General features: G+C 38.1%; 9 protein-coding genes across 10 annotated transcripts; 5 read left to right on the forward strand and 4 right to left on the reverse strand.

Annotated features, from left to right (window-relative positions):
• The first annotated feature begins 51,439 nt into the window (after positions 1-51,439).
• Positions 51,440-54,572, forward strand: LOC110921796 (F-box/FBD/LRR-repeat protein At1g13570-like). Its single transcript, XM_035986431.1, has 5 exons — positions 51,440-51,501; positions 52,434-53,047; positions 53,120-53,227; positions 53,339-53,497; positions 54,105-54,572. The coding sequence occupies exons 2-5, from the start codon at positions 52,436-52,438 to the stop codon at positions 54,399-54,401; spliced, it is 1,176 nt and encodes a 391-aa protein (XP_035842324.1). The 5' UTR covers positions 51,440-51,501; positions 52,434-52,435; the 3' UTR covers positions 54,402-54,572.
• A 10,284-nt stretch (positions 54,573-64,856) lies between these two features.
• On the forward strand, positions 64,857-65,757 carry LOC118488938 (F-box/FBD/LRR-repeat protein At1g13570-like). Its single transcript, XM_035986380.1, has 2 exons — positions 64,857-65,463; positions 65,536-65,757. Exons 1-2 carry the CDS (start codon positions 65,203-65,205, stop codon positions 65,755-65,757), a joined length of 483 nt encoding a protein of 160 aa, XP_035842273.1. The 5' UTR covers positions 64,857-65,202.
• Positions 65,758-73,273: 7,516 nt separating this feature from the next.
• On the reverse strand, positions 73,274-77,879 carry LOC110921795 (midasin-like). Its single transcript, XM_022166138.2, has 2 exons — positions 77,776-77,879; positions 73,274-75,810 (listed from the first exon to the last, which is right to left on the reverse strand). Exons 1-2 carry the CDS (start codon positions 77,782-77,784, stop codon positions 73,573-73,575), a joined length of 2,247 nt encoding a protein of 748 aa, XP_022021830.1. The 5' UTR covers positions 77,785-77,879; the 3' UTR covers positions 73,274-73,572.
• A 33,561-nt stretch (positions 77,880-111,440) lies between these two features.
• LOC110925396 (putative F-box/kelch-repeat protein At1g12870) lies at positions 111,441-112,514 on the forward strand. Its single transcript, XM_022169352.1, has one exon. The coding sequence runs from the start codon at positions 111,441-111,443 to the stop codon at positions 112,512-112,514; it is 1,074 nt and encodes a 357-aa protein (XP_022025044.1).
• A 2,709-nt stretch (positions 112,515-115,223) lies between these two features.
• On the forward strand, positions 115,224-119,522 carry LOC110925395. The gene is made up of 8 exons (XM_035986381.1): positions 115,224-115,405; positions 115,507-115,698; positions 115,770-116,446; positions 116,521-116,834; positions 116,948-117,740; positions 117,865-118,128; positions 118,175-118,906; positions 118,951-119,522. The coding sequence occupies exons 1-8, from the start codon at positions 115,224-115,226 to the stop codon at positions 119,520-119,522; spliced, it is 3,726 nt and encodes a 1,241-aa protein (XP_035842274.1).
• An 886-nt stretch (positions 119,523-120,408) lies between these two features.
• Positions 120,409-121,138, forward strand: LOC110921797. The gene is made up of 2 exons (XM_022166141.2): positions 120,409-120,603; positions 120,680-121,138. The coding sequence occupies exons 1-2, from the start codon at positions 120,463-120,465 to the stop codon at positions 120,974-120,976; spliced, it is 438 nt and encodes a 145-aa protein (XP_022021833.1). The 5' UTR covers positions 120,409-120,462; the 3' UTR covers positions 120,977-121,138.
• A 4,403-nt stretch (positions 121,139-125,541) lies between these two features.
• Positions 125,542-126,676, reverse strand: LOC118488939 (ABC transporter C family member 1-like). Its single transcript, XM_035986382.1, has 4 exons — positions 126,566-126,676; positions 126,294-126,491; positions 125,793-125,855; positions 125,542-125,673 (listed from the first exon to the last, which is right to left on the reverse strand). The coding sequence occupies exons 1-4, from the start codon at positions 126,674-126,676 to the stop codon at positions 125,542-125,544; spliced, it is 504 nt and encodes a 167-aa protein (XP_035842275.1).
• A 1,246-nt stretch (positions 126,677-127,922) lies between these two features.
• On the reverse strand, positions 127,923-131,202 carry LOC110921567 (F-box/FBD/LRR-repeat protein At1g13570). Of its 2 annotated transcripts, XM_022165916.2 has the most exons (4): positions 130,558-131,199; positions 130,374-130,472; positions 128,435-128,599; positions 127,923-128,337 (listed from the first exon to the last, which is right to left on the reverse strand). In XM_022165916.2, the coding sequence occupies exons 1-4, from the start codon at positions 131,134-131,136 to the stop codon at positions 128,041-128,043; spliced, it is 1,140 nt and encodes a 379-aa protein (XP_022021608.1). In that variant the 5' UTR covers positions 131,137-131,199; the 3' UTR covers positions 127,923-128,040. The 2 variants fall into 2 exon arrangements, with proteins under 2 accessions (XP_022021608.1, XP_022021609.1); XM_022165917.2 differs by lacking the exon at positions 128,435-128,599 and having other exon boundaries at positions 130,558-131,202.
• A 48-nt stretch (positions 131,203-131,250) lies between these two features.
• On the reverse strand, positions 131,251-133,751 carry LOC110925393 (transcription initiation factor TFIID subunit 4b). Its single transcript, XM_022169349.2, has 4 exons — positions 133,653-133,751; positions 131,910-132,078; positions 131,729-131,827; positions 131,251-131,469 (listed from the first exon to the last, which is right to left on the reverse strand). Exons 2-4 carry the CDS (start codon positions 132,057-132,059, stop codon positions 131,251-131,253), a joined length of 468 nt encoding a protein of 155 aa, XP_022025041.1. The 5' UTR covers positions 132,060-132,078; positions 133,653-133,751.
• Positions 133,752-144,179: the final 10,428 nt, after the last annotated feature.

Below are 144,179 nucleotides of genomic sequence, written 5' to 3' on the forward strand. Positions count from 1 at the left end.
CTTTGAATTTAATGTTTAGTCATCTGATTTAATTAATCAATACTAACTCATGATGTCAAAAAAAAAAAAGGGAATATTATGGTTGTACACAGCCTCACGGCCGCAGACCATGGGAGTTTTGTTTGTTATTTTTTTTATGCCAATGTCCCAACTAATTATATTTAAAGCCCAAGGCCACTGATTAAACCCTAATTATAAACAGTAGCAAGCCATATCTCCTTCATTTTGATACGCCTCTACCAAGAGTTTTTCCCTCTCATTCTCATGTCTGCTCATTATCTACAAAACATACACACACATGGTCATCATATAAATTACCAGCAGGCCTCTCATCTCTCTCTCTCGACTGTATAAGGCCAGACTCCGACGACCGGAGAGATCCCGGTGACGGCCGACCCTAAACCCACAACCACGTCACACTCTAACCTTCCTCTATTCCCCTCTCGATATCTCTATATTTCGAACCATCCCCACAACCGTCAGAGATCGGGGACACACACGGAATTACGTCGGAACTCGTAACACTCGCCTGGCCTCGCGTGGACCTACAAGTGGTCGGACATGTACGCGACGTGGACAGCACAGGAGGAAGATGGGTTCTGCAACCCGCTGCACGTTCGCCGGAAACGTTCGGAGAAGACAATGGAAACCTTGTGACCCTTCTCTCTCGTTCGGTATAATCCTTTCGCAATTTCTTTCTTTTGTTTATATATTCACCTCAACAAAGTAATAAGCCTCTAAAAAAACATTAAGCATACAAACTAAAACTAAGTTTAAAAGATTGCACTTTCCATGCTTGTTCGACTGTTTGTTTGTAGTAAAAAAAATGATAACTTTTATTACAGTTTAAATGAAACAAGAGAAAAATCAACAAATGTCACGTCACGGGTTCGTATCCCTCTTAGGCCGGTTGGCCGTTTTTTTTCTTGTCTATTCCCTTTTTTTTTCACAAATTAATTTAATATTAAATTAACAGTTTTCTTAAATCATAGGCAAATCCAAAACTGTTTAAAGCGCATGCATTAACTTTGTCACCTAAAAATTACTTCTTTCCATAATATAGGTCCACGTTTGATTTCACTTCTCAACTTCAAGTTTGACAAATTCTCTTGAATATGAAGGTGATTGATAATTTCATTTACATATCCAACACCTCATAATGCATCTCACACAATACATAAATACTTGAAAACTTATTTATAAATGTGAGAAACTATAACATCTAGATAATGGATTATAAACAATAAATATTAAGATTAATTTATTTCAACCAATAAATAATAACGAATTCGTTATGTGTCATACTTCATATCTAGGATAATCACTTTGCTCGTGCGATAATCCAAGGATTTCTTATACGCAACCAATGTGAGTATACTCGATCCCCTTTTCCCTCTTACACTTTGGGATGCAACATGTATGATTATGCAAACAACTTTTTAAACTCAAACGAAACATACTCTATCCATGATTAAACATGAAACTAATGTGAATTGCTTGTTATTCTCGTATGCTTTGTGAACGCTTTGGAACGTTATATGCTCATTAACTTTGCTCGCCCACCTTAACAATTATAGCGCTATAGGATTAACGCCCCGCCCGTTATACTTTTGGGTATTGTTAAGTTAAACATTACCACCCCGCTAAACTTTTGGGATTAGGCTCTTTTATGCGTTGTATTCTCGGGTTTGAACATATTGTACGCCAAAATTGCATACTAGTAATCACACATTATGAATCATGTTGGATTTGAGTTTTTACCCTATTATGCTATGTAATTAAACTTGTACACTCGCCTTTGCTTTTGCATTGAAACTCTATTTTAATACATGTTGCAGGTTGATTTTTGAAGTATGGATGAATGATGAAACAAGTGTAGGGTGGACTAGATACACACCTTTAATCTATTTATCTTTTGATGTTATGTTGAAATTTGAACAATGTTGTTATTTCTACTTTAAAATGTTGTATGACAATTTAGTATTGCAATGAAATTTGAATTTAATTAAATATTGTCACATAGTGTTATGAAGTCTCTAGCAATCTATACACACTTCGTCTCATCCCGATGTTTCCGCCATCGGTTGGGGTGTGACAGATTGGTATCAGAGCCGTAACTATAGGGAATTAGGAAAAGTAGGAATGCTTTAACCTAGTCTATAGTTTTAGAGCTTTATTCTTATGTTTGCTTGAAACTACTTGCATGCTACTTTATTTGCTTTTATTTATTCTCTTTTGATATTTTAAGCATGATTTATCACTTGTGTGTTAACACTTAACATGCTATACTTGTTTTATTATGTGTTAATATTTGTTTCATTGTTCTCTCATTTATGTGTTATTCGTGATATACTTTTTATGAGTTAATAATTGTTTCATTATTCCATTCTTTATGTGCTATTCTTGATATGTTTATACTTGTTCGTCTAATTCTTAACATACACTTTTCCTCATACATTTTACTCGATTATTCTAAATTCGACAACACTCATATTGTACAAACGAGACGAGTTTACCAATGTAGGCGTGAAACCCACAATTTGGTAAACGACTCTCATCCCACTTGATTCTATTTTTGCACGAAATTCACCATTAAGTTAGGTGTGAAATCTATATCTTAATGGAAAATTTCAAATTTAAATTCTAGTGGACCCTCGTCAACGTGTCAAAATTTAATTTGACCCAACGAGTGCCAACTACACTTAAGGTACGAAGTCGTCAAGTCAGGGGTGAAACCCGCACCTTGTCGACTAGTCCCACTCCTTGATTTTCATGAATCTCGCCAAGTCTCGAATTTTCGACTGAATTGGAACGTGTAGTAACCGGAAAGGTAAATACCATTAACCGACATGTTGGCGAGAGTATTTTACCTATTAGGCCAAAACATGTTCTCAATTTCAAAAGACCTTTCGACCACTTTGGTTAGTCAAAGTTCCGTTTTGGAACCATCCAAGTTTTAATTGAACTTACGTTTTATTATTCTCGACCTTTTATGATGAAACTCTCCCTTGTCGATTTTGAACCATTTTTGAAATTTCATTTTTGCGCACACATCATACTATTACTTTCATACGATTATACATTATTAGCATGCATAATTTCACGTAATTTTGTTTACACTTTTGTAACAATGAGTGGAGACATATCATCAAGATAGGAGTGATTTCCTTACCTTGACGATTAACTCCGCTTCTTTTCTCATCTTACAACGACCTAACCAACGGATTAGGGGTGATTCCCTTACCTAGGTGATCGTTACCGATACTTTCTTTTAATAGAATATATTATGTAAACACGAACATGTTTATATCCAAATCGCTTATCAGTAGTCAAATCTCTAATTATATCAAAATGCACTGATTATATAAACGAACTTCTTATCTTACAATCTATTTTCATATAGCTCACACACACCAAAATTCGTAATTTTTCCGTAAACGCTTATTTCTCGACATTCAAAACTTTACAAAATGCTACTCACCAACTAAGACGTTCTAATAAATCCATTGCCCACAAAATTTTGTATTCCGCGTAATTACTAAAACGCACTCGTCTTGCATCATTATACTAAAGATTGTTATTTTTCAATTGATAATCAAACCAACTTTTCATACAAAATATTACAAATATTATCCGATCGTTTATCAAAACTCTTTCCACGATCAACAAAAACATTTTATTAAGGACACCTTTCACGATCACTAAGTTCATATACCAAATTCCTTTTTCTAAGGATCAACTTTTTCACAAGAATCTGGAAACTTCAAAATTTTCTAATACAAAGTTACATAAAACGATGCGAACTTGTTAATCCCTATAATTTTTCAAAACCTCACTCGATACGCCAATTAAATTCAAAACACGTGGGCAAGGAAACTTCATAAGGACCGACAAATTTTCAACTTACGTAAATTCTTTTTAAAAGCGTAGTAGCAGTTCCATTCTTTTTACAAAGTACGTTTCACGTAACCAATAGCTGTTTTATACTCCCTTACATTCACAAACTAGATTCTACATTCCATGACAACTCAATCTATTTTAACTTCACGTTTTGCGTAAACAACTATATATGCATATCATTTTACACGTTTTAGTCAGTATCTCACAGCAATCTGACGCGTGTCACTCATTCCCTTTTTCTTTTATACTCAAAACTTTTAAACCTTTTACACGCATAAACTCGTGTATTTCGATTTATACTATAGGCAAAATCATTATTTCCTACATCCATACTTATACATTTTATGCAGTCACTTATGTTCACACTTACACATTTATGCTATACTTATGATTCAAAATTCAGAGTAGGAGTTGGGTGGAAAGTGTGTTTTTCCTAAAAAGTCTAGGAAGCAATAAGAACGCGACATGTGGCATTGAAGAATTTTATCTAAAAGGGCATTTATGTACTTTCATAATCTATTTTTATTTTAGGAAATTATCTTCAATAACTAACTATACATAAATTTCGGAATTTTTTGTTTTCGATTTCTGATTTCACGTAATATCAATCATTCCTTCGTTTTCTTGCTGGAATCTATCAGCATGTTCTTCGTACTGTGTTTTAACAGTTTGTTCTTGGTGATGTGTTTTAACAGCAAGCAGATTCATACAGCTGTGTTTTATTATTCAGATTCATACAGTTGTATTTTAACAGCAGGCAGATTCATACAGTTGTGTTTTAGCATTCAGATTCATACAGCTGTGTTTTAACAGCAAGCAGATTCATACAGTTGTGTTTTAGCATTCAGATTCAAACAGTTGTGTTTTAACAGCAAGCAGATGCATACAGTTGTGTTTTATCATTCAGATTCATACAGTTGTGTTTTAACAGCAAGCAGATTCATACAGTTGTGTTTTAGCATTCAGATTCATACAGGTGTGTTTTAACAGCAAGCAGATTCATACAAATGTGTTTTAACAGCAAGCATATATTCATACAGTTGTGTTTTAGCATTCAAATTCATACAACTGTGTTTTAACAACAAGCAGATTCATACAAATGTGTTTTATCATTCAGATTCATACAGCTGTGTTTTAACAGCAAGCAGATTCATACAAATGTGTTTTATCATTCAGATTTATACAACTGTGTTTTAACAGCAATTCAGATTCATACAACTGTGTTTTAACAGCAAGCAGATTCATACAAATGTGTTTTACATCAGCAGATTTCGCCCTAGCTTTCGATCGGCTTCCGGTAACTGTTCCGCTGCTATCTATCATTTCTAAAGTTTCGTGCTTTTTGAATCTCTTCCCTGCAACCAGCAAAATACCGTCAATTACAAACAAGAATCACCCGTAATCGCTTTGTAAAACACGCAGTACAATGAAAGCTTGATCTTACGTATATGGAACAAGGAAAATCTCTTATCTTCATCCATGATTTTAGGTATTTTTGGTATGATTTTGGGGGTTTCCGAATTTGGGTTTAGAGAGAGAAAGAGAGAGAGAGAGAGAGGGAAATTGGCGTGTATTAAGGAGATGTGATATCTCTGACGGTTATTTTTTATTGGTTTAAAACACACATAAGGACGAAATTGCCCCTACTCATTTAAAACAATCTATTAAATATAGTTAATTATTACAAGATTGCCATTGATTTAATCTCAACCCTTAAACACACCAATCAGATGGACAAGATCGCTTCCTAGACTTTCTAGGAAAAACACACTTTCCGTAGGAACCCTACTCCAAAATTCATACGTTTTACGTTTATACATACACTCACAGTTATACATTTACGTTGTACTAACATTCATATTCATATTCATGTTTATACATTATATGATTTCATTTACACTTATACAACTTTGTTTACACTTATATTCATACGCATATAATTTGTTCATACTTAAACCTTCATGTTTTACACCTATATTCACGTTCACATCTATGCTCGTACATCTTATGTTCACACTTATACTCGTATTCATACTCATACGCTTTGTGGTTATACCTATACTCATGTTTGTACTCACATTTATACTCGTTTTTCATACACGTTATACTTATACTTGTAATCCTACTCTTGTCATGCGATTTGTGTCTATGCTCACATGCATATTCATGTTTAAACTTATACCATGATCATGCTTTTCATTTTACTCAAAATATATACACTCGCACCTGTACGCGATCGAAACTCGAGGGATTCGCTTACGTTGGTCTTATAACTAATTGGAACACAAACATGCTTATATACTACATTTCTATACGCGCACAATCTTATTTTCAAAATTTATGTACACCTCGATTCATACGCAACTAGTACAAGCTATGCGGATCATGCGACCATTGGTATAATCACGGGTGCACACGGGATTATGGTAATGGGCGTATGGGAACCTTAGAGTGTCCTACTGCGTATGGTAAGACACGGAACAAAACATGACACCGAATACGAGACGGACGTAATATGTCGAAACATGGTGGATGCACCGATGGTACTTCCTATATATAAGTGCTTTCACCATGTTACCAGACGTTCGTAAGACGTGTCATGAGAAATTCAGTGTTTTGCAGACCTTTTTGGACCTAATACAAACTTTAAACAACTCACGAAAGCATTATAACCGATTATCCACGACGAGACTTCATTCTTAACGCACTACTTTTGTCTATCCGATAGTTATGCCATTCTTAAATAGATCATATAACAACATATTTCACCTTTACAAGTCTTGAATACAAATGTAACGCTCCGCTTTTTGTAACCTTCTTTAATTAGAAAGCTTGTTGTATATTTTTATTTTCGGAAACTTGTAATCTCGTCTTATCGTATTTCGTTTCGTAGCATTGTAATCCGAGACTATCGTAATAAAAAATTGACTATTTTATACCAGTTATACTTTGTTTATCTATTCATGCTTGTACATTTAAATCCGTTTATACTCGATACCTACATCATTCGATACGTATTCATGCTTCTTGTAAAGATGCGTTAATCTACGAACAATTAGCATGAATGTATGACCTTAAACATGCTATACTTGTAATAACATTGTTATGCTTTTCACAGTCCATACATACGTACTTGGTTCATACATTTACTCACTTCTTACGTTTGATTAATACTTAAAATATGTCATGTAATTGTTACCTTAATATTATAATATACCATGAAATATGTTTAAAAAAAAAAAGAAAGTAGCATTAGGAAATATACAGCCTTAATAGATTATTTAATCAAATGCTACATAATTCTCATTATTATATTACTTGACAAAAAAAAAAAAAATGTATAATAAAGCTAAGCCAAACTTGCTGCCGAAAGTTAGCCAAAATATGGCACTTTGTTTATTTATTTATTTATTATTTTTATAATTGTTGGTCTAAACCTCCCACCACATAATTTACTTTGAATTTAATGTTTAGTCATCTGATTTAATTAATCAATACTAACTCATGATGTCAAAAAAAAAAAAAAGGGAATATTATGGTTGTACACAGCCTCACGGCCGCAGACCATGTGAGGAGTTTTGTTTGTTATTTTTTTTATGCCAATGTCCCAACTAATTATATTTAAAGCCCAAGGCCCACTGATTAAACCCTAATTATAAACAGTAGCAAGCCATATCTCCTTCATTTTGATACGCCTCTACCAAGAGTTTTTCCCTCTCATTCTGTAACAACTGTCACTAAAACCCATAATTAGGATGGTAATAAGGTAATAAGGAAACCCTAATTGAGAAACCCAAGTGATTCCGCATAAACCCTAAAATTTTCGTAACGATCGGAATCAGGATCAGGGCCCCTAAAACTCAGGGGGGTTAAACCCTAGTTGGTAAAATCCTCACAATTTTACGTGAGAAGTAAGTTTCAGTCGAAATTGACTCATCAAGGCTAGTTTGGACACGAAACAACCTAGGCTAAGAAATAGACCCGTCGCGCCACACGACGGGTACATTCGTCTCTCTCGCGTGGCGCGAGGGAGTGCGTTTTTCAGATATAAATAGATGGGATTGGCACTCGAAGTTCGGTGTTCATTCGACGTCCCAACTCTTAATACTCTCTGAGTTATAGACGAAATAGTTCACAAACACACACGATTATCGAAACGCTGCCGCAATCAGGGTAATAACTCGATCGCTATTACGATTCAACGTCCGATCGATTATAACTCTCCAACGATAGTCCAGGTGCTGCTCAATCGAGCTTGTACTTTGATTATTCGTCGTGATTTCGACTTGAATATTTGAGTGCTGTTCGAATTCGGACTATGCTCTGTTATTCGTTGTGAATCCGATTGAATTATCGAGTATCGCACTGATTAATCGTTGTGAAGGTTTAATCTCGTGAATTGACGTAATTGCTGTATTAGTTACTAACCTATCTATGTGTGCATTGTGTTAAACTAGGTGTAATCAAGGCTAATCAGTAGGCTTATATCTATTGCTCGTTAATCTGCAATGTGAGTCATTCTTCTTTTTAAATTGTTTTCTCACAGTTTGTGAGTAAGTATTACAATACCTCAAATTATTTTCAAGGTTATAATTACAGGGATTAAGTCTTTGTAATCACCAAATTACAGCTGGTATGTGGGGTATTGTGCACATTACTATTTTTATCACTCTATGTGAGTGAATATTACTCTATGTGAGTGATTATTACTCTGTGTGAGTAAACCGTCACTATTAGGGCAACGGGACCAATAGTGATATGACCACAGTCACAGATCTGGTCGAGTGACAAATACCCATTCTTGATAATTGGTTGATAGAAACATTGTAATCGCTCTTAATACTGTGATTTATAACTAACGGGTCGTTTTAGAAAATGAAATGATTCACTCAGTATTTCCCCGCTGACAAAAACCTTTTTCAAACATGTTTCAGGTGATCTATGTGATCCAGGAAAAGTGCAGTAATGCACTACCAAGCTCAGAGAAGTGGCTCAGTGTAAATAAATGAATAAAACATGTTTTGGAAAATAAAGATTTCTGTGTGAAATCAACTTATTGTAAATTATGGGAATTATCCCTTAAACTTTGTGTAATATATTAAACGAGCATATTTTTACGGTGAAAAGATCCTGTAATAAAAGACTTCCGCTGCCATTAGATACCACGGGTACCACTGAAATCTGCATCGCGGGCCCCGACTCCGTCCAGGGTGGGTCGGGGGCCGCGACAGAAGGTGGTATCAGAGCTAATAATTAAATTGAGCCACTGATCGAGCCACTGATTAAGCCTAAATTAAATATTTTGTCCAAATGCTTAATTTTACTAATTGTTATTCGGTGATTATATGTTGTATTAACTGGTTATTTTAGTTACAGTATGGGTAAGCAAAAGCTGTCTGCTATCTACCACAAACTAGATGTGGCATCTTCTTCTAAAAACCCATTAAACCTAGAAGAAGGAATTTTTGTCCGCAAGGCAAACTATGAGAATCCTCTTTCCCCAGAGAAAAGGGATTCGATACTTAAAAAGAGTCAGGAGAAAAAGAAACCCCGAACCAAGAGAGTTAGGTTTAACCCAGAAGTCCAAGAGTTGGGTAATAATACACCTTGGGAAGATAAAATAGACGGGAAATGGGCAAATCTCTATATGCTAGCTACTGTAGCAGAAAATGCTAATCTCTAAATATCCGATAAGTTGGGTCTAGTAAGAGAAATCACAATTCCGTAAATAAATAAAGTCCCAGTGTGTTTATTTCCGTTATTGCTGTACAAAAAGTAATATGCAATAAAACTTCAGTGTTTGTTTGTTAAACTTTGTTCCAAAGTTTTAACATTGCATTTTGCATATATGCTATGCAGCATGAATGAGATGTCGGAAGCCTTCCAGAATCTCAACTTATATCCAGTGCCTATCGAAGTCTCGCACGACTTTACTGGTTACATTGCTGACATAGAAGAACCTGTGGAATTCCAAGCTCCACCGCTAGAAAAAGCCAAACCTAAAAAGAAGAGAAGATACGTAGGATGGAGGAAAGTACGCCGTAGGAAACCTGCCACTAGGAGACTCCCTAAAATAGAAAATCCTGTGATCGTGAGCAAGGGAAAGGAAATAGAAACTGGAGAAGGTTCAAAACCACCTGAAAAGGAAATAGGAATAGATCTGAAACAAAAGGGAATAGAGATTGGTGAAAGCTTTAAACAATCTGAGGAAATCACGTTCCAAGACGAAATAGATTGCCTACTGGATAATTGTGATGTTCTAGAGCCTATCAACGATAATCTCTTCTCTTACCCGGCTACAGTTCAATTCCCACTAAACCTAGGACCAGCTATTCCAGACCCACTAGTTCATACCAGACCATTAGGTCAAATGGAGGAATGGTGGACCAATGACTGGCAATTCCAAAACATAGTCAACATTCCTTATAGTTTCCTTCCACAATTTGACCCAGAACCACTCCCGAATCCTCCTATGAGTAATGAAAATCTAGCTGAACTCCGTCAGTTCGGTGAAGAACTGATAGGTACAGGTAATAGGATCAGGGAAATGGGGGAGCATCTAACCTGGAAGTACGATGAGAGGGAGCATCGTTACTAGAACAGTCAGTTAAACCACAAAAAGCCGTATTGTATAATAGTAACTCAAAATTCTGTAAAATGAGCAATAAAACTCTGTAAAATACGGTATGTATGGATGCATATACAATATACCATAACAAAGTAAAAGTCGAAAAATCGACAATTTTGGTTATACTTGTATATTGTGATAATCTATGTGTGTATCTATGTGAATTTTGTCATTGATAAGTTAGACACTAATAATTTTTACCAATTAGCAGATGGAAAACGCTAATAATGAACCAATTAATGAAGTAAATCAATCTGAGCAAGAACAAGAAGATCAATATATAACTCGACAAGATATCGAGCACTTTATCGCCCAAGGGATAGCTCATGCTATTCCAGATATTGTGGCTGCTGTTCAGAAACCTGCCGAACCACAATTAATTCCTAGTAAACGTATTCCAGAAGATAACGGCAGTAACAGCATAAATGGAGGCGGCAATCATGACGATCATGATCCGCAACAGGCGCCACTCCCTAAGAGAATGAAAGCTGCAACGTCTGGTTGCACTTACAAGGAATTTCTTGCTTGCAAACCCGCAGAATTTGCAGGTAACGAAGGGGCAACTGCAACACTGCGTTGGTTAGAGAAAACCGAAGCAGTAATTGCAATAAGCAAATGTGCCGAAGGAGACCAGGTGATGTATGCATCAAACCTGTTCAAAGAAGGGGCACTCGAATGGTGGAACACGGTCCTCCAGGCAAAAGGAAGAAGGATAGCCTACGCCATAGGTTGGGAAGAATTTAAGAGTTTGGTAGAAAGAAAATTCTGTCCCGAATACGAGAAGGAACAGATGGCAAACAAATTCCTTAGTCACCGCATGACAGGAGTAGATTGTCGGGGCTATACTTCGACATTCTTTGAATACGCAAGGGTAGTACCATCACTGGCTTCGCCAGAACCGCTACTTATCTCTCGTTACATTTGGGGGTTAATTAGTGAAATCCGAAACATCGTTAAAGCTGCGAGACCTCGTACTATTGACGATGCAGTAGAATTAGCTAATACCCTAACAGATGAGTTGGTGCGCACAAGAGAAGAAGATCGTAAGAAGGAAATAGCTCAAAAGATTACCCAAGGATTTCGTGTGGGTAATACCAAGAAAAGAGGAACCAGGCAGTCCTCATCATCTCCATTCTGCAAAATTTGCAAAAAGAAGCATTATGGACAATGCAACATGGTTTGCAATTTTTGCAAAATGAAAGGACATCGGGAAGAAGACTGTAGGAAGAAAACAAGAATTTGTTATAACTGCAGAAAAAGGGGACACTTTCAATTTGAATGTCCTAAGTTAGCTAAACCTGTAGTTAACCAAGCCAAACCAGCTGAAGGAGCAACCAAGAGAAATGCGCGAGCATTTCAGCTAACCACTCAAGAGGCCGAACTCATTCCAGATGTGATAGCCGGTACGTTCCTAGTACATAACGTATTTGCAAAAGTATTATTTGACTCTGGTGCGAACCAAAGTTTTATTAATACTTCATTTTGTCAAGATCTTAAGTTACCTTTAACCACTCTTAGGCAAATTTTCACAGTTGAAACCGCAGAAGGAAATTCTGTGAACATAGATAAAATCTGGCAAGAAGGAAAAATAGAACTATTAGGCCATAAGTTTTCCGCAAATTTGTTACCAATGAATTAAGCCGGATTCGATATAGTATTAGGAATGGATTGGTTAATAGCCAACCATGCACGAATCTTATGTGACAAAAATGCAGTAGAAATTCAAACCCATACAGGAGAAGTAATTTTGATTACTGGAGATAAACCTCGAAAGCCACTGAAATTTATCTCAGTAATGAAATTGGCTAGTTATTCGAGAAAACAGGAAATGGTGTATATGATTTCAGTAATCATTAACACTAAAGATAAAGAACTTCAGGACATCCCCGTAGTCTCAGAATACCCAGACGTTTTTCCAGAAGAATTACCTGGATTACCACCTGATAGAGAAGTAGAATTTAGAATTCATTTAATTCCAGGTACTGCACCAATCGCCAAAGCACCATATAGATTAGCACCTACCGAAATGCTAGAATTGAAAAAGCAATTAGATGAATTATTAAGCAAAGGATTCATACAACCGAGTTCATCCCCTTGGGGTGCGCCGGTACTGTTTGTGAAGAAGAAAGATGGATCGATGAGAATGTGTATCGATTATAGAGAATTGAAAAAGGTTACGATTAAGAATCGATACCCACTACCTAGGATTGATGATCTTTTTGATCAATTGCAAGGAGCTAGGTATTTCTCAAAGATAGATTTAAGATCCGGATACCATCAGTTGAAAGTACAAGAAGAAGACATACCTAAAACTGCTTTCAGAACTAGGTATGGTCATTATGAGTTTACAGTCATGCCCTTTGGATTAACGAATGCTCCAGCAGCATTCATGGACATGATGAATCGCATCTGTAAACCATATTTGGATAAATTTGTAATCGTTTTCATCGACGATATACTTATTTATTCCAAAAGCCAAAAAGAACATTGTGAACACTTACATACACTCTTAACTTTGTTAAGAAAAGAAAGGCTTTATGCCAAATTCTCAAAATGTGAATTTTGGCTACAAGAAGTACAATTCTTAGGTCATGTGGTAAATCATGAAGGTATCCATGTAGATCCTGCTAAGATAGAAGCCATTACGAAATGGAAAGTTCCACAAACAGCTATGGAAATAAGAAGTTTTCTAGGCTTAGCTGGATACTATAGACGATTTATCAAAGATTTTTCTAAGATAGCCGTACCATTAACTAAGTTAACCTGTAAAGCTGCTAAGTTTGAATGGGGACCTAGACAAGAAGAAGCCTTTAAGATTTTAAAGCATAGGTTAACGAATGCACCAATCTTAGCTCTACCCGAGGGAACAGAAGACTTTGAAGTATATTGTGATGCTTCAAAATTAGGCTATGGATGTGTGTTGATGCAACGCAAGAAGGTAATTGCGTATGCTTCTAGGCAATTGAAAAAGCACGAAGAAAATTATACGACTCATGATCTAGAATTAGGAGCCATAATTTTTGCCCTTAAGATCTGGAGACATTATCTGTACGGAAGTAAGTTTACTGTCTATACAGATCATAAAAGTTTAAAATATGTATTTGGGCAAAAAGAACTAAACATGAGGCAAAGAAGATGGATGGAGATGCTAAGTGATTATGACTGTGATATTCAATATCACGAAGGAAAGGCAAATGTAGTTGCCGATGCCTTAAGTCGTAAGTACCATGAGAAACAGAAATGAGTCCGTGCTCTGAGGTTAAATCTACAAGTAGATTTAATGGCACAAATCAAAGAAGTTCAGAAAACAGCAATCAAAGATGATGCTGAAGGAATGAAAGGTTACCTAAAAGAACTAGAACAAGGAAATGATGGAATTTGGAAATTCCATAAGAAACGAATTTGGGTACCTAAGCAAGGAGAGTTAAGAAATAAGATTTTAGAAGAAGCTCATAAATCTAGGTATACTATGCACCCAGGAAACAATAAGATGTACCAATATTTAAGGAATAATTTCTGGTGGATAGGAATGAAAAAGGATATAGCCGAATACGTATCCAAGTGCTTAACTTGTTCACAAGTTAAAGCTGAACACCAGAAACCTTCAGGATTACTTCAACAATTAGAAATGCCTGTATGGAAATGGGAACTCATAACAATGGATTTTGTTACCAAGTTACCCAAAACCAAAAGGGATAATGATGCGATTTGGGTAATTGTAGACCGATTAACCAAGTCAGCTCATTTCCTACCAATGAAAGAAACCTTTAGCATGGAAAGGTTAGCACAACTGTACGTGGACGAAGTAGTATCCCTACATGGAGTCCCGCTCTCCATTGTATCGGATAGAGATAGTCGTTTTACATCTCATTTCTGGAAAAGTTTTCAGAAAGCAATGGGAACTCGACTAAATCTAAGTACTGCTTATCATCCACAAACAGACGGACAAAGTGAAAGGACAATACAAACTCTAGAAGACATGCTCCGAGCATGTGTAATTGACTTTGGTGGTAATTGGGATAGCCATTTGCCATTAATTGAATTCTCCTATAACAATAGTTATCATTCAAGCATCAAAGCTGCACCATTCGAAGCACTGTACGGACGTAAGTGCAGAACCCCAGTATGTTGGGCAGAAATCGGAGAAAGTCAATTATCAGGTCCTGAAATTGTACAAGAAACTACTGACAAGATAACACAGATCAAGGAAAGACTGAAAACAGCTCGAGATCGTCAGAAAAGCTATGCAGACAATCGTCGCAAGCCTTTAGAATTTCAAGTCGGAGATAAAGTACTTTTAAAAGTTTCTCCTTGGAAAGGAGTAGTACGCTTCGGTAAGAAAGGAAAGCTGAGTCCCAGATACGTAGGACCATTTCCAATAAGCCAACGAATAGGACCAGTTGCTTATCGTTTACAACTACCAGAAGAATTATCTGGAGTACATGATGTATTTCATGTATCCAATCTAAAGAAATGTTTATCAGATGAGTCCCTGGTAGTACCTCTTCAAGATATAGAGGTAAATGAAAATTTGAAATTTGTAGAGAAACCATTAGCGATCGAAGATCGAAAAGTCAAATTCCTCAAGCATAAAAGACTGGTATTGGTCAAAGTCAAGTGGAATTCAAGGAGAGGACCAGAATACACTTGGGAGCTAGAATCAGAAATGAAGCGCAAATATCCTCATTTATTTCAATAAATCTCGAGGACGAGATTTTTCTTAAGGTGGGGAGGATGTAACAACTGTCACTAAAACCCATAATTAGGATGGTAATAAGGTAATAAGGAAACCCTAATTGAGAAACCCAAGTGATTCCGCATAAACCCTAAAATTTTCGTAACGATCGGAATCAGGATCAGGGCCCCTAAAACTCAGGGGGGTTAAACCCTAGTTGGTAAAATCCTCACAATTTTACGTGAGAAGTAATTTTCAGTCGAAATTGACTCATCAAGGCTAGTTTGGACACGAAACAACCTAGGCTAAGAAATAGACCCGTCGCGCCACGCGACGGGTACATCCGTCTCTCTCGCGTGGCGCGAGGGAGTGCGTTTTTCAGATATAAATAGATGGGATTGGCACTCGAAGTTCGGTGTTCATTCGACGTCCCAACTCTTAATACTCTCTGAGTTATAGACGAAATAGTTCACAAACACACACGATTATCGAAACGCTGCCGCAATCAGGGTAATAACTCGATCGCTATTACGATTCAACGTCCGATCGATTATAACTCTCCAACGATAGTCCAGGTGCTGCTCAATCGAGCTTGTACTTTGATTATTCGTCGTGATTTCGACTTGAATATTTGAGTGCTGTTCGAATTCGGACTATGCTCTGTTATTCGTTGTGAATCCGATTGAATTATCGAGTATCGCACTGATTAATCGTTGTGAAGGTTTAATCTCGTGAATTGACGTAATTGCTGTATTAGTTACTAACCTGTCTATGTGTGCATTGTGTTAAACTAGGTGTAATCAAGGCTAATCAGTAGGCTTATATCTATTGCTCGTTAATCTGCAATGTGAGTCATTCTTCTTTTTAAATTGTTTTCTCACAGTTTGTGAGTAAGTATTACAAAACCTCAAATTATTTTCAAGGTTATAATTACAGGGATTAAGTCTTTGTAATCACCAAATTACAGCTGGTATGTGGGGTATTGTGCACATTACTATTTTTATCACTCTATGTGAGTGAATATTACTCTATGTGAGTGATTATTACTCTGTGTGAGTAAACCGTCACTATTAGGGCAACGGGACCAATAGTGATATGACCACAGTCACAGATCCGGTCGAGTGACAAATACCCATTCTTGATAATTGGTTGATAGAAACATTGTAATCGCTCTTAATACTGTGATTTATAACTAACGGGTCGTTTTAGAAAATGAAATGATTCACTCAGTATTTCCCCGCTGACAAAAACCTTTTTCAAACATGTTTCAGGTGATCTATGTGATCCAGGAAAAGTGCAGTAATGCACTACCAAGCTCAGAGAAGTGGCTCAGTGTAAATAAATGAATAAAACATGTTTTGGAAAATAAAGATTTCTGTGTGAAATCAACTTATTGTAAATTATGGGAATTATCCCTTAAACTTTGTGTAATATATTAAACGAGCATATTTTTACGGTGAAAAGATCCTGTAATAAAATACTTCCGCTGCCATTAGATACCACGGGTACCACTGAAATCTGCATCGCGGGCCCCGACTCCGTCCAGGGTGGGTCGGGGGCCGCGACACATTCTCATGTCTGCTCATTATCTACAAAACATACACACACATGGTCATCATATAAATTACCAGCAGGCCTCTCATCTCTCTCTCTCGACTGTATAAGGCCAGACTCCGACGACCGGAGAGATCCCGGTGACGGCCGACCCTAAACCCACAACCACGTCACACTCTAACCTTCCTCTATTCCCCTCTCGATATCTCTACATTTCGAACCATCCCCACAACCGTCAGAGATCGGGGACACACACGGAATTACGTCGGAACTCGTAACACTCGCCTGGCCTCGCGCGGACCTACAAGTGGTCGGACATGTACGCGACGTGGACAGCACAGGAGGAAGACGGGTTCTGCAACCTGCTGCACGTTCGCCGGAAACGTTCGGAGAAGACAATGGAAACCTTGTGACCCTTCTCTCTCGTTCGGTATAATCCTTTCGCAATTTCTTTCTTTTGTTTATATATTCACCTCAACAAAGTAATAAGCCTCTAAAAAAACATTAAGCATACAAACTAAAACTAAGTTTAAAAGATTGCACTTTCCATGCTTGTTCGACTGTTTGTTTGTGGTAAAAAAAATGATAACTTTTATTACAGTTTAAATGAAACAAGAGAAAAATCAACAAATGTCACGTCACGGGTTCGTATCCCTCTTAGGCCGGTTGGCCGTTTTTTTTCTTGTCTATTCCCTTTTTTTTCACAAATTAATTTAATACTAAATTAACAGTTTTCTTAAATCATAGGCAAATCCAAAACTGTTTAAAGCGCATGCATTAACTTTGTCACCTAAAAATTACTTCTTTCCATAATATAGGTCCACGTTTGATTTCACTTCTCAACTTCAAGTTTGACAAATTCTCTTGAATATGAAGGTGATTGATAATTTCATTTACATATCCAACACCTCATAATGCATCTCACACAATACATAAATACTTGAAAACTTATTTATAAATGTGAGAAACTATAACATCTAGATAATGGATTATAAACAATAAATATTAAGATTAATTTATTTCAACCAATAAATAATAACGAATTCGTTATGTGTCATACTTCTTATCTAGGATAATCACTTTGCTCGTGCGATAATCCAAGGATTTCTTATACGCAACCAATGTGAGTATACTCGATCCCCTTTTCCCTCTTACACTTTGGGATGCAACATGTATGATTATGCAAACAACTTTTTAAACTCAAACGAAACATACTCTATCCATGATTAAACATGAAACTAATGTGAATTGCTTGTTATTCTCGTATGCTTTGTGAACGCTTTGGAACGTTATATGCTCATTAACTTTGCTCGCCCACCTTAACAATTATAGCGCTATAGGATTAACGCCCCGCCCGTTATACTTTTGGGTATTGTTAAGTTAAACATTACCACCCCGCTAAACTTTTGGGATTAGGCTCTTTTATGCGTTGTATTCTCGGGTTTGAACATATTGTACGCCAAAATTGCATACTAGTAATCACACATTATGAATCATGTTGGATTTGAGTTTTTACCCTATTATGCTATGTAATTAAACTTGTATACTCGCCTTTGCTTTTGCATTGAAACTCTATTTTAATACATGTTGCAGGTTGATTTATGAAGTATGGATGAATGATGAAACAAGTGTAGGGTGGACTAGATACACACCTTTAATCTATTTATCTTTTGATGTTATGTTGAAATTTGAACAATGTTGTTATTTCTACTTTAAAATGTTGTATGACAATTTAGTATTGCAATGAAATTTGAATTTAATTAAATATTGTCACATAGTGTTATGAAGTCTCTAGCAATCTATACACACTTCGTCTCATCCCGATGTTTCCGCCATCGGTTGGGGTGTGACAACAAATCTACCATGTCAGCAATTTCAGACCAAAACTACTAAACAAGGATCATAAACCGTATGCAAGAACATGTAATCAACACCATATAATTCGTTAGAACCCTCTCGTGCAAGAAAGCATTCCTAATCAAAATAAGATATATCTTTGATAAAACGAATACCCCTCTCGAGTCTCATGGTGTAAACAAGTTTACAAACAAGTGATTAATCAAGAAATAGTTACCATCCCACTAACCACAGATTCATTATCCAAGATAATCAAACATAATCAGGAACTTAACATCAATGAAACGTTCATTATATAATCATGAAGATTCAAACATGAAAAAGTACTTAAGTTTCATACAAACAAGATTACAACATAAAGATAATTCAAGAACAAGTTTATAACTACTATTACATAAACTACATTAAACATAAACTAACATCAGCTCATAACTTGCAAAATGATCAGAATACATGTTCAAGAAACAAGGAATCGAACCATAAACAAGCAAGGAATTGATGGGTTGGATCGTGTTGGGATTGAACCCTATCAGAGGAACAGATAATTAAAGCCAAAACTGGATCAGGGCAGTGGATCCAGAATAAGCAGATGATATGTATACAAGTCTCTCCCCTTGAAAGTGGTTTCAACATCTGATGACCTCCAATCTACTGATCGTTACAACTGCTGACCTACAACTGCTGATCAAGTCAAAGATTGATAAAGACTAAAGCCCTGTTGTTCAATCTACTGCTATGAGTTAAGCACTGCTGGATAAATCAAGTACTGCTAGGTTCAAATCAGTGGAAGGTTTCAGCAGTAGTTTAGTTTGTGTCATGTAATGTATTGTATAACAGTTGTTAGCATAGCAGTACTTGCATAGATCAGTTGTTAGAGTTTGTTAGGAGGTTAGATGTCACTTTCATGGTGACATCAGCAAAGATGCCTCAGCGGTTTGTCCGTGCCTATAAATAGAACAGTACCCTGTACTGTTCTATCAGCTCTTCACCATCTTCTTCCTGTACAAACAAATCACTATGAGCTCGGGCTGAGGGGGAGTTTGTTACATGCATGCCATTGTAATCGTTGATGAAATAAATTCAATCATTCGGTTCTTTGTTGAAAATGTGTGTTGAAAGCAATTCTCCTGTTTGATTATGAAAAGTTCGTTTCCATTTATATTCCACTGCAGTACTTGTTCATTGTTCATCTTAACTCAAACATAAAACACAATCAAAACCAAACTCAGATCCTAACAATTGGTATCAGAGCTCGGACAGTCAAATTTGATTTAACAATCATTTTGACATAAATAGTTCAGCTCACAATCATTGATACTGATAGTTTGTTCGTTTTTTTGAAAAACAGAGCAAGGTTTAATCACCATCAAAGTTGATTAATCAGTGCCTGTAAAAAAACCTGGATGACGTCACAATCACAAGATGAAAAGAATAACATCGGCTCTCTTTTCAAACCACCCATGCTTAAACGTAATGAATGCAACATCTGGGAGAGAAGGATGGGTCACATCCTTGCTCAACAGAATACTGGATGTTGGAGATTTGTTGTTTTTGGACCCCATGTTCCCATGGTGCCAAGTGCTGAGGATACAAAGAAGTTCGAACCTAAAAAACCTGAAAATTATACTGAAACTGATTTCCAAAAGTTCGAACTCGATGCCAAAGCATTTAGCATCATTGCATCTGCATTACCAATGAAATTTATGCTGGGCTGTTACATTGTAACAGTGCCAAAGAGCTATGGGATGAACTGAAGGAACAGTTTGGGGGAACGGAAGAAGTTATTGAAAATAATAGGGAAATTCTGAATCAACAGTATGAAACCTTTTGTCACATCAAGGGAGAATCATTGACTCAACAGTTTGAGCGATTTAGTTGTCTCATTAGTGAGCTAAGACTTGTTAAAGTTACATTTTCTAATTCAACACAAAATAGCAGGTTTCTTAGATCACTACCTGAAAAATGGGATACCATAGCTTTTGTAACCAGAAATTCTGCTGAATTCAAAGATCTGACCCTAACCCAACTTCATGGTAGACTCCTGACCTATGAAAGGGAGTTAAACCAGAAAAAGAAGTTGCAAGAGTCTTGTAACACCCCGTGTTTTCGAATGTCAAAGTCAAAGTCAAAGTTTGACCTTTGACTGTAAATAGTCTATTTTAATTTTTATATTATGTGGAGTAAGTGTTGTCTAATTAAAGTAATCGAATATTTATCTATGCGAACCAATTATCGACCTTGAATAGCAGGAAGTAACAATGCGATAAAGTTAATCAATCAATAATCAAGCTAATCAAATCATCATCGAACTCGAAACTCAAATGGTGCGAACTTTGGTATTATTATACGTGTGTGTGTGCCTTATGTGTTACTTGTGCGTGTTTACTTAATGTTATGTGTGTGGTAATCAATCGAATCGAATCGAAACTCGAAAGGCAATCGAACTCAATTACATCGAATCGAAATCAAAGGTGAATACTAACTATGGATGCTTATGTTAGATATAGTGGTTGGGACTGAAAGTAATTTGATTAGGAAACTCTATCGTATTCGTATCATCCTCCATCGAAATCGAAATATCAAAAATCGTCGCAAAACACTCAAAAGGCAGCTAGACCCCAAACCATAGAAGAAGCTGTAGAACTAGCCAATGCCTTGACCGATGAACTGGTGCGAACGAGAGAAGAAGACCAGAGGAGAAACCTAACCCAAAGGCTTACTCAAGAATTCTGTTCTGGGAATTCCAACCTTAGAAATGTAGGTTCTACATCTGCCCCATATTGCAGGTATTGCAAAAGAAAGCATTCTGGAAGATGCTCCCTATATTGCAATTTCTGCAAAATATCGGGACATAAGGAAGAAGACTGCAGGAAGAAAGCCAACAAGATATCATACAATTGTGGAGAGCAAGGTCATATTAAGCCAAACTGTCCGAAATTGGCTCCAGCTGCGAACAACAAGAACCTTAAAAATGCTAGAGCATTTGTTCTAACTACAGATGAAGCCAAGACAATTCCAGACGTCATAGCTGGTACGTTTTTAGTTAATGATGTCTTTGCTAAAGTATTATTTGACTCTGGTGCCAACCAAAGTTTTATTAATACTTCGTTTTGAAAACTTCTAAATCAACCATTAACTAAACTACCATAAGAATGTCTAGTAGAGACCGCAAATGGAGAAACCATTAGGATTTCTGAAATCTTGCACGGAGCAAGAATAGAAAATTTTAATCAAAAATTTATTGCAAACCTTTACCCAATGAATCTGGCTGGATTTGATATTGTCTTAGGAATGGATTGGTTAATAGCCAATAAAGCCAGTATTTTGTGTGATCAAAAGTCGATTCAAGTAAATTCACCAAAGGGTGAAAAGATCACAATTAAAGGAGATAAACCATCTAGACCCACTAAGTTCATCTCTGTGATGAAAACTGCAAGTTATATAAGAAAAGGATCTATAGTGTATTTGATCTGTATAATCACTAACACTAAAGGAAAAGAACTAAAAGATATTCCAGTAGTATCTCAGTTTTCAGATGTATTTCCAGAAGAATTGCCAGGACTACCGCCAGACAGGGAAGTTGAATTCAGAATCCATCTGCTACCAGGGACAGCACCGATTGCCAAAGCACCCTACCGTTTGGCACCTGCCGAAATGCAGGAACTGAAGAAACAGTTAGACGAATTGTTGGAGAAAGGATTTATACAGCCAAGCTCATCGCCATGGGGAACACCAATATTGTTTGTCAAAAAGAAGGACGGATCAATGCGTATGTGCATTGACTACCGAGAATTGAACAAGGTCATGATTAAGAATTGGTATCCATTACCAAGAATCGATGACCTGTTCGATCAACTTCCAGGAGCTCGATTTTTCTCTAAAATCGATTTAAGATCAGGATATCATCAATTAAAGGTACAGGAAGAGGACATTCCTAAAACCGCATTTAGAACAAGGTATGGTCATTATGAATTTATTGTCATGCCATTTGGTTTAACCAATGCCCCAGCCGCATTTATGGACATGATGAACCGAATATGTAATCCATATTTGGATAAATTCATAATTGTCTTCATAGATGATATTCTAATTTACTCTAAAAGTAAAGAGGAGCGACTTACTTTTAAGTTTATTAAGAAAGGAAAAGCTTTACGCTATGTTTTCAAAGTTCGAGTTTTGGTTAGAGCAGGTACAATTTCTTGGACACTTAGTTGATCATGAAGGAATTCATGTGCATCCAACAAAGATCGAGGCAATTACCAAATGGAAAACCCCTGAGTCACCAACCGAGGTTAGAAGTTTCTTAGGATTGGCCGGTTATTATAGAAGATTTATTCGGGATTTTTCTAGAATAGTCATTCCCTTAACTAAGTTAACCTGTAAATTTGTTAAGTTTGAATGGGGACCAAAACAAGAAGAAGCCTTTAGAATCCTTAAGCAAAGATTAACCCATGCACCCATACTAGCGTTACCAGAAGGAACTGAGGACTTTGTAGTCTATTGTGACGCTTCTAAGTTAGGTTATGGATGTGTGTTGATGCAACGCCAAAAGGTTATAGCTTACGCCTCTAGACAGCTTAAGAATCACGAAGAGAATTATTCAACCCATGATTTGGAAGTAGGATTCATAATATTTGCCCTTAAGATTTGGAGACATTATATGTATGGTAGTAAGTTTACCATATCCACTGATCATAAGAGTTTAAGGTATGTTTTCAGGCAAAAAGAGCTGAACATGAGACAAAGATGTTGGATGGAAATGCTTAGTGATTATGATTGTGATATTCAGTATCATGCAGGAAAAGCCAATGTAGTGGCTGATGCTTGTCACACCCTGATTTCCACGTGTCACTGGTGGGCCCGGTGGGGGAGTATCGTGACGTGGTTGGCAACGTAATAGTCAAACAACACAACATAATAATGCACAGCGGAAGCAAATTAAAATATGATACAACCGAATTTATTTATTGTAATCAAAGTCACAATATCCGGATATTTATCCATAGTAGGATCGAAACAAAATTATATCTATGGTTCAACAGACTTCAGGCATCTTAAGTTTGTGAGACTTCTACTGATGCTTAGGAGAAATCCCAGCCCATTTCGCTTAGTACCTGCATTTAATCTTTTTGGGAAAATACGTCAGTTTACACTGGTAAATACAATCAACTGACTCATTTTGTAAAATGATTTAAAATTGGTTTGGATGCACGTGGCATAAACATTTTGTTTAACTTGGGAGAATTATTTAATATTATAATCTTGTGAACGAATTACATGTTACTTATGCGTTCAGTAGCCCGAATCTTGTCCGGGTTAAAGATCAATAGACACACCACATCATAGAGTTATACACGGACGGTGTACGCCTACACCCCGTGCTCAGGTCGTGTCCATCTCGTAAGATGATGCCAAGGATATCCGGGACATGGTCATTAACCCCCCAAAGGCTGTAAAGTAAACAAGACTGTTTAAACGAGCCGATCAAATTATTCAACTACCCACTTTAACGGTGGAGATTTGATGCCCGATCAAGCGGTATGCTATATACCGTAACCCAAGCCCGTATAGGGAAAATAAGTTAAAAGTATTTACCTGATGCAAGTATTAATCACAATAAGCAAAATGCACGTAGCTTTTACTGGTTCTCCTAATCTGGAACGAAGGTTTATAATAATCTATTAGAATTGCTAACGGGTCTTTTATTAAGCTTAAGCTTAGACCGGCTAGTTTCAAGATACGGTTCGTACGCACGATTAAGCGAAGACCGGACAGAATGTGATTCAGACCCGACAAGTTTGAAGACTTGTTTAATATGGGTTTATTATTCACATTCTGGATTTTGAGATAAAACCGTTAAGGTTTGACCCGTTTCGGCCAATTTATGTAAACTTGTTACATAAACCGAACCGAACGCGAAATAAGCGTAACGGGTATCCGTAAGAGTCATATACAGGTTTCCTAGGTTAATATGCTTCAAATATGTTGAAACATCAGCAGGATGTCTTTCATTATGCCCGAGACGAATTTAAACACAAACTATGCCCCGTAGGGGTAGTTTGGTCATTTTAAAGGTTGTAAAAGAGTTTAGATGTTTAACTGAGTTACAGGTCTGATGTAAACAGTAAACATACTCAATTTAATATGTTACATCAGTAAACTAAAGCATGTATGTGAAACTTATCATTTTTAACCAAACTAGGCCCCGTAGGGGTATTTTGGTAATTTCACATAAGCCGAAAAGCTCAAAACTGAAGTCTGAGTTTATCAACCTTTGCTTACTGTTAAAATATTATAATTTGCCTCTTATATCAGTAGGTATCAACCCGGGTATGTCCAATATGATTTTAAAACATACTATGCGTTAAAAACGCTAATTAAGGCGATTAAGGCCATTTCCGGGTTCGATACTTAAATCTGATATTTTTATTTTTCTAGAAGGCTTAAAATAATTCATTTATCATATGTGATCAGTAACAAAAGGTTTGGAGTCGTTTAGATATGTAAAACTCATTTTATGGCCCGTAAGGGCAAAACCGACAATTACCGGATTAAGCCTGCGACTATGAGTTATGCTCAGCCTAAAATTGATTAAAAATCTTTAAAATTCCCAAAATAATATATTACATCAGTGGGTATTAAGTTTGATACCAAAAAGTAGGCTTAACTAGGCTATACGCTAATTACGCCGTTTTATTAACATAAAGCATTAGTTTTGCGATAATGAGCATAACTCTTAATCTACAAGTCAAACTGATGTCAAACTTTGCATACAAGTTTATATATCAGTATTTAAGGTTTCTACACTTTTACATTTTCATAAATCACGTTTTAAGGTGATAAGGGCATAATGGTCAATATATGAGCGATTAACGGAAACATGCATATTAATTGGGTAATCAACGAAACAAGTACAGAGGCTTATACTATCATGTAACCCAACCCTAATGAAGCATTAAGGTATTTCTAATTCCATCTAACTCGGGTCAGAACTGAAGTCAACGTAAAAGTCATAGTTTCGTGACTTTCGGTTCCGAACCGGTTTAAAACTGAGAGTTGTCGAGTCTGACGAGTTTATACATGTCCGTACACTTATTACCAAGTTATATTAAGTTTAAAACAGGTTACACGCATCACGTATTGCTAATCGTGCATAAAATCGTAATTTACATAACTGTTGACTTTTTCGGTCAACGTTTGACTCGACAAACGACCTATTTAGGTCTGGAATCAGTACGTGCCCTTATAAGGGTTTAATACCCATATAATTGCCTACTTAACTGTATTTTTAAATCGAGATATGACTGAGTTATCATTAATTAAACTTGAAGTCAAACCGTAGTTACGACGGTTTGACTTTTAGCTAGATATCTAAGCTATAATTAATTAGAGAAGGATTAGCAAGCTTACTAGTGTTTAATAGACGTTTAGGAAGGCTTGTGATCTGCTTGAAAGCTCCACAATTGATCAGAATTGAGTTGAGAATGGAATGATCATAGAGTTGCAACTTATGAGGTTTATATAGTGTCCAAGGCACCATGATTCATTGACAACCAGGTCTACAACTCTCCACAACTGATATACACATGTTACTAGTGTTTAGGGGGTGCCTAGGGGTCGTCCACAAGTGAGAAGAACCGGCCAAAGTGGTGAAAATCGCGCATAACAGGCTGCTGCCCGTTCCTGGTCGCTGGCAACCTCCATACGGACCGTAAGGTCCTAACCTTGCGGTCCGTAAGCTTGACTTCAGGCTGAACATTTGTTGTTTGTTGAAGTTTTGAAAGGGCAACCACTTGTGTCGACTTTGGGACTTTATTTTGACAGTTAGGGACCTCCCAAAATGCCTTTTTACAGTCCCATACCCTACCATTTTCACTTGTTTCCTTTGAATCATTTATAAAGTACCGAAATTTAAGGGTTATCATGCTTTATCTTCGTAGAATTCCATTCTTGTGCATGAATTCAATTATTGTGGGCATTTACCGGGCTATATCAATTGTTGATAATAAGTATTAGGGTCTTGGGATTTATATGAGGTCGTTCAGAGGTAAAATTAACATGACGCCATCTTTAAATCTTACCAAAACATTTTTATTAAATCCGGGTTTACAACGCATTCACGATACGTGTCGTTATTATGTTGAACCCGAATTTTTCGAGGTGTTACAATGCTTTAAGTCGAAAGAATCACGAAAAGCCAAGAAGGGTACGTTCTCTTAAATTAAATCTACAAGTAGATTTAAACGATCAGATTAGAAAAGCACAAGAATCAGTAATCAAGAATGATACTGAAAAATTAAAAGGAATGACTAAGGAGTTAGAACAAGGAACAGATAGAATTTGGAGATTCCATAAAAAGAGAATATGGATACCTAAATTAGGAAACCTACGTCACCGTATATTAGAAGAAGCCCATAAGTCTAAATATACGATGCATCCAGGAAATGATAAAATGTACCAGGATTTAAGGAAAAATTTCTAGTGGATAGGAATGAAAAAAGATATAGCAGCTTATGTTTCTAAGTGTTTGACATGTTCACAAGTCAAAGCTGAACATCAGAAACCCTCAGGATTGCTGCAACAGTTAGAAATGCCAGTCTGGAAAGCTTTACGTTTCGGATCTGCGTAGCTCTTCTGCCTATCACGGGCAGCTTTGAGACGGTCACGAATCTGGACAATCTTGTCCGTTGTCTCGAACACTATCTCCGGTCCAGATAGTTGGACATCTCCAACTTCCGCCCAACAAACGGGCGATCTACACTTTCTACCGTATAATGCTTCAAAAGGCGCAGCCTTTATGCTGGTGTGGTAGCTATTGTTGTAGGAGAATTCGATCAATGGTAAGTTCTTATCCCAACTACCACCCAAATCGATTGCACATGCACGTAGCATATCTTCCAACGTTTGAATAGTACGCTCACTCTGACCGTCAGTCTGGGGATGATAAGCCGTACTAAAATTTAAACGCGTGCCCAAAGATTGTTGGAAACTTTTCCAAAAATGCGATGTGTATCTAGTATCTCTGTCGGAGATAATAGATACAGGTATGCCATGCAAGGCTACAATCTTATCAACGTACAGTTGGGCTAACATATCGGAGCTATAAGTCTCCTTGATGGGTAAGAAATGTGCTGACTTAGTCAGTCTATCGACTATAACCCATATCGTATCATTTCCTTTCCTTGTCTTGGGTAACTTGGTAATAAAATCCATAGTTACGCACTCCCACTTCCACTCGGGAAGTTCAGGCTGTTGTAGCAAGCCTGATGGCTTTTGATGCTCAGCTTTGACTTGCGCACAAGTCAAGCATTTGGCTACATGAGCGGCTACAGACTTTTTCAAGCCTATCCACCAATAATTTGCCTTCAGATCTTGGTACATCTTATCAGCTCCAGGATGAACGGAGTATTTGGAACTGTGGGCTTCCTGGAGGATAACATCACGAAGTCCCCCATAAATTGGAACCCATATTCGCCCATTCAATCTTAAAATTCCGTCTTTGCTAAGAGTTAACTGCTCCTCAGTTACTCCTAACTTTTCATTAGGATAGTTAGCTTCCAACACAGCTTCCTTCTGTGCAGCTATCAATCTTTCCATCAAATTATTCTTTATCTCCATGCGCTTGGCATTGATTCGGATAGGTTTCATCCTTTCCTTTCGACTCAAGGCATCAGCGACTACATTCGCCTTGCCGGGATGGTACTTGATTTCACAATCATAGTCATTCAAGGTCTCCATCCAACGGCGTTGCCTCATGTTTAATTCTTTCTGATTAAACAGATGCTGGAGGCTCTTGTGATCAGAATAGATCACAAACTTGATTCCATAAAGATAATGCCTCCACAGTTTTAGTGCGAACACAACGGCACCCAATTCCAAGTCATGGGTGGTGTAATTCTTTTCATGCACCTTTAACTGTCGTGATGCATAGGCAATAACCTTGCCCTTCTGCATAAGCACACACCCCATGCCGGTGTGTGAAGCATCGCAGTAAACTACGAATTCTTCAGTGCCTTCAGGTAATGTCAGTACAGGAGCGTTGCTCAACTTTTGCTTCAGAATCTCAAATGACTCTTGCTGCTTAGGGCCCCAAACGAACTTTTCCTTTTTCTTGGTCAAGGAAGTTAAGGGTGCAGCAATCCTTGAGAAATTTTCAATGAAACGCCTGTAATATCCTGCCAATCCCAGGAAGCTACGAATCTCCGTAGGCGTCTTTGGCTCTTGCCAATTCATAACAGCTTCAACTTTAGCGGGATCCACTTGGATACCACGCTCACTGACCACATGTCCAAGAAATTGGACCTCTCGAAGCCAAAATTCACACTTGGAGAATTTGGCATAGAGTTTCTCGTGATGTAAAAGTTTGAGAATACATCGAAGATGTTTCTCATGATCGGCTTGGTTCTTAGAGTAAATGAGAATGTCGTCGATGAAGACGATAACGAATTTATCCAAATATGGCTTGCAAACGCGATTCATGAGATCCATGAATGCAGCCGGTGCATTAGTGAGCCCAAAAGGCATCACTAGGAACTCGTAATGACCATAACGAGTTCTAAATGCTGTTTTATGCACGTCTTCATCTCTAACCTTCAGCTGATGGTAGCCTGACCTCAAATCAATCTTCGAGAAATAACTGGCTCCTTGTAACTGATCGAACAAGTCGTCGATCCTAGGCAAAGGATATCTATTCTTGATCGTGACCTTATTAAGCTCACGATAGTCGATGCACAGACGCATCGACCCATCCTTCTTCTTGACAAACAAGATTGGCGCTCCCCAAGGAGATGAACTAGGTCTAATGAAACCTTTAGCCAGCAATTCATCTAGCTGCGTCCGCAACTCCTTCATTTTCTGTGGGTGCCAATCTGTATAGTGCTCTTGCAACAGGTGCCGCTCCGGGGATGATGTCGATCCTGAATTCGACTTGTCTATCTGGTGGTAGACCAGGTAGATCTTCAGGAAACACTTCTGGGTATTCAGAAATGACAGGGATGTCTTCTATCTTTGGTTTAGGCTCATCAATAATCACTTGCGCCATGTAGATGACACACCCCTTCTTCAAACACTTGGAAGCCTTGAGCATAGTCACTTGCTCAGGTAGTCCATACTGGGTATCTCCCCGAATGGTAAGCGGTTCGCCAGACGGCGTCTTTATCACTACCTGCTTCTTGCAGCATACAATTTGGGCCTGGTTGCGAGATAACCAGTCCATACCCAGCACTATGTCAAAACCAGCCAACTTAAACGGAAGTAGAGACAGAGGAAAAGAATGGTTCTTAATGGACATAACACATCCATCTAACATAGTTGAGACGGTTTCTATGGTTCCATCTGCTAACTCTACCTCATAATTCACTTTTAAGGCTTTGACAGGTAATTTCAGCAATTTACAAAATTTATGATCTACGAAAGACTTATCTGCGCCTGAATCAAAAAGTACTCTTGCAAAGACATCATTTACAAGGAAGGTACCTGTTATGACATTATCGTCTTGCACAGCCTCTTTCGCGTCCATTTTGAAGACTCTAGCATTAGTCTTCTTAACCTCCTCAGGCTTCTTGTTGTACTTTGGGCAGTTGGTCTTGATGTGCCCCTTTTCATTGCAACGGTAGCACGTTGCGTCTTTCATCTTTTTGCAATCCAGGGTTTTGTGATCCGTGGACTTGCAAATTCCACAAGCAAAGGGTTTTGACTGAGTCTGAGAGTTTGACTCCAGTCTGCACTTTCCATAGTGCTGCTTCTTGCAAATTTTACACTTGGGCTTTTCACCAGAATTATGCCCATCCTTCCTCGACTCTGACCCTTTCTTGTTGTCACCGCTCCCACGGTGCTTCTTGTTCGACTTCCGCGAACCATCGTCTTCATGCTTCCTTTTCTCAGCCTCCTTATTCCTCAGCGATCTCTGCCTGACCGCATCCAGAGTGAGGGATAAGGAAATGTCAGCTACAGACCTGAGGTAGCTGGCCGAGAAGCTTTTACGCTTGCCTTGATTTCCGGGGCTAAACCTCCGATAAAGCGAGCGATTCTTTTTGGCTCCGGGGTTACCAGGTAAGGAACCAACCGGGACAGCGTATTGAAGCTTGTCAGGTAAGCTTGACAGTCTAGGTTCGTCATCACCAACGATAGAAAGTCAGATTCTAGCTTCTCCACCTCATGTTGAGGGCAGTAGTTATCCTTGATTAGGGCGACAAATTGATCCCACGACATATTATACAATGGGATTTTTCCGGTGGCCTCAATCAGAGATCTCCACCATGCTAACGCTTCACCCTTGAAGGATTGTGACACGAACTTAACTACATCCCTTTCAGCGCACCCGCTGATATCTACCACCGTGTCCATCTCGTCCAGCCAAGTCATACAGTCGACGGTCCCCTTTTCCCCAGTAAAATCCCTGGGCTTGCAAGACACGAAGTACTTATAGTTGCAACCCTTGTTACGAGGTTCTTGATGCAGTACTAATTGTTGAGATGGGACACTTTGATGGTTGGTGGACTGACGGTCATCACCATCTTTCTTGGGTCCATTCTTTTTGGGAGGAGGCTTGCTATGAGCCTCAGAATGTGTCTTGGGCTTTGAATGTGGTGCAGAGTGGGTCCTACTTCGAGTACCACTGTATTCCTCATATTGCCTTTCCAAAGCCTGTGTAACAGCGCCGTCTATGATCGCTTTTAATTCAGCACCCGTTAACGTAATCTGGCCGTTCTCATTTTGCTCCACTGGATGGCTATTTATTTCATTTGAGTCAGCCATTTGGATTGAACTGTTGCAGAAACAAGGACAATATTTTATTCGGGAGTTTTTAAGGAATTACCCCTTAGGGTAACTCGTTAACCATGGTAATCAGAGACCATATTTGGTTAACTTATTAATCGTATTAATTTAGGATTTCAATTAAAATTTATCCTAATTATAAACAATAACAATATATATTAGCACATAAGGCTTAGTCACATGGACAATTTGAATTATAAGCTATGATTTCAGAGAATCAAGACTTTTAAGGTTTGAACCAAGTTCTTTACCCTCATCAGACAGGGAGTCATAGCTACCTCTGCCTTATGGCTCATATGGAAGTGAGCTGGGCCCGTAGGCATCATATTACCACGTATGGTCAAATATGACCATCTTAATTGATGATCTCAACCCATGACTCAGAGATCATATAATTGGGTTTGGAATCTTCTAAAGAATCCTTATACATATAAGAATGACATGTGATTTTTAACGAATCACTTCTGCCAGGAGTGTTAACATGTTTTAAGATGTTAACAGGGATTTGAATCTTTTAAACAGGTCTTACCATCTTGGCCCGGGCTTATATTTGACACGAGGCTAGGTTTCACACTTTAAGACTCTTAATTAAATAATTACATAGGCAGATTAATTTAAAAGGAATGATCTTTGATTCATTTATTTCATATGTACTAGTTATGCATATAATAGCAACATGAAATTTATAAAACAATTATTCATTACTTTACTACGATATTACATGCTGCCCTAAACGGGTCTTTCCAAATAGCAACTTACCCACGCAGGGGTTTAAACAAGTACTTACCCTCGCAGGGGTTTAATAACACACGTACCCACGCAGGGGCTTAATAACAAAACATACCCACGCAGGGGCTTTAACAATATAATAGTCCACGCAGGGACTTACACAAATAAAATACCCTCGCAGGGGTTTATTAACAAAACATACCCACGCAGGGGTTTATACTACAAGACTGGCCCACGCAGGGGCTCAACAATACTTGGAAGGATTCAGTGGTCCTTCTTGCTCTTTCCTTTGATCAAGCTTGTCAATCCTTGGAAGAATGTTTGTCGCTCCCTTCGCTCCCTGTGAAATTCTCGCTCTACATAGTCCAACCTTTGCAGAATTTCTTCACGCTCAGGCGGAGAGAACCTTGGTGGTTGCGATTGTGTCCGTATAATAGGTCTTGCAGGTATCTGGTACCCATGAGTTGGGTACCCTACTCCCCATGGATCTCCATAGGGTCCTTGGGTGTTATAGTTAGCCGCTACCACGTACGGATCGGCTTCGGTGTAATTGTAGTTGGTGTGTACTGGCTGCTCAAACGGGTTGTATGCCATGGAACCCGTGTATGCCGGAATTGGGTTATCAAAACCCATAGGCGGTGGTTGTGGTGCAACTGGGTGTGAAGGCCCACCCATTTGTGGATCTTCTTGATGTGGCGGGTAGTGGCTGCCACTTGATTGGAGCGGAGAACTAAAATGAAAGTCTCCTGTTCGTACTGATATGCGCGCTCCGGTTCTCCTACGCCTTGGTGGTTGCGGGGGTGCCGGTTGAACTGGTGGTGGAGGAGGTGGTGGCGTGACTGCCACGAACCTTGGATCCTCGGAGGGATCTTGTTGCTGTTGTTGCTGCTGCTGAGGTGACGCATGGCGAGGAGGCGTAAAGTACCATTCGTGCCTGGTAAACATAGCTTGAAAGCTATCTGGACCAACATAGGGTGATCCGTGGAAGGAAGACCCATCCGAGATCTCTATCGGGTGGTTTGGTGTGCCACTGGCAGGCTCGACAGGGTCCGTATCCTCGTCCATGTCGTCCGCATGATCTCCAGAGAAATGATCTTCTGGACCTAATGGGTTAAAATTCCCTGGTTCTTGCAGGAAGTTTGCCGGGTTAAACCGGCCCCTAAAAACTGGTGTAGGGTCACCGAAGGAGTTGTGCGATAAGGATCGCTGTAATGGTATGTATGAAGGTTGAGGGTTGTTGGGCTCATAATCTGGTTGTGGCCCATAAGGGTTAGGAGGTGTTGAACTGTGTGAGACCGACCGTCTAGCCGGTTCAAAGAGGTTCCTCCGGTTCTGCTGGGGATCGTCACTCTCCGTGGTAGATGGAGCTCGTGCGTTCGAAGGTCCAGCTTCATTATTATTGGGGGCGGTGATTGGCCCCTTGCCTCTTCCTCTTCTCCTGAAGAATCTTGGCGGCATTTTGTTAATTCCTGTCAATATGGCAAGAGATAACAAAACAAAACATAGGCAAAATAAAGGATAATACAAATAAAGTGGGATTTGTCCTATGTTGTAGGTCTAGACTCGAAGTTTAGAATTGTGCAATTGTGTAACTGGGATTAAACACAAAAGGCTAGTGTTTATTTTACCCAGTGTTGGCTCTGATACCAACCTGTCACACCCCGATTTCCACGTGTCACCAGTGGGCCCGGTGGGGGAGTATCGTGACGTGGTTGGCAACGTAATAGTCAAACAACACAACATAATAATGCACAGCGGAAGCAAATTAAAATATGATACAACCGAATTTATTTATTGTAATCAAAGTCACAATATCCGGATATTTATCCACAGTAGGATCGAAACAAAATTATATCTATGGTTCAACAGACTTCAGGCATCTTAAGTTTGCGAGACTTCTACTGATGCTTAGGAGAAATCCCAGCCCATTTCGCTTAGTACCTGCATTTAATCTTTTTGGGAAAATACGTCAGTTTACACTGGTAAATACAATCAACTGACTCATTTTGTAAAATGATTTAAAATTGGTTTGGATGCACGTGGCATAAACATTTTGTTTAACTTGGGAGAATTATTTAATATTATAATCCTGTGAACGAATTACATGTTACTTATGCGTTCAGTAGCCCGAATCTTGTCCGGGTTAAAGATCAATAGACACACCACATCATAGAGTTATACACGGACGGTGTACGCCTACACCCCGTGCTCAGGTCGTGTCCATCTCGTAAGATGATGCCAAGGATATCCGGGACATGGTCATTAACCCCCCAAAGGCTGTAAAGTAAACAAGACTGTTTAAACGAGCCGATCAAATTATTCAACTACCCACTTTAACGGTGGAGATTTGATGCCCGATCAAGCGGTATGCTATATACCGTAACCCAAGCCCGTATAGGGAAAATAAGTTAAAAGTATTTACCTGATGCAAGTATTAATCACAATAAGCAAAATGCACGTAGCTTTTACTGGTTCTCCTAATCTGGAACGAAGGTTTATAATAATCTATTAGAATTGCTAACGGGTCTTTTATTAAGCTTAAGCTTAGACCGGCTAGTTTCAAGATACGGTTCGTACGCACGATTAAGCGAAGACCGGACAGAATGTGATTCAGACCCGACAAGTTTGAAGACTTGTTTAATATGGGTTTATTATTCACATTCTGGATTTTGAGATAAAACCGTTAAGGTTTGACCCGTTTCGGCCAATTTATGTAAACTTGTTACATAAACCGAACCGAACGCGAAATAAGCGTAACGGGTATCCGTAAGAGTCATATACAGGTTTCCTAGGTTAATATGCTTCAAATATGTTGAAACATCAGCAGGATGTCTTTCATTATGCCCGAGACGAATTTAAACACAAACTATGCCCCGTAGGGGTAGTTTGGTCATTTTAAAGGTTGTAAAAGAGTTTAGATGTTTAACTGAGTTACAGGTCTGATGTAAACAGTAAACATACTCAATTTAATATGTTACATCAGTAAACTAAAGCATGTATGTGAAACTTATCATTTTTAACCAAACTAGGCCCCGTAGGGGTATTTTGGTAATTTCACATAAGCCGAAAAGCTCAAAACTGAAGTCTGAGTTTATCAACCTTTGCTTACTGTTAAAATATTATAATTTGCCTCTTATATCAGTAGGTATCAACCCGGGTATGTCCAATATGATTTTAAAACATACTATGCGTTAAAAACGCTAATTAAGGCGATTAAGGCCATTTCCGGGTTCGATACTTAAATCTGATATTTTTATTTTTCTAGAAGGCTTAAAATAATTCATTTATCATATGTGATCAGTAACAAAAGGTTTGGAGTCGTTTAGATATGTAAAACTCATTTTATGGCCCGTAAGGGCAAAACCGACAATTACCGGATTAAGCCTGCGACTATGAGTTATGCTCAGCCTAAAATTGATTAAAAATCTTTAAAATTCCCAAAATAATATATTACATCAGTGGGTATTAAGTTTGATACCAAAAAGTAGGCTTAACTAGGCTATACGCTAATTACGCCGTTTTATTAACATAAAGCATTAGTTTTGCGATAATGAGCATAACTCTTAATCTACAAGTCAAACTGATGTCAAACTTTGCATACAAGTTTATATATCAGTATTTAAGGTTTCTACACTTTTACATTTTCATAAATCACGTTTTAAGGTGATAAGGGCATAATGGTCAATATATGAGCGATTAACGGAAACATGCATATTAATTGGGTAATCAACGAAACAAGTACAGAGGCTTATACTATCATGTAACCCAACCCTAATGAAGCATTAAGGTATTTCTAATTCCATCTAACTCGGGTCAGAACTGAAGTCAACGTAAAAGTCATAGTTTCGTGACTTTCGGTTCCGAACCGGTTTAAAACTGAGAGTTGTCGAGTCTGACGAGTTTATACATGTCCGTACACTTATTACCAAGTTATATTAAGTTTAAAACAGGTTACACGCATCACGTATTGCTAATCGTGCATAAAATCGTAATTTACATAACTGTTGACTTTTTCGGTCAACGTTTGACTCGACAAACGACCTATTTAGGTCTGGAATCAGTACGTGCCCTTGTAAGGGTTTAATACCCATATAATTGCCTACTTAACTGTATTTTTAAATCGAGATATGACTGAGTTATCATTAATTAAACTTGAAGTCAAACCGTAGTTACGACGGTTTGACTTTTAGCTAGATATCTAAGCTATAATTAATTAGAGAAGGATTAGCAAGCTTACTAGTGTTTAATAGACGTTTAGGAAGGCTTGTGATCTGCTTGAAAGCTCCACAATTGATCAGAATTGAGTTGAGAATGGAATGATCATAGAGTTGCAACTTATGAGGTTTATATAGTGTCCAAGGCACCATGATTCATTGACAACCAGGTCTACAACTCTCCACAACTGATATACACATGTTACTAGTGTTTAGGGGGTGCCTAGGGGTCGTCCACAAGTGAGAAGAACCGGCCAAAGTGGTGAAAATCGCGCATAACAGGCTGCTGCCCGTTCCTGGTCGCTGGCAACCTCCATACGGACCGTAAGGTCCTAACCTTGCGGTCCGTAAGCTTGACTTCAGGCTGAACATTTGTTGTTTGTTGAAGTTTTGAAAGGGCAACCACTTGTGTCGACTTTGGGACTTTATTTTGACAGTTAGGGACCTCCCAAAATGCCTTTTTACAGTCCCATACCCTACCATTTTCACTTGTTTCCTTTGAATCATTTATAAAGTACCGAAATTTAAGGGTTATCATGCTTTATCTTCGTAGAATTCCATTCTTGTGCATGAATTCAATTATTGTGGGCATTTACCGGGCTATATCAATTGTTGATAATAAGTATTAGGGTCTTGGGATTTATATGAGGTCGTTCAGAGGTAAAATTAACATGACGCCATCTTTAAATCTTACCAAAACATTTTTATTAAATCCGGGTTTACAACGCATTCACGATACGTGTCGTTATTATGTTGAACCCGAATTTTTCGAGGTGTTACAATGCTTTAAGTCGAAAGAATCACGAAAAGCCAAGAAGGGTACGTTCTCTTAAATTAAATCTACAAGTAGATTTAAACGATCAGATTAGAAAAGCACAAGAATCAGTAATCAAGAATGATACTGAAAAATTAAAAGGAATGACTAAGGAGTTAGAACAAGGAACAGATAGAATTTGGAGATTCCATAAAAAGAGAATATGGATACCTAAATTAGGAAACCTACGTCACCGTATATTAGAAGAAGCCCATAAGTCTAAATATACGATGCATCCAGGAAATGATAAAATGTACCAGGATTTAAGGAAAAATTTCTAGTGGATAGGAATGAAAAAAGATATAGCAGCTTATGTTTCTAAGTGTTTGACATGTTCACAAGTCAAAGCTGAACATCAGAAACCCTCAGGATTGCTGCAACAGTTAGAAATGCCAGTCTGGAAAGCTTTACGTTTCGGATCTGCGTAGCTCTTCTGCCTATCACGGGCAGCTTTGAGACGGTCACGAATCTGGACAATCTTGTCCGTTGTCTCGAACACTATCTCCGGTCCAGATAGTTGGACATCTCCAACTTCCGCCCAACAAACGGGCGATCTACACTTTCTACCGTATAATGCTTCAAAAGGCGCAGCCTTTATGCTGGTGTGGTAGCTATTGTTGTAGGAGAATTCGATCAATGGTAAGTTCTTATCCCAACTACCACCCAAATCGATTGCACATGCACGTAGCATATCTTCCAACGTTTGAATAGTACGCTCACTCTGACCGTCAGTCTGGGGATGATAAGCCGTACTAAAATTTAAACGCGTGCCCAAAGATTGTTGGAAACTTTTCCAAAAATGCGATGTGTATCTAGTATCTCTGTCGGAGATAATAGATACAGGTATGCCATGCAAGGCTACAATCTTATCAACGTACAGTTGGGCTAACATATCGGAGCTATAAGTCTCCTTGATGGGTAAGAAATGTGCTGACTTAGTCAGTCTATCGACTATAACCCATATCGTATCATTTCCTTTCCTTGTCTTGGGTAACTTGGTAATAAAATCCATAGTTACGCACTCCCACTTCCACTCGGGAAGTTCAGGCTGTTGTAGCAAGCCTGATGGCTTTTGATGCTCAGCTTTGACTTGCGCACAAGTCAAGCATTTGGCTACATGAGCGGCTACAGACTTTTTCAAGCCTATCCACCAATAATTTGCCTTCAGATCTTGGTACATCTTATCAGCTCCAGGATGAACAGAGTATTTGGAACTGTGGGCTTCCTGGAGGATAACATCACGAAGTCCCCCATAAATTGGAACCCATATTCGCCCATTCAATCTTAAAATTCCGTCTTTGCTAAGAGTTAACTGCTCCTCAGTTACTCCTAACTTTTCATTAGGATAGTTAGCTTCCAACACAGCTTCCTTCTGTGCAGCTATCAATCTTTCCATCAAATTATTCTTTATCTCCATGCGCTTGGCATTGATTCGGATAGGTTTCATCCTTTCCTTTCGACTCAAGGCATCAGCGACTACATTCGCCTTGCCGGGATGGTACTTGATTTCACAATCATAGTCATTCAAGGTCTCCATCCAACGGCGTTGCCTCATGTTTAATTCTTTCTGATTAAACAGATGCTGGAGGCTCTTGTGATCAGAATAGATCACAAACTTGATTCCATAAAGATAATGCCTCCACAGTTTTAGTGCGAACACAACGGCACCCAATTCCAAGTCATGGGTGGTGTAATTCTTTTCATGCACCTTTAACTGTCGTGATGCATAGGCAATAACCTTGCCCTTCTGCATAAGCACACACCCCATGCCGGTGTGTGAAGCATCGCAGTAAACTACGAATTCTTCAGTGCCTTCAGGTAATGTCAGTACAGGAGCGTTGCTCAACTTTTGCTTCAGAATCTCAAAGGACTCTTGCTGCTTAGGGCCCCAAACGAACTTTTCCTTTTTCTTGGTCAAGGAAGTTAAGGGTGCAGCAATCCTTGAGAAATTTTCAATGAAACGCCTGTAATATCCTGCCAATCCCAGGAAGCTACGAATCTCCGTAGGCGTCTTTGGCTCTTGCCAATTCATAACAGCTTCAACTTTAGCGGGATCCACTTGGATACCACGCTCACTGACCACATGTCCAAGAAATTGGACCTCTCGAAGCCAAAATTCACACTTGGAGAATTTGGCATAGAGTTTCTCGTGATGTAAAAGTTTGAGAATACATCGAAGATGTTTCTCATGATCGGCTTGGTTCTTAGAGTAAATGAGAATGTCGTCGATGAAGACGATAACGAATTTATCCAAATATGGCTTGCAAACGCGATTCATGAGATCCATGAATGCAGCCGGTGCATTAGTGAGCCCAAAAGGCATCACTAGGAACTCGTAATGACCATAACGAGTTCTAAATGCTGTTTTATGCACGTCTTCATCTCTAACCTTCAGCTGATGGTAGCCTGACCTCAAATCAATCTTCGAGAAATAACTGGCTCCTTGTAACTGATCGAACAAGTCGTCGATCCTAGGCAAAGGATATCTATTCTTGATCGTGACCTTATTAAGCTCACGATAGTCGATGCACAGACGCATCGACCCATCCTTCTTCTTGACAAACAAGATTGGCGCTCCCCAAGGAGATGAACTAGGTCTAATGAAACCTTTAGCCAGCAATTCATCTAGCTGCGTCCGCAACTCCTTCATTTTCTGTGGGTGCCAATCTGTATAGTGCTCTTGCAACAGGTGCCGCTCCGGGGATGATGTCGATCCTGAATTCGACTTGTCTATCTGGTGGTAGACCAGGTAGATCTTCAGGAAACACTTCTGGGTATTCAGAAATGACAGGGATGTCTTCTATATTTGGTTTAGGCTCATCAATAATCACTTGCGCCATGTAGATGACACACCCCTTCTTCAAACACTTGGAAGCCTTGAGCATAGTCACTTGCTCAGGTAGTCCATACTGGGTATCTCCCCGAATGGTAAGCGGTTCGCCAGACGGCGTCTTTATCACTACCTGCTTCTTGCAGCATACAATTTGGGCCTGGTTGCGAGATAACCAGTCCATACCCAGCACTATGTCAAAACCAGCCAACTTAAACGGAAGTAGAGACAGAGGAAAAGAATGGTTCTTAATGGACATAACACATCCATCTAACATAGTTGAGACGGTTTCTATGGTTCCATCTGCTAACTCTACCTCATAATTCACTTTTAAGGCTTTGACAGGTAATTTCAGCAATTTACAAAATTTATGATCTACGAAAGACTTATCTGCGCCTGAATCAAAAAGTACTCTTGCAAAGACATCATTTACAAGGAAGGTACCTGTTATGACATTATCGTCTTGCACAGCCTCTTTCGCGTCCATTTTGAAGACTCTAGCATTAGTCTTCTTAACCTCCTCAGGCTTCTTGTTGTACTTTGGGCAGTTGGTCTTGATGTGCCCCTTTTCATTGCAACGGTAGCACGTTGCGTCTTTCATCTTTTTGCAATCCAGGGTTTTGTGATCCGTGGACTTGCAAATTCCACAAGCAAAGGGTTTTGACTGAGTCTGAGAGTTTGACTCCAGTCTGCACTTTCCATAGTGCTGCTTCTTGCAAATTTTACACTTGGGCTTTTCACCAGAATTATGCCCATCCTTCCTCGACTCTGACCCTTTCTTGTTGTCACCGCTCCCACGGTGCTTCTTGTTCGACTTCCGCGAACCATCGTCTTCATGCTTCCTTTTCTCAGCCTCCTTATTCCTCAGCGATCTCTGCCTGACCGCATCCAGAGTGAGGGATAAGGAAATGTCAGCTACAGACCTGAGGTAGCTGGCCGAGAAGCTTTTACGCTTGCCTTGATTTCCGGGGCTAAACCTCCGATAAAGCGAGCGATTCTTTTTGGCTCCGGGGTTACCAGGTAAGGAACCAACCGGGACAGCGTATTGAAGCTTGTCAGGTAAGCTTGACAGTCTAGGTTCGTCATCACCAACGATAGAAAGTCAGATTCTAGCTTCTCCACCTCATGTTGAGGGCAGTAGTTATCCTTGATTAGGGCGACAAATTGATCCCACGACATATTATACAATGGGATTTTTCCGGTGGCCTCAATCAGAGATCTCCACCATGCTAACGCTTCACCCTTGAAGGATTGTGACACGAACTTAACTACATCCCTTTCAGCGCACCCGCTGATATCTACCACCGTGTCCATCTCGTCCAGCCAAGTCATACAGTCGACGGCCCCCTTTTCCCCAGTAAAATCCCTGGGCTTGCAAGACACGAAGTACTTATAGGTGCAACCCTTGTTACGAGGTTCTTGATGCAGTACTAATTGTTGAGATGGGACACTTTGATGGTTGGTGGACTGACGGTCATCACCATCTTTCTTGGGTCCATTCTTTTTGGGAGGAGGCTTGCTATGAGCCTCAGAATGTGTCTTGGGCTTTGAATGTGGTGCAGAGTGGGTCCTACTTCGAGTACCACTGTATTCCTCATATTGCCTTTCCAAAGCCTGTGTAACAGCGCCGTCTATGATCGCTTTTAATTCAGCACCCGTTAACGTAATCTGGCCGTTCTCATTTTGCTCCACTGGATGGCTATTTATTTCATTTGAGTCAGCCATTTGGATTGAACTGTTGCAGAAACAAGGACAATATTTTATTCGGGAGTTTTTAAGGAATTACCCCTTAGGGTAACTCGTTAACCATGGTAATCAGAGACCATATTTGGTTAACTTATTAATCGTATTAATTTAGGATTTCAATTAAAATTTATCCTAATTATAAACAATAACAATATATATTAGCACATAAGGCTTAGTCACATGGACAATTTGAATTATAAGCTATGATTTCAGAGAATCAAGACTTTTAAGGTTTGAACCAAGTTCTTTACCCTCATCAGACAGGGAGTCATAGCTACCTCTGCCTTATGGCTCATATGGAAGTGAGCTGGGCCCGTAGGCATCATATTACCACGTATGGTCAAATATGACCATCTTAATTGATGATCTCAACCCATGACTCAGAGATCATATAATTGGGTTTGGAATCTTCTAAAGAATCCTTATACATATAAGAATGACATGTGATTTTTAACGAATCACTTCTGCCAGGAGTGTTAACATGTTTTAAGATGTTAACAGGGATTTGAATCTTTTAAACAGGTCTTACCATCTTGGCCCGGGCTTATATTTGACACGAGGCTAGGTTTCACACTTTAAGACTCTTAATTAAATAATTACATAGGCAGATTAATTTAAAAGGAATGATCTTTGATTCATTTATTTCATATGTACTAGTTATGCATATAATAGCAACATGAAATTTATAAAACAATTATTCATTACTTTACTACGATATTACATGCTGCCCTAAACGGGTCTTTCCAAATAGCAACTTACCCACGCAGGGGTTTAAACAAGTACTTACCCTCGCAGGGGTTTAATAACACACGTACCCACGCAGGGGCTTAATAACAAAACATACCCACGCAGGGGCTTTAACAATATAATAGTCCACGCAGGGACTTACACAAATAAAATACCCTCGCAGGGGTTTATTAACAAAACATACCCACGCAGGGGTTTATACTACAAGACTGGCCCACGCAGGGGCTCAACAATACTTGGAAGGATTCAGTGGTCCTTCTTGCTCTTTCCTTTGATCAAGCTTGTCAATCCTTGGAAGAATGTTTGTCGCTCCCTTCGCTCCCTGTGAAATTCTCGCTCTACATAGTCCAACCTTTGCAGAATTTCTTCACGCTCAGGCGGAGAGAACCTTGGTGGTTGCGATTGTGTCCGTATAATAGGTCTTGCAGGTATCTGGTACCCATGAGTTGGGTACCCTACTCCCCATGGATCTCCATAGGGTCCTTGGGTGTTATAGTTAGCCGCTACCACGTACGGATCGGCTTCGGTGTAATTGTAGTTGGTGTGTACTGGCTGCTCAAACGGGTTGTATGCCATGGAACCCGTGTATGCCGGAATTGGGTTATCAAAACCCATAGGCGGTGGTTGTGGTGCAACTGGGTGTGAAGGCCCACCCATTTGTGGATCTTCTTGATGTGGCGGGTAGTGGCTGCCACTTGATTGGAGCGGAGAACTAAAATGAAAGTCTCCTGTTCGTACTGATATGCGCGCTCCGGTTCTCCTACGCCTTGGTGGTTGCGGGGGTGCCGGTTGAACTGGTGGTGGAGGAGGTGGTGGCGTGACTGCCACGAACCTTGGATCCTCGGAGGGATCTTGTTGCTGTTGTTGCTGCTGCTGAGGTGACGCATGGCGAGGAGGCGTAAAGTACCATTCGTGCCTGGTAAACATAGCTTGAAAGCTATCTGGACCAACATAGGGTGATCCGTGGAAGGAAGACCCATCCGAGATCTCTATCGGGTGGTTTGGTGTGCCACTGGCAGGCTCGACAGGGTCCGTATCCTCGTCCATGTCGTCCGCATGATCTCCAGAGAAATGATCTTCTGGACCTAATGGGTTAAAATTCCCTGGTTCTTGCAGGAAGTTTGCCGGGTTAAACCGGCCCCTAAAAACTGGTGTAGGGTCACCGAAGGAGTTGTGCGATAAGGATCGCTGTAATGGTATGTATGAAGGTTGAGGGTTGTTGGGCTCATAATCTGGTTGTGGCCCATAAGGGTTAGGAGGTGTTGAACTGTGTGAGACCGACCGTCTAGCCGGTTCAAAGAGGTTCCTCCGGTTCTGCTGGGGATCGTCACTCTCCGTGGTAGATGGAGCTCGTGCGTTCGAAGGTCCAGCTTCATTATTATTGGGGGCGGTGATTGGCCCCTTGCCTCTTCCTCTTCTCCTGAAGAATCTTGGCGGCATTTTGTTAATTCCTGTCAATATGGCAAGAGATAACAAAACAAAACATAGGCAAAATAAAGGATAATACAAATAAAGTGGGATTTGTCCTATGTTGTAGGTCTAGACTCGAAGTTTAGAATTGTGCAATTGTGTAACTGGGATTAAACACAAAAGGCTAGTGTTTATTTTACCCAGTGTTGGCTCTGATACCAACCTGTCACACCCCGATTTCCACGTGTCACCGGTGGGCCCGGTGGGGGAGTATCGTGACGTGGTTGGCAACGTAATAGTCAAACAACACAACATAATAATGCACAGCGGAAGCAAATTAAAATATGATACAACCGAATTTATTTATTGTAATCAAAGTCACAATATCCGGATATTTATCCACAGTAGGATCGAAACAAAATTATATCTATGGTTCAACAGACTTCAGGCATCTTAAGTTTGCGAGACTTCTACTGATGCTTAGGAGAAATCCCAGCCCATTTCGCTTAGTACCTGCATTTAATCTTTTTGGGAAAATACGTCAGTTTACACTGGTAAATACAATCAACTGACTCATTTTGTAAAATGATTTAAAATTGGTTTGGATGCACGTGGCATAAACATTTTGTTTAACTTGGGAGAATTATTTAATATTATAATCCTGTGAACGAATTACATGTTACTTATGCGTTCAGTAGCCCGAATCTTGTCCGGGTTAAAGATCAATAGACACACCACATCATAGAGTTATACACGGACGGTGTATGCCTACACCACGTGCTCAGGTCGTGGCCATCTCGTAAGATGATGCCAAGGATATCCGGGACATGGTCATTAACCCCCCAAAGGCTGTAAAGTAAACAAGACTGTTTAAACGAGCCGATCAAATTATTCAACTACCCACTTTAACGGTGGAGATTTGATGCCCGATCAAGCGGTATGCTATATACCGTAACCCAAGCCCGTATAGGGAAAATAAGTTAAAAGTATTTACCTGATGCAAGTATTAATCACAATAAGCAAAATGCACGTAGCTTTTACTGGTTCTCCTAATCTGGAACGAAGGTTTATAATAATCTATTAGAATTGCTAACGGGTCTTTTATTAAGCTTAAGCTTAGACCGGCTAGTTTCAAGATACGGTTCGTACGCACGATTAAGCGAAGACCGGACAGAATGTGATTCAGACCCGACAAGTTTGAAGACTTGTTTAATATGGGTTTATTATTCACATTCTGGATTTTGAGATAAAACCGTTAAGGTTTGACCCGTTTCGGCCAATTTATGTAAACTTGTTACATAAACCGAACCGAACGCGAAATAAGCGTAACGGGTATCCGTAAGAGTCATATACAGGTTTCCTAGGTTAATATGCTTCAAATATGTTGTAACATCAGTAGGATGTCTTTCATTATGCCCGAGACGAATTTAAACACAAACTATGCCCCGTAGGGGTAGTTTGGTCATTTTAAAGGTTGTAAAAGAGTTTAGATGTTTAACTGAGTTACAGGTCTGATGTAAACAGTAAACATACTCAATTTAATATGTTACATCAGTAAACTAAAGCATGTATGTGAAACTTATCATTTTTAACCAAACTAGGCCCCGTAGGGGTATTTTGGTAATTTCACATAAGCCGAAAAGCTCAAAACTGAAGTCTGAGTTTATCAACCTTTGCTTACTGTTAAAATATTATAATTTGCCTCTTATATCAGTAGGTATCAACCCGGGTATGTCCAATATGATTTTAAAACATACTATGCGTTAAAAACGCTAATTAAGGCGATTAAGGCCATTTCCGGGTTCGATACTTAAATCTGATATTTTTATTTTTCCAGAAGGCTTAAAATAATTCATTTATCATATGTGATCAGTAGCAAAAGGTTTGGAGTCGTTTAGATATGTAAAACTCATTTTATGGCCCGTAAGGGCAAAACCGACAATTACCGGATTAAGCCTGCGACTATGAGTTATGCTCAGCCTAAAATTGATTAAAAATCTTTAAAATTCCCAAAATAATATATTACATCAGTGGGTATTAAGTTTGATACCAAAAAGTAGGCTTAACTAGGCTATACGCTAATTACGCCGTTTTATTAACATAAAGCATTAGTTTTGCGATAATGAGCATAACTCTTAATCTACAAGTCAAACTGATGTCAAACTTTGCATACAAGTTTATATATCAGTATTTAAGGTTTCTACACTTTTACATTTTCATAAATCACGTTTTAAGGTGATAAGGGCATAATGGTCAACATATGAGCGATTAACGGAAACATGCATATTAATTGGGTAATCAACGAAACAAGTACAGAGGCTTATACTATCATGTAACCCAACCCTAATGAAGCATTAAGGCATTTCTAATTCCATCTAACTCGGGTCAGAACTGAAGTCAACGTAAAAGTCATAGTTTCGTGACTTTCGGTTCCGAACCGGTTTAAAACTGAGAGTTGTCGAGTCTGGCGAGTTTATACATGTCCGTACACTTATTACCAAGTTATATTAAGTTTAAAACAGGTTACACGCATCACGTATTGCTAATCGTGCATAAAATTGTAATTTACATAACTGTTGACTTTTTCGGTCAACGTTTGACTCGACAAACGACCTATTTAGGTCTGGAATCAGTACGTGCCCTTATAAGGGTTTAATACCCATATAATTGCCTACTTAACTGTATTTTTAAATCGAGATATGACTGAGTTATCATTAATTAAACTTGAAGTCAAACCGTAGTTACGACGGTTTGACTTTTAGCTAGATATCTAAGCTATAATTAATTAGAGAAGGATTAGCAAGCTTACTAGTGTTTAATAGACGTTTAGGAAGGCTTGTGATCTGCTTGAAAGCTCCACAATTGATCAGAATTGAGTTGAGAATGGAATGATCATAGAGTTGCAACTTATGAGGTTTATATAGTGTCCAAGGCACCATGATTCATTGACAACCAGGTCTACAACTCTCCACAACTGATATACACATGTTACTAGTGTTTAGGGGGTGCCTAGGGGTCGTCCACAAGTGAGAAGAACCGGCCAAAGTGGTGAAAATCGCGCATAACAGGCTGCTGCCCGTTCCTGGTCGCTGGCAACCTCCATACGGACCGTAAGGTCCTAACCTTGCGGTCCGTAAGCTTGACTTCAGGCTGAACATTTGTTGTTTGTTGAAGTTTTGAAAGGGCAACCACTTGTGTCGACTTTGGGACTTTATTTTGACAGTTAGGGACCTCCCAAAATGCCTTTTTACAGTCCCATACCCTACCATTTTCACTTGTTTCCTTTGAATCATTTATAAAGTACCGAAATTTAAGGGTTATCATGCTTTATCTTCGTAGAATTCCATTCTTGTGCATGAATTCAATTATTGTGGGCATTTACCGGGCTATATCAATTGTTGATAATAAGTATTAGGGTCTTGGGATTTATATGAGGTCGTTCAGAGGTAAAATTAACATGACGCCATCTTTAAATCTTACCAAAACATTTTTATTAAATCCGGGTTTACAACGCATTCACGATACGTGTCGTTATTATGTTGAACCCGAATTTTTCGAGGTGTTACAATGCTTTAAGTCGAAAGAATCACGAAAAGCCAAGAAGGGTACGTTCTCTTAAATTAAATCTACAAGTAGATTTAAATGATCAGATTAGAAAAGCACAAGAATCAGTAATCAAGAATGATACTGAAAAATTAAAAGGAATGACTAAGGAGTTAGAACAAGGAACAGATAGAATTTGGAGATTCCATAAAAAGAGAATATGGATACCTAAATTAGGAAACCTACGTCACCGTATATTAGAAGAAGCCCATAAGTCTAAATATACGATGCATCCAGGAAATGATAAAATGTACCAGGATTTAAGGAAAAATTTCTAGTGGATAGGAATGAAAAAAGATATAGCAGCTTATGTTTCTAAGTGTTTGACATGTTCACAAGTCAAAGCTGAACATCAGAAACCCTCAGGATTGCTGCAACAGTTAGAAATGCCAGTCTGGAAATGGGAATTGATAACAATGGATTTTGTTACCAAATTACCCAAGACAAGAAAAGGTAATGATACAATCTGGGTGATTGTAGACAGGCTAACTAAGTCAGCTCATTTCCTACCAATGAAGGAAACTTGTAGCATGGAACAATTAGCCAAATTGTATGTAAATGAAATTGTTTCAATACATGGAATACCTTTATCAATTGTTTCTGATAGGATAGCCGTTTTACCTCTCATTTTTGGACAAGTTTCCAAAAAGCAATGGGAACCAAGTTGAATCTAAGCACAGCCTATCATCCTCAAACGGACGGACAAAGCGAAAGAACAATTCAGACAATGGAGGACATGCTTAAAGCTTGTGTAATTGATTTCGGAGGTAATTGGGACGATCACTTACCTTTAATAGAATTTTCTTATAATAACAGTTATCACACAAGTATCAATGCTGCACCATTCGAAGCACTTTATGGACGAAAGTGCCGAACCCCAGTCTGTTGGGCAGAAATTAGGGAAAAGCAACTATCTGGACCTGAAATAGTACAAGAAACAACCGATAAAATTATTCAAGTCAAGGAATGACTGAAGGCAGCACGTGATCGACAGAAGAGCTACGCTGATAACAGACGTAAGCCGTTAGAATTCCAGGTAGGTGATAAGGTATTGTTAAAAGTCTCTCCTTGGAAAGGAGTGGTGAGATTCATCAAACGAGGAAAGCTAAGTCCCAGGTATGTTGGATCTTTTAAAATTATTAGAAGAATAGGACTTGTAGCCTATCAGCTACAACTGCCAGAGGAAATGGCAGGAATACATGATGTATTTCATGTATCTAATCTCAAGAAATGTTTAGCCGACGAATCGTTGATAGTACCCCTTAAGGATATAGAGGTAAATGAACAACTCAAATTTGTATAAAGGCCTTTACAAATTGAAGATAGGAAAATCAAGAATCTTAAGCATAAGAGATTAGTTCTGGTCAAAGTGAAGTGGGACTCCAAAAGAGGACCTGAGTACACATGGGAGCTTGAATCAGAAATGCAAAGGAAATATCCACACCTATTCCAGTAGACCTCGAGGACGAGCTCTAAAACAAGGTAGGGAGGATATAACAACTCTAACGTAAACCGATACCCCCAAATAATTTCCGACACCATATTATATTTTAAAATGTCTCAATATGTCTTTAAATACACCTCGTATGTGAAAACCGAGCCCAAAATACAATATAGCATTTAAAAATAATTAAAAAAACAAGAAAAATTAAGTTGAGGCGGGCCGCGTAGAACCCACCTCAATCCTTACGCGGGCGGTATAAGGGTTGGAACCTGATTTCGTTGATTTCTTAAGTTTAGGCAGGCCGCGTAAGCCTTAGTTTACACTTACACGGGCTGCGTGAGACCAAGAACACGGCAACACCCCAGGCCGACACGTGTCCTCCTCGTGGCGGACCTACCTGATGACCCGGACAAGCTAGTCCGTTGACTAGCTTTGACGCGGGCCACGTAAGCCCTCGGCTTATGTTAAGCGGGCCGCGAGAGACCTAGGTTCAGCAACTATATAAGCAGGCCATTGGGTTTCATTTGGAATTCGCTCACGAATCATTTCTCAATCTCAAATTCTGATATTAGGCATAATACGCGGGTGTTATACCCCCTAAATAGCGAGGTTCTGCTACGATGTAAGTATCATAACCCCTAGAGACGTATTAGATACTCTGCCTGATTGATCCAGGGTTACGTAACGGCTGTCGTGGTTCTGCCTGACGTAGTCGTTGGAATGCCGTCTCGGGGAGGGTATTACTAATGTTAAAATGAGTTATTATACTAACACGCGTGCATTTGTGTAATTATAGATTATTCCTAGGAAATCCTTACTGAAAACCCTAAAACAGCAATGTGAGTAATCTCCTTTTTGTTAACAGTTTTTACAAAACCTTAAATATTTTACAATGCAATTTAGCAGTGATTTTGAGTATTTGTAATTCTTCAATTACTGCCGGTATTATGGGGTTTTGTATACATTACTTGATAACCTTCACAATTGGACAACGAGTTAGCCAATGTGTGATATGACCATAGCCACAGATACGGTCGAGTGGCAAGTACTGAATGCGTAATTGTGTAGATGTAAACATTGTAATCACTCTCAATACTGTTTAAATTGATAACGTTTTCTTGATTAAACTTGGATTCACTCACCAGTATTTTCCACTGACAAATGTTTTTAAAACACGTTTCAGGTAACACAATGTGAAAGCCAAATAGAAGCCAGCTGGACAACACTGAAGGCTTGGAAAAGTGGCTATAAAAGTTACCTAAATAAAGAGGGCATTTTAAATTCAATAAAATGGGATTCATCCCTATCAATCAGTTTGTAATGAAAACTTGGGTTTTATCCCAATGAATTTATTTATATAAAATGTGGTGTTTTACTCTGATAAAATAATTTCCTAACTACGGTCCTGATGTAAATTTCGCTGCCAAATTAATAAACACCGATACCACCAATACTGAGTTCACGGCCACCCGTTCCCAGGCAATTAGGGGGACGGGGGTTGTGACATTCAGGTTTTTGTGTTTTCGAGATTCATGTTAAGGAGTTGATTCGGGATCTCAGGTTTTGTGAACAAGTGTCAATTAGCGTGACGGTTCATCGTTCCATCATGTGAAGCTTAAGTTTTTCGTCAAAATGTATGGTTTCATGAACACCCTATGGTTTGTTTAATTGTTTTAGTGAATCACAATTGTATCAGTTACCGTATTTTAATCGGTTTAAAATATGGTACATGTTTCCGCCACAAATTAAAATAAAATAATATAATATAAAATAAGATTTTATTTAAAATTAAAATTGTACACTGATGATTCCCAAAAAACCGATACATAACCAACTCACTATAACATTCAAAATCGCTTAATCAAAACCGTCATAACCGATCAATTATGGTTATCCAATAACCTACATCTCAGTTGTAAGTTAATTTTGGGCCAAAACTGACCCAAACCAACCTATACACACCCCCACTAAAAACGTAATACATATGATATTCTACATAAATACAACTTGCTAATGATCTCTAGATTAAGTGATGGAAGGCTTGCACTTCGCTTGGGAGATACAGGTTCAATTCCCACTTGGTACAGAGTGAGGCACTGGTGGGCAATGATAGGAGACCAAGGAAAACATGGGTTCGATCCTTGAGCCAAACGCGTTTTACCGATAATTTCACCGTTGTGTCTATGGGCGTGTGAGTTGCTGAGTTTTCCCTGGAATTGGTGGTAGACTCGGGTTACTCTCGGAGTACTCCGTTTCGTCCAATGGGTGCCCCGAAAATGCTCAGGATTGGTTCTGTTGGCCGTTAGAGAAAACAACTTGCGCATATTTTCGTTGGCCCAAAAAAAAAGTTGTGCATTTATGTTGTGCCAGTTTTAGAGCTTTAATACATGATCATCTTTAGTTTAGGGAGCAGAAAGGTAATAAATCGTGAAAATGAGGGACCAGAAAGGTAATATATCCATTTATAAAAACCCGCGATAAAACCGTTTCATTCCATTTGCAATAATTTTATGGAGGCCCTGTGACCGACCATACTCTTCAGTCTTCACTCTTCAGCGTAAAAAACCCTAGAGGTAAACTCTTTCCAAGTTTTCTTATATTAATCTCAAAATCAAGAACTCTAGATGCATTTTGCTTGAGGAATTTTATAGAATCCAACTTATATCCTTCGATTTGAGTAGTTGCATGTCATTATTTTATCAAAATTTTATCTTCAATATACCACATTCTATATCTGCTTCAACTGCAAGACTCTGTGTTGAGTGACCGAAGTGAGAAGTAGGGTATGATATGCTGATATTTTGATCTGACGGTGGTCGGTAGCAGCAATAGTTGTTTAACAACTATATGTCTATATGTGATTAGACTGCGGGGTGTGGGGGCCTTGGGTTCACATGTGGTGGAGGTGGGCTCCACATGGTGTTGCTTGGCTGGGTGTGGCGTTTTTTGGGTGTGGGGTGGCGTGGCTTTTTTGGGGTCAAACATGCCCAGTCAGTCCCAGCCATCGATGTCATCTCCCCTGCCCCACGCCAGGCTTCATAGCTACGCCAGCGGGCAACGCCGCAATCCACGCTGACCCGAGCTTCCCTCGTCCCAACCCACGCCTCACACCCCACCTCGAAAACTCCTTAATGAAGGGAAGGGGCTTTTATTGAAGGAGGGGCAAAATAGGAAAAAAATATATGAATTTTCAAACATTTTTATATTCTTCACATGTTATTATTTCTATATTATTCGTAGTGTTGCACATGTGTAATACTAATTTTTATTTTTATTTTCAAAAAAGAATTTTATTTTTGTATTTTAAAAATGCTACATTTACAACCAAAAAATGTTAAAAAAATAAAAAATAAAAATTTGGGTGTTTTCTAAGTTTTTTAAGGAGTTTTCGAGTTCTCACAATAAAAGGAGTTTTCGCTTGAACCCTCCCCTATGTGATTAACTCTTTATAATTAGATTGAACATCTTATATTTCCAATCTCACAAGGCTCTTGGTGTCATGCAGCAATGTCTGGTGTGATGAGTAACAATTCTACGATGGAAGTTCAAGATTTACCTTTGGAAACGACGAGCAGCAGCCTTCCTCCAAATATAATACAAACAATTCTTACTCTTATGCCAATGAGAGATGCATTCAGGACAAGTATTCTATCTCACAATTGGCGGAATCAGTGTTTAAACATTCCCAAACTCACGTTCGATGATGCAGTGTTTCAGGGACCGAGTTGTAAAAACGGATCAATGAGATGGAAACTCTTATACATTGTTTACCCGATCTTGTTGCTACACCAAGGCCCGATACTTGAATTCTCTCTTTGTATCTCTCAACTAATTAGCTGTTGCGAGATTGACCAGATAATACTTCACCTATCAAGGATTGCTACCTTGAAGAAACTTACTCTTTGCATCGAGTCAGGTGATGATCATAAGCTACTGCCGGCTTTCTTCAACTTGCAAAAATTGACGGTTCTTAAACTCCAAAAATGTGTGTTTCAACCTCCAGTAACCTTTAAAGGATTTAGTAGGCTGGTTCGCTTATCCTTTAACAATGTTAGCATAACCGCGGAAGTCTTTCTGCGGTTTATCTCCAATTGCCCGAAGCTTAAGGACTTCACTCTGGTATGATCCACATAAGTCATATTTTCTTCTTTATTCTGCTACTTAAATCTGGATTTGTTATATTTGGCGCAGATTGGAGATGAAAAACATCTTATGGGACGTTGGAATTCCGACTTTGTTGAGTTATTTGAGTGTTTACCTTTGGTTGAGCGTCTGTGTATGAGTTGGTACCCCATTAAGGTGATACATAATTTATCAAACATGGTCATAATTTGGTCAAAGATAGTCATAATTGATCAAACAGGGGTCAATCATATCATTTAGTTTTAATTTTTTTTTTTGGGGATAAAGTGCTTTGCTACAGGAGTTATGCCACACAAACTACCGACATCGCTCGTCCACATGAAATATCTTCATTTAAAAGGACTGTTCTTTGCGAGAGCAATCGACTTACGTTCCACTCTTCTTTTGGTTACAAGCTCTCCAAACATAGACACAATTATATTGAAGGTATGTATAACAGTGTAGATCTTGGAAAATAATAATCCCATCTTTCTGAAATTGGCCGATAATAATCCCAAGTCAGTTATTAGCCAATAATAATCCTACCTCGTCCAATTTTTTTTTGTAAAATAGTCCGCCGTTAAAATAGCTTAACGGAGTTAAGTGTTTTTCCGAATTACAAACCGATGTTTTAGGGCTTTTGATCAGAACGAGGATACGAGTCGATTGATGTAAAACTTACCTCGAAATACTGCCCCCAACCCACGAAAACGGTGCTTCAATTTGGGTGTTTTAACTTCCAATTAACAAAATTCAAGTCATTTCGAACACAATTTCGAGGTAAGTTTTACATCAATCGACTCGTATCCTCGTTCTGGTCAAAAGCCCTAAAATATCGGTTTGTAATTCGGAAAAACACTTAACTCTGTTAAGCTTATTTTAACGGCAGACTATTTTACAAAAAAATTGGACGAGGTCGGATTATTATTGACCAATAACTGACTTGGGATTATTATCGGCCAATTTCAGAAAGATGGGATTATTATTTTCCAATTTGCCTAGTTTATAAAAATTCTATTTAACGAAATGCATTTTGCTTATTAACATTTAACAGATGCAATATAACCCAAATGAAGCTGTGTCACAAACTGCGATGAACCTTATTGATCAGCAAGGCTGCTTGAATGTTATCTTGGATCATCTGCGTGTACTAACGATATCAAACTTCGCCAGCATGAAGACTGGAATGGATTTTGTGAAGCTTGTTTTGGCTAAGTCGCCGATGCTCAAGATAGTAGATATAGTGATCGACAAACGGGTTGATATTAATGGTGAGGTAAAAATGCTAAAAGAATTGGTACAATATCCACGGGCATCGACTAAAGCAGAAATTAGGTTCCAGCGCCCATAACTTTCGGGTTTATCATGTTGATTTCCTTGCCTTGACTTTGTTTCTTGATGTCGTAGTATACGGTTGCTTATGATTCTAGAGATGATCTTGTGATGACTGGGTTTTGTAAAATGTTTGAACATCACATTTTGGTTTAGTACCCTAAATACATGGTTTGTTTTTCATCTTGCAGTATTGTGAGTTGGATTTAACTCTGCTTTTGAATGTAATGAATTATGAATTGGGCTGAGTTGATGAGTATGAAAGGTTGTAACCCTAACCCGTGTAACTCTTAACACGATCCATGTAACCCGGTTATCCAAATGAGTTAGACGGGTTGTGAACAGGTACCATGCTCATCCCTAGCCGAGAACCCATAACTTATGTCATTTTGGGTTGTTTATGATTCTAGAGATGGTCTGTGATTGGATTTTGTAAAATGTTGGAACATCACATTTTGGATATAACCTTTGAATGTTATGAGTTATGAATTAGGTTGAGTTGATGAACCTCAACATATCTTCTATTGCTTGTAGGAGGAGGTATGCTGACCGACTAACAAGAAGCCCATAAGCATTCACATAATCAATTAAGCTTCATAAAAACTCGAGTAAACTGCTAAAATGGTCCCTGAGGTTTGGTCACTTTTGTCACTTTAGTCCAAAATGCCTTTTGAATCTGGGTCTCTGTGGTTTCAATTTTGTTGTCATTTTCACCCGAAACCAAAATGGTCAGATTTTTCTGTTAACATCCAGTTGTTTTGTCTTTTTCCTCTCTTTTAATGAATGACAAAATGGTCAGATTTTTTTAATTTTTTATAATAAAACGTTAAAAGACTTAAATCTGACCAGATGTTGATTTTGGATGAAAATGACAACAAAATTGAAACCATAGGGACCCAGATTCAAAAAATTTTGAGTTTTGGACTAACGTGACAAAAGTGACCAAATCTTAGGGACCATTTTGAAAGTTTACTCGAAAAACTCATATTCTATTCACTTAACACTCACAATGCATTAAGTCGCATACTTGAAAACACTTTGCATAACTATATGTATTCCAACCTAATAAAATAAACATCAATGCAATTTACATCTAGTTCACTTATAGATACAAAGCCTATTACTTACCGAACCATGCTTCTTACAATAGGAGGATATATACAAGTCACTACTCTCATCTGCTGATTTAATTTGATTGGTCGAATTTCTCACACATTAAAACCAATAAGATGATCCCACAAGTAATTTTACTACATGAGATATAGCGATTTTTATAAAAGAGTAAACCGTCATTTTGGTCCCTAAGGTTTAGTCACTTTTGTCAAAACTCAAACCTTTTGCATCTGAGTCCCTGTGGTTTTAGTTTTATTGCCATTTTGGTCCAAAAGTGAAATCAGGTCATATTTATCTTATAAAATCCTGCTATTTTGTCCTTTTCCTCAAGGGTAAAATATCATTTTAAGCATTAATATATATATATATATATATATATATATATATATATATATATATATATATATATATATATATATATATATATAGGGAGCCGCTAAAATGAAAACCACCTCCAGTTGTAAGAACCATGAGAACCACTCTCCACCAATCATATTCTGCCAACCAAAAGGGTAGTTTGGTCATTTACCCCAAATGTCAAATTCATCCTCTCTCTCCACATTTAATATACAATGTCAGATCCCCTTTTCTTTTTGTTTTCTGTCATCTTATTTCTATTTATATATCTCATTCTTGAAACCCATAATCCTCTCCACCCTCTCCACTGATGAAGTCTCTCATCCACCTCCACACCGGCGACCCCAAACACCACACCCCCTCCGGCTGCCCTCTCGTTTATACGGCGTCCCCCTCGGTTCTCCGGTGGCCCTCCGATCTGTAACCCATCTCTCATCTCCTCCAAACCCCTCTGATCTGCATCCTATCTCAGATCTGCAAAAAGAGATGATGGCTGCAACCGTTTCGGAGACGACCGGTGAAGCGCGGTTTTGTGGTGGTGCGGTTTGCGGTGGTGGCGACTGAGCCGACACGTCTTGCTCCGGCGACAGTGTTTGACACAATAGGGGCGGAAGGGTTTGTTTTCTTCAGATTTTCTTGTTGTTTAGCAAAATAGTTATGAGTTCATCAAAATCCTCTTTAGATTTAACTAAAGTTACTTGATTTCATATGGGTTTTTCAATCTTGATCTGAGTTTTGTGATTTTTTTTTTAATTTTTGACTTAAAGTTTTGATTTTTTGTATGTTTTCCACAAGTTTTTAGCCTAGGTTTTTCATGGTCTTGGTTCTTTTGAGGGGTTAAAGTTAGATCTAGTTTCATGTAAATTGTGTGGTATGTTTTTGCTGTATAATAGTCCTATAATATGCTGTGAAATAATGCTGAAATTTGCTTTAAATAGTATTATAACTTGTAGTCAAGTTTGGTGAAATTGTTGTATTTTGCTGAAAATTGGGGGTATTGTTTTGCTGTAAATTCGGGGTATTTTTTTTTATAAATTTTGTGTATATTTAGCTTTGAAATGATGCTGAAATCTGCTGTATATAGTGTGATAACTAGCTGTCAAGTGGTTAATTGGGGGTATTTGTTTTGCTGTAAATTCGGGGTATTTGTTTTGATGTAAATTTTATGTATATTTAGCTTTGAAATGATGCTGAAATCTGCTGTATATAGTGTGATAACTTGCTGTCAAGTGGTTTATTGGGGGTATTTGTTTTGCTGTCAATTCGGGTTTGTTTTGATCTTGAAAGTTGATTGTGTTTAATTGTTTGTTTACTGCAGTGTTCTAGATTCGGAACCTTCGAGTGGGGTTGAGTTGGCAGTGATAGAACGAAAAACATTTTTTCCGACAATTGATTACGATGGCGTGGCAAGGATGGCGGAGGGTAGGTTTTTGAACCTGCAACCCCACTTTTTGCAGCCATGATTAGCGGAAACTTTGAGCCAAAACCCGTTTTTTTCTAGACACACTGATGGTTTTTTGATTCTTGTTGTTTGGATTTTTAGTTTTTTTTTATTCAGTCCATGATGATAGCAATCTATCTGAGACACCTACCGAGTAGCGATTTTTTGGGTGCGTTCGTTTTTACGTAGAACGTTAAACGTAAAAAGTTTACGTAAAACATAAACCGTAAACTTTTTTATCGTAAAACGTAAAAAAACGGCGCGTTAAAACGTAAAAAATTTAACGTAAAAAAACGGCGATTTTCTGTTGCGTTCGGTTTTGCGTAAAAATGTTTTTGTAAAAAAAAATTAAACCGTAAACTTGTTAACGTAAACCGTAAACTTTTTATCGTTAAACGTAAAAACGTGAAGCGTAAAAAGTGTTACGTAAATTTTTTTGTAAGTTTTACGTAAAACGTAAAAAGTTTTTCGTAAGTTTTACGTAAACTTTTTCATAAATTTTTTTCGTAAATTTTTTTCGTAAGTTTTACGTAAACTTTTTCGTAAGTTTTTCGTAAAACGTAAAAAGTTTTACGTAAAACGTAAAAAGTTTAGCGTAAAACGTGAAAATTTTAACGTAAAACGTAAAAACTTTTACGTAAAACGTAAAAAGTTTAAATTTTTAACGTAAAATGTAAAAAGTTTTACGTAAAACGTAGAAAGTTTTTCGTAAACTTTTTACGTAAAACGTAAAAAGTTTAAATTTTTAACGCAAAACGTAAAAAGTGTACAAAAAGGGGCGCGTTAAAAAAAGTGAAAAAAACGGCGCGTTTAAAACGGCGTGTTAAAAAACGACGCATTAAAAAACGTGAAGAAACGGCGCGTTTTAAAAAAAACGACGCTTGAAAAAACGCGTAAAAAAACGGCGCTTTAAAAAACTTCGGAAAAACGGCGCGTTAAAAAACTTCAAAAAAACGGCGCATTAAAAAACTTCGAAAAAACGGCGCGTTAAAGCGGCGTGTAAAAAGCGTGTAAAAATTTTGGCGCGTTAAAAAACGTGGAAAACGGCGCGTTTAAAAAAACGACGCTTGGAAAAAACGGCGCGTTAAAAAACTTCGGAAAAACGGCGCGTAAAAAACGTGTAAAAAACCGCGTGTTAAAAAAACGCCGATTGAGAAAAACGACGACTTAAAAAAACGACGCGTAAAAAACGTGTAAAAAACCGCACGTTAAAAAAACGCCGATTGAGAAAAACGACGACGTAAAAAAACGGCGCGTAAAAGACGGCGTTAAAAAACGGCGCGTTAAAAAAACGCCAATTGAGAAAAACGACGCCTTTAAAAAACGGCGCGTGAAAAACGGGTTAAAAAACGGCGCGTTAAAAAACGGCGTTAAAAAACGGCGCCTTAAAAAATCGATGCGTTAAAAACGGCGCGTTAAAAACGCCGATTGAGAACGGCGCGTTAAAAAACGGCGTTAAAAACCGGCGCGTTAAAAAACGGCGCGTTAAAAACGGCGCGTTAGAAACGGCGTGTTAAAAAAAGGCCGATTGAGAAAAACGACGCCTTAAAAAAACGGCGCGTAAAAAACGGCGCGTGAAAATAGCGCGTAAAAAACGGCGCGTGAAAAACGGCGCGTCAAAAACGGCGTTAAAAACGGGGCGTTAAAAAACGGCGTTAAAAAACAGCGTTAAAACGGCGCGTAAAAAAAACGGCGCGTTAAAAAACGACGTTAAAAGCGGCGCGTCAAAAAAACGTAAAAAGTTTAACGTAAAACTTAAATTGTAAAAAGTATAAAAATCTTTTAAAAAAATCTGAATTTAAAAATGTTTTTAATAAAGAAATTATGTTTAAAAAATAAAAGTAATAAAAAGTAATTAATGAATAGGACAAAAAAGGTAATTTAAAATTAATATATATAAAAAGACAAAATAGAGTTATTTTACTTAAATACCCTTTTAGATTATAATATTAAAGACATAATAAGACAAAAAGCTTTTAATATTAATATTAACTACTTTTAATCACATCCATCCATCTAGTTGATCTAAGGGCCATAAAGTGGTTCTCATGGTTTTTACAACTAGAGGTGGTTTTCATTTTAGCGATCCCCTATATATATATATATATAGGGCAATGCTCTATAAAAAAACCCTTGAATTTAAGAAAACTTTGCAAACCCAATGCATGGTCTAGATTTTGCCACGTGTCCATAGTAAATATCATATTCTTTTTGTCCTTGAGGGCATTATGGTATTTTCACATCTATCTTAGATATCTTCCCCTATTTGATTTGACAATAATTAATACCCATCACATCCAAATCTACTTTCAAAACCAGAGATCCACCATTCAAAACCTCCATTTTTTCATTAACTTCATCTCTGTGTTTCAAGATCCACCCTTTCAAAACCTCCATTTTCTATTAACTTCATATCTGTTTTAAGTTCTACCCAAGATCCATTTCCATGAACTTCATTTCGGTTTCAAGATCCACCATTTCAAAACCTCCATTTCAAGATCCCCACTGACGGGAACGTCATTCACAACGAGTTCCCTACTGACGAGGACAAGAATGATCAAGGTTTTTCATCCTTTTTTTTATGGGTTCGAGTTTTTTTTTCTTTTTTACACCCCTAATTCAACTTTACATGTTAATTTCTTAAAAGAAATCGAAGAACCAAGATATTGTCGAAGAATCAAGATCCTGTCAATAATAAGTTGGTTTTGATTTTTAATTGTCATTTACTTTGATTTTCGTTCTTCACAATTGGTTTTATTTTTTCCAGAATTAAGAATGTTGCCAAAAGATTAATTATTTTTCAATACCATTGATTATTGTTTCAAAAAAAAAGAATGACGTTTATAGGTAATAAATTTCAATATTATTGATTTTAGTTTGGTTTTCATTCTTCTAGTGTTTATAAATTTTGATTTTGATTCATGGATTACTTGTTTTGGTTTCAAATTCGTTTGATTTTGATGCATGGATTAGTTATTTTTGTGTTAAAAATATGTGTTTGTTGGTTTGGGGATTTTGATCTGAACAGTAACTGTTTTTTTGTTGGTTTGGTTGCCTTGTTTGGTGCTTTTTGATCTGAATAGTAACTGTTTTTTGTTAGTTAGGTTGCTTTGTTTTGGGCTTTTGATCTGAATATTAACTGTTTTTGTGCGTTATAGTACAGAAACAGACCCATAACATGTGTTAATCCCCTGTTAGAATGATATATAACGTGTGTTGATTTACAGAAACAGACCAATAAAGATATTCAATCGACAAGCTGGATGGATGTAGGCGACGCTAATGCGGGGGCATGTGTTAAAAAAAGATATTCAATAGGTCACATTTTTTTGGAAGGAACTATTCGTTCATTTATAACATGTGTTAGTGGTTCATGCTGTAACAGAACTCCATGATGTAACCTGACATGTGTTCATGTATAACATGTGTTAAGCCCCTGATAGAATGATATATAACGTGTGTTAACCTTTGTTAATTTAAAAAGTATGTACAAAGGACAAAAAGAACATGATTACTTCTTTGACCATGTGGATAAATGTAGACCATGTATTTTATTTCATTTGACTAGATTGACATTCGAAATCATTGTGAAATTCTATGAAGCCAAAGATCAACCATTGATTATGTTTTATTAACTAGATCTATGGTTGTCATTTAATTGGTATATTTATAACATTTAAATAAACCAGTAGTTTAAAAGCAAACATCCTGAACCATGTCGCCAACATGGTACAAACACACAAAACTTTTATTTGTAGTTTTCCAAACAGAGATTCCTGCATTTGTTTTCTATTTTGCTGAGTGTACAACAATGACGAAATTACGTAGGGGATGACTGAGTACGAGTGCAAAAGCAGCAACATTTGAGAATAGCACATGGTACACACAAACAAAAATATAATGTGTGTAACATACGTGTTTTCATTAACATGTGTTAAGTTCCCGATATACACGAAATATAACGTGTGTTAACATGTGCAGCCAGCAGGAGGATGGCATGTAAATGTGCAATATGATTAGCGGATCACGTATTGTAACACATTTATAGGTAGCTTGGGAATAAATAAAATGAAACGCCGTATTTATTCCTTCAATGGAAAAATGACTTTCCCCAGTAGTACCAGGGGATAGTTGGTGGCTCTTGTGTTAGTGGTTCATGTGTATAACGTGTGTTAACATGTACAGACAGCAGGAGGATGGCAGGTAACGTGAAATATGAATAGCGGACCATGTATGGTAACACATGTATAGGTAACTTGGGAATAAATAAAATGAAACGCAGTAATTTTTCCTTCGATGGACAATGACTTCCAGGGGATATTTGGTGGTTCATGTGTTACTGGTACGTGTGTATAAATTCTTAGGTGGTTCATGTGTTACTGGTACGTGTTGTTGAATCCAAAAAATATCATTTTTGTTTCTCTAAGGCCGAATGGATCACACGATGGAAAAATGACTGCCCCCAATAGTTGGTCAGATACTAACATGTGTTAGTGTACATGTAAGGTCACATTTGTTTTCATTAACATGTGTTACGTTTATGTCAGCGTTTGTTTTCACATTTGTTTTCATTAACATCCGGAACATTTTTAACAACACGTCCTAGATAAAATAATAAGAGTCTCACATTACATATTACTAGTAACCAAGGTTAACACACGTTATATATCATTCTAACAGTGGCTTAACACAAGTTATACATGAACAGATGTCAGGTTACATCATGGTGTTCTGTTACAGCATGAACCACTAACACATGTTATAAATGAACGAAGAGTTCCTTCCCAAAAAAATGTGACCTATTGAATATCTTTTTTTAACACATGTCCCCGCATTAACGTCGCTTACATCCATCCAGCTTGTCGATTGAATATCTTTATTGGTCTGTTTCTGTAAAGCAACACACGTTATATATCATTCTAACAGGGGATTAACACTTGTTATGGGTCTGTTTCTGTACTATAACGCACAAAAACAGTTACTATTCAGATCAAAAGCCCAAAACAAAGCAACCTAACTAACAAAAAACAGTTACTATTCAGATCAAAAAGCACCAAACAGGGCAACCAAACCAACAAAAAAACAGTTACTGTTCAGATCAAAATCCCCAAACCACCAAACACATTTTTTAAGACAAAATAACTAATCCATGGATCAAAATCAAACGAGTTTGAAACCAAAACAAGTAATCCATGAATCAAAATCAAAATTTATAAACACCAGAAGAATGAAAACCAAACTAAAATCAATAGTATTGAAATTTATTACCTATAAACGTCATTCTTTTTTTTTTGAAACAATAATCAATGATATTGAAAAATAATTAATCTTTTGGCAACATTCTTAATTCTAGAAAAAATAAAACCAATTGTGAAGAACGAAAATCAAAGTAATTGACAATTAAAAATCAAAACCAACTTATTATTGACAGGATCTTGGTTCTTCGATTCTTCGACAGTATCTTGGTCCAAGTTTTCTATTGAAAATGAATATAACTGAAAGCATATTGAACCAAATTGGAAAATAGTAAATTACCAAGAGCAATTAGACCGAGAGGAGAGAGAGCACCGGAGAAGAAGTCCGGTGAGTTTCGCTGGAGAAGGTGGTTGCTGGTGGTTGTTGTTTATTGAGGAAAGAGAGGGCCGGAGAAGAAGTCCGGTTAGTTTCGCCGGAGGAGGTGGTTGCTGGTGCTGGTTGTTTGTTTCTCCTGGAAAAGGTGGTTGCTGGTGGTGGTTGTTTCTCATGTTTGTTTGTCTTCAAGATTGGGGTAGAAGAAATGAGAAAGAGAAAGAGGTAAGAGAAAGATGAGGAGTGTTATGGTGATTTGATTGCACTGATAGTACTTCCAATTCAAAAGTTGATTCTTCACTACCCAAAATGCCCTTATAATTGTACCAGCATGGAGTATTTTAATGTTTTAAATGCTAAAAGTTGTCTAAACAAATCATGACCCTTAATCTATTAAGATGAAACAAGATCAATGGACCACATAGAGTTTCCAAAGTTTTTTAAAAAAGATGGGGTTTCTTATAGAGCCCAGCCCTATATATATACACATATATATATATATATATATATATACACACACAGCAAGGTTAACGTACATTACGGCTTAACGTACATCACGTACGACAGGTAATTACGCATGTTCATTTTAAAATCACGCACATTATAACTCAAAAATCCAAAATCACGCATGTTGAAACACAATAATCACGCATATTGAAAACATTAATCACGCATGTTATAGAACAAATCACGTATGTTGTTGTACGTGAAGTACGTTAAGCCGTAATGTACGATATACTTTCTATATATATATATATATAATAAAATAAAAAACCTCAAAACTCTGCACTCTCTCTCTCTCTCTCTAAACAACCATCTGTCTCTTTCTTCTCTCTCACTCTCTAACACCACCGCCACCATGAACTCCACCACCGCCACCACCCCCCCCCTTCTCACCACCGCCACCACTACCTCCTCACCATAGCCACCACCCCATCTTCTTCCTTTCTCTCTCTCTCTATCTCTCTCGCTCTCTCTCTTTCTCAAATCCACCACCACTTGCAACTTAAACTCATCACTGAACATTCCAAAGATCTGAACACACTTAAACAAATTCTCGAAGTTCTGGAACTCAAAGGTCTTATAAAACAGAGAGAAATAAGAGAAGGGATGCGACAGAGAGACAGAGTAGTCTCCGGCGGCAGAGACGGTGGTTAGACCGTCGGAATGGGTGAGAACCCAGTGCCGTGTACAACCATTTATGTTTGTGTCTTCTTTCTCTGCCACCTAAACCACAATCCAGATCCCCAACTCGCGAATGTTGAGGAATCGTCACCGGCAACTTTACCTTCCGAGGCCGCTGACCAACCACCGCACAACAACCACCAAACGTCATCCTGAAACCACCAGCCGTCGTGAACCACTTTGATTTGTAGAGAACTCAAGATTCATTCCTAGGGTTTGATTGTAAGAAATTCTGATACGATTTATATAATTTTCGTATGATTCAGTGTTATTGTTGATGGAATTAAGTGTTATTGTTAATGGAAGAGTAAAATGCCCGGATAGTCCCTGTGGTTTTGTAAAATAACACCTATAGTCCCCAACTTTTGGAAATTACACCAGTGCTCCCTGTGGTTTGACGAGTTGTTACTCGGATAGTCCCTGAAGTGGATGTTCGTTAGATTTCTCCGTTAAGTCTATCTGAAATTACTTATTTACCCCTCCCTTCCTTTAAAGAATTAAAAAATATAAATATATAAATTATTAAAAGTGTAGATTCTAGAACAAAATAAAAGTCCAAAAAACCCGCTAAACATATCAATAATTCAATTTTGATGAAAAACTAGAACAAAATAAAAGTCCAAAAAACCCACTAAAAACATAAAACATAAAATAACTCATGGAAATAAGCGTTTTTTGGCCCGGACGATGACCCAAACCGCTGTAGGCCGTTCGCAGCAAGATGGAGCTCGTTCTCACGTTCGTTTCGCCTGGTCGCACGCCTAAAACGGACACCCGTAGCCCAAGTTAGAGCCATTTTAGTGAAGCAATTTCTAGTATGATGAGCAAAAGTCTGAAGATGGAAGTTCAAGATTTACCTTTGGAAACGACGAGTAGCCTTCCTCCAAATATCATTCAAACAATTCTTACTCTTATGCCATTGCGAGATGCATTTAGGACAAGTATTCTATCTCATAATTGGCGAAATCAGTGTTTAAACATTGCCAAACTCATGTTCGATGATGCAGTGTTTCAAGGACCGACTTGTAAAAACCTATCAATCAGATTTAAACTCTTATACATTGTTTACCCGATCTTGTTGCTACACCAGGGCCCGTTACTCGAGTTCTCTCTTTCTATCTCCTAACTAATTAGCTGTTGCGAGATTGACCAGATAATGCTTCACCTATCAAGGATTGCTACCTTGAAGAAACTTACTCTTTGCATCGAGTCGGGTGATGATCATAAGCTACTGCTGGCTTTCTTCAACTTGCAACAATTGACGGTTCTTAAACTCCAAAAATGTGTTTTTCAACCTCCAGTAACCTTGAAAGGATTTAGTAGGCTGATTAGCTTATCCTTTAACAATGTCAACATAACCGCGAAAGTCTTTCTACGGTTTATCTCCAATTGCCCGCAGCTTAAGGACTTTACTCTGGTATGATCCACACAAGTCATATTTTCTTCTTTATTCCGCTACTTAAATCTTGATTTGTTATATTTGGCGCAGATTGGAGATGAAAAACATCTTATGGGGTGTTGGAATTCTGACTTTGTTGAGTTATTTGAGTGTTTACCTTTGGTTGAGCATCTGTGTATGAGTTGGTACCCTGTTAAGGTGATACATATTGCTCCAAGATTATATCTTTATACTACTAGAAAGGGTATTAGTGACACGAATAATCATCGCAAAAATAGACATGTCGGTAAGAAAATTTGCAACAGAAATTGAATAAAAATTTATTATGTTTTATGACATGTTGTGTAACACCCCAACCCGAAAGGGCTGACGTGTCACTATTACAGATATCAAATTCAAAAACGAATTCTAAAGTTTAAAACGAATAAAACCTAATTACATTTTCTTACATTACCGAAATACAATAAATCTTTATCTTCACGAAACTCTTCACTTAGTCCCCGCGTTACCCAAATTACCTGCCAAACAAATAAGACAAACACAAAAACAAAACTACGGCTGAGCCAAAAAGTTGCTCAGTAACGGAGAAATCAATAGTACATGTAAAGACGAACAGGAGAGAACGAAACGAAAGCTCAACTAAGACTAACACTGAAACCACATTTGAAACTTTGAAAATATATTTTTGATAAATAAAATAATTTAGATAACCTGAGTTTTGAAAACAGTCATTTAATACTTATAAAGTTTTGTAAACCAATACCGTAAACCAATTAGTCTAAACACAAATATTGAGGAGGACACCGGAACAAATGTTGAAAACATACACTGACTGATACAAACTAGAGTATCACACGACATGTGAATTTAAGTCAAAACTGAAACTAATATTAAGACGAATACAGAGACAAAACTGATACGGATACTGAGTCGAAACAACTATAACTAATACAAAACAGAATCAGATACTAAACGTAACGGCAGACATACAGAAACTAACATCAAATGGTACTGACGCTAAATAAATCTAAATTATGGCACTGCAACAAATACTTGTTTATCTTGAATCCCAATACTTATACAAAACAGACATTGAACACAATCAGAGGCATATAAACTTATCAGACATATCATAACAGATACAAGACATACATGACTACACATAATAATAACACAAGTCACGTAATATAGAAGCACCCACGAGCCTAAACAGAGGGGTACATAGCTAGCTAGTCCATGCACAGAGATGGTGCGTGTAGGCGTACACACATTATTCCATCTCAACAGGAGTCAGGAGTCAGAGCTAAGATCGATCTATTCACCTCTAGGGGCCATGTGCTACACAAGCACAAACTAGAAACGCCGTGAACTTTAGTTACGCACCGTCACGATGAGTGCCATGTCGTTGACGCCCCAACGACAAGTAACTTATAATTGCTCGGGTAACAGAGTACAAAGCCGTATCAGAAATAAATGTATCTTGACATAAGTTTAAAGGGAACATGCAATAACGAGCACAAAATCTAAGATCTATTGCATGCTACAACAAATACCAAACACATAACAATACGAACCGAACCATCTAACGAAAACACCCGTACTACAAAGTAACGGATATGAATAAAATACTATGTTGAAAAGGACAGGAATTCGTACCGACGAGTAACGAAAATATAAAAGTATACTACGATGAAAAGAAAACAGAATCCGTACCTTAGGTTTAGCAAAGCAAAACAAAACAAGTCATCTTCAACATATATGCGAACCTACAGTTTATTATTGTTGAAATTAATTTACGAAACGCTAAGTTGGTAGTCCGATTTGTTGACTTATCAATGTTACGGCGACAGAGACTTTTACGACCCTTGAAAATTATCTTTAATGGTTCAAAATAGGTTATGATATATTATGTAAAATCGTATAACATACCACACTAATTTGTTGTTTGCATCCTTATTTTAAAGCCAACTATCCAATTCAGTAGTATTTATATAAGTTTCACTCCTAAAATAAAATCATTATAAATTATGTAATAGTTTTAGAAATCACCCGTTAGTTATACAAAGTAATTAATTAGAAGCTTATGAGCCAACACCATGGACATCATCTTTTCCTATTAAAATCACAGTGGCAAGACAATGGGCTTAATTTACCTCAAGTATTATAGGTTAAATCTGTGTTAATTATCTATAAATCCACGAGGAAATGTGTACATGATCATAGAAAGGAATTCAACAAAACCAAAATGCCATTGGTCCATTTTAGTTACGACCACAAGTCACTTTATAATGCATTAACAAGGGTTTTAGTCAATGCATAGGTTCTAAGAGGCATAGCCCAGTATTGTAAACAATAACAACCCCGAAGCTATAACTTTTAGAATTATTATACATGCTTTCTTCTTCAAAAGAACTTGTATCTGAGATTTTTAAAGGTTATACTAATTTTTTTACTAACTAAAACTCGAATCAACAAACAAGAACAGAAGAACATAGAAGAAAACTTTATTATTGTATCTCAGGCTTATCGTACCAAACCTTCTTTATATTTTAGTCGCCGGAACGATACCAACAATTACAGACTACATACTTGGGAAAAAAATCGAATTCCTTACCTCGATAGTCGAACCAGAACAGATTAGAGAGTGTTATAGCAATGACAACGTAGTAGGGTGGCGGGACAGAATGCTCCGATGAACAAAGGATTACACAGGAGTGCCACATTGGTACATCGCGATCTGGGGTGAACGGTTGGTTCTGGTTTGAGCGGAATAGAGAATCAGATTTAGAAGGCTTATGATCAACAATAAGTGAGCGGAATCCCGAAATATTTGACCGGTTGGTTAGAAAAGATAACAATTATAGTTTGAAAGGTGAATCCTTTATAAGTTTTGAACGAGGTAGGTTAGGTAAAGTCAAGTTATACATTTATTTATTTTTTTCATTTCATTATAAAAAGTCTACGTATTTAAATGATGAGAAATCTATTTAATTAATCCAATAATCATAATTAAAGTCTATTTAGCTTTATACAATAATATTTATAATAACAATTCATTTTTTTTCTTTGAACGTACATACTCCTCAAATTCATGGTTGAGTCATTTCAAAATCATCATCACCATTAGCTGGAAAACATACATTTGCTCCATCAACCAAGTTAAAACTTGTAGGATCAGTATGACCTCTAAAACGAGTCAATCTGAGCTAGTGCCTGCCATATATGTCGCGGAAATACAAATAGGACATGAAACAAAGCAAAACAATGGTAGAAAGGAGTAGAAACAGACGAGATACACTTTAAACACTCTTTCACATTGATATATCAGCAAAAGTACGGACATCAGTTCGACCTCCGATGACGTGAACAGTTACAATGTGAAAGTGACACAGGGGTATATATAGGCAAACAGGTTCGCTTATGTGACATGCCACATGAGCGGACCTCCTACTAAGTAGCTTCGCTTTTGTGGCACATGTTCACATAAGCGAACCTTTAACATGAAAACCATAAAATTACATGTTTAACCCCTGAACTTTACAAAAACATCCTATCCAGACCCTATACATTAATCTAGTACGACTAAGACGCAGGCTTTAGACATTATGCACCAACAAACTCCCCCTTGGATGAAGCCGCAGTCTTTGTCTTGTCTGTAGGTCTTCAGATAGCTTTGTACGATTCTTCCCTCGGCTTTGGCTTCTTACTCAGCGCAACTCTGATTCTTTCATTTTCTTTCTTCCTCGCTTTCTCTTCATCAGCTTGTAACTTCATAAACATTCCTCTTTTTTCTTCAATCCTCTGATTTTCACGTTCGCGCTCTCGCTTCGCTTTTCTCTTCATCTTTTCATCTAACGATCACCATGAAGATTTCCACTTGCTCTCAGAGTTAATGCTTTTCTGAAAACACAGTGAAACTACACGTTGAAATTGTTGCGCTTGCTCTTTGTCTGCTGGCTGATAACGGATCTTGTTAATGAACAAGCATTCTATATCTTTCGCCGAGCAGTTAACCAACCACATAGGATCATAGACGTGAATATCTCTAATCTCTCCACCAGCTCTATAAGATATGATCGCTTCAGTTGTTCTGCAGCTGTACATCCAACCGATAAAGCCTTTGTAGAATTCCTGTTCCATCTGTGGCATAGGAATTGTTTTCATCGTTCTTGGAGGCTTTACATTCAGTATCGTCTCAGTAACTCCAGTCACTGGATCTATCCTTGGAACACGCTTAGGATGATGAGGCTTCCACTTGCGAAACGGCTTCAGCGATTCATACTTTATATAACCCCACATCGCCACATCATTCTTCCTTACCGGATAATCCAAGCTTCTAACTTTCGACAATTCATCGACGTCCCACCACGATAATGACATAATGTCATATAGACGTTCAAAATACTGGACTCCATACTCTCTACGGATGGCATACGCATTTACTTGCGGCAGAAATCCCCAACTGATTATATCACCGAGAGAAACACTTCTGTCACGTTGAAAATACTTCAAAGGTCTTTTGAATTTTCTCTCGTGACTGTCTTTAAACCACTTCGATCTATCTTCTTTCTCAACGTCTTTCTTCATATTCTCAAAAACCTTTTCATTTACAGCCTCTGTCACTTTCTGTCTCAACTCCTCTCTGTTCTCTTCAGCAAAGAATTCCATCAGAGTTGGATACTTAGAAGTATCTTCAGTGACATCTTCATTATCCGAACAATCTTCTACTTCAACTCTATCATAGAGATCAGCCTCTTCAACATAATTATACTTGTAATCAAGCTTTTTGTTAATATCAAAAGACTCCAATTCTTCTTCAAAGTCGAATTGGATATCAGGATTTACATCTTTCAACATTTCTTTATAGACATCTAAGCGCAAGAACAATTGTTTAGAATGTTCAACTATTTGCGACTTACTTGACTCCCCCTTTCCAGTAGCTTCCCCAGATTCTTCATTAACCGTGTCATTCATCAAATCATCAACAACTTTCTCGGTAGAAGCTTCTGTAACCCTTACGCCAGTGCCACCTGCAGCATCATCATCATTGTCACACCCCCAAAACCCACCATGCGGAGTACCACCGCTTGGAGGCGTGACGTGACCAGGATCGAGCCACCAATCATATTGAACAACGTATTTAAGTAAATAAAACCAACCCCAATACAATTGGTGACCAAAAGCCAGTTAACCAAGTTTTAAATTAAACAGCGGAACCATAACACGTGATATCAAAATATAAGTTCATAGCCATAAGTTTAAAGTCCAAAACGCAAGTTTAACGAGTTCATAAGGATTTAAATATTAAGCACGGAACATAACAGTCCGTACACCACAACGACTCCTTCCTCGTGCAAGCTCCAAGCATCTAGCGACCTGTAAGGCATGTAACAACGAGTCAACAACAAAGTTGAGTGAATTCACAGCTGGTTGTTTAGTTATAGCATTCGCTTCGTAAATCATTTGTTCGTTTTGTAAATCATGTATCGTATAAATTCGTATCGCGGTCTTTCTGACATGTTTGCGAAGATTGGTGGGGGCTTCCCATGCGTTACTAGACCACGCGTATCGACTGCTACGAAAATGTAAGAGGTGCCCTAAGTCAATGTCTATCAGCATTGACCCTTTGCCCATAGTCCATTAGTACACGCCCGTCCGACTGGCACGGTGTGAGGTTTGTTAAACCTAATAGCGCTATTAACTAATGACCCGCTCGCCATAGGCCTCGGCGATTAAGTCGATAATTGAGGGACTTAAAGTGATAGAGTTGATGGTCTTATGATCGTGTACGTAGGCTTTACGTACGTGCCCTTCAATCCGAGGACAGTAGTAAGTAGTTTAATAGTAATGATAGTTCGAGTAGTCATTCAATCTCATTCCCAACCCACCGGGAATCCCATGCCTTAGAAAGAGTGTGAACTCACCTTGGTTGCTCGGTTTGATTTTCAAATATAGCTAATAGTCAAGGTCGGTCAATCACGCCCTAGTATAATTATCACTTAGTTTATTAGTGATTTCAAATAGAACACAAAGTCCCTACACGTATCTATCACATAACATGCATCACTTTAACGGTTCATGCCCATATAAGTTTCCCATCTATTCCCCACTCATAGACAAACATACAACATTGCACATAACACCTTTATTGACATATAACATGTTATATCATTCTCGGATAACCTACTCGACATTTAGATGCGCAAAATCGCTACTTATGTCGTTTCAGCTTTATTAATCGAAACTGGACTGTTTTCGAGCATTTTAATAAAATAGTAAACCTTTTCCAAAAATTCTCAAATTTTTACAGAAGGTTCTATATGTTCCGAAGTTTATTATGTAAAAATATCAAAGTCTAGTTCGTTACCCATATTTTATAAAAAATCATTTTCTTGACTGCAATCTGATTTGTTACTTTCTGATTGCAGTTTACGGAAATATTCACTAAAAATTAACCGTAAGTCCGTTTGACAAAATTCCAGTTGGCGGGTCGTCCTGACAACGGTGTCCATCTACTGTAAAAATTCCATGAGTCGGTTTCACTCAGGTTTCAGGTTATGACTTCGAAAACAACACACTTTTTCTGTAATAAAAATGCAGCTTGAGCTGCTGTCCAAAAATGGTCTTTTAAAAATAGTAAACGGTTTCGAAAAATTATGATTCCAGTGCCATTTGTTTAGTTATTCCAAAATATTCATTTTAGGCTTCAGAAAGTCCGTTTTTCGATTTAAAATGATCCCGTTACAGCCTGTTGAAGTTGGCTGGAAATCCAACTCAGCAAGTTGTTTACATTGTAGAAGTGACTAAAAGTGCATAAACGAAGATCCTAACCATGGTTTATTGATGAACAAATGTCAATACTTCAATCATGCTTTAACCAACCCTAAATTATTCAGATTTCAACCTCACACAACCTTTTTACATAAAGTTTTTAGGCAGAAACTTAAGTTCATATTTTAGTGTTTAAGCTTTGTGTGTCATAAACATTCAACAAATCGTAACAAGAATCAAGGTGGAAACAAGAGTATGAAGGGACTTACTACTAGCACAAGGCTAGGGTTGTAATCTTAGTGTAAGGATGATGAAGAATGATGGTGAGAAAAGCTTGAACAAGGCTTCTTGAGAGCACTTTAACTTCACACTTCTATGGAGGATCTTCACAACTTGAAAGAGAGCTAGATGGAGAAGAAAATGGAGGTATGAAGTATGGTGGTGATGGAAATCAGTTGTGGAGAGAGAGGGGGGGTGTGAGCCGAATTATAGAGAGAGGAGAGAGGAGGAGGAGTGCAAGTTTTGTAGTAATGATCACTAACCTTGGAAACATGCAATCTAGCTTATAGGGAAATTATAACAATAATTTTTGGCCAATGAAACCAAGATTTTCTTTTCACATAATCCAAACAATATATTATTACTAATCATGGCAGAAAAATCGGTTGGAGGGGGGGTAAAATGTAAATTTTTGTTAATTAGAAGGTAGTAGGTTAGAAGGTTAAGGGTATTTTTAAGTATAGTGGGTGTATGTCATGTTTACATGGTGTATAGGGATTTTTGTGACAAAAAATAATTTGAAATGATAAAATAATATTTCTAACAATATTTTCATGTCTCGGGTAATGTCTGGTTGTTCTGTTTCACATCGTTCCGTTAAAGCGTTTAATTGTCCCGTATAGCGTCTTTTGTGCATCTTTTTGTAACGAAATTAATTCCTAACACATAGGAAAATATACCGGACTATTTAGTAACTTTTCTGTATACTACTAGTATGCTAACACGCACATGTAATTATAACACAGTAATCGGAGAGCAGTTAAATAATTCAGCACAGTCATCAAGTGCTTTTATTATCATTAATAAACTGTACGGTTACATGTAAATTTGAGGGTTGTCACAATCATCGTCACCTTTTGAACTATGACTGCTAGCAGAGAACACTACTTCATCATCATCATCTTCTTCATCATCTTCCTCATCGTCATCACCTATCAACTCATGCATAGGTGTTTCTTCTTCGAACAAACCAGAAACTGCAGATATCGGTTCAGGATTCTCTGTAACCATCGAAGGTACTAAAGCCATTTCAGGCACAGATGAACTTCCTTCAACTCCTTTACCCTTATCCTTCATTTATCTTTCTATTTCAGCTTGACGTTCAGCTCGAAGGTCTTGAACTTTCAATTCTTCAAACTTTTGATTGACCGACGTTCCAAGCATGCTTTCTACTACTCTGTTCAGCATATAGAATTCATGATCCCTTAAAGCCTTAGATGCTGCAAGCTCTTTGTTTTTTAGCTTGAAGTATTCATTCTGATCATCACGTCGATTCTTTTCTTCTTCAAGCTCAGTCACACGAACCTTTAAGATATCAATCTCTGTTTGATCAGCTTCAACTTTCTTCACCAACTCTTTATTTTCACTTTCTAACTTCTGCACACGAGCCGCAAGAAGTTTTTCTCTATCAGCTACCTTCTTATTCTCAGTTGCCAACTTCTTGTTTTCAGCTATCACATTCTCCATTTTCTTTTCCAACTTCAACACTTGATCATTGTTTGCAAAACCAAAGTCACCAATATCCAACAAATTATCTTGCGGAGTTTGAAGACCTCTGCTAGAAGAACCAGGTTGCAATTGAGTGAGTGGAGGTGTACCGAATAAATCTTGTGAAGAGAAAAGTGTTGGTTGTTGTGGTGGTGTTGATTGAGGAGTAGGTGATGGTTGTCTTGGAGGTGTGGGAAGTCTGGGTGGTGATGATTGTTGTGGAGGGGTAGGTTGTCTTGGTGGAGATTGGTGAATAGGTGATTGTGGTGGTGTTGGTTCATGTGGAGGTGTAGGAGGCTTTTGACTTTCTTTTTCTGGTTGCTTCTTTTGCACAATCTTCTGAGGTCTCTTCGAAACTCTGATCTTTGGAGTTGCTTTCTTTCGACCACCAGCTTTCCTTCTAACTTTTGGAGTTGATTGTGATTCAGTAACATGCTCTGGTGAAGGAACATAAGGAGCATCATCATCCTTTTCTAATCTTTTCCTTTTCCTGAGCAACTTCTCTTTTTCTATCTCCTCCTTCATCCTTCTCTGACGTTCATTCTCATCTACAACTTCGTCATCTGATGAACTTGATGAACTAGTTGTGTCTTTGTCCATATCGTCACCTTCAATATCATCTATAACCTTTTCTTTCTCTTTCTGAACTTCAGCAGTTACAGTCTGTACAACATTTGCAACAAAATCTGGCCCTGTTTCAAGCATATCAATATCAATCAAAACATCAGTGTTAGATGGAACATCTTCAGCATTTACATCTTGTTCCTTTTCAACATCAACAACAGGATTGTCTTCTTCAGGCTCATCTAACAACATAGTTCGAGCCGTTTTCTTTTGTTTCTTCTTTGGTTTAGACGATGATCCTTCACCCTGTTCTGCTGTAGGAGTCGCCAATCTGCGTCTTCTCCCAAACTCTTTCACGTACCATTCATTCTTCGTGGTTTTGAAATTTTCGAGAATCTTCAGCTCATCAGCATATATTGCCTCTTTCATTTCTTCCTCATTCCTCCAGTTTTGATGATTCACTGGATCCGGATCAACATATTTTGCATCTTTAATACAACCAAATGGCTCGACAACAAGTGTTGGCTCTGGATGATTCGGATGATAATTCACTAACTGCTTTAGTGTCTTGTTAGACATGTGAGCTTGCACCAATAAATCGTCTTTAATATTCCTATCAATCTCCGGATATGCGTGATCTATCAACATTTGTACAAACCTTGGATACTTCCACGCCCTGACTTTGGTAGTAATGTTCTCTGCCATGTAGTGAAAAACGATGTGAGAGAAGTTATATTTCTTATTCAATACCAAAGCTGTCAACATGTTCATCTGATAGTCTCTCATTTGGTCGTAACTTCCTTTCGTATGACTTAAGGAAATCAAAATACAGTGAATGAGAAACTTGAAAGACTTCTGGAACTTCGACTTTAGATAATTTCCGGTATTTAAAGCTCCTCTGTATCCCAACCTCAGCATACACCCTTTCACCATCCTTTCGGGAAACCGTGTTGGATAATTAGCTTCATCAGGAAAGTTGACCACTTCGCGTACTAGAGCTTCAGTCACCAAAATTGTTTCCATCTTTCCATGAACTTCCACCACCGAAGAAATTACTTTATTTTCCTCATCGTATGTGGCATTTTTCCAGAATCGATCAATGTGCGATCTGTAGATAGGCCTTTGATCAGTCAAAGCTTTCTTGATAGAAATACGACCCATAAACTCCAAGATACTCCTGAAACTCTCTAACTCAGGATTTTTCTGAACATCTAAGTCACAACAACTATTGTGTAAAGAATCAAATAAGACATTCGCCGAAGCCTGCACAACAAACACAGAAATAATGAATCAGAAACACTTAGAAAAGATTTCAAACTTCAAAAATTTCAACATGGTCATATAAGCGGACCAAACTGGTATACATGAGCGGACCATACACACTGACTAATAAGCGGACCAAACATAGTGACAAACAAGCGGACCACATAAAATTTATAGGGTCATTTACATATATCCCCCTATTAAGAAACTTTATTACATATTCACCCAACTCCTAAAATCAATTACATATTTCCCCTTCCTAAACCATATATATTACATATTTGTCAATTTCATTAAAATTAGTCATATTAAATTACTATTTTACCCTTAATGAACATATTACATATTTCCCCTTTCTAATAAAATCCCCTTATTCTTCTAGTTTTTTTTTTATCATCAATTTGGCTCTTGTAAATCTCTATAAAATTATACAAACTAAAAACGTGAATGGCAATTATTTTTCACCTTATGCATCTCCACAAAAAAAAAAAAAAAAAAAAAAAATAGTCATTATATACAATCGAAGAACCTATTTACAATTAGTAGATTAGATCCTACTGTATAATAGACCTAAGGTTAATCTATTAACTAATTAGCTGTTTTTTGAAATATGTACAAGCAAGTAACATAACCCAGATTCAATAATATATATGCTGATCAACAAGACATAAGTCATCACTGCTCTTTTTCACTTCAGTTCTATCTATAACCAAATCGAAGAAAGAGCAAACTGTTAATATTATCTTTGAAAATAGAATTGGATACATTATCACTAATGCCTAAAAAACGGTAATGATTATAGAATTAAACAGCTAATGGTTTCAAATTTCAAAAACCCTACGTCACGTGTAATTAAGAGCACGAAACCGCGTGCCTGATATCGTATAACGCCACAACGGTGACTGCGAAATCATCCTCTGAAACAAAAGAAAACTCAGGTTGTTGGGTTGTCGTCGAACAGAAGTAGGTTGTCGTCGAACGCAGGTTAACGTGAATCCAATATCAGCCCCTGCCGAGTGCCGTTGGTGATGTTGTGACCGTACTGTAGGGTTGTCGCCAAGCTGAAGCAAACACGCAAACCACCAAGTTGCGTAGGGTTGTTGCTGTCGTTTGTGAAGAGAAGCAGAGGAAGATCATGGGGAACATTGTTTGAAATTATTAGAGTGATTAAAGAAAAGGAATACTAAAAAGGCTAAATGAGTAATTTCATAAGAAAAAGGGGATATATGTAATTAAATTTAAAGATTGGGTAAATTTGTAAAAAGCCTTTTTAATAAGGGGAAATATGTAAAAATCCCAAATTTATAAGAGCCAACCATACCTGGTACATATAAGCGGACTATATATACTGTAAACATGAGCGGGCCAACTATGTGACTAAAAAGCGGATCTACAATGCATGTATGAGCGGATCTAGTTTGCACAGAAAAGCAGACCTAAGAATGTCTAAATGAGCGGACCTACCTAACATTGTATTGATGAGCGGACCTAGTTAATGACTAATGAGCGGATCTGTTTTGTACATATCAGCGGATCTAATATGTTCATAAGGGCGGATCTATGAATGTCTAATAAGCGGACCTAATGTGACTTATGAGCGGACCTACTTTGTCTGTACAAGCGAACCACCTGTGAAACATTTATAAACCAGGCAAAACCTAAAATTGATTTTGAAATCAGACTCTACACATGATTCCGAGACCTGGGGTGTCTTCTAATGTCATCAATGGCCTTTCTACAACCCTAGATCTAAGACTATGCTCATGAATCGTCGGCATACATGAAATAACAGTCAAAACAATGCAATTCAAGCACAATAACATGATCTACACTATTAATCGACTTCAATGACATGCTCAATTGAACAATTATGACAGTTAAAGATATAAAAACATGATTTACTCAAACAGATAGCCGACACAACAAATTTAACATGAAATTTGCAGAAATTGAACGGTTACTTACCTTGCCCATGATCGAAATAGTGATAATCTAACAACAACAGATGAAATAGGGGCAAAACAATGATTGAAATCGACTGTGAACGAAGCGGACCAGAGTATGAGGGTGAATGACATAAAAAGCGGACCTGATGATATATATACGGGGTATAGGTTCGCTTATAAGTTATAACTTTTGATGAAAAAGCGAACCATGTTTTGACAAATAAGCGAACCTGTTTCTAACTTTTTAAAAAAAAAAAAATCATTTTTATTCAATTTTTCACTAGAATTATCATCCGCCGCAATGCGGCGGGGGATTCATTAGTTATATATATCATCTTAGATGAAAGGCAAATGTTTCTCATATGACCACGAGCCTGTGTATAAACTGAGAAAAAAATAACTAAGTCGATCTCTGACTCGCACGTTGCGACAGACCTATCAAACGGGGGAAAATAGACGCGATGCAACGGACATATCAAACAGGAAAAAATAGATGAAAAACGTTGAACCCCACACGCACGTTGCGGCGTGTTAACTCGGAAATTTAGAACGACACGTTAAATGGAGAACTTATGAAAGATGAAAAGTATATAAGAGACTAAAATTGAAAGTAAAAAAAAATGTTGAGATTAAATTGCAAAAGATGAAAAGCTTTGGGTTGAAAGTAAAAAAAAAATTAAAGGGTCAAATTGCAAAAGATGAAAACTTTTAAATTAATAGTGAAAAATCAAATTAATCAAAGGGGTTAAAATACCAAAGATTGAAACTTTAGACTTAAATTGCCAAAGATCGAAACTTTATAGTTAAAAAAGAAATCAATTTCAGATTATGAAAACAAAAGAGATAAATAGATTTAGTTAAATTGATGTTTATTATTATTATTATTATTGTTGTTATTATTATTATTATTATTATTATTATTATTATTATTATTATTATTATTTAATAAAAGAGATAAATAAAAAATAAGGATGAGAAATTACCAGAGAATGACACGTGTTCAAAAAGGATTTTTGTTTATTAGTATAGAAAGATTTTCAGATTTAAGCACAGTGACACCCAGCTGACCAAGTCCAAGTTAATGACCTTGGTCAACTGTTTGACCCACCAAGTCCAAATTAATGGCCTTGGATGATCAGAATTATGAAGTACGCTGACGTTTCTTTTCAAAAACAGTTCAACTGAATGAACTTTCGAACATTTCAAACATTCACACACATTTTAACTTTCAAACACAATACCAATCATAGTTTGCAATCTCCAAATTACCCAACCCTCATCAATTACTGACATGATCTGCACATAGGTTTTGATCTTTCAATTCCCAATATCGGTTGTCGAAAAATAAGATGAGAAAATAAAATCTTTTTGGATTTTAACTGGATAAACTGAAACTATGTACACACAATATTTTTGCGAGCGTGTTAGGGGATCATATCAGCTGCCGACAGAACACAAGTACCGTTAAGCTGATATTACATTTTAAGCATTAAACAGTTCGCGTAGATTGCCGATATATTGATCCACTTAAATTCTCACAAAATTTTCAATCTGTTCGGGATACGTGATTAGTATTTTAAGACTTAAACATTTACAAGTGTCCCACCTCAGTATATACTCCCGTATCCGGATCCCAGTATTCAGTCTTACAGGTGAGTATACCACAGCTGATATCTGTAACGGGGTAGATGCGAAACCGTGAGAGCTCAGGTCAGAACTTCCGTTCAGCAGAGAGATGACGGTTCGACTTTAAGGTGTGTCCCCTTTAGAGGATCTTTTGTTTTCAACAGCAGCGACTATCAATTTTATTGTTTCATCAGCATGCTGAGGGCGAGCTTATGTTTCAAAGCTATTGCAGAAAGTATTATCCGGGGACTAGGTCAGTATTTCCATACAGCAGAAGTCCCGGGATAATACCCCAGATATCACTGAGCATAAAGACCTAGTATCTCAGAATACGGGACCTTTCAAACAAGATTTCAGGGGTTACCTATATATCCTGGAGGTGTTCCCCACGTAAACGCAAGTTGAATTTATGTTTATATCCCAAACTGATCTACTAATTCTGTAAAAACCTACCGGCACATCTTTAGCGAGACTACTTAATTGCATTTTTTACATTACAATTCTTTAGCGTACTGAGTCCGTCTAGCTGATGTACTATCATTTCCCCTATTCTACACAACTCTTTTTGTAATTTTCTAATGTTTTTGGATTTTTATGATTTTATCATGTTTTTGTATTTTTCTGCGAATATCTCCCCCTAAAACTAAAACATATTTTTTGTGTTTTTGTTTTTATCGAAAAGCAGGAAATACAACTGTACAAAAGAAAAATAACAACACAACACAGGTTCATGTCAGATCGCCGTCCAACTCGGCTTCACATTCGATTACCCTCCCAGATTGCAGATTTTTCAACCCATTTAACCTCGAAAGATAGTAAAATCTCTTTTTATCAAAAGGTTTTGTGTAAAAATCAGCTTTCTGATCATCGGTGCTCACGTGTTCAATCCGTATTAATTTCTTCTCATAACAATCACGTATAAAATGGTGACGGATTTCAATGTGTTTGGTTTTCGAATGGTGAACCGGATTTTTAGTAATATTAATGGCCGCTTCATTGTCCACAAATATCGGTGTATCCAAGAATTGCAAACCGAAGTCGCGCATCTGCTGTTGGATCCAAAGGATCTGCGAGCAACAGCTAGAAGCTGAGACGTACTCAGACTCACATGTGGAGAGCGCAACTGCAGTTTATTTCTTGCACTGCCAGGTAACAAGCCGAGTTCCGAAGAACTGGCACCCAGCAGTGGTGGACTTAGCATTCTGCTTACAGCTACCAAAATCAGAATCAGCGAAACCGGATAAAGTAAAGTCACCCGAGCGAGGGTACCACAAGCCGATGCTTGGGCAACCCTTCAAATACCGTAAAATATGTTTTACTATCGTCAGGTGCGACTTCTTCGGATTCGACTGATATCTGGCACAGAGACATGTCGGATACATGATGTTGGGACGGGAAGCTGTGAGATACATCAACGAACCAATGATTGATCGGTATAATGTCTCGTCCATCTTCACACCTTGTTCGTCAGGACAAATACCATGATTCTGCGCGAGGGGGGTGGATGCAGGACTGCAATCTGTCATATCGAACTTGTCGAGCACGTCCTTTACATACTTTGTCTGATGAATGAAGATTCCATCAGGCAATTGTTCTACTTGCAACCCGAGGAAGAACTTCATCTCCCCCATAGAACTCATTTCGAACTTCTTTTTCATTACTCTCTCAAACTCTCTGCACAAATCGTCGTTGGTGGAACCAAAAATTATATCATCAACATATATCTGCATGATCAGCAAGTGGCCTGCTTCTTCTTTTGTGAACAAAGTGCTGTCTACTGTGCCTCTTGTGAACCCGTTGTCCAGCAAGTAAGTCGAAAGCGTCTCGTACCAGGCTCTCGGGGCCTGGTGTAGTCCGTAAAGCGCTTTGTCCAGTAGATACACCTTGTCTTTGTGCTGTGGGTCTGTGAACCCCGGCGGTTGCCCCACATACACTTCTTCTCTGATTTTGCCATACAGAAAAGCTGATTTGACGTCGAGTTGATAGACTTTGAAATCTTTCCAAGATGCAAAGGCTAGAAAAACTCGAATTGCTTCAAGCCTTGCAACCGGTGCGTAAACTTCATCGTAGTCTATTCCTTCCTGTTGGCTGAAGCCTTGGACCACAAGTCGTGCCTTGTTCCTCACCACGACTCCTCTGTCATCTCGTTTACACTTAAAGACACATTTCGTCTTGATAAACCTCTGATTCTTCGGCAGATCAACAAGTCTCCAGACGCCCAGTTTTTCAAACTGTTGCAGTTCCTCCTGCATTGCATTAACCCAGCTGTCTTCGGTCAATGCCTCTTTGTAAGTTTTGGGCTCCATCTGCGAAATAAAACATTTAAGTGAGACTTCTTTCTGCATATGTAACAACTGTCACTAAAATCCGTAATTAGGATAATAATTATCCAATAAGAAAACCCTAATTAAGACACCCAAGTAATTTGGCATAAACCCTGAAATTTCCGGAACAATCGGAATCAGGATCAGGGCCCCTAAAACTCGAGGGGGGCAAACCCTAATTGATAATTATCTAATTAAAATCGTTGCTAGATGCTGATTGGTTGAAATTTTTGATTCACCAAGGCTACAACCGAACTCAGCTAGGCTAGGAAGTAGGCTGCACCCTTTACGGACCGTAAAGGTTGGTCCTTACGGACCGTAAGCAGACCAGGTTCCCTTACGGACCGTAAGGGGTTAGGCATACGGTCCGTAAGCGTGTCGAATTTCTGGCTATAAATAGCCGACCTTGGCACTTAACTGTTGAAACAAAAGCGACGTAGAATCGCTGTCTGTACGTCGAGTTAAATCGATTACAGTCCACAACACACACACACGATCACGAGGTGCTGCCGCAATCAGGGTAATAACTCGATCGCTATTACGATTCAACGTCCGATCGATTATAACTATCCAACGATAGTCCAGGTGCTGCTCAATTGAGCTTGTACTTTGATTATTCGTCGTGATTTCGACTTGAATATTAGAGTGTTGTTCGAATTCGGACTATGCTCTGTTATTCGTTGTGAATCCGATTGAATTATCGAGTATTGCACTGATTAACCGTTGTGAGGGTTTAATCTCGTGAATTGACGTAACTGCTGTATTAGTTACTAACCTGCCTGTGTGTGCATTGTGTTAAACTAGGTTTAATCAAGGCTAATCAGTAGGCTTATATCTATTGCTCGTTAATCTGCAATGTGAGTCGTTCTTCTTTTTACACTGTTTTCTCACAGTTTGTGAGTAAGTTTACAACAACTCCAAGTTATTTTCAAAGGTTATAATTACAGGGATTAAGTCTATGTAATCACCATATTACAGCCAGTATGTGGGGTTTTGTATACATTACTTATTTCCCGTCACACTTGGACAAACGGGTGGCCAAGGGGTGATCTGACCACAGTCACAGACACCATTGGACAAATGGGCTAGCCAATGGTTGGTCGAGTGACAAATACTGTGGGTAGTTGGTTTGATATCAGAAACATTGTAATTCCCCTTGATACTGTAATTTATAACTAACGGGTCGTTTTAGAAAACAGAATGATTCACTCAGTATTTCCCCGCTGACAAAACCTTTTTCAAAACATGTTTCAGGTGATCTGTGTGATCCAGGAAAAGTGCAGTAAAGCACTACAAGCTCAGAGAAGTGGCTCATTGTGAATAAATAAATAAAACATGTTTTGGCAAATAATGATTTCTGTGTGAAATCAACGTATTGTAAATTATGGAAATTTATCCCCTAACAACTTTGTGTAATATATTAAAACGAGAAATTTTTACGGTGAAAAGATCCTGTAATAAAAGACTTCCGCTGCCGCATAAATCAGATACCACAGGTACCACTGGACTGCTCGCGGCTCCCGATTCCGTCCAGGGTGGGTCGGGGGTCGCGACAGAAGGTGGTATCAGAGCTAATAATTAAATAACTATTGAGCCACTGATCGAGCCACTGATTTAAGCCTATTACGGAATTAAGTATTTGACAAAATACTTAATCTTACTAGTTATCATTCTGTGATTATTTGTTGTATTAACTGATTATTTGTTAGTTACAGTATGGGTAAACAAAAGCTGTCTGCTATCTATCACAAATTAGATATTGCATCTTCTTCTAAAAACCCAGTAAACCTAGAAGAAGGAATCTTTGTCCGCAAGGCAAACTATGAGAATCCTCTTTCCCCAGAGAAAAGGGATTCGATACTTAAAAAGAGTCAGGAGAAAAAGAAACCCCGAACCAAGAGAGTTAGGTTTAACCCAGAAGTCCAAGAGTTGGGTAATAGTACACCTTGGGAAGATAAAATAGACAAGAAATGGGCAAATCTCTATATGCTAGCTACTGTAGCAGAAAATGCCAACCTCTAAATATCCGATAAGTTGGATCTAGTAAGAGAAATCACAATCCAGTAAATAAATAAAATCCTAGTGTGTTTATTTCTGTTGTCCTTTGTATAAATTAGTATGCAATAAAACTTCAGTGTTTGTTTGTTAAACTTTGTCCCAAAGTTTTAACATTACATTCTTGTATTTTGCATATATACTATGCAGCATGAATGAGATGTCGGAAGCATTCCAGAATCTCAATTTATATCCAGTGTCTATCGAAGTCTCTTACGACTTTACTGGTTACATTGCTGACATAGAAGAACCTGTGGAATTCAAAGCTCCACCGCTGGAAAAAGCCAAACCTAAAAAGAAAAGAAGATACGTAGGGTGGAGGAAAGTACGCCGTAGGAAACCAGCCACTAGAAGACTTCCTAAAATAGAAAACCCTGTGAGCATGAACAAGGGAAAGGAAATAGAAACTGGAGAAAGTTCGAAACCACCAGAAACGGAAATAGGAATAGATCTTAAGCAAAAGGGAATAGAAATTGGCGAAAGCTCTAAACAGTCTGAGGAAATCACGTTCCAGGACGAAATAGATCGCCTACTGGATAATTGTGATGTTTTAGAGCCTATCAACGATAATCTCTTCTCTTACCCGGCTACAGCCCAATTCCCACTAAACCTAGGACCAGCTATTCCAGACCCACTAGTTCACACCAGACCATTAGGCCAAATGGAGGAATGGTGGACCAATGACTGGCAATTCCAAAATATAGTTAATAGTCCCTATAGTTTTCTCCTACAATTTGACCCAGAACCTATCCCTAATCCTCCCATAAGTAATGAAAACCTAGCTGAACTTCGTCAGTTCGGTGAAGAATTGATAGGTACAGGTAATAGGATCAGGGAAATGGGGGAGCAACTATCTTGGAAGTACGACGAGAGGGAGCGTCGTTACTGAAACTGCCAATGAACCAAAAGATAGGAAAGGCTGGAAAAAGTTTGTCTGTATTATAACCAACATAGTAAAACTAATTCTGTAAAATGGGCAATAAAACTTTGTAAGATACGGTGTGTACGGAGGCATATACAATATACAATAACAAAATGAAAGTGGAGAAATCGACAATTTTGGTTATATGGAAAACGCTAACAATGAACCAATTAATGAAGTAAATCAATCTGAGCAAGAACCGGAAGATCAATATATAACCCGACAAGATATTGAGCACTTTATCGCCCAAGGAATAGCCCATGCTATTCCAGAAATTGTGGCTGCTGTTCAGAAACCTGCTGAACCACAATTAATTCCTAGTAAACGTATTCCAGAAGATAACGGCAGTAACAGCATAAATGGAGGAGGCAATCATGACACTCATGATCCGCAACAGGCCCCACTCCCTAAGAGGATAAAAGCTGCAACGCCTGGTTGCACTTACAAAGAGTTTCTTGCTTGCAAACCTATTGAATTTGCAGGTAACGAAGGGGCAACTGCAACACTGCGTTGGTTAGAGAAAACCGAAGCAGTGATTGCAATAAGCAAATGTGCCGAAGAGGATCAAGTGATGTATGCATCAAATCTGTTCAAAGAAGGAGCACTAGAATGGTGGAACACGGTCCTCCAGGCAAAAGGAAGAAGGATAGCCTATGCCATGAGTTGGGAAGAATTTAAGAATCTGGTAGAAAGAAAATTCTGTCCCGAATATGAAAAAGATCAAATGGCAAACAAATTCCTAAGTCACCGCATGACAGGGGTAGATTGCCGGGGCTATACTTCGACATTCTTTGAATATGCAAGGGTGGTGCCAACATTGGCTTCGCCAGAACCGGTACTTATTTCCCGTTACATCTGGGGGTTAATTAGTGAAATCCGAAACATCGTTAAAGCTGCGAGACCTCGTACCATTGACGATGCGGTAGAATTAGCTAACACCCTAACGGATGAATTGGTGCGCACAAGAGAAGAAGACCGGAAGAAGGAAATAGCTCAGAAGATTACCCAAGGATTTCGTATGGGTAATATCAAGAAAAGAGGAACAGGGCAATCCTCATCACCTCCTTTCTGCAGAAATTGCAAAAAGAAGCATTATGGACAATGCAATATAGTTTGCAATTTTTGCAAGGCAAAAGGACATCGTGAGGAAGACTGCAGGAAGAAAACAAGAATTTGTTATAACTGCAGAGAAAGGGGACATTTTCAATCCGAATGTCCTAAGCTAACTAAACCAGTAGACAACAAAGCTAAACCCGCTGAAGGAGCAACCAAGAAGAATGTACGCGCATTCCAGCTGACCACTCAAGAAGCCGAACTCATTCCTGATGTGATAGCCGGTACGTTCCTAGTACATGACGTATTTGCAAAAGTATTATTTGACTCTGGTGCGAACCAAAGTTTTATTAAAACTTCATTTTGTCAAGCTCTTAAGTTACCTTTAACCACTCTTAGGCAAATTTTCACAGTTGAAACCGCAGAAGGAAATTCTGTGAAAATAGATAAAATCTGGCAAGAAGGAAAAATAGAACTATTAGGCCATAAATTTTCTGCAAATCTGTTACCAATGAATTTAGCCGGATTCGATGTAGTATTAGGAATGGATTGGTTAATAGCCAACCATGCACGAATCCTATGTGATAAAAATGTAGTAGAAATTCAAAACCCTTCAGGAGAGGTAATTATAATTACTGGAAATAAATCTCGAAAGCCACTGAAATTTATCTCAGTAATGAAATTGGCAAGCTATTCGAGAAAGCAGGAAATGGTGTATATGATTTCAGTAATCATTAACACTAAAGATAAGGAACTTCAGGATATTCCAATAGTCTCAGAATACCCAGACGTTTTTCCAGAAGAATTACCTGGATTACCACCTGATAGAGAAGTAGAATTTAGAATTCATTTAATTCTAGGTACTGCACCAATCTTAGCTTTACCCGAGGGAACAGAAGACTTTGAAGTATATTGTGATGCTTCAAAATTAGGATACGGATGTGTGTTAATGCAACGCAAGAAGGTAATTGCGTATGCTTCTAGACAACTGAAAAAGCACGAAGAAAATTATACGACTCATGATCTAGAACTAGGAGCCATAATTTTTGCCCTTAAGATATGGAGACATTATCTGTATGGAAGTAAGTTTACTGTTTATACAGATCATAAGAGTTTAAGATATATATTTGGGCAAAAAGAGTTAAACATGAGGCAAAGAAGATGGATGGAGATGCTAAGCGATTACGACTGTGATATCCAATATCACGAAGGAAAGGCAAATGTAGTTGCAGATGCCTTAAGTCGCAAGTACCATGAGAAACAAAAACGAGTCCGTGCTCTGAGGTTAAATCTACAAGTAGATTTAAGGGCACAAATCAAAGAAGTTCAGAAAACAGCAATCAAAGATGATGCTGAAGGAATGAAAGGTTACCTAAAAGAACTAGAACAAGGAAATGATGGAATTTGGAAATTCCATAAAAACGAATTTGGGTACCTAATGTCACACCCCGATTTCCACGTGTATCACCGGTGGGCCCGGTGGGGGATTACCGTGACGATGTTGGCAACAATATAGTCAAACCACACAATTATATAAATGCACAGCGGAAGCTTTAAAGATAAATATATACTTCAACCTCTGGTTGTAATATCAAATGTATTACAGAAGTCGAATGTATCCACAGCGGATCAAAATAAATAAATATTGTTCATTCAGATACGGCATCGAGTTTGCGAGACTATTCGTGATGCTTAGGAAGCTAATACCAGCCAATTTCGTATAGTACCTGCACTTAATCTTTTTGGGGAAAATACGTCAGTTTACACTGGTAAATACATTCAACCGACACATTTGAAAATGTTTATTAAAATTGATTTGAATGCACAAGGCACAAACTCTTTTATAACTTGGGAAAATTATTAAAATCTTGTGAACGTATTACATGTTCTTTTATGCGTTCAGTAGCCCGGGTCGTGCCGGGTTAAAGATTTATAGACACACCACATTGCGTAAAACCGTAGTATAAAAACCAACGGCTACGTCTTTTAATTTAATGTCGACAATATATACCGGGTGTACGCCTACACCGGGATGTCGATGGTCGTGGCCATTTCGTAAAATGATGCCAAGGATATCCGGGACAACGGTCATTAAACCCCCCAAAGGCTTTTAAGAAACAAAACTGTTTAAATGAGCCGATCATATTATTTAATTAACCACCTAAGCGATGGAAAAATATAATGCTCAATCAAGCGGTATTAACATACCGTAACCCAAGCCCGTATAGGGGAAATAAGTTAAAGTATTTACCTTTGCAAGTATTATTCCTTAGTTCGATTAAATCACCGATAGCTTTTACTGGGCTCCTAATCTGGAACGAAGGTTTTAATTAACCTCTTAGAATCCTAACGGGTCTTTATATTGGCCGTAGCCTAGACCGGTTGGTTCCAGAATATAAATATGGTTTAATCGCGCGAAAAGGCGAAAACCGAGAATGGAATGTGACTCTGCCCCAAACAAGTTCAGAGACTTGTTTTATATGGGTTCAAGGTTCACACTCTGGATTTTGGGGTTCAAATAATATAGTTTGACCCGTATCGGCTAAATTATGAAAACTAGTTTCATAAGCCGAACCGTGCGCGCAATAGGCGAAACAGTTAACCATGAGAGTCTTACGCTTATTTCCTAAGTCAATATGCCTCAAAGAGGTTGTGGTATCAGTAGGATACCTTCCGTGATGCCCGTAACGAGTTTAAGTTAATATTACGCCCCGTAGGGGCTTTTCGGTCATTTTAAAGACTTTAAAAGGGCTTTTCGAGTTCTACAGGAAATCTGAGTTTCCCAAACAGTTTATAAAGTCTAAAATACTTTATTTATTATTTAAAATCAGTAGCAACTGGAATCGGGTCAAAAGACCTTGTAGAACTCAAGTTTTGGCCGAAAAGGGCATATTCGGTATTTACCGAACCGTAGCCATAACCGTAAGTTATGAGCAAGGTAAAAATTATTAAAAATCTCTAAAATTCCCAAAATATTATTTTATAACAGTGGGTAAAGGTTTTGGTGACGAAATCTTGGTTTAGATAGGTGTTATGCTAATTGCGCCTTTTATTACAAAAGTTTATTTTAACCGCGCTATTTAGCATAACTCTCATTCTAGACCTCGGATTGACGTGAAATTTTAAGGACATGCTTATAATTTAATAAGCAAGGTTCTGGTCCGTTCACGTGTCCGAAATACTCGTTTTATTTTCAAAATGGCGTTACGGTCAACTTTTAGGCGATTAACGGAAATGCGCAAAAGACTCGGATAACTCTTGAACCGGTCACAGAGGGTTATACCATTATGTAACCCGGTCCTAAGAGAGTCCTAAGGCATATCTATACCTCACTAAAACGGGTCAGAACTGAAGTAAAAGCAAAAGTCAAACTTTTGCGACATTCGGCTCCGAACCGGGTCAATATAGCAAATGGTCGATTCAAACGAGCGCAAACAAGTTTATATGCTTAATATCATGTTTTATGAACATCAAAACAGGTTTCATAACGTATACATTACAGATTATGTAGAAAACGGCAAAATGACTTTCTGTTGACTTTTTAAGTGCGCGTTTGACTCGATATTTGACATAGTTAGAGTGGTGATCAGAGGGAACCCTTTTAGGGGTTTATTACCCACATAAATACCAACTCAAAACTACTTTTGATCCGACAATTCACTGGACCATTTGTGATTTATCGCTATGACAACCGTTAGTTACGACGGTTGAGTTTATAAGCTAAAACTATGGAAATATATGACCAAAATGGGTGTGAACGACTTACAGAAGTTGTATCTTGCTTAGAGAGCAGAAGAGAATGCTAGAGAGCTTCTTAGAATGATCAGATAGGAGTGTTTGAGTTGTGTGAATGTTATGAACCAAACTAGCCTATTTATAGTGAAACAATGCACTCAAGATCATCACACAACAGCCTACAGCTGATCATGGATGATGGGCATGTGTCACTTAGAGCTATGGGTCAAGTATAGGGTGCCCATGCCTCATTTATTGGTGTTTGATCGTTCATAATGCTCAAAAGGCAAGAAAATACAAAGTTTCTGCATCTGGGCGTCCCACGCGGCCCGCATGGAGAATCCATGCTACTTTTACGCGGGCCGCCTGAGATTCAAAAATCAGGCGAGTAAAAGAGGAGGCTCGCGGCCCGCCTCAACTTAAGCCAAAACCTCACGCGGGCCGCGAGAGGTTATATTTTCAGAACTTTTAAATCTTTTGCAATGATGACAGAATCGGGTAATTAATAACGAAATCTTTCGTAATGATTTACCTGACCTTTCGGGTTTGAAGGGGTAACTTTGCGGTTTGGCCCTCGGTTAATTACAACTAGGGACCTCGTGTTATTTACCTGCGTTGTTAAGTCCCCGGTTAGTTTATTAATTATTCAGAAAGCCTTAACTTTCATTATTGACGCTTTTAACCCTTCTCCTACGAATTCGATCGTAACTTTCTCGTTTCATAACGAAACTTCGCGAAATTTATATATTATATTTTAGTGAGTGTATAATACCGTTACAAAGCCTTGGGAACGTCAAAGGGTCACTCAGAGGTATAATTAAACATGTTGACACGGTTAACCCCTGTAGCTTGTAATCTCTCACTTTCTTTCGCGTTTCGCTTCTGTACGATCTATGATTTATTCGTTTGAAGGTTCAAGCATTATTTAGGGTTACTATACAGTATATTTACCCTTGTTTGACATTTATAACCCTCGAATTTATATACTTTCAAGGTTTGTCAATATTAGTCCTTTATTTAATATCAATGCCACGTGTAAACCAATGACACGTGTTAACACATTATTGGACACAAAAAATTCGAGGTGTTACATCCTCACCCCCTTAAAATAAATCTCGACCCGAGATTTACTCAAATAAATAGCGGTATTTTTCTTTCATTGTGTCTTCGACTTCCCACGTATATTCGGGACCTCTACGAGCATCCCATTTGACTTTTACAATCGGTACGTGCTTTCTTCGAAGCTTCTTCACCTGTCGATCTTCAATCGACAAAGGTTTTTCTATAAACTTTAAGCTCTCATCTATATGCACATCTGTGTGTGGAATCACCAATGATTCATCGGCGAAGCACTTTTTGAGATTGCAGATGTGGAACACATTGTGAATTCCATTGAGCTCTTCAGGCAAGTTCAACTTATAGGCGACTGACCCGATACGTTCAATGACCTCAAAAGGTCCTATGTATCTCGGACTCAGTTTGCCCTTCTTGCCGAAACGCATCACCCCCTTCCACGGTGATACCTTAAGCAACACTTTTTCACCTACTTCGAAGTGAAGATCCTTACGTTTTGGATCAGCGTAGCTTTTCTGCCTATCGCGGGCAGCCTTGAGACGTTCCCGAATCTGGACAATCTTGTCCGTTGTCTGGAAAACTATCTCTGGTCCCGATAATTGGACCTCTCCTACTTCCGCCCAACAAACAGGCGATCTACATTTCCTACCGTATAATGCCTCGAAAGGCGCAGCCTTTATGCTGGTATGGTAGCTATTATTGTAGGAGAATTCGATCAGGGGTAGATTCTTATCCCAGTTACCGCCTAAATCTATTGCACATGCACGAAGCATGTCTTCTAACGTCTGTATAGTACGCTCACTTTGACCGTCTGTCTGTGGATGGTAAGCCGTACTGAAGTTCAAACGCGTGCCCAAAGATTGCTGGAAACTCTTCCAGAAGTGAGACGTGTATCTAGTATCCCGGTCGGAGATAATAGACATAGGTATGCCGTGTAAGGCTACAATCTTATCAACATAAAGTTGGGCTAACATATCGGAGCTATACGTCTCCTTGATGGGTAGAAAATGAGCTGATTTAGTCAGCCTATCGACTATGACCCATATTGTATCGTTTCCTTTCCTGGTTTTGGGTAACTTGGTTATGAAGTCCATAGTTACGCATTCCCACTTCCACTCGGGAAGTTCAGGCTGTTGTAGCAAGCCAGACGGCTTTTGGTGCTCGGCTTTGACTTGAGCACAAGTCAAGCACTTTGCTACGTGGGCGGCCACAGACTTTTTCAAGCCTATATACCAATAGTTTGCCTTTAAATCTTGATACATCTTGTCTGCACCAGGATGGACAGAATATTTGGAACTATGGGCTTCCTGGAGGATAACATCTCGTAGTCCCCCATAAATTGGAACCCATATACGTCCGTTCAATCTAAGGATTCCATCCTTGCTAAGAGTCAACTGCTCCTCAGTTACTCCTAACTTTTCATTAGGATAATTAGCTTCCAACACAGCCTCTCGCTGTGCAGCTAATATTCTCTCTATCAAATTGTTCTTGACTTCAATGCTCTTGGCATTGATTCGAATAGGTTTTACCCTTTCTTTCCTGCTTAAGGCATCAGCGACCACATTCGCTTTGCCGGGATGGTACCTGATCTCGCAATCATATTCATTCAAGGTTTCCATCCAACGGCGCTGCCTCATGTTCAACTCCTTCTGGTTGAACAGGTGCTGGAGGCTTTTGTGATCAGAATAAATCACAAATTTAATACCATAAAGGTAATGCCTCCACAATTTTAGTGCGAATACAACGGCACCCAACTCCAAGTCGTGGGTGGTGTAATTCTTTTCGTGCACCTTTAATTGCCTTGAAGCATAGGCAATCACCTTGCCCTTCTGCATAAGCACACACCCCATGCCCGTGTGTGATGCATCGCAGTAAACTACGAATTCATCTGTACCTTCCGGTAATGTCAGCACAGGTGCGTTGCTTAGCTTTTGCTTCAGTATTTCGAAGGACTCTTGCTGCTTTGGGCCCCAAATAAATTTTTCTTTCTTCTTGGTTAAGGAAGTCAAGGGCGCAGCAATCCTCGAAAAATTTTCAATAAACCTCCTGTAGTATCCTGCTAACCCCAGGAAACTACGGATTTCGGTAGGCGTCTTTGGCTCTTGCCAGTTCATGACCGCCTCTACCTTAGCGGGATCCACTTGGATACCACGCTCACTCACAACGTGACCTAAAAACTGAACCTCTCGTAGCCAGAATTCACATTTCGAGAATTTGGCGTAGAGTTTCTCACGCTGTAGTAATTCGAGAATGCAACGGAGGTGCTTCTCGTGGTCAGCTTGGTTCTTGGAATATATAAGGATATCGTCGATGAAGACTATGACAAATTTGTCCAAATACGGCTTGCAGACGCGATTCATGAGATCCATGAACGCAGCCGGTGCATTTGTGAGCCCAAAAGGCATCACTAGGAACTCGTAATGACCATAGCGAGTCCTAAATGCTGTCTTATGTACATCCTCATCTCTGACCCTTAGCTGATGATAACCCGACCTCAAGTCGATCTTCGAGAAATAGCTTGCTCCTTGCAGCTGATCGAATAGATCATCGATCCTCGGCAAAGGATATCTATTCTTTATGGTCACTTTATTTAGCTCTCGATAGTCGATGCACAACCGCATCGATCCGTCCTTCTTCTTTACAAATAGGACTGGTGCTCCCCAGGGAGATGAACTAGGTCTGATAAAACCTTTCGCCAGCAGTTCATCCAACTGGGTCCTCAGTTCTTTCATTTCCGTTGGAGCTAGCCTGTAAGGTGCTCTTGCTATCGGAGCTGCTCCAGGAATGATGTCTATTCTGAACTCCACTTGTCTATCTGGTGGCAAACCAGGTAGTTCTTCAGGAAAAACCTCGGGGTATTCAGAAATGACAGGAAGATCCTCGATCTTCGGCTTAGGTTCTTCTATTATCACCTGAGCCATGTAAATTACGCAACCTCTGTTCAAACACCTTGAAGCTTTGAGCATAGATACGTCCTCGGGTAACCCGTACTGCGTATCTCCTCGAATGGTAAGCGATTCACCACTCGGAGTCTTTAACACTATATGCCTCTTGCCACAAATGATTTGGGCCTGATTACGGGATAACCAGTCCATGCCTAGGACTATGTCGAAACCCGCTAGTTTGAAGGGAAGTAGAGATAGAGGAAAAGAATGGTTCTTAATGGACATTTCACATCCCTCTAGAACAGTGGAGACGGTTTCTATCGTGCCGTCTGCTAACTCTACCTCGTATTTTACATCTAGGGTTTTGATCGGCATGTTCAATAGTTTACAAAACTTTTGGTCTACAAAGGACTTATCAGCGCCAGAATCGAAAAGTACTCTTGCAAATATATTATTTACGAGAAAAGTACCTGTAAGCACATTGTCGTTCTGTACTGCCTCCTTTGCATCCATGCGGAAGACTCTCGCGTTTGTCTTCTTGGTCTCCTCCGCCTTCTTGGCGTTCTTAAGGCAGTTACTCTTGACATGCCCCTTTTCGTTGCAACCATAGCAGGTTGCATCCTTGATCTTCTTGCATTCCACAGTCTTATGATCCTTAGACTTGCACAGTCCACAGGAAGGAGTCTTTGGTTGTGACTGTGAATTCGATGCAAACCTGCACTTCCCAGAGTGGGGTTTCTTGCAGATTTTGCAGTTGGGCCTTTCACCAGCTTGCCCATCTTTCTTTGCCTCCGACCCTCTTTTGCCTTCACCGTTTCCACGGTGCTTCTTCCCTGATCTTCGTGAGGTATCATCCTCACGTTTTCTCTTCTCAGCCTCCTTGCTCCTTAGTGCCCTCAGACGGACAGCGTCTAAGGTGAGAGACAAGGAGAGGTCAGTAACTGACCTGAAGGTCGTCGGCCGGGAGGCCTTTACACTCGCCTTTATCGCAGGCTCCAAGCCCCCAATGAAACGGGCGATTCTTCTAGACTCTGGTGTCACAAGGTACGGAACCAGGCGAGACATCGTATTGAAGCTCGTCAAATAAGCCTGGCAGTCCAGGTTCGTCATCACCAGTGACACAAAGTCAGCCTCGATCTTCTCAACCTCATGCTGAGGGCAGTAGTTTTCCTTAATGAGAGCAATAAATTCCTCCCATGTCATCTTGTATAAAGCAGACTTACCTGATGCCTGCACCAACGCTCTCCACCATGCCAGGGCCTCGCCCTTAAATGACTGGGACACATACTTCACCACATCCCTCTCTGCACACCCGCTGATGTCCACAATAGTGTCCATCTCATCTAGCCAGGTGATACAATCAACAGCACCTTTCTCCCCTGTAAATTCCCGGGGCTTACAAGATACAAAGTATTTGTAGGTGCAACCCTTAGCATTGGATGCATCAGTATATTCTCTATCGCGATGAACGCTGTTCTCAGTGGACGAGTGTTTGTCGTCATCTTTCTTGGGTTGAGAGGGTGGTTTGGAGTGTGTCTTTGGTTTAGAGGGTGGTTTTGATACGGTTCTGCCTTGGGACTCAGTATATTGACGATCAAGAGCTGCCTGAACAGCATTGTCAATCAGAGCCTTTAGCTGTGCGCCTGTCAGATGCACTGGCGCATTGTCGTAGTCATCTTCATTTGTATGGCTATTCTCTCCATTGGGATCCGCCATTGTAACTTGAATCTGTTACAGAAGATAACAAAATTTTATTCAGGAGATTATTATATAATTGTCTTTTATGACAATTTGTCAACCATGGTAACAGAGACCATATTTGGTTAACTTATTACTTCATTATATATTAGGATCTGAATATATCCTATTTCAGCTATATCAATAATATTGGCGGCATAAAGCCTAATCACGAGGATGTTTTATATTATTGGCCGAGATTTCAGAGAATCAAAGGCATAGAGATTTGAACCGTAGTTCTTTTATCTCTTTTTGACAGAGAGTCATAGACCACCACTGCCTTTTGTCTTTATAAGACAATTATTATGGCCCATAGGCACTACACCTCTAATGGATGTTTCAATATGGTTGGCTCGTAGGCACTACATCACTAATGGATGTTTTAATAAGATTGGCCCGTAGGCACTACATCACTAATGGATGTTTTAATAAGATTGGCCCGTAGGCACTACATCACTAATGGATGTTTTAATAAGATTGGCCCGTAGGCACTACATCACTAATGGATGTTTTAATAAGATTGGCCCGTAGGCACTACATCACTAATGGATGTTTTAATACGATTGATCACTTGCATAGGTGATTTAACCCACGATTTATAAATCATTTAGTTGGGCTTTGAAATCCTTAAAGGATTATTGTATAAGAATGACGCGCGTGATTTTAACGAATCACATCTGCCATGGTTGTTAACATGCTTGCAGCGGTTAACAAGGAATCTGAATCTTTTAATTAAGTCCTACCATCTTGACCGGATCTTAAAAGACACCAGGCTAGGTTTCACTCGTAAGATTCTTTATTTAGGCAGATCAATTTAAAAGGATTGGTTTTGATTTATTTCATACATATTAAAACCAAACTCATAACATACATTCCATAATCTTAAATACAATTACATATTGCCCTAAACGGGTCTTTTAAATAGTACATACCTCCATAGAGGTTTTAAAATGAGTGACAAGTCCACGCAGGGACTAACATAAGATAGGTGTCCATGCAAGGACTAAAAGATAAGTCCACGTAGGGACTGAAATACGATAAATGTCCACGTAGGGACTTCTTTTAAAATAGAAATTACATTAGTACATCTATTAAGGGCTAGTGGTCACGTTTCTTCTTTTTGCCCTTTAGTAGGTTCGCCAAGCCTTTGAGAAATCCTCGGTGGCTTTTCTTCTCTTCCTCGAACTCCCTCTCCACACGATCTAGTCGATGGAGTATTTCTTCCTGTTCAGGAGGAGAGAATCGTGGTTGTGGCGCGTGTTGCGGAACTGGGGGTCTGGGAGGTATTGGATACCCATGAGCTGAGTAGTCCGGTGGTCCCATGTTCCCATGAGCTCCGTCAGGGTAGCGTGCATTATATCTAGCCGACACCACATATGGGTCGCGCTCATAATTATAGTTGTATTGTGCTTGTGACGGTTCGAACGGGTTGTAAGCCGTTGGACCCGTGTAAGCAGGTATGGGTTGGTCATACCCAAATGGCGGCGAATTTGGTGCAGCTGGTGCGGAGTTCGCCTCATGTATAGGACTTGAAGGTCCTTCTTCTTGTAGTGGCGGATAGTGGCTACCACTAGAGTGTCGAGGGGTGCTGAAGTGGATACCCCCTCCTCCTCGTGTGGACATACGCGCATTCGTCCTCCTATGCCTTGGCGGATCAGGTATTACTGGTTGCGCCGGTGGCGGAGGTGGTGGCGTAACTGCCTCAAAGCGTGAATCCTCAGAGGGATCCTGTGGATGTCGCGGTTGTTGTGATGTCTGTTGAGGTGGCGTGTAGTACCACTCATGTCGGTCAAACAACGCTTGGAAACTGTCTGGCCCCTGATAGGGTGTGCCATGGAAGGATGACCCATCAGAGACTTCTATCGGATGCGTGGGCGTACCACGAGCAGGTTCAGTTGGATCAGTATCTTCATCCATATGGTCTTCGGAGAAGTGATCTTGTGGCCCTAATGGAACAAAGCCTGAAGGTTCCTGTATGTAGTCAGCCGGATTAAACTGACCTATGAAGTATGGAGTAGGGTCGTCGTAATTTCGGTGCGATACCGATCGTTGTAGAGGTATGAAGGAAGGTTGTGGGTTGTTGGGATCATTCTCTGAGTTTGGCCCGAATGAGTGCCGGTATGATGGCGTCGAGCTGTGCGAGGTGGAATGCCTCGCAGGTTCGTAAAGATCTCTTCGTCGTTGTGGTTCTTCACTCCGTGTCATTGAAGGAGGTCTTGTACCTGACGGTCCAGCTTCGTGATCGTGATGTGTCACGACATCTCCTCTGCCTCTTCTTCCCCTTCCTCTTCCTCGAAATATAACAGGTGGCATTTTCCTGCTTTATAAAACTTTAAATACCAATAATAAAAGAAAAAGACAAAATTGGAATAACAATTCGAATTTGTCCTAAGTTCTTGTCTAGACTCAAGTATGTGCAATTGTGTCATTGAGATTAAACACAATAGGATAGTGTTTAGTTCGCTCAACGTTGGCTCTGATACCAACCTGTCACACCCCGATTTCCACGTGTATCACCGGTGGGCCCGGTGGGGGATTACCGTGACGATGTTGGCAACAATATAGTCAAACCACACAATTATATAAATGCACAGCGGAAGCTTTAAAGATAAATATATACTTCAACCTCTGGTTGTAATATCAAATGTATTACAGAAGTCGAATGTATCCACAGCGGATCAAAATAAATAAATATTGTTCATTCAGATACGGCATCGAGTTTGCGAGACTATTCGTGATGCTTAGGAAGCTAATACCAGCCAATTTCGTATAGTACCTGCACTTAATCTTTTTGGGGAAAATACGTCAGTTTACACTGGTAAATACATTCAACCGACACATTTGAAAATGTTTATTAAAATTGATTTGAATGCACTAGGCACAAACTCTTTTATAACTTGGGAAAATTATTAAAATCTTGTGAACGTATTACATGTTCTTTTATGCGTTCAGTAGCCCGGGTCGTGCCGGGTTAAAGATTTATAGACACACCACATTGCGTAAAACCGTAGTATAAAAACCAACGGCTACGTCTTTTAATTTAATGTCGACAATATATACCGGGTGTACGCCTACACCGGGATGTCGATGGTCGTGGCCATTTCGTAAAATGATGCCAAGGATATCCGGGACAACGGTCATTAAACCCCCCAAAGGCTTTTAAGAAACAAAACTGTTTAAATGAGCCGATTATATTATTTAATTAACCACCTAAGCGATGGAAAAATATAATGCTCAATCAAGCGGTATTAACATACCGTAACCCAAGCCCGTATAGGGGAAATAAGTTAAAGTATTTACCTTTGCAAGTATTATTCCTTAGTTCGATTAAATCACCGATAGCTTTTACTGGGCTCCTAATCTGGAACGAAGGTTTTAATTAACCTCTTAGAATCCTAACGGGTCTTTATATTGGCCGTAGCCTAGACCGGTTGGTTCCGGAATATAAATATGGTTTAATCGCGCGAAAAGGCGAAAACCGAGAATGGAATGTGACTCTGCCCCAAACAAGTTCAGAGACTTGTTTTATATGGGTTCAAGGTTCACACTCTGGATTTTGGGGTTCAAATAATATAGTTTGACCCGTATCGGCTAAATTATGAAAACTAGTTTCATAAGCCGAACCGTGCGCGCAATAGGCGAAACGGTTAACCATGAGAGTCTTACGCTTATTTCCTAAGTCAATATGCCTCAAAGAGGTTGTGGTATCAGTAGGATACCTTCCGTGATGCCCGTAACGAGTTTAAGTTAATATTACGCCCCGTAGGGGCTTTTCGGTCATTTTAAAGACTTTAAAAGGGCTTTTCGAGTTCTACAGGAAATCTGAGTTTCCCGAACAGTTTATAAAGTCTAAAATACTTTATTTATTATTTAAAATCAGTAGCAACTAGAATCGGGTCAAAAGACCTTGTAGAACTCAAGTTTTGGCCGAAAAGGGCATATTCGGTATTTACCGAACCGTAGCCATAACCGTAAGTTATGAGCAAGGTAAAAATTATTAAAAATCTCTAAAATTCTCAAAATATTATTTTATAACAGTGGGTAAAGGTTTTGGTGACGAAATCTTGGTTTAGATAGGTGTTATGCTAATTGCGCCTTTTATTACAAAAGTTTATTTTAACCGCGCTATTTAGCATAACTCTCATTCTAGACCTCGGATTGACGTGAAATTTTAAGGACATGCTTATAATTTAATAAGCAAGGTTCTGGTCCATTCACGTGTCCGAAATACTCGTTTTATTTTCAAAATGGCGTTACGGTCAACTTTTAGGCGATTAATGGAAATGCGCAAAAGACTCGGATAACTCTTGAACCGGTCACAGAGGGTTATACCATTATGTAACCCGGTCCTAAGAGAGTCCTAAGGCATATCTATACCTCACTAAAACGGGTCAGAACTGAAGTCAAAGCAAAAGTCAAACTTTTGCGACATTCGGCTCCGAACCGGTTCAATATAGCAAATGGCCGATTCAAACGAGCGCAAACAAGTTTATATGCTTAATATCATGTTTTATGAACATCAAAACAGGTTTCATAACGTATACATTACAGATTATGTAGAAAACGGCAAAATGACTTTCTGTTGACTTTTTAAGTGCGCGTTTGACTCGATATTTGACATAGTTAGAGTGGTGATCAGAGGGAACCCTTTTAGGGGTTTATTACCCACATAAATACCAACTCAAAACTACTTTTGATCCGACAATTCACTGGACCATTTGTGATTTATCGCTATGACAACCGTTAGTTACGACGGTTGAGTTTATAAGCTAAAACTATGGAAATATATGACCAAAATGGGTGTGAACGACTTACAGAAGTTGTATCTTGCTTAGAGAGCAGAAGAGAATGCTAGAGAGCTTCTTAGAATGATCAGATAGGAGTGTTTGAGTTGTGTGAATGTTATGAACCAAACTAGCCTATTTATAGTGAAACAATGCACTCAAGATCATCACACAACAGCCTACAGCTGATCATGGATGATGGGCATGTGTCCCTTAGAGCTATGGGTCAAGTATAGGGTGCCCATGCCTCATTTATTGGTGTTTGATCGTTCATAATGCTCAAAAGGCAAGAAAATACAAAGTTTCTGCATCTGGGCGTCCCACGCGGCCCGCATGGAGAATCCATGCTACTTTTACGCGGGCCGCCTGAGATTCAAAAATCAGGCGAGTAAAAGAGGAGGCTCGCGGCCCGCCTCAACTTAAGCCAAAACCTCACGCGGGCCGCGAGAGGTTATATTTTCAGAACTTTTAAATCTTTTGCAATGATGACAGAATCGGGTAATTAATAACGAAATCTTTCGTAATGATTTACCTGACCTTTCGGGTTTGAAGGGGTAACTTTGCGGTTTGGCCCTCGGTTAATTACAACTAGGGACCTCGTGTTATTTACCTGCGTTGTTAAGTCCCCGGTTAGTTTATTAATTATTCAGAAAGCCTTAACTTTCATTATTGACGCTTTTAACCCTTCTCCTACGAATTCGATCGTAACTTTCTCGTTTCATAACGAAACTTCGCGAAATTTATATATTATATTTTAGTGAGTGTATAATACCGTTACAAAGCCTTGGGAACGTCAAAGGGTCACTCAGAGGTATAATTAAACATGTTGACACGGTTAACCCCTGTAGCTTGTAATCTCTCACTTTCTTTCGCGTTTCGCTTCTGTACGATCTATGATTTATTCGTTTGAAGGTTCAAGCATTATTTAGGGTTACTATACAGTATATTTACCCTTGTTTGACATTTATAACCCTCGAATTTATATACTTTCAAGGTTTGTCAATATTAGTCCTTTATTTAATATCAATGCCACGTGTAAACCAATGACACGTGTTAATACATTATTGGACACAAAAAATTCGAGGTGTTACACCTAAGCAAGGAGAGTTAAGAAATAAGATTTTAGAAGAAGCTCATAAATCTAGGTATACCATGCACCCAGGAAACAATAAAATGTACCAAGATTTAAGGAATAATTTCTGGTGGATAGGAATAAAAAAGGATATAGCTGAATACGTATCCAAGTGTTTAACTTGTTCACAAGTTAAAGCCGAACATCAGAAACCTTCAGGACTACTCCAACAGTTAGAAATGCCTGTATGGAAATGGGAACTCATAACAATGGATTTTGTTACTAAGTTACCCAGAACCAGAAAAGGTAACGATGCTATTTGGGTAATTGTCGATCGATTAACCAAATCAGCTCATTTTCTACCAATGAAAGAAACCTTTAGAATGGAAAGATTAGCGCAGCTGTACGTGGACGAAGTGGTATCTTTACATGGAGTCCCGCTCTCCATTGTATCGGATAGAGATAGTCGATTTACTTCTCATTTTTGGAAAAGTTTTCAGAAAGCAATGGGAACTCGACTAAATTTAAGTACTGCTTATTATCCACAAACAGACGGACAGAGTGAAAGGATAATACAAACTCTAGAAGACATGCTCCGGGCATGTGTAATTGACTTTGGTGGTAATTGGGATAGCCATTTACCATTAATTGAATTCTCCTATAACAATAGTTATCATTCAAGCATCGAAGCTGCACCATTCGAAGCACTGTACGGACGTAAGTGCAGAACTCCAGTATGTTGGGCAGAAATCGGAGAAAGCCAATTATCAGGTCCTGAAATTGTACAAGAAACTACTGACAAGATAACTCAGATCAAGGAAAGACTGAAGACTGCTAGAGATCGTCAGAAGAGCTATGCAGACAATCGTCGTAAACCTTTAGAATTCCAAGTAGGAGATAAAATACTTTTAAAAGTTTCTCCTTGGAAAGGAGTAGTACGATTCGGTAAGAAAGGAAAGCTAAGTCCAAGGTACGTTGGACCATTCCCCGTGATTCAACGAATAGGACCAGTAGCTTATCGTTTACAACTACCAGAAGAATTAGCTGGAGTACATGATGTATTTCATGTATCCAATCTCAAAAAATGTTTATCAGATGAATCCCTGATAGTCCCTCTTCAAGATGTAGAAGTAAACGAAAAACTAAAATTCATGGAGAAACCATTAGAAATCGAAGATCGAAAAGTCAAATTCCTCAAGCATAAACGACTAGTATTGGTCAAAGTCAAGTGGAATTCAAAGAGAGGACCAGAATACACTTGGAAGCTGGAATCAGAAATGAAGCGAAAGTATCCTCATCTCTTCCAGTAAATCTCGAGGACGAGATTTTTCTTAAGGTGGGGAGGATGTAACAACTGTCACTAAAATCCGTAATTAGGATAATAATTATCCAATAAGAAAACCCTAATTAAGACACCCAAGTAATTTGGCATAAACCCTGAAATTTCCGGAACAATCGGAATCAGGATCAGGGCCCCTAAAACTCGAGGGGGGCAAACCCTAATTGATAATTATCTAATTAAAATCGTTGCTAGATGCTGATTGGTTGAAATTTTTGATTCACCAAGGCTACAACCGAACTCAGCTAGGCTAGGAAGTAGGCTGCACCCTTTACGGACCGTAAAGGTTGGTCCTTACGGACCGTAGGCAGACCAGGTTCCCTTACGGACCGTAAGGGGTTAGGCATACGGTCCGTAAGCGTGTCGAATTTCTGGCTATAAATAGCCGACCTTGGCACTTAACTGTTGAAACAAAAGCGACGTAGAATCGCTGTCTGTACGTCGAGTTAAATCGATTACAGTCCACAACACACACACACGATCACGAGGTGCTGCCGCAATCAGGGTAATAACTCGATCGCTATTACGATTCAACGTCCGATCGATTATAACTATCCAACGATAGTCCAGGTGCTGCTCAATTGAGCTTGTACTTTGATTATTCGTCGTGATTTCGACTTGAATATTAGAGTGCTGTTCGAATTCGGACTATGCTCTGTTATTCGTTGTGAATCCGATTGAATTATCGAGTATTGCACTGATTAACCGTTGTGAGGGTTTAATCTCGTGAATTGACGTAACTGCTGTATTAGTTACTAACCTGCCTGTGTGTGCATTGTGTTAAACTAGGTTTAATCAAGGCTAATCAGTAGGCTTATATCTATTGCTCATTAATCTGCAATGTGAGTCATTCTTCTTTTTACACTGTTTTCTCACAGTTTGTGAGTAAGTTTACAACAACTCCAAGTTATTTTCAAAGGTTATAATTACAGGGATTAAGTCTATGTAATCACCATATTACAGCCGGTATGTGGGGTTTTGTATACATTACTTATTTCCCGTCACACTTGGACAAACGGGTGGCCAAGGGGTGATCTGACCACAGTCACAGACACCATTGGACAAATGGGCTAGCCAATGGTTGGTCGAGTGACAAATACTGTGGGTAGTTGGTTTGATATCAGAAACATTGTAATTCCCCTTGATACTGTAATTTATAACTAACGGGTCGTTTTAGAAAACAGAATGATTCACTCAGTATTTCCCCGCTGACAAAACCTTTTTCAAAACATGTTTCAGGTGATCTGTGTGATCCAGGAAAAGTGCAGTAAAGCACTACAAGCTCAGAGAAGTGGCTCATTGTGAATAAATAAATAAAACATGTTTTGGCAAATAATGATTTCTGTGTGAAATCAACGTATTGTAAATTATGGAAATTTATCCCTAACAACTTTGTGTAATATATTAAAACGAGAAATTTTTACGGTGAAAAGATCCTGTAATAAAAGACTTCCGCTGCCGCATAAATCAGATACCACAGGTACCACTGGACTGCTCGCGGCTCCCGATTCCGTCCAGGGTGGGTCGGGGGTCGCGACAGCATATCAGCAATAGACGAATAAAAACACGTAAAAGCTCGGTCTATTTGATGTCTCGTCTTGACACCACTTTGTAGGTCGCCAATGATTTGTTCTGAAGGGTGGTAAGACAACGTCCGTGGCATCACCGTGTCAGGCACAACTACTTCCGATTCCAAATTCGAAATGTCGAGATCAACGGCTTGATCAACAGCATCCTCTGTTGTATCATTTGGCTCCTCGTCAAAGGTAGGAGCGGATTCCTCCTCTGAGTCGTCAGAAACGTCAAATGACGGAGCTGGTTCCTCTGGCGGTTCATGAATAGTTCCACTTGGTCCTGCTTCATCATCGTGAGCACCCACGGTGGGTGTAGGAATATCTAGCGGTCTAGATACTGGCTCCTGTGACAGATTTTGCTGATACAGGTACATAAGAGCAAGTTCCTCATCACTCGGCTCGGACGGCAAATGAAACGACTCCCAGAGTTTGTCGTAGTCGAACAGGAATCTTTGTCCGGGAATTTATGGCGATGGAGTGTGCTTCTGACAATCCACGTGTTGGACCTGAATCACCTTCCCCAGACATGGTACGAACACCCTTTTTAGTGGGCTGGCATAACCTACAAAGAACCCTTCGTTAGCTTTTGCTCCGAATTTACCATTCTCATCTATAAAAGTGCAGGGTGAGCCAAAAGGTTCTAAAAACTCAAGATTTCGCTTGTAACGGTGCAGCAGCTCAAAACAAGTCTTTTTGTATTTCTTGACAGTGAGAACTCTGTTCAAAGTGTAACATGCCGCTGATACTACTTCGCTCCAGAAGTAAATCGGAAGCTTGGAATCGGCTAACATCGTACGTGCAGTCTCGATCAGGGTCCGGTTCTTTCGTTCAGCTACGCCGTTCTGCTGTGGTGTGTACGGCGCACTGAATTCATGAAGTATTCCCTTCTCATTGCAGAACTCGTACATCTTGTTATTCTTGAATTCCGTTCCATTGTCGCTCCGAATCCTCCGGATTGGCAGTTTGTACACCGTTTCCATCTTCTTAAACAGCAACATCAAAGACTTGAATGTTTCATCTTTTCTCTCTAAGCATACAACCCACGAAAACCTCGTATAATCATCTGTCACCACCAAGCAATATGAATCCCCGCTAATGCTTTTGACATTGACAGGCCCGAAGAGATCCATGTGCAATCTCTCAAGAGGTAACCTGATAGAGTTGAGCATCTTCGGTGGATGTGACTTTCGAATCTGCTTCCCCTTTTTACAAGCAACACAATCATCAGACAAATGAAAGTTTTTTACATTTACACCATCAACTAAATCATTATGCACCAGAAAATTCATGTTGTGTTGACCTCTGAAATGAGTCAATCTGAGCTAGTGCCTGCCATATATGTCGCGGAAATACAAATAGGACATGAAACAAAGCAAAACAATGGTAGAAAGGAGTAGAAACAGACGAGATACACTTTAAACACTCTTTCACATTGATATATCAACAAAAGTACGGACAGCAGTTCGACCTCCGATGACGTGAACAGTTACAATGTGAAAGTGACACAGGGTATATATAGGCAAACAGGTTCGCTTATGTGACATGCCACATGAGCGGACCTCCTAATAAGTAGGTTCGCTTTTGTGGCACATGTTCACATAAGCGAACCTTTAACATGAAAACCATAAAATTACATGTTTAACCCCTGAACTTTACAAAAACATCCTATCCAGACCCTATACATTAATCTAGTACGACTAAGACGCAGGCTTTAGACATTATGCACCAACAAAACTTATTTTAGATAATAAAGAAGATTTAAACCATATTAATCTCGTAAACTATATTTTTGAATTTTTGAATTTTCGAATATTACAACTCTACCCCCCTTAAAATAAATTTCGTCCTCGAAATTGCTAGTTGCGGATAATCGACAAAGAACACAATTAAAGTATCATTATATGCTTTTCCAAACATTGCATAATGATGAAAACATTGTGTATCCAAAACAACAACTAAACGGAGAGCTAGAACAAATCTAAAGTCCTATACGATCAAATTAAACTTACCACAATTCAGGATGCTAAGGGGTAACCAAATTCAAAGAGTGAGACAAGAGCGGTGATACAAGACACATTAACTGTGGCTAAACAGAACGTGGGTGACGCGTCTGACGTGTTGAACTTAGCTAACCAGCGCGGTGGTGATCACGGCGGAGTTGCACGATGATAGAGCTAGAGCAACAGACTGAATAGTGGCTAGTTGTGGCGGCCTTTGCCGCGGTATAGCACACATCGGCTAGTATTGCGGTGGTGGTTAAGACGGCCAATCTCCGACGAACTGAGGGTATCGCTACGGTTCAGGTGTAATAGAGGTGATGAACATTATACTACTTCAAATGAGGTTTTTTTTTAAAAAAATATATAATAGTCAGCAACAGCAACAATGAAACTCCTTTAAATGTTGGTTGGTTCATTACACGGAATTTAAAATTCGAAAAAAAATTAGGGATAATGCTATAACGAGATTAGAGAACATCAATCATAAATAAATTGAATTTGGGCTAGCGCATGCTTAGCATGGCTCAAGATACTAACTAGCTTTCAGATTGTGTATATCTATTTTCTATAAACACAAAAGTCAATTTATACATATTAATAAAATTCCATTTAGTACAAATCATATTCTATCAATTTAAAAAAAATTATAAATTTTATTTACCATATGAATATTATATATTTTTTTTTCTTCAGGTGTTATAATTCTACCCTTTAGTTAAAATTTCATCATCAAAATTGTCAAGTATGACTTACGAGAAATTCAAATATAACATATATATGAAACATACTTTAAATGTCACTATAATTTCAGATACGAAACATACTCAATATGCCAAGATCAGTGATATTCTACGGTTAAGAGGTTATCGGCTCTACAAAAATCGGATAAGCGTATCATAAGCAAGCAGGTATGCAATATCGAATGAGCAATGATTTTTTTTTAAACATAAGTGTGATGGAATCTTAGGAATTTTCACACATTCGGATAGACATCAATCTACATAACAGGAATCCAAAAGCGCACATATGTACCCATAATTCACGATTATGTTCATGACCATAATTGTCAATTATCTTACAACTGTGCCCTAAAGGTCCTCCCGCCATGCATCTCAGTGACCTATTCAAATTGTAAGGCAAACAAAGAGACCATAGAGAAATCATAGACAAGTGTTATACTCCAAGGGATAACGGAAAGATAACTAAGGTAGAAGTGTCGAATCCACAAGGAAACATATTACTGATTTGAAATACCTCTTGAAGCACGTAAGATAGCAAGGTCCACGTGGAGCGTACTCGAGTTCGTTCGATGACATAGTTACTTTAATCATGTCTTCCACGATGTTCCGATTCATACAAGAATTCCATAATGATGATAGAATAACTATTCGATACAACCAATATATTTAATAACTCTATGATTTCCTTCTAAAAAAATAACTACACAAACTATTTACTTTAGATAAACATTTGGACTTAATCCAATCTAATAACTTATTAAATTTACTAACAAATCCTTATTTGATAAAATGATAGCTTTTCTATGATTGAAAATTTATATTTAAGAAACAAATAATCTAGATAATAAGAATATGAAAACAAATACTTGAGAACTTATGAGAACCTTCTATACTCATATGGAACAGAAAAAGGAAACAAAACCGAGGCAAAACAAATACTAAGACAAACACTTAAAACATGTGTTGACAAATATAAAGCTAAACACACAACATACATCTAAATTTAAAATAAACCTGGCACTAAGACAAATAACAACCCAAAACAAATGCGGATACTGTATCAAATAGTTACACCTGATACGGAAACAAAATCAGATAGTGAACATGATCATAAGAAAATCTAGTAGCGATTGACAAAAGAAACGCCTCAAGCAGATAGACCCAAAGACGACAAACTAATTAGTAAGAAGTTTGATTGAAAGTCGGAATCCTAACCCAACGTCTACTCATTAACTCACAGGTTATTTTTAAGGTTTAACTTTTCTACAGGAAAGAGCCTTGGCTCTGATACCATAATTGTAACACCCCAACCCGAAATGGCTGACGTGTCACTATTACAGATATCAAATTCAAAAACGAATTCTAAAGTTTAAAACGAATAAAACATAATTACATTTTCTTACATTACCGAAATACAATAAATCTTTATCTTCACGACACTCTTCACTTAGTCCCCGCGTTACCCAAATTACCTGCCAAACAAATAAGGCAAACACAAAAACAAAACTACGGCTGAGCCAAAAAGTTGCTCAGTAACGGAGAAATCAATAGTACATGTAAAGATGAACAGGAGAGAACGAAACGAAAGCTGAACTAAGACTAACACTGAAACCACATTTGAAACTTTGAAAATATTTGATAAATAAAATAATTTAGATAATCTGAGTTTCGAAAACAGTCATTTAATACTTATAAAGTTTTGTAAACCAATACCGTAAACCAATTAGTCTAAAGACAAATATTGAGGAGGACACCGGAACAAATGTTGAAAACATACACTGACGGATACAAACTAGAGTATCACACGACATGTGAATTTAAGTCAAAACTGAAACTAATATTAAGACGAATACAGAGACAAAACTGATACGGATACTGAGTCGAAACAACTATAACTAATACAAAACAGAATCAGATACTAAACGTAACGGCAGACATACAGAAACTAACATCAAATGGTACTGACGCTAAATAAATCTAAATTATGGCACTGCAACAAATACTTGTTTATCTTGAATCCCAATACTTATACAAAACAGACACTAAACACAATCAGAGGCATATAAACTTATCAGACATATCATAACAGATACAAGACATACGTGACTACACATAATAATAACACAAGTCACGTAATATAGAAGCACCCACGAGCCTAAACAGAGGGGTACATAGCTAGCTAGTCCATGCACCGAGATGGTGCGTGTAGGCGTACACACATTATTCCATCTCAACAGGAGTCAGGAGTCAGAGCTAAGATCGATCTATTCGCCTCTAGGGGCCATGTGCTACACAAGCACAAACTAGAAACACCGTGAACTTTAGTTACGCACCGTCACGATGAGTGCCATGTCGTTGACGCCCCAACGACAAGTAACTTATAATTGCTCGGGTGACAGAGTACAAAGCCGTATCAGAAATAAATGTATCTTGACATAAGTTTAAAGGGAGCATGCAATAACGAGCACAAAATCTAAGATCTATTGCATGCTACAACAAATACCAAACACATAACAATACGAACCGAACCATCTAACGAAAACACCCGTACTACAAAGTAACGGATATGAATAAAATACTATGTTGAAAAGGACAGGAATTCGTACCGACGAGTAACGAAAATATAAAAGTATACTACGATGAAAAGAAAACAGAATCCGTACCTTAGGTTTAGCAAAGCAAAACAAAACAAGTCGTCTTCAACATATATGCGAACCTACAGTTTATTATTGTTGAATTTAATTTACGAAACGCTAAGTTGGTAGTCCGATTTGTTGACTTATCAATGTTCCGGCGATGGAGACTTTTACGACCCTTGAAAATTATCTTTAATGGTTCAAAATAGGTTATGATATATTATGTAAAATCGTATAACATACCACACTAATTTGTTGTTTGCATCCTTATTTTAAAGCCAACTATCCAATTCAGTAGTATTTATATAAGTTTCACTCCTAAAATAAAATCATTATAAATTATGTAATAATATTAGAAATCACCCGTTAGTTATACAAAGTAATTAATTAAAAGCTTATGAGCCAACACCATGGACATCATCTTTTCCTATTAAAATCACGGTGGCAAGACAATGGGCTTAATTTACCTCAAGTATTATAGGTTAAATCTGTGTTAATTATCTATAAATCCACGAGGAAATGTGTAGATGATCATAGAAAGGAATTCAACAAAACCAAAATGCCATTGGTCCATTTTAGTTACAACCACAAGTCACTTTATAATGCATTAACAAGGGTTTTAGTCAATGCATAGGTTCTAAGAGGCATAGCCCAGTATTGTAAACAATAACAACCCCCGAAGCTATAACTTTTAGAATTATTATACATGCTTTCTTCTTCAAAAGAACTTGTATCTGAGATTTATAAAGGTTATACTAATTTTTTTACTAACTAAAACTCGAATCAACAAACAAGAACAGAAGAACATAGAACAAAACTTTATTATTGTATCTCAGGCTTATCGTACCAAACCTTCTTTATATTTTAGTCGCCGGAACGATAAACCAACTCCTACAACAATTACAGACTACATACTTGGGAAAAAAAAATCGAATTCCTTACCTCGATAGTCGAACCAGAACAGATTAGAGAGTGTTATAGCAATGACAACGTAGTAGGGTGGCGGGACAGAATGCTCCGATGAACAAAGGATTACGCAGGAGTGCCACGTTGGTACATCGCGATCTGGGGTGAACGGTTGGTTCTGGTTTGAGCGGAATAGAGAATCAGATTTAGAAGGCTTATGATCGGCAATAAGTGAGCGGAATCCCGAAATATTTGACCGATTGGTTAGAAAAGATAACAATTATAGTTTGAAAGGTGAATCCTTTGTAAGTTTTGAACGAGGTAGGTTAGGTAAAGTCAAGTTATACATTTATTTATTCTTTTCATTTCATTATAAAAAGTCTACGTATTTAAATGATGAGAAATCTATTTAATTAATCCAATAATCATAATTAAAGTCTATTTAGCTTTATACAATAATATTTATAATAACAATTCATTTTTTTTTCTTTGAACGTACATACTCCTCAAATTCATGGTTGAGTCATTTCAAAATCATCATCGCCATTTAGCTGGAAAACATACATTTGCTCCATACTTGCATTTTCATCTGTGTAAATGTTAATCTTATTTAATGTTAATATGATTTTAAATTAACTGATAGTTTTGTAATCGGTTTGTATGAAATAAATATATTTCAACATCACTTACTTTTGTTTCAATATGTTGATGTAGATATGATGAATTTTCTTAATCACCTATTCTAAATTTACTATACGAACACTATACGTTGTTAGCTTTTACATGTTAGTTATTACATTGTTATACAATAATATAAATGTTGTTGCCATTTAAATCAGTAAGATGTTAATTTTTATGTTCTAAAATATAAATTGAACAAATACTCAATGTATAGTTCTATCTCATCCAAATATATATACAATTTATTACTGCTATATCCTATTGTTCAATATGAACTTAAGATTTAAATATATGTATCCTTTTAATGTTAAGTAATTGTGTAATATGAAATTGATTTTAATCTGACTACAATTGTTAATTTCTCTGAATGTGTATGCTATCATGATTATGTGATCTTATTTTTTTAAATATTCCAACTGTATTTTTTTTCCGATATATTCTTATATAGTTATATTAATACTTATTTTTTTTCTAGACAACTATATACATCAATTGTATTTCATTTGTTATGTTTTATATTCTAACACAGTAGATCGTAAAAATGGAAAAGATTGGCATGGAAATGGTTGTCGACGAAATTTTTTCAAGGCTCCCTGCAAAAGCTGTAGATCGATTCAAAATTCTTTCCAAATATTTTCGTAAGGAACTATCAACTCATAATTTTGAGTTGAAGCATTCTCGCCGGGCTGGAAATTCACTAAAAAAGAAACTACTGTCCTTGAAATATGAGTCGATAGTCGTCGACGATATAGTAGGTGGGAATTTGGAACTCGATACGAGCAAAACAATAACTTTCCCATACAATATCCACCCTTCCTACTTACGTATTATATCGTCTTTTAACGGTCTGTTGTTGGTTTGCAATGAAAGGATTTTATGTGAGCTCATGCTTTGGAACCCAACAACGGGCCGCTTTAAGTTGATATCCGACGACTACTTTAATCATCGTTTTGATCGTAACTCTGATACCGGTGGAATGTACTTTGACCAGTTCGATGATCTCAAAGTGCTTCACATAAAGTGTTGCCGTAACGTTGGTACTGCCCGTGTTTACTCACGACGTCTTGACTCTTGGAGAAAAATAGATTTCCTCAACGTTTCTAAACTGGCTTCATCGTCTTATTCATGGTCTCCTGCAACTTATTCCGGCAAAACCATATATTTCATGGTTTCAAATTATTGGTTTCCTCCTGGGGAGAGGAACATAGTTACTTTTGATGTTATTTCTGAATCTTTCAGCGTACTTTGTTTTCCCGAGCGTATGGAAGTCAATCCCTGTCAAGGACATTTTCTAAGCATTTCGAACAAGCTGCATGTGATTGTCGTTGGACGTGCTGATGAACTAAAGGCTGATTTGTACAAATTAGAACATGATGATTGGGTCAAGGTTTTTTCTTTCGATAACCCTCACATACTTGATTATCAGGCAAGGATGCAAAGGACAAATATAATTCAAGACAAAAAGTGGTTGATAACAAGTATTTGGGGTGATTTTGTTGAAGTTGACTTGTGCAATGAAGCTTTCAACTACCTCCAACATGTTGACAACTACAACGGTCCGAAAGGGGCGTTATTTATCGAGACCACTGTTTCTCCATTCGAATATAAATTATGATTGTATTTTATACTTTTTTGTCTTTTGGTTCTAGAACTTTATTATTTGTTTCAAGTATCTGATTTTATTTTATTTTTTATGTCTATTGATAAAATAACTTCTTATTTTTTGGGGTTTTTTCCGTATGCATAATAAATGTATTTCTAGCTTATATTTCAGTTTGTTCTTATTGAATGATATTATTTCAAACTTTTGTCATGCTACTATTCTTTCATTGTATAATGGTATTTTAGGATTTAAGATAACACAACGTACGTATGAATTAGTATCTTAACTTTAATTTCGACATTCTGATCCTTAGTTTCAATTTAAATGGACTTACATTTGGAATGTTGTATGCTTACATCTTAGCAGAATTTCAGGAATGTCTAAAAGAAAATATTTCAACTCTTCATCTTTATCTAATAACACCGGAAAGGAAAACATTTCAAACGGTAATGTCGTGAATTTAGCACTTCATTCAGCTTTTTATAATATATGTTTATGAACATATTTAACTTTTATATAATAATTTTTATTACAGATGATACATCTTTTGTACCTACTAATCCATCCTCCAATACTACATCCGGTACGATTCTAACTTCGCAATAATATAAGTTATCTTTTAATTATAGGTATTATAACTTATTACATAAATTAGTTTTGCCATTGGCCAAAGGAAATAAAGTAGATTTAATATATTATACTACGATTGCTAATATGAATATTAGCAATGTCTTAAAAGTTAGTTTGTTTTTTCAAAAGTTAACATCCTTTTATTGCCGTGCAGTTCGTCGAGGAAGAAGACCACTATCGAACATTACAAACGGTACCACTTAACAATATGTTTTACGTTGTTGTGTTTTTAACTTTAATTTCATCTTTCTGTTAAAATGATATGTTGCAATTTAGGTACAATTTTTTTTAAAAACATTATTGTTAATCTTATGTGTGTTGAATTATTAATTGTGATCTCTGTTGATGGTGTTGAAGCTGTTATCCCCGTTGTTACTCAAGATCAGGCGAAACAGAGTCGTAAAATAAGGAAATTATTGTTGGATAAGAAGAAATCTAATTTAGCTGGATCTTCATCAGGTTCTATCAACAATAATGTCCTAACCGATGATTCGATAATAATTCCGTCTGTTTCGCGTATTGTTACAAGAGAAGTATCGGTTTTCTCAGAAGGTTAATTATTATGCATCTTTTTAATAGCTGTTATATAATAACATATAATAATAGTCTTGCATTTTTTCAATATTTATAAATATATTTCTTTTAACTGAATGTTATGTTATATTTTTATGCTTTCTTTATCTCCCACCTTCTGTTGTATTTGAATACATAGATAACAGCGGATTAAGGGAATTAATTTTGGATAATAAAAGATCTCATACGAGACCCATCATATCAGACACCAATATAAATTTACCGACTTCTTATCCATCCAATTCAACTCCAAAGGTCATTGCTAATGTTACGACAACCCGACCATTCAGGCCACGAAGTAAGCACTTATTAACCTTGATACATTTAACTGTTATGCATTGTGTGTTAAATTATTAATTGTGATCTCTATTTGTTGTGTTGTAGCTGTTATTCCCATTGTTAGTCAAGATGAGGCAAAACAAAGTCGGAAAATAAGGAAATTATTATTGGATAACAAGAGGTGTAAATTACATGGATGTCCATCAGAAGATGTCAGTAATAATGCCACAACAAATGATTTGATAACAACTCATGGTACGCGCGTTGATACAAAATACTTATCTGTATCTATTTTGATTTGATTACTGAATTGTTTGTTTTTTTTTTCATGCTTTCTTTATTTCCCACATTCGATTGTATTTTAATACATAGATAACAGCCGATTAAGGGTAGATATTTTGGATAGTAAAAGATCTGATACGAGACACATCATATCATTCACTAATATAAATTTACCGCCTTCTTCTCCAACCGAGTCAATTCCAAATGTCATCTCTAATGTTACAGAAACCACACCATTGATGCCAACAAGTAAGGACTTATTAACCTTCGTATATTTTTCTGTGCTTTATCTAAATTAATATCTTTAGTTTTTTTTATAAACTTTTTTTGTATATCTTACTAGGTAATGTTAGTTGTATTACTAACAATGTCACTCAACCAACAAACTGTACTCCGCGTCATATTTCTTTTAACCTGACATCATTCACCGGCACCTCCACTATGCTTCAAAATTCATCTTTGGAAAGGTTGTCATCCGGAAAACGAAAGTTAATTAGCACACCACGAATTACATCTCCAATACCAATTATGGATTTCAATACAGAGGAAATTGTAGATCAAGATCCGTTCAAGGGTCTCTCAAAAGGTACATGTCTAATTATATGTAGTATAACCTCTTTATGGTATTAATTGTTACAATTAGATAGTATTTTTCTTATTAAAACACTATTTTATTTGTTTTTTAATAATTTTCAATACAGATTATTTGGATCATGGTGACCAATGCGTTACCTGTGAAGTATGTAATGCAAAGTTATGGGATGCAGAAAAAGGAAGAGGAAGAAGAAAGGATGGGAAATGTGTTATTTCTTATGTTGTTCTTACGGCATAGTAGAGCTTCCAGATTACAAAGATACCAGAGGAAGTTATCGTATCCTATTTAGTAAAAAAAATAATGAAAGCAAGCATTTTTTGAAGAATATTCGCCGTTACAATTCCATGTTTGCATTTACTTCAATGGGTGGTAAGGTTGATTCAACGGTTAATAGAGGCAATGCTCCTTTTTGCTTTAGAATTAGTGGAGAAAATTACCATTCAATCGGAAGTCTTATGCCAAACAACGGAGCGCAACCAAAATTTTGCCAACTATACATATATGATACTGAGAACGAACTTACAAACAGGCAAGCGATATTTAGGTAACTTCCGTTGGGTATTATTAACATTCGCATACTTATTTACATTATTCATTTTTTATTATATGTCAATCTTAATAATATTTGATAACTTTTGTTAACAGTCGTTCAGAGGATTCATCGTCTTCTTATTCTGCTACTCTTGATCGTAAGTTAATAGAACATATAAAAGATGTTTTAGATAACGACAATGAGTTGGTCAAAACTTACAGAAGAGCTAGGGATTCTCTTCAAGACAGCCCTCATGTAAATTTGAAGCTTCGCCTAATCGGAACAAGAGAAAAAGATGGTCGGAGGTATAACTTACCAACGGCGGTGAGATTGCCGCTCTCATTGTTGGAGATATAGAAAATGTAATTGACAATAGAGATATTGTTGTTGAGACTCAAACTGGTACATTGAAGAGAATTAGTGAGTTGCACCCGTCATATCTCGCACTACAGTATCCGATTTTGTTTCCATACGGAGATGATGGCTACCGAATTGATATCCCTCACAGAGGTGTCATTGATGTTGTTAATAAGAAACGTCCAAATTGTACTATGAGAGAGTTCTTTGCTTATCGTATGCAGGATCGGATAAATCAGTTTTCGTTAATCTTGAATTCTAGGAGGTTATTCCAGCAGTTCTTGGTTGATGCTTATACTATGATAGAGAGTGAGAGACTTAGCTATATACGATATCAACAGAAAGATCTTAGGTCTGACACATATGAAAGCCTCCGTAAATTAAAAACACATGGTCAAGATGATATATCTAAGGCTGGAAAACGTATCTTCTTGCCATCTTCCTTTACTGGTGGAGCACGATATATGATGCAAAACTATTTAGACGCTATGGCTCTGTGTAAATGCTTTGGTTATCCGGATTTTTTTATAACCATAACATGCAATCCCAAATGGCCAGAAGTTCAACGCTTTCTCAAAGACACCAATCTCAGTCCGGAAGATAGGCCTGATATCCTTTCCAGATTGTTCAAAATTAAGCTTGATTCAATTTGCAAAGATTTAAAAAAGAATCATCTATTTGGCAAAGCTTCAGCAGGTACATTTTGTTTAAAATACAAATCAGATTAATATTTATGCCGGAAAGTGTAAAAAGTTGTGTTGTTTTTGTAGTTGTTTACACAATCGAGTTTCAAAAACGTGGTTTGCCTCATGCCCATTTATGCTTATTCATGGAGCCTGAATCGAAATTACCTACGGTGGACCATGTTGATGGATTTATATGCGCAGAAATACCTGACAGAAATCAAGATCCAGAATTATTCATGCTTGTGAAAGAATATATGATACACGGTCCATGTGGTAATGCTAGGTTGAGTTCTCCATGTATGGTTGATAGGAAGTGTTCAAAAGGCTTTCCCAAAGACTTTCAAGATCATACTACACTAGATTCAAACGGGTTCCTTTATACAGAAGGAGAAACAATGGCGCTTTTGTTGTGAAAAATAAAATTGACCTTGATAACAGAAGTGTTGTACCGTACAACAAAAAATTATTGAAAAGGTATCAAGCTCATATAAATGTTGAATGGTGCAATCAGGCCGCTTCGATAAAGTATTTGTTTAAATACATTAATAAAGGACCTGACCGAGCGACTATAGCCGTTGTTCAAAGCGATAATCAATCTGACGAACAAGTACAAGGCGAGATAAAAGAGTATTACGATTGTCGATATATATCAGCTTGCGAAGCATCTTGGAGGATATTTGCCAATGAAGTGCATTATAGACGACCTTCTGTTATGAGACTTCCGTTCCATCTACCTGGCCAACAACCTGTTGTTTTCGGTCCTGATGAGGATATTAACTATGTTCTAAACAAACCATCTGTTAAATCTTCAATGTTTCTCTCATGGATGGAACGTAATAAAGACCCAAATGACACATTGGCGCGTACACTTACATATGTTCAGTTTCCCAATTTTTATGTTTGGAAGCTTGATAAGCGAGTATGGGAACCTAGACAAAGGAAAACAGCTATTGGCAGGATTCATTCTGTACCTCCGTCACTTGGTGAAGCTTATTTTTTGAGAATTCTTCTTAACAAGGTCAGAGGACCAACATCGTTTGATGACATTAAAACAGTTAATGGTCATGTTTACGATACATATAGAGATGCTTGCTATGCGCTCGGTCTTTTGGATGATGACTCCGAGTATGTGGAGGCAATAAAGGAAGCAAGTTTATCAGGAAGCGCTTCATATATTCGTAATTTATTTTGTACCATGCTGTTATCCAGTAGTCTTTCTAGACCTGAGGTTGTTTGGGAAAGTTCATGGAAATACATGACAGACGATTTTTTATATAGACTTCAGAAATACCATCGAGTTACAGGTAAGTTTTGTTTACAATAAATGTTAGTATTTATATTATCAAATACATTATTTAACGTTTTAGATATTATTTAATCTCGGTTTTGTTATTATGAGGAGTTTGATATATTTTTCGTATTGCACAGCGTTATCAATTCTGGAGCACCAACTGAAAAACTATGCTTTGTGCGAGATTGAGAAGTTTTTACTGCGAAATAATTCATCCTTGCGAAGATTTCAAACAATGCCATTTCCAGATATGTCGTCTTCAGGCAGTTCAGATAGTCGTTTGATATTCGAGGAGCGGGCGTATGATATAACACACCTTGGAAATCTCTACGATAGTCAGTTGACAATGTTAACTGATGAACAACGCTCTGTCTTTGAAGAAATTATGGCAGTAGTGAATGGTGATAACGGTGGGATTTTTTTTCCTTTACGGCTATGGTGGAACAGGTAAAACATTTCTATGGAAGACATTGTCCGCTGCAATTAGATCAAAAGGTCAAATCGTCTTAAATGTGGCTTCAAGTGGAATTGCATCGTTGTTGTTAGATGGTGGCAGGACTGCACATTCCAGGTTTCACATACCTTTGAATCTTACTGAAGACTCTGTATGTAATATAATACCAGAAAGTGACGTGTCTAAATTACTTCATGAGACGAAATTAATAATTTGGGATGAAGCACCTATGGTACACAAACATGCATTCAAAGCGCTGGATAGAACAATGAATGACGTTTTCAACATCGACCCATCTCTCAATTCAGACATCAGGTTTGGAGGTAAGGTAATTGTTTTTGGTGGCGATTTCAGACAAATATTACCTGTCGTTCCAAACGGTGGAAGACAAGAGATTGTTAATGCCTTCTTATGTTCGTCTTACTTGTGGAGTAAATGTAAATTGCTAAGATTAACAAGAAACGTGAGGTTAACCGTTGGAAGGTCGACGGAAGAAATTGAAGAAATAAACAGTTTTGCCAAATGGCTTTTGGATTTGGGTGAGGGTAATGTTGGTGGTCCAAATGATGGGGAAGCAACTATTCAAATACCACAAGATCTTCTTATTACTGATGAATCTGACCCAATTGCAAGTTTAATTGATTTTGTTTATCCATCAATCTTGCAAAACATCAACAACCATAATTATTTTAGTGAGCGCGCTATACTTGCACCGAAGAATGATGGCATGAGATTAATGACAGGTTGCTATCAATGTTTCCTGGTGAAGAAAGAGAGTATCTTAGCTCTGACAGTCTTTGTCCGACCGAAGATGTAAATGCTACACAACAAAGAATATACTCTCCGGATGTGCTCAATGGACTTAAAATTTCTGGCTTACCAAATCATAGGTTGGTGCTAAAAGTTGGTGTTCCAGTAATGTTATTACGAAATATTGACCAACGTAATGGTTTGTGCAACGGTACAAGGCTACAAGTAAAAAAGTTGTACAACCGTGTAATAGAAGCCGAGATAATATCTGGTGCAAATATTGGTACTTCTACATATATACCTCGAATTAATTTGATTCCTTCTGATAAAAAGATTCCTTTTGCTTTTCAAAGGAGGCAATTTCCACTTTCCGTATGTTTTGCGATGACAATAAACAAAAGTCAAGGCCAGTCGCTTTCGAGAGTTGGTTTGTACCTGAAACAACCCGTCTTCTCTCATGGTCAATTGTATGTTGCTTTATCAAGGGTGAAAACAAGAGATGGGGTCAAACTACTCATACTTGACAACAATGGAAAACCGACAGATAAAACAAGTAATGTTGTTTATAAAGAGATTTTCAACGAATTATAATTGATAAATGTATTGCGTTGCTTCTAATTAATGACTAACATTTGATGATTTCTGATTGTTGCATATTCATATATTTATATTTAAACACTCTTCCTATTAAACTTTATATCAATCAATTCATTTATTCGTAATCCATACACAACATATGATATAAAACAACTAATATCGTGTATACACAGATTTTCAAAGATTTGTGATTGTTGGTTATTCATGTATTTCAATATGTGGTTCAAATATTATATATTTGTTCGTGTTTTAACGTGTATCAAATTATAATATTTATGTTAAAGTTGATATTAAAGATATTTCCTTTTTGCATCCCGTGAAATTCACGGGTACTTAAACTAGTATTTATAATAACAATTCATTTTTTTTTTCTTTGAACGTACATACTCCTCAAATTCATGGTTGAGTCATTTCAAAATCATCATCGCCATTTAGCTGGAAAACATACATTTGCTCCATCAACCAAGTTAAAACTTATTTTAGATAATAAAGAAGATTTAAACCATATTAATCTCGTAAACTATATTTTTAAATTTTCGAATATTACATGTTGGTAAAGTGAAATTAAAATATAATGTGATTTTAAAGTATATTATTTTTTGATTTTTATATGTTATTTGTGAATACACATAAAATGTATTTAAAAAGGTATATTAAATCTTGATTTTAAGTTTGCTATATGGTCATTTTATCTAATTTATATTTTTTAGATTAAATTTTTTACCAATTATTTATAGCCCATTCCCTTTTTCCCTGATCAAAGTTCTTCAATCGTCGTAATAGTTGGCCAAACATAGTTATAATTTGTCAAACATGGTCATAATTGGTCAAACATGATCATAATTGGTCAAACATAGTCATATGTGATCGATCAGTGGTCAATCGTATCATTTAGTCTTTTTTTTTGTGGATAAAGTGCTTTGCAACAGGAGTTATGCCGCAAAAGCTACCGACCTCACTCGTCCACATCAAATATCTTCATTTACAAGGACTGTCCTTTGCGAGAGAAATCGACTTACATTCCGCTCTTCTTTTGGTTACAAGCTCTCCAAATATAGAGACAATTATATTGGAGGTATAGTACCGTAGACACCGTATATTTTTTAACTTTTTATTTAATGAAATGCATTTTGCTAATTAACATTTAACAGATGCAATATAACCCAAACGAAGCTGTGTCACAAACTGCGATGAACCTTATTGATCAGCAAGACTACTCGTATGTTGTCTTGAATCGTTTGCGTGTAATAACTATAACGAACTTCACCAACGTGAAGACTGGAATGGATTCTGTGAAGCTTATTTTGGCCAAGTCACCAATGCTCAAGATAGTAGATATAATGATCGACAAACGGGTTGATATTCATGGTGAAGTAAAGATGCTAAAAGAATTGCTACAATATCCACGGGCATCCACTAGAGCAGAAATCAGATTCGAGAACCCGTAACTTTGTTAAAAAATTATGTCATTTTGGGTTGTTTATGATTCTAGAGACTGTCTGTGATCGGATTTGTAAAATCAATGCATTAAGTCGTATACTTGTAAACACTTTGCATAACTACATGTATTCCAACCCAATAAAAGAAAAATCAATGCAACTTACATCTAGTTGTTCACTTATAGATACAAAGGCTACTCTTTACCGAGATTTCAAACTCGTACAATTTACAGCAAATATACGTTTATGGGACTTGAACCCTCCTCAACCTCAAGGGGAGGAACACCTTTTCCATACGCCTTGCAACCACTAGGCTACAGGCCCTTTGATATCGAGATCCCAACCAATCATAGCCAAATTTAGACGCCACAATTCGCTTTTTTTTTTTTTTGTTATGGTTCGTTTTTTTTTCTAAACACCCTAGTTATTGGATAAAGGCATCATCCAACAAAGTTTATCATCTTCGAGAACTTATATCCTGTATGTGAAGAAGAAAGATGGGCACTCACACACTTCATTTTGATTCTTTGAACATTGTCAGTTGTCAATAATAGATAACCTAGTTGATCAACTCTAGGAGCAAGTCACCTCACTAAAATATAAGTGCAGTCAGGCTACACGGTATGGGGTCCGTCCCCCTACCGTCTTCGATCGGCGCCGGTGTGAACACCGTGCCGCCCCCCCACGTCCCGGCTTCTCCGTCCCTTTCTCGCCGTTTGCGGCGGTCCAAGAAATGTGGGGCCCAATCGAATATGACCGTTAAAAAAAAACAAATTGATAATTATTAATTGAAAAATAACGGCTATTTTTTAAAGGCAAATTGGAAAATAATAATCCCACCATTGTGAAATTGGCCAATAATAATCCCAAGTCAGGAATTAGCCACCAATAATCCCACCTCGTCCATTTTTGGAAAATAATACTCCAAATGCTGACGTGGCACTTTTGTCGTTTAGTGACGGCGGATTATTATTTTCCAAAAATGGACGAGGTGGGATTATTGGTGGCTAATTCCTGACTTGGGATTATTATTGGCCAATTTCACAATTGTTGGATTATTATTTTTCAATTTGCCTTTTTTAAATACTCCCCCATTTCACTTCCATTTTTATAAATACTCGCCTCTTTTACTCATTTTTTCACAACTTTTCACCCACTACAATCTCACATCTCTCTCACATTTTATAAACCCCTCTTCCCTTTTTATAAAAACTCATCTATTTTTATACTCGCTAGCACCCCATCTCTCTATAAAAAATTATCATGTCTTCACCTTCTCCCATTTCTTCAATTTCTTCTATGTCTTCATCGTCTTCGTCTGCGTGGTATTCATCATCTTCGGAAGAGGATGGTATTATGCACAACATGATTATGAACGCGGCTCAGGTCTTCATGGCGGCTGATGAAGGGTCGTCCCAACGGCTAACTAGACGAGCAAAATATAACCGAGACCAAGAAGATATTTTACTTTTTTTCCTTATGTTTTATATAGATTTGAAAATGTATTTTATTCTTAATTTCATTTATGTTTCGTTTTAAATTTATAGCCGGCCACGATAAACTAGTAGCCGATTATTTTGCCGACGAACCCGTGTACCCAGCCGAGATTTTTCGACGTCGGTTCCGCATGAGTCGTCCACTGTTTTTACGTATTGCAGGCGACATGGCCCAGTCTGATCCGTTTTTTACATTGCGAAACGACGCTAGGGGGCAAAGGGGTTTCAGTAATTTACAAAAATGTACGTCGGCCATTCGCCAACTTGCGTACGGTTACGCACCCGATGCATTAGACGAGTATATTAGGATGTCTGAAAGAACCGCACGTCGATGTTTGCACAAGTTTTGCGAATGGGTTGTCAATTGTATAGCAAGCGATACCTGCGGAAACCGAACGCAAACGACGTTCAAAAATTATATCAAGCACACGAACAGAGACATGGTTTCCCAGGAATGCTCGGGAGCATTGATTGTAGTGGTGCACAAAAAACCCGAACCCGGACCTGGACCCGAAAAAAAAACCCGGAACCGAGTATTATAAAACCCGGGTTTTTATACCCGAACCCGAACCCGACCCTACCCGTAGGGTAGGGACCGGGTATGCATATTTGATCTAAAACCCGAACCCGGAACCGGGTTTTTTTATACCCGGTTTATACCCGAAACCCGGTTTTATAAATACCCGAACCCGGAACCGGGTTTTATAAATACCCGGAACCGGTTTTTAAAAAAACCCGATTTTGATGTAATCTTGTTTAATTATGTATGCATTAAGACTTCTAGTCCTTATGATTTAACAAAATTATGTATGCACTTTGATGTAATCTTGTTTAATTATTAGGTTTCTAATGATATTTGCCACCGCTACTTAATTATTTAGTATATTTCATTACAAGTGGAAACAAATATGCCAATATATGTTGGCCTTCTATTTTCTTTGTTTGTTTAATATCATTATTAGTTTTTGTATTTAATAAATTGTGCCTCTGTTTATAAAGTTCAAGAATAACCACATGAAGAACTATAAATTGTGCCTCTGTTTATAAATTGTGCCTCTGTTTATCAATAGATTTGATGTCTATGTGTGAGAGTTATGTTTGATACATTTTATAAGCATAGTTCCGGTCGGGTTTTTTTAATACCCGGTGCGGGTTTTTTCCCAACCCGATGCATACCTGAACCCTACCCGATGAATACCCGAACCGGACCCGAACCCGGAAATAGGGTATTATAATACCCGGGTTTTATAAAACCCGACCCGAACCCGGGTATATAGGGTATACATCTTTGGTAGAGAACCCGGACCCGGACCCGACCCGGTTTTTAAAAAAACCCGATTTTGTAAAACCCGATCCTACCCCAACCCGATCCTACCCGAAACCCAGTTTTTAAAAAAACCCGATTTGTGCACCACTAATTGATTGCATGCATTGGCCGTGGCAGAACTGCCTAGTTGCCTGGCAAGGTCAGTATACTAGGGGAGATCATGGAAATCCGACTATTATTCTAGAGGCTGTTGCGTCACAGGATCTCTGGAGATGGCATGCTTTTTTTGGTCTACCTGGCAATGACCTTAACATCATATACCAGTCACAGATATTTGAGGATGTAGTGGCGGGTACAGGTCCAGACACAAGCTTTACGATTTCGGGGGTGGAATACAGGCGAGGTTACTACCTAGCCGATGGGATATACCCAACGTACTCGACAATCGTTAAAACTATTCCGCACCAGACAGACGACAAAAGAAAAAAGATTGCGAAGTTTCAAGAGGGTGCGAGAAAAGATATTGAACGGGCTTTTGGTGTTCTACAAAAAAATGGCACATCATTGAACATCCAGCACGTTCGCAAACACCAAAGAGGTTACGACACATTATGTACGCTTGTATCATCCTTCACAACATGATCATTGAAGACGAAGGTAGAACGATATGCGAGTACGACGAAAACACGTCTACTGGAAATTCTATTCCAGTTAGTGGGGAACAACAAGATTTGAACATGTTCGCTCTACTTAACGAGTACACACATCATAACCTACAAGCGGACTTGGTGAAGTACATTTGGAACAACGCTCAAAACGAACCCGGCCACGACATGGAAGACGAAGACTAGTAGCTTATTTTAATATGTTAGGATATTTTTAAGTTTATTTTTTTTAACTTTATTTTTTTTAAGTTTATGTTTTTTTTTAAATTTATTTTTTTTAAGTTTAATTTTTTTTTTAAGTTTATGTAAAATTTTTTAATATTAATGAAAATATTTTGTTACTTTATTTGTTAAATGTTAAAAAAAAGTTGAAGATTAAAAAAAATAAAAAAAAACATAAAAGTGGTGGAGGACTATGACTAGGACCATCCTCCCATGTCCTCTAGTTTTGGAGGATGATCCATCCTTGGGAGGACTATGACGTGTCGCCTACGTGGCGGATCATCCTCCAAGGATGAACCATCACCATACCCACTAGCCTCAGAACATCATCAGTTGAGTGCAACTGTGCAAGAGAAGAATACGTGTCAAAGAAGACCTTCGGAACAAGGCATGTGTTGAATAAAGTGTCTTTACGTTAGGTTCACATGTGAGACTAGTGAAGTAGAGGTTTAATCATGTTAAGGTGTGACACGTTAACTAAATAAACATGTGCCCGGGTATGTTCATTGTGTCTTGATTTGAAAACATACAAGTCTAAAACAACAGCGTGAAATAAATTTAAAAATAAAAGAAGAAAAAGAATGGTTGCGGTTGTGAACCTATCATAGCAAAACTAGTTTAATGCCCGTCCGGTGGACGGGTATTTTAATGTCTTAATGACATAAGTATGCATTATGACTCTCAACCCGTTCCCCTTTTAACTAATTTTTTTATAACACCTGTTTGAAATAAAACGCAACCCGAATTGACCCGTTTGAAATAAAACGCAACCCGGATTGACCCGTTTAGAATAAAATATAACCAAAATTTACTGTTGTCATTAATGGACTCCATTTTAATATGTTTATATGCAATTAGCAAGCACTTACGGTGCTTAGTTTACTGTTATACCATGCGTAGTGTTTATATGCAATTAGCAAGCACTCAAAGGGTCATCAAACACATATACATCTGAATTAGAGTATACAGCCTAGGCTGCCTAGCCATGGAAACTCTTTGCTTTTGCCCTCCACTAATATTCACCCCTCTTTCACCAATCTCAGTAAGATCACCGCCCTGCCATAACACCATAAATTTATTTATTAAAAGTATACCTAAAATATGAAGATATGGTAACATCAACTCGTTCTCTAATGAAACACGATGATACTTATCGGAAGCAATTCCAAAGTTACATCTAGTGTCTTCTCATACTTTGCAGGTTCAAAGGGGGATCCAAACAATATGTTGTCACGTACCTGGAAAATAAATGTACAAATATCAACCCATTAGACTTCCACCAACTCTTAAAATATTATTGTTAATGATCTTAATCAGAATAAATGACAACAAAAAATGATTTACAAGGGCATATGTATTGGAAATTCATTATAATTAGAGGTGGCTTCTCCAACCCATATACTTATGAACAGGTTGATTCGGGTTGTATTTATTTCTAGGGGTTCAAATTGGTAATATAAAATATAGCTAAGAAGAAAACAGGTCAAAAGTTGCCCAAAGTGTAGTTTAAATGCATACAACCTAATAAATTTATTACTTTCATTAACATTTAATACATTAATCATTTGTGAAATGTGAACAAATAGCGTTTTGAATCAACCCAGCCTGCCCCATTTGCCACCCTTATTTCAGTAAAATAGTTAACACGAACAAAAAAGAAACATGACACGACATACAGTTGCATTGAAAATCCATGAGACTTGTGGGACATAAGCAACTGTTCCTCTCAAAACATGTGCATCACTAACTGGAGGAAGTTCTCCAAGCATAGCAGATACAAGTGATGTCTTTCCCTCTCCCGTGCTTCCAACAATTGCCACCAGACTGCCCGTTGGTATATCCAAATTTATACTAGACAGTGTAGGTTTATCTGACTGCACAATAAAACAAATGAAGTAAATAAACGCTCTCCATTGTGACACATCAAAAGAAATCAAATAACGACTACCTTTGAATCCCATGAAAATGATCCATTCCTAATTGAGATAGCTGGAAGTCCTGGTTCAAGAGGTGGATTTGGAAGAAGAAGTCTCTCCTCGGCCAAAAGTAGATCTTCCATATGTTTCAAGGAAACATGGGCATTTACGGCCTGTAAATGAGCATATATAAAGATATATAGAAACTTGGAATGAAAATAAAAAGGATATGAACTATTTACACAAAACCTGAGAAATCGTATTTGGAAGCATGAAGAGTGGAAAACGTAGCACATCAAACAAAGAGAGTGATGTGAAGGCTCTAGCAGGTGTAAGATCTCCTCCAAGTAAAGTAAACAGCCCAAATGAAACCACAATCACTACCACTGGGATACTATTTAATATAAATGTATTCAACTGCAAAAGAATTATTAACAATAACCGAGACCGTTAAACACATGTAACCATGAAATCATGTAAAAATATATATGTTTGGTAACATACCGCTCCTAGCATTTGTACTTGCCGATACCATGATAACTCTTGTGTTCGAACACTTTGGACCTTTTCTTGGAAACTATTCTCCCAAGCATAGCATCTGAAACACAAATTGAAAAGGAGTCAAAATGATTATTAGTATTTCAAATTATGCCCATTAACAAAAGCTGGTAAAGGGTAACTTTGAGAGAGGGATAGAGAGTACTTGACAGTGTCCATGGCTGCTAAGATTTCATTCATGAGCTGGTAAATGTGTTCTACAGACACTACCATAGAAGTGGGTTATGGGTTTAAATAGACTAATTTAGGAGGTAACCATATGGAGGTTACCTACAATTTAGGATAGAACGTGGGTGGGGTACATCCTTCCCATAGTTCAGGATGAGAAGGTCAAATTTGATATCGACGTGGAGATAATGGGTCCATAAAATAAGGATATAACCACCATAGAAGTGGAGGTCATGGACAGAATAATGAGGAGCAAAACCACCACTGAGAAACTCCCCTAAACCGCCATGGGAGCGGTTATTTAAATAACATGAACTGAGATGGGAGTAACCGTCAACCCACAATCCAGTTTTGTAGGAGCCATATGTGGAGAACATGGGGACGAAATTTGCGGAGGTAACTCCCAACTAAAAAACTGCTCATAACTGCCGAGATAGCGGTTAAAAATGGAGTTTAAACGGCCTGGATTTAGTTTCAGCAAGATCTAACGGTGGAGATGGATTTAGGAGGTGGTTAGACTTAATGGGTTTAATATATATATAATTCTAAACCTTACAATATGAGCCTCTTCCATTTCCAACCCGTCTGACTCACTGGATGATCGGGTTACATGGATCGTGTCGGGTTAGGGTTACTATCTTTCACAAGAATAAGTATATATGACAGGTTCATCAACTCAGCCCAAATCACAATTCATTACATTCAAAAGCAGAGTTAAATCCAATTCGCAATACAGCATGATGAAAAATAAACCATGCATTTAGGGTACTAAACCCGAAAGTTATGGGCGCTCAAATCTAATTTCTGCTTTAGCTGATGCCCGTGGATATCGTACCAATTCTTTTAGCATTTTTACCTCACTATTAATATCAACCCGTTTGTCGATCACTATATCTACTATCTTGAGCATCGGCGACTTAGCCAAAACAAGCTTCACAAAATCCAATCCGGTCTTCATGTTGGAGAAGTTTGTTATCGTTATTACACGCAGATGAGCCAAGACAACATATGAGTAGTCTTGTTGATCAATAAGGTTCATCGCAGTTTGTGACATAGCTTCATTCGGATTATATTGCATCTGTTAAATGTTAATAAGCAAAATGCATTTCATCAAACCGAACTTTTATAGAAAATAATTTTTTTTTTTTAAAAAAACAGTATCTACACTGTTATACCTCCAATACAATTGTGTCTATATTTGGAGGGCTTGTAACCAAAAGAAGAGCAGAAAGTAAGTCGGTTTCTCTCGCAAAGGACAGTCCAGTTAAACAAAGATATTTGAGGTGGACGAGCGAGGTCGGTAGCTTCTGTGGCATAAGCATAACACCTGTAGCAAAGCACTTCATCCAAAACAAAATAGTGAAAATAAAGAAGGAAATATATTTTTAACCATTTTATGAATCTTGGAGTGATATGTAATACCTTACTCAGGTAACAATTACTCAAAAAGGTCTTAACACCAGCTATGACTATGTTTGACCAAGATTAAAGTCAACTGATTTTGATTGTGTTTGACAATAATTGACACCAATTATGGCTATATTTGACCAATCGACCATGTTTGACCAAACACAACTATGTTTGACCAATACGGCTATGTCTGGCAATTATGATTGACAAATTTTGATTGGGGAAAAGGATAATGCATAGGGCTGTAAACGAACTGAACGTTCAGCGAACAGTTCGTGAACCGTTCGGCGGGAAGTTCGTTTATGTTCGTTCGATTAGCTTAACGAACGAACACGAACAAAAATTTTCGTTCGGTTAGCTTAGCGAACGAACACGAACACAGGTCTCGTTCGTTCGACTGCGTTCGTGAACGTTCGGTAATATGTTCGGTTATGTTCGTTCGTGTTCGTTTGATTATATTAAAAAAGTAATAAATAATAAACCTTTTATCTAAACATATTGAAACCTTGAAACCCTATTTTTTTCTAAGTTAGCTAAAATTTGGACATTCTAAGACATTTTTGAGGATAATTATGTCTAAGTTGGTTAAACTTGATTCATCGTTTGGTGGTGTAGTAGACTTCTTGTGTTTTGATTTATCATTTGATGGTTGTAATTTAACTACTTATATCCAATGTTTAAGGATAATATTGTGTTTTTTTTCAAGTTAAATGTTTGCTTGCGTTTGTTTTTATTTGCTTGCGTTCATTTGTGTTTGAGACCAGTGTTCACGAACTGTTCGTGAACAGATGAATTTCCTTAACGAACGAACATGAACATAAAGTTATGTTCGGTATGTGTTCGTGAACAGTTCACGAACATGTTAATTTCCTTAACGAACGAACACGAACATGACCTTGTTCGTGTTCGTTTGGTTCGTTTACAGCCCTAATAATGCAGCTATAAAATCAGTTAAGAAATATTTATAAAATAATAAATATAAATCAGATAAAATAACCATAAAGGCTAACTTTAAATCATGACTTAATATATTTTTCCAAGGAAAAATTACAAGTTTTGTCTTTTACCTTAATACCACTTATCAGAGGCGGTGTCCTTTTTAACGAATTTTGACAAGTTTTGCCCTTTTACAAGGAATTTTGTTGCAAGTTTTGTCCTTTAGGCTTAACTCAGTTAGATTTTCTTGTTAAATCTTGTCACCCAAAGATACTTTAGTCTTTTTACCCATTTATTTCAAGAGTCAACCCTAAAATATTTTGTTTTATTCTTTTAAATAATATTGGGTAAAAAGACTAAAATACCTTTGGGTGACAAGATTTAACAAGAAAATCTAACTGAGTTAAGCCTAAAGAACAAAACGTGCAACAAAATTCCTTGTAAATGGCAAAACTTGTCAAAATTCGTTAAAAAGGACACCGCCTGATAAGTGGTATTAAGATAAAGGACAAAACTTGTAATTTTTCCTTTTTCCAAATATATATTCTATGTGTATTTATTTACACACGATATATAAAGATCAAGAGAAAACATATGTTATACTCACATTATATATGTGTGTGTATATACATTGTTTAATTTTCCTTTGCAATTTTTTTGACAAATTCGCCACAAGAATTATACCCGTCCCAGTTTTGCAATGTATTATTCCGTCACTATACCCTTTATAGCGGTATGAGATATAATTATACGAGTGATGTGTATCACCTTAGCGGGGTAAGAACTCATACAGAGACGCTCAACCAAAGGTAAACACTCAGCAAAGTCAGAATTCCAACATCCCATAAGATGTTTTTCATTGCCAGTCTGCAGCAAATAAAATACATCCAGATAAAGGGTTAATTACAAACAATCATTTCTAAAATAATTTTTTTTTTTTGTCAGATCATACCAGAGTGAAATCCTTAAGCTGTGGGCAATTGTAGATAAACCGTAACAAAACTTTCGCGGTTATGCTTACATTGTTAAAGCATAAGCTAACCAGCCTACTAAACCCTTTAAAGGTTACCGGAGGTTGAAACACGCAGTTTTGGAGTTTAAGAACCGTCAATTGTTGCAAGTTAAAGAAAGCCGGCAGTAGCTTATGGTCATCACCTGACTTGATGCAAAGAGTAAATTTCTTCAAGGTAGCACTCTTTGATAGGTGAAGTATTATTTGGTCAATCTCACAACAGCTAATTAGTTGAGAGATACAAAGAGAGAATTCAAGTATCGGGCCTTGGTGTAGCAACAAGATCGGATAAACAATGTATAAGAGTTTCCATCTCATTGATCCGTTTTTACAACTCGGTCCCTGAAACACTGCATCATCGAACATGAGTTTGGGAATGCTTAAACACTGATTCCGCCAATTGTGAGATAGAATACTTGTCCTGAATGCATCTCGCATTGGCATAAGAGTAAGAATTGTTTGTATTATATTTGGAGGAAGGCTGCTCATCTTTTCAAAAGCTAAATCTTTAACTTCCATCTTAGAATGCTGTAGTTTTTTTGGGACACAGATTGGAACTATCAAATGCTTAATATAATGATAAGAGTTAATTACATTTATAGTATGTCCATATCGCAAGTTTGGTCAGTTCATTTACAGTAACTTAACAGACTTTTTAATGTCATTTAGGAAAAAAACAGATGGTTCTAACGGTTTTTTCTGGCCAACAGTCGGCTTTTTAGGGGGAGTCTTTGCGTTAATTCCAGATGCCGATGAAGAGTTATGGCTCACTTGTACTACATGTGAATCTGATTGTTGTTCCAATAATCGTTGTTTTTGAGCATTATTATCCACGCTTGGTTTAGCAGTCCGCTGAGCAGGTTAATAAAAATTGGTATAGAGAAGCAAAAACACGTCATGTCTACCTATTATAAACAAAATATTATACTACATTTGTTCATATGTAAGCGTCACACAAAGCATATGAGTTGCTTAAGGTTCGTTTAAGTGAAACAATGCCATACAGCCAAGGAGGCTGATATCGAATATATATATTTAAAAGAAATATAACATAACAGACACATGAAAAATAAAAACAGATGAAAAGGTATTTCTTGTTTTTTTTCTAAACCTGCCATTGTCGTAATTTATAGACTGCCATCTTCAGCATATGATCTCCTACAAGACTTCGCAAGTGCCGGAAAAATTCTTCTTTATTAAATTTATTGCTCTGCAATTACCAGAGCCATTTAGATAACACACTTAAAAACGTTATGAAAAATGTAGATAAAAGGGTCACCCCCTAACTATACCCTTAATTGAACATATAGGCCCCGGAGTTGCATAGCCCTCTCTTTGTCAAGCTGTGGTGTTATAACACGTAGCAGCAGTTCAAAAGGGATCTTCTTGCCAGCTGGCTGATTCATTGCATTAGGTGGTTGCCCTCTTGCCATTTTTTGCATCCTATGCAACTGAGATTCATTGTACAAAGAGAGAGCTCACAGTTGGTATGAAAAAGAAAAAGCAAGGTGTAAAAGAGAATGATTCAGCACAGGGCCGTCAATTCAAGTGCCGTGCGACTAGAAAAAAAGGGCCCCTAAAATATATAAAAAATTAATAATACGACGATAGTTGTGATAACAATAAAAAAACTAAACTATTGTAGCAAAAGTATCTGTTTTAAATAGCTAAACGGATCGTGAGGCTCTCCTAAAAACGGATCGTCAGACATTTGCCTCTGAACAGTTAAGCATTATACAGGCTCTTAATGGTTCAGACCTCTTACTTGTTCAGCACTTAATGGTTCAGACCTCTTACTGGTTCAGCACTTCACCATTCAGATGTTGCCAAACAGCCCCTAATTCCCACTCACAAACGGTTACAAAACAGTTAAAATAAAGCTATTAAGAGATCTGACAACTAAGCCCCCTAACTTTATAAAGACTGAGGTGAACTTTATCCCTCTCACCATTAACTCCCTTTCAGTACTTCCATCACTACTAACATTCAATCGGTACTAACTCTCCATAAATAGTAAGTTTTTACGGACTAATCATCCTTTCCTACCGTTCTTACATAATGTAAAGCTATTAAGAGAATTGACAACTCCCTCGAGGCGTTTACTCCCTTTCGGTGACGGTAGGGCGTTAACTTCCATCAATACTAACATTTCATCGGTACGAACTCTCCATGAATAGTAAGTTCCTACTGACTAATCATCCATTTACTACTGCTATATTGTTTACCTCTAGGATTATCCATTCTAGAACTGCATATCCTGTAGTACAATGATACAATGAATGTAACTAACATTCAAAACTGAAGATTCAAGCCATCCATGTGACCAAAATAAGAGCATATCATACACTACTTCTTAGTGCTTACTTAGGTCACTCAATGCAGTTTAAAACATTGGGGATTTTGAACCTATTGTACAACAAATCAACAATCGTTACATTACATCAACAATAATCACACAAACAGGTAAAGTAGATGATGAAATAGAAACAGATATTAAACCAGATCTAGCATGTAGTATACTGAAGATGAAATGGACAAAACTATGAAATGAAATGAAACTACTCAAACCTATACAGTACAACAATGGTTACACCAACAACAATCACAGAAAAAAAGGTACAGTTGACGATCAATTAGAAACAGATATAGAATTAATGCAGTATATTGAAGATGAAATCGACGAAATTTTGAAATGAAACTACACAAATAGAAGTTGAGGGAATGCGGAATCAGAACTTCTTGTCAGGGGGTCATTAGACTCAGGGGCTGTTTGTTTACCTCTTAACGAGGCTCTTAATGGTTCAGACTGTTTGTTTCACGAGCAGATGTCTGAATGGTTCAGACGTTTGCCTCTGAATGGTTAAGGTTTATACAGAGTCTGAATGGTTAACAGGGGTGGACCTACTTTAGCCCGTGGGTGGGCGGCCGCACCCCTTGAAAAAAAATTTTAGTGTTATTTTTCACGAAAAATCCCGACCGCACCCCTTAGGAAATTTCGACCGCACCCCTTGGAAAATTCTGACCGCACCCCTTACCTGGTTTGTTTGCTAAGTGAAGAATGAAGAAATGTTGATCGATCTATTTTATTTTGCAGGCCAACAATGGCGGAAGATGACACTGTGACTAGAAAAAGGGAGAAGATGGTACGGAAAATCAAGATTAGCACTTATGTACCTTATCTTTTTGGGTATTTGACAATTTTAACCCAATACTTCATTAAACTTACATGCATTACCTCTTATTTTCAATTTTAGTTATAGTTTGAGTACAAAAGCAACAATATGTTAGAATTTGACTTGAATCGGTTAAAAATACAGGAATACTGTACTATAAAGATTATATCTTTAAATTATTTGATTTAACATTTTTTAGTAATATACTTTTAGTAAAGTACATATAATTTAATTTTATATCATAAAGGTTTTAGATTCAATTTCTAAAAGGTTAACGTTATTAATATATTATAACATTTATTTCTATGGATTTTGTAATATACTAGTAGATGCACCGTCCGCGTTGCGGGGCGATGACCGAATAATTCTCAATCAATTACAAGAAAACTATTATAATTTTGCTATGGAAAAAAAAAACGATGATATGACCGTAATTTTGGGCTTCTCTCTCATGACATGTATGTCTCTACAGAGGGCAAAATCGTAATTATATTTTGAGCCGGAGGCGAAATCATAATTTTAAACTGAGAGAAAAATCATAATTTTTAGCTAGGGGGAAACATATTTTCATTTTGAACGGTGGGCAAAAGCGTAATTTTGAGCTGAGGGCAGAATCGTAATTTTGAGCTAGAGGAAAAAACAACATTTTATTTTTTAGGTGGGGGCAAAAACGTAATTTTAAACGGAGGGCGAGCTTAGGGTAGAATCGTAATTTTGAGCTAGAGGAAAAAACAACATTTTATTTTGAACTGGGGGCAAAAACGTAATTTTAAACGGAGGGCAAAACCGTAATTTTAAACTGGGGTCAAAATTAAAAATGAGTTTTTGACCTAAGGGCAAAACCGTAATTTTGAGCTAGTGGCAAAATTATACTTTTATTTTTAGCTAGGGGTAAAAACGTAATTTTAAACAAATGACGAAATCGTAATTTTAAACTGAAAGTAAAATTAAATTAAATATGGGGTGGTCCAATAGGGAAGTGCCAGGCAAGCTGCGTGGCACTATTCCCTCATCTTCATTTTGTATATGTGGTAATTTATAGATTATACTTTATAATAAATTTAAATTTTAATTTGGTATTTTTATTGTGTGACCCGAAACAAACCGAAAAAAATTATGATCCGACCCGACCTGATAAAAGAAATAATATATAATGATAGACAAATAATCATTGAAATTTTCGCCCCCCATGAAATATTTTCCTAGGTCCGCCACTGATGGTTAAGACCTCTAATCTGAATTGACCAGACATTTGCCTCTGAACGATTAAGCATTATACAGACTTTTAATGGTTCAGACCTCTTACTGGTTCAACACTTTAATGGTTCAGATTCAGCACTTAACCATTCAGATGTTGCCAAACAACCCCTCACTTTTCTACCGGCTACAACCAGAGAGTCTAAAACAAGTTTTTTCCTAGAAAAATCTGTGATTGTACATATAAAAATCTTACAAATTTCTATGTCCGGGGGTCAGCGGACCCTCTTGACCCCCCTCTGGTTCCGCCCCTGTGAGGGATGGATATAAGTCGCAATCTCTGAAATTTAGCAAACATTAGTGCATCTAGGGTTCTTAATTTCGAGATGAATAAGAAAACTTGCAAAAGAAGTTACCTCTACGGTTTTTGGAAGTTCAAATTGGAGTTGAACTGCTGAACTGAAGGTAGATGTACTCTGTTCAGAGGAATTTGCATGGGAATGAAAGGCGCGGGTTCTTGTTAAAGTATATATAAAGCAAAAAGTTAAAAAAGTATATATACAGAAAAAGTTAAAATATATACATATATATTTTTTTTCGGGCCCATAAGGAGAGGGGCCTGGGCGGTTGTCTCTCCTCCGGACCAGCCCTAGTTCGATTAATTTTAGAGGATTCACATCCATTCCATCAAACAATGTGTCTGGAGTTTTTATAATGTAAAGAGTATAAAAAGTGGTTGTGAGTGTAGCAGAGAAAAAATATTACTGTTTATCTGTATATTTGGGGGGACACTGTTCACCCCCTATAATTTTTTAATAGAGTAAACTGTCATTTTGGTCCATGTGGTTTGGGCACTTTTGTCATTTTAGTCCAAATCTCAAACTTTTTAAATTTGGGTCCATGTGGTTTCACTTTTATTGCCATTTTGGTCCAAAATTCAAAAACTCTCATTTTTAACTGTTCCAAAATGCCTATTTTGTCTTTTTGTGCAGAGGTATTTTTGTCCAAGTGTTTTTCATTTAATATTTTGTTAATTATAAAACTAAATTAAGTACCCTTATTAATTCTCGTTTCCCCATTTACATCATCTTCAACCCCCAAATCTGAAACTCAGTCTCTCTCTCCTCTCCCTCTCTCTCTCTCTATCTCTCTCTCTCTCTCTCTCTCTCTAAACTCACTAGCCTTAACATCCATCATCTAACACAATATCATCTACGTTAATCACGCCTCTAAACAAAAGACCCAAATGGATCGGAATCGGACGGAGAGTCCGGTGTACACCCGGCAGTGGAGCAACACCGGTTCATCTTCTCCGGCGACGTCACCGGTGAACAGTTAGAGAGAGAAATAAAGGGTTTCGTTTCGTCGGTGAACAGTTAGAGAGAGAAACGAATGGTTTCGCTTGTACCGGAATCACCCACCACCACCGTCTCCCCTCCACCATGGTACACCCACCACCACCGTCTCCCCTCCACCACCTTACACACTCCACCACCGTACACCCACCATCACCGTACACCCTCAATACCACAACCTCTACTCACAGCCGGCATTGAAGCCCTAGTACGCCGCCTATATCCTCAGATCTAGTATCAGAAACCGCATCAATCCAAAATGCACAGATACACATCGAACCCTTTCAATCCCTGTTTTCTCAGCCAAATAAACCTCCATTGCCGATAAAACCCTGATTGCTGATAAAACCCCCAGTTGCAGATCTGTTTGTTATCGAAAATTGAAGGATTGCAGGTCTGGGATCTTTGCGATTGAACATTTAGAGATGAAGTTGTTGTTGCGTGATAGTAGTTGCAGAGAGAGAGGGGGGATGTGTATGAGAGAGATGAGTTTAGTTGTTTATATATAATTTGATTAGTTATATATATTTATTTTTACTTAATAATTAATAATTAGTTATAATAAAAGTATAATGACCAAAATGCCCCTGAACAAAAGAACAAAACAATCAGCTTTCAACAGTCAAAATAGAGGGTTTTTGGATTTTGGACTAAAATGGCAATAAAAGTGAAACTACAGGGACCCAGATTTAAAAAGTTTGAGATTTATACTAAAATGGCTAAAGTGCCTAAACCATAGGGACCAAAATGGCAGTTTACTCTTTTTAATATATTTTGAAAGTGGTTGTGAGTGAAGGAAAGAGAAAAGATAATGATAAAGGTATAAAAATATTATTTAATTGAAAATGAGAGAGAAAATATAGTGTTTTTTTAGTGTAATTTAGGGTGAAAATATAGTGGAATGGATGTGAATGCTCTTATACGTTGGGTTACGAACTGGATTAGTTCAAGCCATTTCATTTAATAAATTAGTGGGAATTTCCGCGCTACGCGACGGGAGTTCAACTGATATCGATTCTGTTAATTACGATATGGATGATCGCTCCAACAATCTCCCAAAAGATATGGATACATGTTTTACATCGATAAAATAGTCAATTTATATAAACTCATATCAAAACTTGTTATATAAGAAATCATATTTTATTATGAAAAGGGTTAAAAAATTTTGGACGTAAGATTCAAGTTTTAAGCAGATCATAAATAAATAATTGTAAAAAAAAACATTGCTATTTATATTTTTGTTATATATTGAGAATGAGCCATTAGTGCGACCCACCTTCACCTTTGTTTAATTGGATGAACAATAAAGTTGACATGTTCTTAGACCAAAGGGTATGGGGCTCGGCTCCCCTCACGTCCCCCTCAAGACGGCAGCGACGAGCCAAATGGTGGGGCCCCTTTCATTTCTTCTCTCTCTCCCTCTCTCCTTTATTTTATATAATAATTTTTAATTATTGGGTAGTCCCCACACCCTTGGGTAGTCCTTGGGTAGTCTCTTTTGGATGGTCCTTTATCGAATGTGACGTGTCGCCTACGTGGCGGATAGTCCCCAAAGGGACTACCCAAACCATACCTTATGGTCTCATAGACATGTATACCTTGGTCTTCATGTAATTAGTAAATGTGCTCTCTTCTAAATGGTTGAAGGTTCTAACCTCATGTTAAACACTGGTGTATATTTAGGAGTTTTTTAAAGTTGTGTGAGTTATTGTTCTAACAAAATAATCCCTTATAGTGGAGGGTTCAAATGAGAAGAAATTCTTTGTAAGAAGAAAAAAGAAGAAATTTCAACCAATAGAAATGCTTCATTAGACTTCATTTAATATTTGTACTTAATGTAACTATAAGGGTATATTAGTAAACTTGCATACATCATTGATTGGTAGTTTCATCTTTAATAATTAACTATATTAAATTTGTCACTTATTTTTAAGATATATATATTTTCACAAAAAATAAAAATAAAATTTCATTTATAGTGTAGGATAAATACGAGGCGTGTAGGATAAATTACGAGTTGTGTAGGATAAATTTCAATATGTGTAGGATAAATTTCGAAATGTGTAGGATAACTTTTGATGTGTGTAGGCAAAAATATTTAGTGTGGAGGATTATAGTCTCAATGACTAATTATTAGTCAAACATAATAATAAATGAGATGAGAAAAAAACTATTTAATGTTTTACAATTATACCCTTTTATTTTTTTTCTTCTCAATAAAATTTTCTTCTTAAATGAACCTTCCCCATCCCTTATATTACTTTAACGAGATAATTGACTAATTGGTGCGCAACCATATTAACAATCCGCTAAATGTAATGGGTTAATATTTCAATAACAATAAAATTTCCAAGCATTAGAGTGATTATTTATATGAAACTATAACGGTTTAACCTATAGAATTAGCAAAACCTAGGGGCCACATATGTAGTTAGGATGTTTAGAGGTTACCCCGTGCACTTCTTCGTATGTGATGAAACAATGGTTAACTGGGCAGGGTTAACTTACTGGTCTCGTCAAGAAGGGTTAATCCCTTCCTCTCGAGGATCGCTGGCTGAATCATCCGCCGGTTGATCTCCTGCACAAGGAAACAAGCCGTGACTCGTAACAAAGAGGATGGGGTGGGGGTTGCTCCTTGTTACCACTCTCCGGCGTGAGAATCAGTAGTTTCCTTGGGAAGCAAAGTGTGATAGTAGTAGTAGTGAGAGAGTTGTGAAGAGATACCTCAAACCTGGTTTGGGTTTGGTATTTATAGCCGAGGAGTGAAGGAGGAGTTGAATGGACGGACTGACGACGTGCAGCCCTTATGCAGGTGTGTCAGGCTTGTCGGTTGTGGAGCTGAAGCCACGTCCTACTGCAGTGTCAGTCTGTCGCTTACGTATGGCCTGACAGGCGACTGCCAGTTGTGCCACTTGCTCTGTGGTGTCAGTCCCACTTGCCTTGTAAGCGGTGCAGGCCGCATCGCTGCCTGCGGTAACCTTTGACGTTCCCGCGTTTCATGCTCTGATGAAGACATATGCGGGATGTGGTGCCAAGCCGCATCGCCGCCCGTGGTGACTGTTGCTGTTGCCCAGATCCCTTGTTGTGACGAAAATGTTCACATGATGCGGTGCCAACCGCATCACTATGTATACTCGTTTTCCTGCACAAGGTAAGGCTTCTTCTTATCACTGGACCGATTGGATTCGAAGGATGCGTTCGCGCATGCCTGCACGGACGCAGGTAAGTTCTTTGCTGGTGGGGGTTTTTGATAAGGGTAATGGTCACTTGCGGTCAGCTAGCGCGAGATCTAGGGCCATACCCCCTTCAAGTCCCCCCAGTCTAGTGTTGCTGCCTCGTGCAAGTTGCATGTGGGAGGAGCACTGGACTATGGTGTCTAGAAGGTAGTTTGTAGTCTGGAGAAGATTCTAGGCCATCTAAATGGCTTTTGCTTTTCGTAAATCAAGCTAGAGATCCGGTAGAGTCATGTGACGTCTCTTCCGTACCGGTGAGCAAGTTTCGTCTGATGCGAAATTCTCAGCCGATCCGGTAGTATGGTCTACCCTTTTCTGATGTCATCAGGGTTGGGTGCCACCTGTTGGTGTGTCGAACCGACCTCTGAGACGGTGAATGAAGAAGAGAGGGCTTCGAACCAACCTTTGAGATCGTGGCTCAAGACGTCGGTAGGCTTCGAACCAACCTTTGCGACGGTGACGGAAGATGTCCTCACCCGCAAATTTAGTTGTAACCTCTGCGGTAGCTGATGCAATGTTGTGAGTGGCTTTGCTCAAGCTCTATGTTCAGCAATTGGACATGTAATGATGATCCCTATTTTGTGGGGTTTTCATGTTCTTCCAATTAGCTCTCAAGTAACCGCACGTCCTTTGCGGTTACCTCGTTCCTTTGCATTGTTGGCCATGTTTGGTCGAACAACGTGAGGTACTTGCGTCATTGTTGGCCGTGTTTGGTCGAACAATGTGAATCTGGATAATGGTCAAATAAACATGGTCATAGGCATGGCGATGCCCACCATTGTTTATTCTATCCAGCTCATAAGCGGGTAAACAAAGTCATAAGCAGACTTGTTACCACTATTCGTTCAGTTGTTGCTCAATGAGATCTCTCTAGATGATTGGAAATCTCGTCCGCACTTGTTCTGTAGCCACTTTCCTTCACGCTTCAATGGGAATCAGTTTTCCTTAAAGTAGCTTCGTTCATCTGTGTGATGACTTAGTCGTGGCTCTTCCGTAGCTACCATTCGCGTAGCTGGATATGTGACCGCAGTGACTCATGAGTGTCTGCAGTTTTGTAACAAAAGACTCGCATTAAAAGAGTGTTTTGCTTGTATGTGGCTCTTGAAGGATCAGAAGTCAGGGTTGCTGATGTGCGGTCGCGCATCATACTTATCTTTTTCCCTAAGCAGAAGCTGTTTGTGCACCCTCTGTGGTTGTGAACCGGACACGAGGGATTTGAAGCTTGAAGATGCCTGAAGGAGTGCGGTTTGCTTCGTCCTGGGAAGCGGTTTTCGTAGTTCAAAGAGCGACACTGGTTCTGAGCATCTGACACACCTGTGCGGGCTTGTGTGTGTCATCTCCGCATATTCCACGTGTACTCATGGGTATATGAGGATATTAGTTATACCCCTTTACATAATGTAGAGATATATATTTTTTGCATTTTTTAAGGGGTATGTAAAAAACGACATGCGATATGGGTTATGGCACGGTTATACCAGAGAAACCGCATGCCGCTTATATTTGGATAATGTTGTCGCTTTTTTGTTGCATACGTGGCTGAACGCACGTGTGAGTTGGTGAAGGTTGGTAGGATTTCCTGCACGTGCTGAAACAAAAGGACGTTTACACTGCCCAAGGTCATAAATGCACTGTAGCAGGAGTGTAAACGTCCCCTTTGTCAGGCACGTGGGCGGCCACGCGCGCGTGGTAACCGTCAGCGGAAACGTCGCTGAACACGTGGCGTCGCATAACTCGCCCTTTTTGAACGTGGTGCTTCGGTTACTGCATCGCATTAATTGCGATGGGTATATAAGGGGAAACCGTTTGTGGTTTCCCCTCACTTGCTCAAAATTTCAAAAATTTCCCGGTGAAGGAGAGAGTCCCCTTCGTCTTCTCCGATAAGTTGTCTGAAATTCCGGTGAGGTTGTTGAGTTTTCTGAACTCATTCTCTGTTTTCGTGATTATTTTCCCTGATGGCTGAACCATCTAACCCACACAATGCTGAGGGTGAAAACTCCAATCCCTCATCACCGGCGGCGGCGGAAGAGGATGAAGAAGGTGGCGGTGGCCCCGGCGGGGGTTTACCAGTTTGACATCCTGATGACCAGTATTCAAATGCCCAAGGAGTTTGGGTTTATATTCCCACAAGAGGGTGACACCGGTGCCGATGCTCCGGCCGGTTACATCACCATGTGGGCTAATTTCTTTTATGAAGTTAATCTCCGACTGCCGTTGACGGTGTTTGTTGCCAAAGTGCTGGAGTATTATAAAATTCATATCTCTCAACTGAGCCCGTTCGGGATGATTCGAATCAGGCATTTTAAGTATAGTTTTCGTGCTCTTGGTCTGGATGTTACTGTTGAGAACTTCCGGCGGTTCTAGCAGTTGACGGTGAACACCAGGTTTTTTTCTTTTGGCCAACGGTATGGGAGCCCCAAGCTGATGACCCCTCCGAAGGGTATTACCAAGTGGAAGACTAAGTTCTTCTTTATTAAGGTTGTTGCTAACATGACCTTTCGGAATGTGAATGAGACCATCCATGCGGAGGATATTGCTCTTCCTACTGCGGAGACGGTGGGGTGGTTCCCAAAGCTGAAAACCATAGAGTTCAAGAAGCTGGACAACTCGCAGCTGTGGGTGCTGCGGATGATGTTGACCAGGCCTGATAGGAGGGCAAGGCCCGTTGTGCGGGAGAAGAGTGGTGGTAAGCATTTTTACTCTTGCGTGGTTTCTTTACTTCTTTGTTTGTTACTGATTTTGTAAGTGTACTATCAGAGGACGCTGCCCTGTGGAGGATATTTGATCCGACTTTCCAGGGCAAGGTTGAGTTACTTCCGTGTGCGGAAGGTGAAGGTTTTAACCTGGACATTGTTGACAACTTTCGTGCTCCCGCACGCGATGTGTTGAATGCACCCCTGCCACAAGGCCAAGGTATAATCCATAATCTTCTTGCTTGCCTTGTAAAGGAGTTCAACTTTCTGACTTACTTGCTTGATGATTTAAACGCAGGTACTCTTGGAGGCTTGGGTTTGTTTGAGGTGAAGGGTGGCCCCAAGAAGCATGCGGAAAAGAAGCCTGTGGAGAAAGCTGTGCGGGGCCGCAGCAGGAAAAAACCTAAGGCTCCTGTTGTTCCTCCTTTGATGCCGCAGGCGGCAGGTATCTCTCGTTCTTGTTTCCGCAGATACACCGATTACGTGGTTGTATCTGACACTGATGCGTGTGTAGTGTGTATATAATTTAGATATATAATTAAGCTCTTTTTACACCTTTAGCCAAGTTTTAAATTTATAAAACACGATATTCACTAACACTAAACACACATATGGGCAAGTGCACCCATCGTGGACGTAGTATAGTGTTGGTAAGATACCGAGGTCGTCCAAGGACACAAGAGCTTTTAGTACCGGTTTATCCTCAACGTCTTATCAAATCAAAACGTTAGAAAAATGTTTTTAAACTAAGAAAATAAAAACTAACTAAATGCTGAAAAATAAAAATAAAATAAAAACAGATAGACAAGATGAATCACTTGGATCCGACTCGTGTATTAGTATAACCTTTGATTATTTTCGCACTTTTGCACTTGTTTAAGAGATTATCTTAGTTATTGTAGTAGGCCCCTCTTTTGAAGGCGACGTTACCCTCAACCCAGTAGTTTGAGTCAGCAAGGATACAATCCTAAAGGGTTGGATTATTGGAAGATAATGAATTAAGTTATTAATGCAAATTATGGTAGGCCCCGCTTTTGGCGGTGACGTTACCCTCGGCTAAGTAGTCTGAGTCAGCAGGGATACAGTCCTAAATAGCCGGGTTATAGTATTAATAGTAGTTAACTTATGAGGGGGTCAAAGAGTTTGGATCCCCGCTATCCAATACCTATGGGCATTGAAGGAGATCCTACTAAATTTGACCCAGGTCCCTTGCAGGACTTCTAAACGCTGAACAAGGGCAAGACCCTTACCAAAGCGTTCCCTTAACCCCCGACCAGGTAGCCAACATAACTCCATATAGACCGTGGAGATATGAATGGTGAAAATCTTTTATTTTATATAGACAGTAAAATAATGCCAAGACACCACGGACAAACGATAAGGAAAGATCACCTTCAACATAAGCAACTAGTTATTAAAGTCATTAATACAAAACCAAATAAAAAGTGCAAAAGATTAAAAATAAAAAGTATTATACTAAACACTTGTCTTCACCAAGTGATGTAAGAGACTTAGGCAAACATGGCCTTGATTGTCAAGAACTCTTACTATCAATTTTGGATCCCGAGACGACTCACACACTCTACGATGGACAATGGATGATGGTGGTGGATGATGGTGTTATGGTGGTGGTGGGTGGTGGATGAAGTGTGACAGAGTTGGTGTGCCAAGGGATGGATTGGAATGAAACCAAGCACTCGTATTTATAGGCTGAACAGAAGGCTGGGCACGGCCCCGTGTCCGCTGGACACGCCCCCGTGCCCGTCTGACACTCTCTCTCTTCATTAATTGTAATTCGCAATTACAATTAATGCGCCTGCTGTACTTTCGCCACGCCCCGTGCTCACTGGACACGGCCCCGTGGTGGGCAATAGAAGCTTCTATAGGTTTGTCTTTTCTGCTGCTTCT

This window comes from Helianthus annuus, chromosome 17 (assembly GCF_002127325.2).
Source record: "Helianthus annuus cultivar XRQ/B chromosome 17, HanXRQr2.0-SUNRISE, whole genome shotgun sequence".
In the NCBI taxonomy this organism is placed as follows: Eukaryota; Viridiplantae; Streptophyta; class Magnoliopsida; order Asterales; family Asteraceae; genus Helianthus; species Helianthus annuus.

Excerpts from the sequence above, each read along its gene's own strand:
- LOC110921797 (XM_022166141.2), top strand. The coding sequence starts at position 120,463 with ATGCCGCAAAAGCTACCGACCTCACTCGTCCACATCAAATATCTTCAT. Across the intron at positions 120,604-120,679 it reads TAGAGACAATTATATTGGAG|ATGCAATATAACCCAAACGA; the intron begins GTATAGTACCGT and ends AACATTTAACAG.
- LOC110921796 (XM_035986431.1), top strand. The coding sequence starts at position 52,436 with ATGTCTGGTGTGATGAGTAACAATTCTACGATGGAAGTTCAAGATTTA. Across the intron at positions 53,228-53,338 it reads TGAGTTGGTACCCCATTAAG|TGCTTTGCTACAGGAGTTAT; the intron begins GTGATACATAAT and ends TTGGGGATAAAG. Across the intron at positions 53,498-54,104 it reads TAGACACAATTATATTGAAG|ATGCAATATAACCCAAATGA; the intron begins GTATGTATAACA and ends AACATTTAACAG.
- LOC110925393 (XM_022169349.2), bottom strand. The coding sequence starts at position 132,059 with ATGCAAAAAATGGCAAGAGGGCAACCACCTAATGCAATGAATCAGCCA. Across the intron at positions 131,828-131,909 it reads GCCTATATGTTCAATTAAGG|AGCAATAAATTTAATAAAGA; the intron begins GTATAGTTAGGG and ends TGGTAATTGCAG. Across the intron at positions 131,470-131,728 it reads ATAAATTACGACAATGGCAG|CGGACTGCTAAACCAAGCGT; the intron begins GTTTAGAAAAAA and ends TAACCTGCTCAG.
- LOC118488938 (XM_035986380.1), top strand. The coding sequence starts at position 65,203 with ATGCTTCACCTATCAAGGATTGCTACCTTGAAGAAACTTACTCTTTGC. Across the intron at positions 65,464-65,535 it reads AGCTTAAGGACTTTACTCTG|ATTGGAGATGAAAAACATCT; the intron begins GTATGATCCACA and ends TATTTGGCGCAG.
- LOC118488939 (XM_035986382.1), bottom strand. The coding sequence starts at position 126,676 with ATGGAAGATCTACTTTTGGCCGAGGAGAGACTTCTTCTTCCAAATCCA. Across the intron at positions 126,492-126,565 it reads CATTTTCATGGGATTCAAAG|TCAGATAAACCTACACTGTC; the intron begins GTAGTCGTTATT and ends TTTATTGTGCAG. Across the intron at positions 125,674-125,792 it reads AGTATGAGAAGACACTAGAT|GGCGGTGATCTTACTGAGAT; the intron begins GTAACTTTGGAA and ends GTGTTATGGCAG.
- LOC110925395 (XM_035986381.1), top strand. The coding sequence starts at position 115,224 with ATGGGTGGTAAGGTTGATTCAACGGTTAATAGAGGCAATGCTCCTTTT. Across the intron at positions 115,406-115,506 it reads AACAGGCAAGCGATATTTAG|TCGTTCAGAGGATTCATCGT; the intron begins GTAACTTCCGTT and ends TTTTGTTAACAG. Across the intron at positions 116,447-116,520 it reads ATTTGGCAAAGCTTCAGCAG|TTGTTTACACAATCGAGTTT; the intron begins GTACATTTTGTT and ends TTGTTTTTGTAG.
- LOC110921567 (XM_022165916.2), bottom strand. The coding sequence starts at position 131,136 with ATGGAAGTTAAAGATTTAGCTTTTGAAAAGATGAGCAGCCTTCCTCCA. Across the intron at positions 130,473-130,557 it reads AGCTTAAGGATTTCACTCTG|ACTGGCAATGAAAAACATCT; the intron begins GTATGATCTGAC and ends TATTTGCTGCAG. Across the intron at positions 128,600-130,373 it reads TGAGTTCTTACCCCGCTAAG|TGCTTTGCTACAGGTGTTAT; the intron begins GTGATACACATC and ends TTTTGGATGAAG.
- LOC110925396 (XM_022169352.1), top strand. The coding sequence starts at position 111,441 with ATGGAAAAGATTGGCATGGAAATGGTTGTCGACGAAATTTTTTCAAGG.